This window comes from Melanotaenia boesemani, chromosome 17 (assembly GCF_017639745.1).
Source record: "Melanotaenia boesemani isolate fMelBoe1 chromosome 17, fMelBoe1.pri, whole genome shotgun sequence".
NCBI lineage: Eukaryota > Metazoa > Chordata > Actinopteri > Atheriniformes > Melanotaeniidae > Melanotaenia > Melanotaenia boesemani.
Window position 1 is genome coordinate 26,804,114 of NC_055698.1, and position 144,179 is coordinate 26,948,292.

At 37.4% G+C, this 144,179-nt stretch overlaps 3 long non-coding RNA genes, 1 pseudogene and 24 gene segments (V, D, J or C); 17 read left to right on the top strand and 11 right to left on the bottom strand.

Annotated features, from left to right (window-relative positions):
- The window catches only part of LOC121656379, a 2,490-nt gene extending 1,654 nt beyond the window's left edge, over positions 1-836 (bottom strand). The window contains 1 exon segment of the C gene segment in view: positions 825-836. Coding sequence covers positions 825-836 — 12 coding nt within the window.
- A 6,517-nt stretch (positions 837-7,353) lies between these two features.
- Positions 7,354-7,836, top strand: LOC121656711 (annotated as a pseudogene).
- Positions 7,837-8,808: 972 nt separating this feature from the next.
- On the bottom strand, positions 8,809-10,277 carry LOC121656720. The segment is given in 2 exon segments: positions 8,809-9,410; positions 10,160-10,277. A coding segment is annotated over 1 exon segment (255 nt).
- A 7,277-nt stretch (positions 10,278-17,554) lies between these two features.
- On the bottom strand, positions 17,555-26,189 carry LOC121656380. The segment is given in 4 exon segments: positions 17,555-17,991; positions 18,607-18,641; positions 21,953-22,063; positions 26,170-26,189. Coding segments are annotated over 4 exon segments (513 nt in total).
- An 8,820-nt stretch (positions 26,190-35,009) lies between these two features.
- LOC121656722 lies at positions 35,010-36,684 on the bottom strand (the record flags this gene model as incomplete). The annotated part of the segment is given in 2 exon segments: positions 35,010-35,562; positions 36,555-36,684. Coding segments are annotated over 2 exon segments (456 nt in total), but the record flags the coding sequence as incomplete, so codon positions are not given.
- Positions 36,685-37,454: 770 nt separating this feature from the next.
- LOC121656381 lies at positions 37,455-37,947 on the top strand. The segment is given in 2 exon segments: positions 37,455-37,508; positions 37,616-37,947. Coding segments are annotated over 2 exon segments (384 nt in total).
- Positions 37,948-44,864: 6,917 nt separating this feature from the next.
- On the top strand, positions 44,865-45,361 carry LOC121656382. The segment is given in 2 exon segments: positions 44,865-44,916; positions 45,024-45,361. Coding segments are annotated over 2 exon segments (390 nt in total).
- Positions 45,362-46,414: 1,053 nt separating this feature from the next.
- Positions 46,415-48,913, bottom strand: LOC121656728. The gene is made up of 2 exons (XR_006013448.1): positions 48,063-48,913; positions 46,415-46,938 (listed from the first exon to the last, which is right to left on the bottom strand). It is a non-coding gene; the product is annotated as an uncharacterized LOC121656728 (long non-coding RNA).
- An 82-nt stretch (positions 48,914-48,995) lies between these two features.
- On the top strand, positions 48,996-49,487 carry LOC121656383. The segment is given in 2 exon segments: positions 48,996-49,051; positions 49,159-49,487. Coding segments are annotated over 2 exon segments (381 nt in total).
- A 1,237-nt stretch (positions 49,488-50,724) lies between these two features.
- LOC121656732 lies at positions 50,725-52,306 on the top strand. The gene is made up of 3 exons (XR_006013452.1): positions 50,725-50,783; positions 50,854-50,914; positions 51,310-52,306. It is a non-coding gene; the product is annotated as an uncharacterized LOC121656732 (long non-coding RNA).
- Positions 52,307-52,513: 207 nt separating this feature from the next.
- On the top strand, positions 52,514-53,708 carry LOC121656710. The segment is given in 2 exon segments: positions 52,514-52,565; positions 52,673-53,708. Coding segments are annotated over 2 exon segments (375 nt in total).
- A 414-nt stretch (positions 53,709-54,122) lies between these two features.
- Positions 54,123-55,574, top strand: LOC121656716. The segment is given in 2 exon segments: positions 54,123-54,282; positions 54,398-55,574. Coding segments are annotated over 2 exon segments (363 nt in total).
- A 1,853-nt stretch (positions 55,575-57,427) lies between these two features.
- LOC121656384 lies at positions 57,428-59,333 on the bottom strand. The segment is given in 3 exon segments: positions 57,428-57,873; positions 58,863-58,970; positions 59,327-59,333. Coding segments are annotated over 3 exon segments (441 nt in total).
- A 7,036-nt stretch (positions 59,334-66,369) lies between these two features.
- LOC121656385 lies at positions 66,370-66,887 on the top strand. The segment is given in 2 exon segments: positions 66,370-66,448; positions 66,556-66,887. Coding segments are annotated over 2 exon segments (393 nt in total).
- A 4,729-nt stretch (positions 66,888-71,616) lies between these two features.
- On the bottom strand, positions 71,617-72,775 carry LOC121656386. The segment is given in 2 exon segments: positions 71,617-72,133; positions 72,766-72,775. Coding segments are annotated over 2 exon segments (339 nt in total).
- A 1,061-nt stretch (positions 72,776-73,836) lies between these two features.
- Positions 73,837-74,327, top strand: LOC121656387. The segment is given in 2 exon segments: positions 73,837-73,888; positions 73,996-74,327. Coding segments are annotated over 2 exon segments (384 nt in total).
- Positions 74,328-77,395: 3,068 nt separating this feature from the next.
- On the top strand, positions 77,396-77,888 carry LOC121656389. The segment is given in 2 exon segments: positions 77,396-77,449; positions 77,557-77,888. Coding segments are annotated over 2 exon segments (384 nt in total).
- A 4,162-nt stretch (positions 77,889-82,050) lies between these two features.
- LOC121656390 lies at positions 82,051-83,542 on the bottom strand. The segment is given in 3 exon segments: positions 82,051-82,526; positions 83,151-83,232; positions 83,534-83,542. Coding segments are annotated over 3 exon segments (417 nt in total).
- An 898-nt stretch (positions 83,543-84,440) lies between these two features.
- LOC121656391 lies at positions 84,441-85,639 on the top strand. The segment is given in 4 exon segments: positions 84,441-84,493; positions 84,601-84,922; positions 85,336-85,342; positions 85,445-85,639. Coding segments are annotated over 4 exon segments (576 nt in total).
- A 1,987-nt stretch (positions 85,640-87,626) lies between these two features.
- On the top strand, positions 87,627-88,765 carry LOC121656715. The segment is given in 2 exon segments: positions 87,627-87,726; positions 87,843-88,765. Coding segments are annotated over 2 exon segments (363 nt in total).
- A 2,281-nt stretch (positions 88,766-91,046) lies between these two features.
- Positions 91,047-102,611, bottom strand: LOC121656699. The segment is given in 3 exon segments: positions 91,047-91,412; positions 102,047-102,128; positions 102,412-102,611. Coding segments are annotated over 3 exon segments (465 nt in total).
- Positions 102,612-103,315: 704 nt separating this feature from the next.
- On the top strand, positions 103,316-103,829 carry LOC121656392. The segment is given in 2 exon segments: positions 103,316-103,399; positions 103,507-103,829. Coding segments are annotated over 2 exon segments (384 nt in total).
- A 3,863-nt stretch (positions 103,830-107,692) lies between these two features.
- LOC121656735 lies at positions 107,693-108,585 on the top strand. The gene is made up of 3 exons (XR_006013455.1): positions 107,693-107,774; positions 107,845-107,905; positions 108,296-108,585. It is a non-coding gene; the product is annotated as an uncharacterized LOC121656735 (long non-coding RNA).
- An 870-nt stretch (positions 108,586-109,455) lies between these two features.
- On the top strand, positions 109,456-109,946 carry LOC121656393. The segment is given in 2 exon segments: positions 109,456-109,507; positions 109,615-109,946. Coding segments are annotated over 2 exon segments (384 nt in total).
- A 21,394-nt stretch (positions 109,947-131,340) lies between these two features.
- LOC121656394 lies at positions 131,341-132,864 on the bottom strand. The segment is given in 3 exon segments: positions 131,341-131,828; positions 132,443-132,544; positions 132,846-132,864. Coding segments are annotated over 3 exon segments (447 nt in total).
- Positions 132,865-133,736: 872 nt separating this feature from the next.
- On the top strand, positions 133,737-134,228 carry LOC121656704. The segment is given in 2 exon segments: positions 133,737-133,788; positions 133,896-134,228. Coding segments are annotated over 2 exon segments (384 nt in total).
- A 1,814-nt stretch (positions 134,229-136,042) lies between these two features.
- LOC121656395 lies at positions 136,043-137,368 on the bottom strand. The segment is given in 3 exon segments: positions 136,043-136,424; positions 136,955-137,093; positions 137,339-137,368. Coding segments are annotated over 3 exon segments (495 nt in total).
- Positions 137,369-137,640: 272 nt separating this feature from the next.
- LOC121656397 lies at positions 137,641-138,132 on the top strand. The segment is given in 2 exon segments: positions 137,641-137,693; positions 137,801-138,132. Coding segments are annotated over 2 exon segments (384 nt in total).
- Positions 138,133-144,179: the final 6,047 nt, after the last annotated feature.

The window sequence follows — 144,179 nt, forward strand, 5'->3', positions numbered from 1 at the left end:
GACAATAAAATAAACTATATCTACCAGAATTTATATATCTACATATAAAACAACGTACAACGGTCAAACCTTAAAAATAATCTCAAGTACAAACAACATTGAAATGAAAAGAAACATTCCTGATTAAATTTCTTATAAACTGATTGAACCAATAACAATAATAATAATAATAATAATAATAATAATAATAATAATAATAACAATTATCATCATCAGATTGATCCAAGTCCCTGTTGGAGTGAGTCAGCAGATTTCCATAGAGAGCCACTTTGCATCAGCAGCACCATGCTCCAGTGCTCTGGGAGAGTTTATAGTCCTGAGAGTTGAAGACTGGATGACTGACAGCTGTCCTTCATGACAACAGAAGCCACAGAAATCCTCCTCATGAAAAACATGACTTTGATCTGCGTCCTCATCTGGACTCTCCTCTGCTGCTGCTTCACAGGTAAAGTCCAGAGAATGAAACTCCTCTCCTCTATGAACATCCGTCCCTCTGAAATGAAGCCGACTAAACCATGAAGCTGCTTTATGTTTTTGTCTCTGTATCCTCAGAGTCCAGAGGACAGGTCACAGTGACTCAGCCTGCAGCAGTGACATCTGATCTGGGAGGAACCGTCACCATCACATGTAAAACCAGTCGCAATGTTTATAGTAGCCGTTTATCCTGGTACCAACAGAAAGATGGACAAATTCCTAAATTCCTTATATACGATGTTAGCAGCAGAGCATCAGGGATTCCGGATCGTTTTTCAGGCAGTGGATCAGAGACAGATTTCACTTTCACCATCAGTGGAGTTCAGGCTGAAGATGCTGCAGTTTATTACTGTATGGGGCATTTCTACATTAACAGCCAGGACTCGTTCACACAGTGAAAACCAGTCGTACAAAAACCTCAGACAGTTTGTGGAACAGAAACTGAACGAACTGCTGCAGCTGAGACAGAAATAGCAGAAATGGTTGTGCAAAAATGTTTTTATCATCAGTAATTATGGGTAGTTTATTCAATCATATTATTTAGTTTTATTATATCTTCATTCCTGCATTTAATCAGTTTGTATAAACATAAGAAACATAAGGTATCTGCACCTACACGTTCTACAGGAAAACAGAGACACACCCAGTTACAATAAATGACTTTATTATCATTCAGTAAGATTATTGCTGGCTGGTTAGGTTTGATGAAAGTCAGGATAATGGAAAAAGTTCAGCTTTGACACTAAATGTCAGCAAATACAGTACCAGTCAACACACCCATTACATTTACTGGGTAAATGGGTCCTGTATATTTAAGTCAGTAAACATTATTTTGCAGTTTGATAAAAACTTAAATATTTAAAGGGATCATTTTTATTCTTGTTGTTAAGTAAGATGAAGTTATCAGTGAAGAATGAAACTAAATTACTAAAACATTGGGATGAAAGTTAGTTGCTCATGAAATGCTGTTTCCATAGTATTAAATATTTATTATGAACACATCAGATATTGTTAAAACATTTAATTAGTTAACCACCCTGAAGAAATAATAATAATAATAATAATAATAATAATAATAATAATAATAATAATAATAATAATAATAATAATAGAATAGAATAGAACAGAATAGAATAAAACCAAAGCATAAAGTCCTCTTTTATTTGTTAAAAAGATAAATGAAAGTTGTCTCTGCTCTGGGAGGATCTGTCAGCATCAGATTTTAAACCAGTGAGGATGTTTATGGCTCGAATGTTTTAAGTTGATATCAACAGACATATGAAGAGATTCCTAACGTACTCATCTATGTTGGTAAACAGGAATCAGGGTTTTCAGGCTGTCTTACAGACAGCGGATCAAACTCCAACTTTGACCATCAGTAGAGTTCAGACTTACAGTCTTGATGAAATCAGCAGTCAGTAGTTCTTCACACAGAAAACCTGCAGAACAAAAACTTCCCTCAGTCACACTGAACAGAGTTCATCAGACTCAGTTCAACATGCACCCACAAATAAAGTTTTAAACAAGTGTACTGGTTCATTTCCTTTTTCTACAAACATAAACATATAAAAACATCTTACTTACTATAGAATGATGTTGATAATAATTCTATATGTGAAGAGTCTCTTTATTTATTTACATTCTGTTATGGTCCAAAAAAAACAAAAAAAACAAAACAAAACAAAACAAAACAAAAAAAACTCTAGTTTCCAGCCCGTAATGAACAATGAATGTCTGATCATGACCTTTGACCTCAGCGTTGACTGATTCCTGATTGCATTTTCTCAAACTAAATCATAAAAAAATAAACTTTAGTGACAAACTCAGTGATGCAACATGACTGAAACTAAACATTGATCAGTCAGATGTTAGAAATCAGTTTAATCCAGACTTCTATAAGAAATGTTTCAGCCATATATGAAACAAAATTCCTAAACAATAACAAGAAGTGATGTAACTCATCACATGACTGAAATCGTTTAAAGATACACCAGAAGTCAGATTTGATCCACCTTGAAAACCATCCAAAGAGTCTGTCTAGGGTCCTTCACCAGCAGCTGTGAAGCTTTTAATCATATAATCTGATCTCCTGCAGCAGATGGACGTCCAGTTTCTGCTTTTTATTTTGTCATTTTCTTCTAACTCGGAGCCTTTTCTGTCTTCTTATCCAAGTTTCATTCAAAAATTATTTTAATACAGCAGGAAAAACCAAACGTTTGTTTTAATGAAGACGTCTTTATTGCATTGAAACAACCAGAGCTGCACTGATCAGAAACATCTGATGTGTAACTGAAGAGAAAGAAAAATACTGATGTGTTAACAGATTTTATATATATGTTTAAATCCATCAGTAACTCATTAACTAACACATTGTTACACTTCCTTTTTTCCTTTTATTTTTAGAAAACTGATGCAGATCAGTAAAGAGAGAATCGTTTCACAGTTTGACCCGAAATTTGTAAAACTTGACATCTTGTTTTGTGGTAAAATATAACAAAGCAAGTTAAACAAAAAATAAAGACAACAACTAATCTTTGTCCATATTAAATAAAGTGTAGATGTACAGCAGTGACATCTGATCAGAATGTCCATAGTGGAGACCGTTTAACGTGGTACCCACAGAAAAATGAACAATCTTTTAAGCTGCTTATTTATTATGCTAGCAGCAGAGCGTCAGGGATTCCAGGTCGTTTTACAGGCAGTGGATCAAACTTTGACTTCATTCTGAGCATCAGTGGAGTTCAGGCTGAAGATGCTGCAGTTTATTACTGTAAGAGTCACCACTTCATCAAAGATCAGTGGGTTTTTTCACAGTGAAAAAGCACCATAAAAAAACCTCCCTGCATCATATAAAGAGAAACCCACTAACAGCTCTACATGCATATTAATTCTTTATCTGTACTATGACCACATCAACATCTTAATCATTATTTATGTACATAATATTTGAAAACTTTATTTTTCCTGTTGAAATTCTTGAAATTTTGCATATGCCTGCAAATATTGATCTGCTTATCCATTAATTAGTGATCTGCGATATCACTCATTTTCTTTCTGATCCGATACCACTTAAAATACAAGCCAGTATCAGCTATGCTGAACTGATACCAATACTTTGTAGAGAAACTTAATGTGTTCAGAAAATCTCTTTCAAAGAATACTTTGTGACTCAAAATAAAAATATACAAAAATAAATATAGATAAATGCAACAACAATTGCATGTTTGTCAACACCTACCTTTAAAAATATGTTGTTAATTATCAGTCTAAAAAAATTAACAGGATTATTCTTTTTATCTTTCTATCCTATTAAATATTTTTCATCTGTATTTCTACTTTTAAAAACCCTACAACGGCTCTTTCACTGGATATTTAATGACACCAGCCACTGCAACGTCCTTACCTACTAAATCTAATCCTCTTGAATTAAAATGAGCTGATCTCAGAGACACATAACACTCCAAGTCAAAGTCATACAGATATTTATTACAGCATTTTCTCATGACTTTTACCTCCTATTTCTCCTGAGAACTGTAAATACACAGCTTAATGAAAATTTAATGCAAGTGAAGCTCAAGATGAATTCAGTATTTTCTGGTTTTGACCACAAATTTTTAAGCTGATTAGAGGTAATTTAGCAAATCATTTTTGAACATCATAACCAAAATGTACTTTCAACAAATCTTTGTTTTTAACTCACATTTGACATCTGCTAACATATTCATGTAGCTGCATAACTGTTGTGACATCGGTTAGCCATCAGAGCATCCTTTATTCTATACCCAAACTGTTTTTTAATTAAATTTAAAAATTAGTGACGTTCTCATCAGTGAGGATGAAACATGATGCCATGTAGAGAACAACTGCAGCTGTCTGACTGTGTGTGTTTGCATATGTGTCCTGCCTCTCTGTTCCCAGCTGTTAAGAGGTCAGTGTTGATCAGTGGCTGTTCAGACCTTTCAGAGACACTGAACACACCAGCAGCACAATGATGATGTCACTGACTCTACTGCTGACCACCCTGGGGCTCCTTGTTCAGGGTGAGACTCTCTTGTGGAAACTTTGCTTCAGGATGCAACCAGGTTCACCACAATGATGTTCTGCTGTGATGGAGAAACAAGCAGCTTTCACCTTCTTCCATCTGTTTTCCATCTAAAAGAAATTATTCTCTTCTATTTGGATTTCTATCATTTGTACTGGATTTTTGAATTTCTTTAATAATATTTTTCTTTTTATTCGTGTTTTTCCAGGATCACCAGGTTATGTTACTGTCACTCAGACTCCTGGATCTCACTCTGTTTCTCCAGGACAGACTGTTTCTATCAAATGTAAAGTCAGTCTAAGTACTGGAGGTAACTGCATGAGATGGTACCTTCAGAAACCTGGAGAAGCTCCTAAATTTCTTCTTGAGTGTGATAAAACTTCTGGTCGTCTCCGTACAACAAGCTCTGGGAAAACTGACTTCACTCTGACCATCAGTGGAGTTCAGACTGAAGATGCTGCAGTTTATTACTGTAAGAGTCTTCATAGCATCAACAATCAGTATGTGTTCACACAGTGAAAAACAGTCGTACAAAAACCTCGCTCAATCAGACTGAACAGAAACTGAACTGACTGATACAGTTCACTGAACAGTCACAAACTAATACACAGATGCTTAAATTTATCATGAGCTGTTCCGTATTCAGGACGTTAATAAAGATAAACATGTATCAGGACAGGCCCTGTGATGGACAGACGATGTGTACAGGGTGTTTCCTTCCTCTCGCCTGCTAATAGCAGGATAGGTTCCAGCTTTCCTGTCACTTTGAATTGGAATAAGAGGTAAATAAAATAGATGAATGAATCTATAAAAATAACTTTACTGACTGAAAACTACCTTTGAAACACAATTTATATATTTATGGACCCATATTTTTTTTCTTACTGTTTTCTTTCAATACAATTTGTAGAAAGAATCAAGGAGCAGCACCATATGTGTTCATGACCTTTAACCTCAGTTTCTCTGAAGATTATAACCATCTAAACTGTAGTGGACTTAAAATGTATAAAACAAGAAGAGGAAGACACAGGTCATCATCAGAAAACTTAGAAAGGAAATCCACCAAAGTTTTCACAACAATCTTTAAAACACAAAGATACTAAAACATGTCTCTAAGTTAACTTCAATCAGTAAAAAGCAGAGAATAAAAGCCAGTTAATACTGTGGAACTCAAAGTTTGTCCAGAAGACAAAAGTTGACCAAACAATCTCATCAAGACTCATTTAGTGACTCTAGAGAAGCTTTCAGTCACATCACATGATCATGACCACATGGAAATTTATTTCAATCATCAATATAATGTGTTTTTTCCCTAAAGTTTTACAGTTTCTCTTTATGTATATTTTAAAGTAGTAAAATAAAATTTCTTCTGACATTCATCAGTTTTTTTCTACAGTTCAGAACATTTAAAGAATGAATGTTCAGAGATTTTTTGAAGTTTTAACTTTCAGTCGTAATCTGTAATTGAGATATTCTTAAGATGCTGCATTAAGATTTGAAAAAATCCCACATTATAACTTCACCAAATAAAAATCCTAAAACATCTTAAAATTGTTTACACATAAATGACTCATTATTGGTCATGACACTATTAGAATGACACCATTAGGACAGTCATTAAATCAGATTTCTTAAAAAACAAACATACAAAAAACAAAACAAAACAAAACAAAACAAAAAAAAAACTAGTTGTTTAATGCACATTACTTTTCCATTTTTTACATTTCAGTTAGGTTTTTTTTGAAGACTTTATATACGCATTATATTAGTTTACATCTAGAATCATTCGTGAGTAATAAAAAGAAAATATAAGTAGTATGGGATTTACATTTAAATGTTTTTATTATTATAATAATATTACCAGAGTAAAACCAGTCACATCACTTCCATCATAGAAACATTATTTGTAGAAATTTTTCTTCATTTGAAACATAAACACAATGCACGATGCCATATGACAAAAACTATTAACATGGACATTCATAGAAATGTGGAAGAATTTTAATAAAGCTGATCTCCAATTAGTTTTTATAGAAATATTTCTTCTTAAACAAAAAAATATATTTCTTTCTTTCTGCTTCAGACAAACATTAAAGTAAATAAGAAAAAGCTGATTTAAAACACATGTTAAATAAAATCTAAACTTACTTCCAAGCTCCAGTCTGGTTCCTCCACCAAAAGTCCACCACAGTGAAAAAAAACCTCTGACTGTACAGAGACACGGCTCTCTGACTCTGGAACAAACAATGCAGCATGTTTTTATTTAGACATTTGTTCATTTTCCCCAAAGATATTGATGTCTTTTAAAATATAACCAAATCAATCAGATTTAAACTAATCCTCTAAAAATATTAAGTAAGAAGAAAGTAATCCTCATCATTGGACACTGAACCCCACATCGTCCCCGATCACTGTTTTGTTACTGTAGAGAAAAAATGATGCATTCAGTACAAAGACTATATGATAAGTAGCGCTGGGTGAGCTGGTAGATGAATGAGTAGAAAGTTCAAATCTGTTTTGTAGCATTTAGATAAAGATTAGGAGGCATTATATGGAAACTTTTTCTCTACAACATAAACTCTCAAATGTTAATCTGAATCTAAAATTTATTTAAACAAATATTAATATAAACTAAATTATTCATTGATAATCATCATCAGATTGATCCAAGTCCCTGTTGGAGTGAGTCAGCAGATTTCCATAGAGAGCCACTTTGCATCAGCAGCACCATGCTCCAGTGCTCTGGGAGAGTTTATAGTCCTGAGAGTTGAAGACTGGATGACTGACAGCTGTCCTTCATGACAACAGAAGACACAGAAATCCTCCTCATGAAAAACATGACTTTGATCTGCGTCCTCATCTGGACTCTCCTCTGCTGCTGCTTCACAGGTAAAGTCCAGAGAATGAAACTCCTCTCCTCTATGAACATCCGTCCCTCTGAAATGAAGCCGACTAAACCATGAAGCTGCTTTATGTTTTTGTCTCTGTATCCTCAGAGTCCAGAGGACAGGTCACAGTGACTCAGCCTGCAGCAGTGACATCTGATCTGGGACGAACCGTCACCATCACATGTAGAACCAGTCACAATGTAGATGGAAATGACCTCTCCTGGTACCAACAGAAAGATGGGCAAACTCCCAAACTCCTCATATACTATGCTAGCAGCAGAGCATCAGGGATTCCAGGTCGTTTTTCAGGCAGTGGATCACAGACAGATTTTACTTTCACCATCAGTGAGTTCAGGCTGAAGATGCTGCAGTTTATTACTGTATGGGGGAATTCTACATTAACAGCCAGTACTCGTTCACACAGTGAAAACCAGTCGTACAAAAACCTCAGACAGTTTGTGGAACAGAAACTGAATGAACTGCTGCAGCTAAGACAGAAATAGCAGAAATGGTTATGCAAAAATGTTTTTATCATCAGTAATTATGGGTAGTTTATTCAGTCATATTATTTAGGTTTATTATATCTTCATTCCTGCATTTAGTCAGTTTGTATAAACACAGGAAACATAAGGTATCTGCACCTACACGTTCTACAGGAAAACAGAGACACACCCAGTAATAATAAATCACTGTATTATCATTCAGTAAGATTATTGCTGGCTGGTTAGATTTGATGAAGTCAGGATAATGGAAAAAGTTCAGCTTTGACACTTTAATGTCAGCAAATACAGTACCAGTTAACACACCCATTACATTTAATGGGTAAGTGTGTCCAGAGTTTTGACTGGTCCTGTATACAAACATTATTTTACAGTTTGATAAAAACCTAAATCTTTGAAATGGTATTTTTTAATTTTGATGTTCAAGTAAGATGAAGTTATCAGTAAATAATAATAACTTCATCTTACTATAGTCCAATAGAAAAAATAAAATAAAAAAAGAAATCCAGGTTCCAGCCTATAACAATCTTTCAATGTCTGATTATGATCTTTGACCTCAGCATTGATTGATTCTTGTTTACATTTTCTCAAACGAAATAATAAAAAAATTAACTTTAGTGACAAACTCAGTGATGCAACATGGCTGAAACTAAACATTGATCAGTCAGATGTTAGAAATCAGTTTAATCCAGACTTCTATAAGAAATGTTGCAGCCATATATAAAACAAAATTCTTAAATCATATAATAATCATATAATCTGATTTCCTGCAGCAGATGGACGTCCAGTTTCTCCTTTTTTAATTTGTCATATTCCTCTAAGTCAGAGCCTTTTCTGTCTTCTTATCCAAGTTTCATTCAAAGATTATTTTAAGACAGCAGGAAAAACCAAACGTTTGTTTTATTGAAGACGTCTTTATTGCGTTAAAACAACCAGAGCTGCACTGATCAGAAACATCTGATGTGTAACTGAAGAGAAAGAAAAATACTGATGTGTTAACAGATTTTATATATATGTTTAAATCCATCAGTAAGAGTATAAAAACAGTAAATATCAAAGCAGAGTAAAATCAGTTATAAGGTTTTGATTATTTATGCAGATAACATATGAATTATTATAAAATTAGGAGAAAGCCAAAGAGAAAGTTGATGAATACAGAGTGAAGTCCCAGTGAATCACATCAGTACTGGGAACACTGGTCTCTCCTCAGTATCTCTGAAACTGGAGTCTGGGATTCCCTGGTAGCCTCACAGGTCAGATATCCCACCCTCATCCACTGGTCGGCAGGGACCCTCAGGGTGCTGCTCCAGCTGTAGTGGCCGTCCTTCTGCAGTAGCCTGAGACTCCTGCTCTCCTCATAGCAGTTTTTGCTGCAGCCGTCCACCTTCCAGGACAGACTCCAGTCTGAGGGGAAGCCCTTGTTGGCCAGACACATGAGTGTGACATTACCCGTCTGCAGGTCGTCGCTGGAGGGGAGCAGGACTCTCAGGGTGGGACGAACATCACCTAGGACACATCAGTCGGCTTAAGGAACAAGGGACCACACAGCTTTCAATCTAACATCTGACACCAGAAACCTTGACGATGGTTTTGTGTTCCAACAGTCATTAACTAACACATTGTTTCACTTCCTTTTTTCCTTTTATTTTTAGAAAACTGATGCAGATCAGTAAAGAGAGAATTGTTTCACAGTTTGACCTGAAATTTGTAAAACTTGACATCTTGTTTTGTGGTAAAATATAACAAAGCAAGTTAAACAAAAAAAAAAGACAAAAACTAATCTGGGTCCATATTAAATAAAGTGTAGATGTATAGCTTTAGGAGTAGAAACAAAAGAAAAACTGACATAATGATCATTTATAGCCTGTGGGTTTCAAACATTACTAGGTTTTAAAATTTAACATGCAGAAAAAAAGTATTTGATAAATTTTGTTCAGGTGTAAATGCTCATCTTTTCTTTAATCTGTCCAGTTTAACATTTAAAGAAAATGTGATAAAGAAAATAAATTAAATTAAATTTCTTTTCATGTAAAAGACTTCATCTCCATCATCAAGATCTCTAATTATTACTTGAACAGAATATTTTTAGATACCAGTTTATCAAAACTGATCTGAATTAGCCTCCATGAGGAGAAATAAAAACAGCAGGTCTAAAGTTTTAAAAGTTTAATAAAATATGTTAAAAACCTGTAGATATTAACCACTTCAATAACTACCTTATGACATAAATAGTTTAAATTATAAGAAAAACTTACTTCCAAACTCCAGTCTGGTTCCTCCACCGAACGTGTACCACAGTGATACAAACTCATTGAACCGCCGTACAAAAACCTCTGACTGTACAGAGACACGGCTCTCTGACTCTGGAACAAACAAACTCTACAAACTCATCATTAGACTGTACGGTTTATATAATAAGGATGGAAATGATCAATGAGATAAAAGAAACATGCAACATTTAAAAAATATGATGAATATATGATGAATAAATTAAAGAATTAGGACAATAAAATAAACTATATCTATCAGAATTTATATCTACATATCAAACAATGTACAAAGGTCAAACCTTAAAAATAATCTCAAGTACAAACAACATTGAAATGAAAAGACACATTCCGGATTAAATTTCTTATAAACTCATTGAACCACAATAATAATAATAATAATCATCATCATCATCATCATATTGATCCAAGTCCCTGTTGGAGTGAGTCAGCAGATTTCCATAGAGAGCCACTTTGCATCAGCAGCACCATGCTCCAGTGCTCTGGGAGAGTTTATAGTCCTGAGAGTTGAAGACTGGATGACTGACAGCTGTCCTTCATGACAACAGAAGACACAGAAATCCTCCTCATGAAAAACATGACTTTGATCTGCGTCCTCATCTGGACTCTCCTCTGCTGCTGCTTCACAGGTAAAGTCCAGAGAATGAAACTCCTCTCCTCTATGAACATCCGTCCCTCTGAAATGAAGCCGACTAAACCATGAAGCTGCTTTATGTTTTTGTCTCTGTATCCTCAGAGTCCAGAGGACAGGTCACAGTGACTCAGCCTGCAGCAGTGACATCTGATCTGGGACGAACCGTCACCATCACATGTAAAACCAGTCACAATGTTTATTTATGGAATAGTTACCATCTTTTATCCTGGCACCAACAGAAAGATGGACAATCTCCTAAACTTCTTATATACTATACAAGCAGCAGAGCATCAGGGATTCCAGGTCGTTTTACAGTCAGTGGATCAAACTCTGACTTCACTCTGACCATCAGTGGAGTTCAGGCTGAAGATGCTGCAGTTTATTACTGTCAGAGTCTTCATAGCATCAACAGTCAGTATGTGTTCACACAGTGAAAAACAGTCGTACAAAAACCTCCCTCAGACAGACTGAACAGAAACTGAACTGACTGATTGTCACGAATGGAGGTGGAGGTGAGGACCCAAATGCAGGCAGGAGGCAGAACTGGTGCAGGTAAAAAGGTTTATTACCCAGGAACTCACAACAGGGAACCACAGACGACGGGGATAAACTCCAGAGAACAAAAACCAAACATGACAAAATGAGGATCTGACAAGGAATGACTGAAAACCGGGAGTACTTATACACAGGGGGAGTAACAAGACACAGGTGAAGTGGATGACTAATTAGACCAGATGAACTAACGAGGCAGAAACAGAAAACCACAGGACACAAGGGAAAAAACTAAACATGACCAGAAAACCAAGAACATGAACACAACACACCAACACCCAGAAACCATGACACTGATACAGTTCACTGAACACACACACACACACACACACACACACACACACACACACACACACACACACACAGACACACACAAAAATTCAAGAACCGATAAATCTTCAGAATATTTATTAAAAATATGAATTTTTCTTGACAACTTTATCAACTGAAAACTATCTTGGTGGAAACACACATTGTAAGCAAGGGTGCACATAATATTTCTGGTCTTGTTCTCAGGGGAGAACCTTGTGTTGTTGCTTGGTCCTCACATTTTTAAATACATTTTTTCCCGCGCCCATCTCACAGGTGGAACAAAATAGAAGGAGAATGAGGCTTGGACAGTGTTACATGTACTTTAATTTCAACTGAAAATGAAGAGAAGCAGTGCAACAGAATGTCAGATTTTTAAAGCCTTGGAACTTTCACATTAATATTGGTGTTTCAAGCTCTGATAACTAAAAGTGCTCATATCTGCTTTTTAACACTGAAATCACTGAACACCAAATGAAATGGCAGCTTTTAAGCGCTTACAATGGTTACTTTTTTAAGTATTGTTATCTACAGAATGTCGTCATCCTCATCCTCTGTCTCAGTCTCAGTCTGTGTTTCTTCCTCTATTTCACAAACAGCAAAGAATGTTGATGTGCCAGGCTTATTCTTGTCTCCTTGGTTCAGCCTGCGATTAGCTGTTTGCATCCACAAGTCAACAGCTGGAGTCGGGTCAAAGGTCTCCGTGGTGAACTTGGATAACAGAATGTGCATTAGAGATGAGAGGCGAGAGTCTGATAGGCAAGATCTGTACTTGCTTTTTATGATATTCAAATGTGAAAATCCCCTTTCACATGCAGCACTGCTCAAGGGCAGTGTAAGGGACAAGAAAAGAACCCTCTGAATGTTAGAATAACTGTCAGTATTGCTCGTCTTCACTACATTCACCAGGTTGTGCACAGAGGAGGCTGCCAAACGTTTTCCAGCTTGCTTTAAACGCATCCACTCTCTTAAAGTGGAGTCTTTGTCAACAGACATGTTGGCCTCATATTTCTCAAGGATGTTACTGAGAGTTGTGTTGCCAAAACTGTGCAGATCTTTCATTTCAAGAGGCCAAGTTGTAGGATCAAAAATCAGAAACTGATCACACGATTTTAGGGATTCATATCTGCTTTCAAACTCATGAATCAGAGCTCTCAAAACATTGATCTTGTCCCTGTCAGCATCAGCATGTGATCCAGTCTCTTTCCTGAACTTGCCCTCACTCTCCATCAGAAGAGTCAACTGTCCAACAGCAACCATGAGCTCATCTTTGCATTCACCAATAGTTAGATTCTCTTGCTGAAACTTGAGGGAGGTGAGCTTTAAGACGTTTCCAATATCAAGAATGTTTGCTAGGAAACAATGAAAACGCTCTGTGCAGATCTCTTTCAGGCTCATGTCATCACTTGTTGCCACTTGAATCTGAATGGCAGGTAACATTCTCCATATTTTCAGTAGAGTCTCCTGTCTCCATGCAGACCATCTGATATTGTGAAACTTTCCTAATTTGGCAAAAGCTATGCCTTTCTCTGTGCATATTCTCTTTAGTTGTGCAATTCGTTTTGCACCCCCTTTCTTTAAGTAAAATCTTAGCAACTTGACAGTAGCTTGATTAAATGACTCACAGTATGGGACTGCGCGATCAGCGGACTTGGCGCAGTTCTCTAGGGTGTGGGCGGTGCACAGAATATGCACAAGGGAATCCCCGATGTCCACCATCTGACGTAATTTGGGAATGACGCCGTTGTACATTCCAACGTTGACAGCGGCTCCGTCTGTGCATACCGAGACCAGCTTCGTCTTCCAGTCCGTTAAACGGCAAGCGTGGAACAGTTGCACAAGTCCATCCACTATGTCCTGTGCTGTTCGATTGGCCCCCAGATTAATTAACCCCAGGAAATCTGAGCTGAAATGTCCGTTGCTGGACACAGAAACAATGTACACAATCTCCTGTTCCGTTTTTGTGATATCTTCTGATCCATCAAAGAGCACACCCCAGAATTCAGCTGCTTGCAGCTTTTCTCTCAAATCTGAAGTTATCGTCTGTGCGATGCATTCCATGATGCGGCTTCCCCCTTCTCGAGAATGATACGCGCTCCCGACATTTACTCCAAGCCTCTTCAGAAGAGGAATATCTTCCTCATATGAACGCATAGGACGTCCATGTTTCGCTTTGTGAAAGACTAAAAGAAAAACATTACTCAGTGCTTGATGTTGTTCTTCATTCAGTTTGTCTTTCCATTTGTCGAGTGGACCACTGGGCTTCTGGTCTTGGTTGCGTCTGTTTTCATTATCAATTGCTTGAACAACTTTCTGGTGCTCTCTGCTATTGGTATGCTTATCAAAAGCTGGATGACTGAAGTTTTTAGTGCCTGTAAGGCGCTGTTTTTGTCAGCCAGAATGGGATTTTCACGGCATACTCTGCACCACATCTCTGTGCGTTCATCATTCGCTTGAAGCCAGCTGACCTCCTGCAGCCACTTCTCCGAGAATATGCGCTTCTTTTGCAGTTCAGACTCAGTCTGACGTTTCTTTGGGGATGGAGGAACACCAAAGTAATTGCTTAATTGAGCTTGCTTCTTAGACATTTTGATAACATTCCCAAACAATGGCTCATGGGCCTATCCGACATACAGATTGCGCAGTTGTCTATCCCCAAATCTAGTTCGCAAATGAGCGCTGCAATGTTTCATCTGGCACGCTTTTTTTTTTTTTGGTAGCGCATGCACACCAGCGCACCACTTATGTGCACCCCTGATTATAAGCTTATAGAGTCGTGTTTTATCTATTTCTTCATTAATATGTATAATGATGTGCAGAAAGCATCATGGAGCAGCATCATGTGACAGTTTTAGAAAAAGCTTGTGACCTTGTGCTGGTCACTGTCTTAATCATACTGAACTTAAAAGGTAAAAACGATGAAAACACTGATCATCATCAGAAAACTTACCAAGGAAATAATAATTAAAAGTAGATAAACCATCCCTCAAATTCGAGAATATTACTTTAAACAACAATGATATAAAACTTTCCTCTGAGTCAACTGGAACCATTAAAAAAAAGACATTTTTAACACCTTGCTTGACCAAGCAATAGTCCCATCATGTTTCAAAACTGTTACTATTATCCTAGTGCCTAAAAAAACCTTAAATCTCATCTCTCAACATTTATCAGTCTGTCACACTTACTCTTTTTATAATAAAATGCTTTGAGAGGCTGGTTAAGAAGTACATCGCCCCCAGACTTCCTCCCACGTTCGACCCCTTCCAGTTTGCCTACCGGCCGAGACGCTCCATTGAGGACGCTATCTCCTTTGTTGTTCACCTGAGCCTGAGAATAGGTGGGCTGGTGCAGAGACAACAACCTGATCCTGAATGTGGACAAAACTAACAAGATCATTGTCGACTTCAGGAAAAACCAGCCCAGTCATGCTCCACTCCTCATCAAAAGCAAGGCTGTGGATGTGGTCAGCAGCACAACGTTCCTGGTGGTGCACATCACAGATAATCTCACCTGGTCTGTGAACACCGTGTCATGGGTCAAAAAGGTAAAGCAATGAATGTACTTCCTGTGCGAGATGAGGAGAGCCCTCCTACCCCCGCCTATCCTCATTACATTCTACAGAGGCAGCATAGAGAGCATTGTGACGAGTTGCATCTCTGTGTGGAGTGGAGGCTGCAGAGCTTCTGACTGGAAGAACATGAGGAGAGTGGTGAGGACAACAGTGAGGATTATGGTGACTTCTCGTCCCTCCTCTGAGGACATTGCATAAAAGCGCTGCTTGTGCTGAGCCAGAAACATCACCAGTGATTCCTCACACCCACACCATGGGTTGTTCTCCCCGATGGCCTCTGGAAAAAGGTTACGTAGCATTCGGTGGAGGACCACTAGGTTCTGTAACAGTTTTTTCGCTCAGGCCATCAAACTGTTGAACTCTTAAAAAGGAAGCTGCATTCACTCTTATCTATTTTATTTATTCTTATCTGTTTTTAGCTGTATATAATTCTTTTCAATTTTAAATTATACATGTATATATACATCAGTCAGGACATATGTATATGCACATTTTTTTTATATTCCTTAACTGTATATTTTATTTACTTTTCTTTAATAGCGATGAGCCTATGCAATGAAATTTTGTTCTGTATTCACTTGTTGCTTACTAGAATGAGAAATAAAAGGCTAAAGTCATGAAGACTTGAAGAGTTCTCACATTAAAAAAATCACCAAAAAATAAAATCCAAACATTATAAAGATTTTTACTCACTAATGCCTCCAATTTATGTCAAATATGGTCTTATTACTAAAATATATTAATAAAATAAACCTATTGACAAGCAGTTTTATTAAATTACTCCCCCAAAAAATTTATTTCCAGCAAAAATCGCAAATTTTACATTCACCCTGAACATATTAAACTTAATATTGTATTTATATTCCTGTAAAACAATTACATAGAACTACAGCAGAAAAAGAAATATAGACTGAATAAAGGAGAATCAACTGGAGCATCTGACATAAACTAATAATGTTAATGATGTTCTCATCAGTGAGGATGGAACATGATACCATGTAGAGGACAGCTGCAGCTGACTGACTGTGTGTGTTTGCATATGTGTCCTGCCTCTCTGCTCCCAGCTGTTAAGAGGTCAGTGTTGATCAGTGGCTGTTCAGACCTTTCAGAGACACTGAACACACCAGCAGCACAATGATGATGTCACTGACTCTACTGCTGACCACCCTGGGGCTCCTTGTTCAGGGTGAGACTCTCTTGTGGAAACTTTGCTTCAGGATGCAACCAGGTTCACCACAATGATGTTCTGCTGTGATGGAGAAACACTGAAACAAGCAGCTTTCACCTTCTTCTATCTATTCTCCATCTTAAAGAAATAATCCTCTTCTTTGGATGATGATATATTTTCTTCAAGCTTTATTTGTCTCAATAACTCTTCTTTGTCTTTTCATGTGTTCCAGGTTTATCAGGACAAATCAGTCTGGTTCAGACTCCTGGAGCTCAGTCTGTTACTCCAGGACAGACTGTCTCCATTAAATGTAAAGTTAGTCCAGGTCCAAATTATTGCTTCAACTGGTACCTTCAAAAACCAGGAGAAGACAACTTTTAGGATTAATTAAAAGACAACTTTCTTTTTTATTACCACATGACAGAATCTGTCAAATGCTTCCACTCTAAAAATGTTTGATACACATTACTTTTCCACTTTTACATTTCATAAAGGTTTTTCTTTTCTTTTTTTTAAAGATTTTATGCATTACATCAGTTTACATCTAGCATCAATATTGAGTAATAAAGAGAAAACATAAATGGTATGAGATTTATTTTGAAATGTTTTTATTATTATCAATAATATCACCAGAGTATCCCCAGAGCCATCAGTTTTCCCCAGAGCCATCAGTGCCCTGAACTCCCATGAACAAATCAAACAATAAGGAGAACACACTCAACAATAAGAAGACGAATCATCACACACACATGTGCAGTAGACTGCAACAAGTATTATACCACTGTGAAACTTGAACCTCATTGTGCAATACAATACTTCTAAGTGCAATACATTCAAACTGTAAATATATGTATCTGTTTTTAGTACTTACCATATTTTTATTCTACTTTAAGTATTTTATTTCTATTTATTTCCTCCTTTTGCCCTTATTCTTAATATTTTTGGTATTCTTTTTATTCTGATGCAAACACCATAAGGAGTAGCACCCCCTAATCTCGTTGTATGCTCTGGTTTACAATGACAATAAAGGCTTTCTGATTCTGATTCTGATTCTGAGTAAAATCAGTCATATCCATCTCTGAAACATTATTTTTAGAAATTTTTATTCGTTTGAAATATAAACACAATGCCATAAGAAAGAAAATATGCTAAATTCTATGGTGAAAGAACAAAATAGAGAGAAAGAAAGAAAACAGACTGAGAGATGTAAAGGAATCAGATTCCCAGTGAGTCAGGTCTGTACTGGGAACACTGGTCTCTCCTCAGTGTCTCTGAGAGTGGAGTCTGGGAGCCCTGGGTGGCCTCACAGGTCACAGAGCCCACCTTCCTCCACTGGTCTGCAGGGACCCTCAGGGTGCTGCTCCAGCTGTAGTGGCCGTCCTTCTGCAGCACCCCGGGGCTCCTGCTCTCCTCATAGCTGCTGCTGCTGCTGCCGTCCACCTTCCAGGACAGACTCCAGTCTGAGGGGAAGCCCTTGTTGGCCAGACATGTAAGTGTGGCATGGCCCTTCTTTATCTCCTCACTAGAGGGGGGCAGCACCGTCAGGGTGGGACGGGCATCACCTAGGAGACACCAATCAGATTAGAGGACAGGAACCACACAGCTGTCAATCAAACAGCAGACATCTTTACTGTGAGAAAGTTGATTTTCTCCTTTAAGAAGTTTCTACCAGATGTTTTCCTGCTCCAACAATCACTGACTCACATTGTTTCACTTCCCTTTTAGAAACCTCTCATGCATTTCAGCTCAGAATCAGTTTGAAAAACGTTCAGACTTTTACATGTTTTTACTTTGGTTCCAATTAAAATGAAAATAAATAAATAAAAATAAAAAGCAACTCAGGAAAATCTACAGCTCACAACTTTATAAGAAAACTTCGAAATGAGAATATCATTTCCAGATTTAATTGTTCTGTAGATGTTTAAAATTTTCTTTTTTCTGTTTTAGAAAAAGTTTTAATGTTACAAACAAATGAAGCCAAACAAAAATGATTAACATGGATTTTCATAGAAACGTGGAAGAATTTTAGTAAAGCTGATCTCCAATTCGTTTTTATAGAAATATTTCTTCTTAAACAAAAAAATATATTTCTTTCTTTCTGCTTCAGAGAAACATTAAAGTAAAAAAGAAAAAGCTGATTTAACAATACAGTCATGTTAAATAAAAGCTAAACTTACTTCCAAGCTCCAGTCTGGTTCCTCCACCAAAAGTCCACCACAGTGATACAAACTCATTGAACCGCCGTACAAAAACCTTTGACTAACAAAGACACGGCTCTCTAACTCTGGAACAAACAATGCAGCATGTTTTTATTTAGAAATTTATTTATTTCCCCAAAGACTTTGTTTTCATTGAAAATATAAACAAATAAATCTGATTTAGATAAAATTTAAGATTAAACTAATCAACTAAATGACTCTTTGCAAAAAATATTGTGGGAAGAAAGAAGAAATAATGAATTTAAAAAGTGGGTGAACATGGTTGTGCTGGTGGAGTGGATTTTAATGAACTGCAAGATCAGCAGTTTGATCCCAGGATTTTCCATAATCCTCATCATTGGACACTGAACCCCACATCGTCCCCGATCATATGTAAACTTTTTCTCTACAACATAAACTCTCAAATGTTAATCTGAATCTAAAATTATTACAACATAATATTAATATAAACTAAATGATTCATTGATAAGCATCATCATCATTTTGATCCAAGTCCCTGTTGGAGTGAGTCAGCAGATTTCCATAGAGAGCCACTTTGCATCAGCAGCACCATGCTCCAGTGCTCTGGGAGAGTTTATAGTCCTGAGAGTTGAAGACTGGATGACTGACAGCTGTCCTTCATGACAACAGAAGACACAGAAATCCTCCTCATGAAAAACATGACTTTGATCTGCGTCCTCATCTGGACTCTCCTCTGCTGCTGCTTCACAGGTAAAGTCCAGAGAATCAAACTCCTCTCCTCTATGAACATCCGTCCCTCTGAAATGAAGCCGACTAAACCATGAAGCTGCTTTATGTTTTTGTCTCTGTATCCTCAGAGTCCAGAGGACAGGTCACAGTGACTCAGCCTGCAGCAGTGACATCTGATCTGGGACGAACCGTCACCATCACATGTAAAACCAATCAGAATGTTCATATTTGGCGTGGCAACCATCTTTTAGCCTGGTACCAACAGAAAGATGGACAAACTCCTAAACTCCTCATATACGATGTTAGCAGCAGAGTATCAGGGATTCCAAGTCATTTTACAGGCAGTGGATCAAACTCTGACTTCACTCTGACCATCAGTGGAGTTCAGACTGAAGATGCTGCAGTTTATTACTGTCAGAGTTTTCACTACATCAACAGTCAGCGGGTGTTCACACAGTGAAAAACAGTCGTACAAAAACCTCCTTCAGACTGAATAGAATGTGAACTCTCAGATGTGGAGACTGTTGCAGTTCGCTGCACAAACACACACAGAAACACACACACTCTAACACACACCAATGCTTCAATGACAAGACACACTTCTAAAGAAAATTTTGGATAAAATCTTGATTCAGAATTTTTCTAATCATCATCCACGATTTACTAAAACTTTTAAACAGAATTAATTTTAACAAATTTGTCACAGAGAAAATTCCTTTGACCTCAGCTTCACAGTTAATTTGCACAGTTTTAATGTATGTAAATATATAACCTGGGAAAAAAAGTTATGTATTAAAAATATATTTAAAGATTTATTCCTCAGTCAGACTGAAGTGAAACTCTGTGAGTGGGTTTGTGTCTCCAGAGCTTTAGTGATAAATTAATACTTTGGAGGACTATATGAGATAAAATTGTTTTTATGGAAATATATCTAAGTATAAATCAGATTTAAATCAGATTTTATTTATTGATAATGTTAAATGAATCAATGATAGATAAAATTCCTTATTGTGACTGTTGAACTTGTGTTTACAGTAAAACATAAGAAACCATGAGTTCAAAAAACAGATAAATGAAAAATATTTCATAATAAGAAACCTAATTATCAAATATAAGTAGAAAAAAAAAGAAAGAGGCTGCACGGTGGTGTGGTGGTTAGCACCGCAGCCTCACAGCAAGAAGGTCGCCGGTTCAAATGTTGGCTGGGGGGGGGGGTTCAAACCTTGAGGACGGTGGCCTTTCTGTGTGGAGTTTGCATGTTCTCCCCATGTATGCGTGGGTTCTCTCTGGGTTCTCCGGCTTCCTCCCACCGTCCAAAGACATGCATGATAGATTAATTGGTTACTCTAAATTCTCCCTAGGAGAGAGTGTGTGTGTGAATGGCTGGTTGTCTGTCTGTGTTGGCCCTGCAACAGACTGGTGACCTGTCCAGGGTTTACCCTGCCTCTCGCCTGCTAAAATGCTGGGATAGGCTCCAGCTCACCCGCGACCCATAATGGAATAAGCGGTCAAGATAATGGATGGATGGATGAATAAAAAGAAATAAATAAATGCCTCAAATATAAAACCATTATACTACATATGATTGGAAATTCATCATGACTAATCTGATGTCATCAAGGCTGCAACTAATTTAAAATTTTTAACAATTAACACATAAATTATCGTCGTCATCTTTCAATTTATTCCCCTGTTCACTGAAAAGCTGAACAACTGTAATATATGGAAACATTCATCTGCTGAAGATGTTCATGCAATTTTATAAATGTCCAAATACATTAATGAATGAATCATGAAGACTTGAAGAAAACTCAATTGATTGCTAACAGCTGTTCCTACATGAAGTTGAGACAAATTCATTTAACTGTACCTGAAAGAAAACTTTCATATGTTGTGGTTCTGTTGTGGAAATTTCATATTATTCCCTTTATTATATTGTGTCTACTGATCCCTCTCAGGGTAAACAGGTTGTTTACGTTCTTGGTAATTAAGTTTAATACTGAGTAGCCTGTTGCTATCGTAAATGGATGCATTCTTTAGAACAGTTCGCTCTGACCTGTGTGACTTATCTGATACCAGCCAGGCGCCTCAGGATGACCCAGTCGGGCATCCTGCCTTAATGTCACTGGGGTTGTTTATGTGCTCAATAAACTGAAAAAGCTCATTAGGTTTGCTGAAGTGTCTAATCCTGTGTGAGGAACAGACAATCTCTTTGTTTGTATTTCATGATGTGCTGTGACATGATCATTCTGCTTAAAAGATGCTGCATGTGTGTTTCTTATCAGATTCTTTTCAGATCTTTGTGCTGTCAGACCTCTGAGCAGTCTCTCAGGAATTGCAATTCTATTCTTTCTATTCTTCCTATTCTTTCTATTCTTTGTATTTTAATTCTGTGTTCGAATAAACTTGTAATCATTCTTCACTTCAGAACCAGACTCCTCAATCCTTGACAGAGTAACTTTTTTTGCCTCAACAGTTCTGAACTACAATAAATTCCTAGAATCAGCATCTCTTCACGACACATGACTGATTTACTCGGTGAAATGCAGCAGTCAGTTCAGTTTCTGTTCAGTGTGACTGAGGGAGGTTTTTGTACGACTGTTTTTACAGTGTGAACACATCTTTACTGTTGATGCTATGAAAACTCAGACAGTAACAAACTGCAGCATCTTCAGCCTGAAATCTGCTGATGGTCAGAGTGAAGTCGCTCCCAGAGTTTGTTCCACTAAAAAAAAAATCAGAAAATCCAGACTGACGACTGAAACAAGCAGCTTTCACCTTTTTCCATCTACACCTATCATATAAAAATTATTCTCTTCATTTTAGATATCTATCACTTGTACTGGATTTCTTTTAGATATTTTTCTTTTTATTCATGTTTTTCCAGGATCATCAAGTCAAGTTACTGTCATTTAGATTCCTGGATGAGATGGTACCTTCAGAAAGGTACCTTCTGTAGGAGTAAGTTCAAAAGCAGGCAAGTTCCCACACCATTTTATATTGGTTTTTTTAAATGTTTTTTTTAGGTTGGATTGGGGTTTGTAAAGCTTAATACTTAATATAATCACCCTAACACGCAAATTAGATCAGGAAAACTCGTTTTTTTTAAAAGACAAAGCACTATTAATGGAAATAAAATGATATTTCAGATTGAAATCAGACATGCTGAGTCAGCTTAACATGCAGTGAACTGGCAGCCATTTTATGTTGACATTTACCACTCCATCACAATGAAAATGGTGTATGAAATATATACAAATTTGAAGTTGTTTTAAACTTTAAATTATTAATTTCTAGTAAAGGAGACTTTATTGGTGGGAAAACACAAGATTTTTAGAAATTATTGGTCAAATTGTGTGCATATTGTCTGTGACGGGGTGGTACAATAATGACTCCTGGGTCTGAATAAATATAGGTAATATTAATATTACAGGTAATATTAAGAAGTGTTTTATACCTGAGGTGTAAAATGTGTTCTTTTGGAGTTTAAACCTATCTTTTATATTAAGGATTTCTTAAAATGTTTTTTGTCCTTGATGAAATCTTTTAAAGTACAAAGTGGAAATAGCACCCGTTTCACAGAATGACTCAAAAACAGTCGTACAAAAACTTCCCTCAATCAGACTGAGTAGAAACTGAACTGACTGCTGCAGAGACTGATAACAATTCACCAATAATACACTCCTAAACACACTCACATATTCAGACACATTGTTCCACCAAAATGAATAAAACATTGCAGGTCATTTTATTCTAGTTTAAAGTTTATTTATCTTATATTTCAATATAAACCTAAAAAGATTTTTTCTGTAAATCACATCAGTTCAGTTTTCCAGCTTAGTCACAGAGTTCATCATGAGGTCTCCAAAACCATGACGACAATAATATGACAGAAATATCAAAGTCAGTCTCTGATTTCAATAAAGATTTTACATATTTATGATCACATATCAAACCAACCTGTTCTTCAGTGTATTTAATTAACGTTTTCTCTGCCTCAGTCCATGAATAAGCAGCACATATTAAAAAGTAAACACAGATCAGCTGTCTGCAGCAAGGTTATTATAGTTAACGAAAACTAACGAAAAAACGAAAAATAAAAATAAAAAAAACATTCTAGTTAACTGAAATAAAAATAAAAACGAGAGTTTTTAAAAAAACGAAAACTAACTGAAACTGTATTGTGTGTTTACAAAACGAACTAAAACTAACTAAAATTAAAGCAAAAATGTCCTTCGTTTTCGTTTTTTGTAAATTTATTTCATACATAAGGCTTTGGGGTTGATATGAAATCTATTTACTTCGCTCTGCCGGATTTACGCCAGGTGTCTGCGTCGTACGGCCGTGACGTCACGTGTCAACAGCGTGTCCGCCCGCGCCGGCTAGCGTGATGCTACGGAGAAAGTTAGGAGAAGCGAGGAGAGTCCTATTTGGGATTTCTTTCGTTATGACCATGTCAAAGATGAAGTGTCTTGTTGAAGAAGCAGGTGGTACAATATGTGGAAGGAAAGACCACAAATCTGAAAATCCATTTGAAAAGCTGCACATGAAGGTTAACCAGGAGCACCTGGACCAGGTAGCCTTTCTGCCTCCCTCCACGGATTGATAAGCTTCAGCCAGGCCAAGCAGCATGGGGAGGGAACGTGAGTTACAGACACACTCTCAGTTACACACACACAGAGTCTCGCACATGCACACACATACGCAAACAGACCTACACATACAGTCACACACAAAATCTTGAAAAGCTGAATTTGAGAGGCTTAAATTAGTTTTTGTTTAGTGTTGGACAGCAGGTTATGTATGTTTAGCATAGAAGGAAAGGCAGTTTATTTGTACAGCACATTTCATATACAGGACAATTCAAAGTGCTTTACATAAAACAAAAGCATTAAAGATATTAAGAAATAGTAAAAGGCAGCAGCACATAGCAAGAATCACAATAAAATCATAAATTACATTAAAATGATTAAAAGCAAGATGAGTTAAAAAGCTAACATGCAGATTTCATGCATAGGTGCATGAGAAAAGAAATGTTTTTAACCAGGATTTAAAAATGTCTACATTTGGGGAAAGTTTAATCTCCACTGGCAGTTTGTTCCATTTGTTTGCAGCATAACAGCTAAATGCTGCTTCTCCATGTTTAGTCTGGACTCTGGTCTGGACTAGTTGACCAGAGTCTTTGGATCTAAGAGCTCTGCTAGGTTTATATTCTCTGAGCATATCACAGATGTATTCTGGGCCTAAACCATTCTGGGATTTGTAAACAATCAGAAGGGTTTTAAAATCTATTCTGTGACTGACTGAGAAACCAGTGTAAAGATGTTAAACTGGTGTGATGTGTTCAGATCTCTTAGTTCTGGTTAAAACTCTAGCAGCAGCGTTCTGGATGAGCTGCAGATGTTTAATGCTCTTTTTAGGAAGTCCTGCTAAAAGAACATTACAGTAATCCAGCCTACTGGAGATGGATTCATGGATGATTTTCTCCTGGTCTTTCTGGGAAACTAAACTTTTAATTCTGAAAAAAAAGCACATCAGCATCCAGCTTAGTCTACCTGTAGAAAAATATATGGGTATACAGTTATTACCTTACTTACCCTTTATAGCCTACCTGTGGGGACAAATTGGTATACACATTCCTTACTTATCCTCAAAAGATATATATTTTATGATTCTCAACGTGTGTTAATGTTTTTGGTTATTATTATTATTATTATTATTATTATTATTATTATTATTATTATTATTATTGTTGGAGGCTGGAATAACAATCCCAGTGCAGGGCAATTCCAGGACATTTTTCACTGTCTGATGGTCCATTGTGGTGTCACACCAAGTGGGTTAGGCAACGTGGCAGCGCAAGATGAGACTGTGTCCCGATCAGCTGCGGATGTTCACTGCTGTAATGGCAGAGGAAGAGCTCCAGTCATGTGTGTGACCACAGCACATTGCTGAAACCCAATTTGGAATTGAGAACCAACATTTCATGCTTTTGTTTTTTGGCTCTGTATTTCTCAAACTAAGACTGCACCACATTGCAAAACTACCGTGGAGTTGAGAGCGCCAGCACATGCAAGGTCTTTGTTATGTTTAAGTTAAAGAGCATAATAAAATGATTTCGGCATGAAAGCATGAATTTCCATTGTGTACAAGTGACCTGTATCATAACTGTGTTTCTGCTATTTGTAACAAACCAAACCGTGAGAAAATTGGTTAAAAGCTAGGGGTGGCGTGGCTCAGTACGGTAGAGTGGTCACCTTGTAACCCAAGGGTTGCCGGTTTGGTCCTCGGCCAAGTTCAGTTCATGTCCAGGTGTCCTTGGGCAAGACACCAAACCCCTAATTGCTCCTGATGGGTTGTGGTTGAGTGCCTTGCATGGCAGCTTCCACCATCAGTGCATGAATGTGTGTGTGAATGGGTGAATGTGATGTATAATGTAAAGCGTTAAGGGTATCATTACAGTATAGCGTTATATAAATACGGACCACTTTACCATTCATGGAGTTGCGATGATTGTAGTTGGGCATACACTTTAGAAATGAATGCACTGGAGGAGCATGGGACACCCATCCAAGATGGTGGCCATGTTGATTGTGGGCTCCAATAGTCAGTGTCAGTCTCTGAGGCGTCTATGTATATATATATCTATGTACATGCTCCACTCTGTGCTGTAGTCTATGCATTTGTAATAAAACAGTGCCATTGAAATAGTGAAAGAAAGAAAGAACGAACGAATGAACCTGTGCGTTACAATAAGACAGACTAGTGTCTATATTTATTAATATATAAACTATCTATGAAACTATCAGTGTATATCCATACATATCCCACCTGGTTGTGGTGGTGTCCATGGGGTTAACAATCCAGGACAATACTAGACTAACAAAGAAAATTACTGTTCCTGCCATTCATTACACTTTGACAGATTATGCGAGACAACAGGTCCAGACAGGTCCATGACTACCATGGATTAGAACTGCTGTGTGATCTTTCTTAGTGACTGTGTCATGAAAAGCAGCAATCTTTGTGAAATGTAAATAGTTTATATGTGTTTACACTTCTTTCTCAAAACTATAAATGTTTACAACTGTGTTTATATTGTAAATAGTTTATTAAACTATTTACAATATAACAACCCACTACTACATGCTATAGTAGGTTGTTTTTGGGTTTTTGGGTTTGTGATTGGGTTGTGATTGTGCCACTTTTGTCTTTTAACCTTTTCCATCAAAGAATCCTTTCACACATGATCACACGTAAAAAATGGGGTAATATGGATTTACATGCATGAAGACATGGGAGTTTTGGGGAGAAATCTATGTGTGTAAATCGAATTTCTCATAATCTAAAAATGGAAGTTATCCGATAATGGATATTAGATTTTGCTGTTTACGTGATAACATAAATTATCTAATATAACTCTAGGAATCACGTAATGATCAGATTTTTGGTGTGCATGTAAATGGTTTCAATGACTTCAGTTCTTTATTTTACTTAAAATTTTGGCACATCCAAGTACTGATTTTACTGAGGCCCACATTAAACTTTGCATGGGACCAGAGTCCCTGTGGAGGTAGTAATATAGCTGAGTGTTGTCAGCTATGATATAATATTTGGTTTGTTTCTATGATAAAAGCTAGTGGAAACATACAGATGCTGAACATTTGGAGCCCAAAATGGCACCATAGGGAACTCAACTTGTGGTTACCAATTGACACAAGGATTCAAACCAATTCAAAACTGGATGAGACTCTCAGTATTAGAGGATTGTCAGTTTGGAAAAGTTGGGAGGATGTGTGAGAGGTCACCCATGCAAAACAGGGACAGGAGAAAAGAGAATTTATTAATTGAATCAGCTCCAAGCACACGCTATATTGTTCATTTTAAAATGGTTTAAGCGTGTTGACAAATATTCTTAAATCTGATTGAAAAGCTTCTGATTTGAGATTTAAACAAATTATGAGGCATATGAAACCCCCAAATTAAACAAATTATACAGAAACTATACGGAAAGTACAGAAGTTTGAAAAGATCAGTGTTTTAAAAACAAGCAGTTTAAGTGGTCAGTTCACTGAGACCCCTTATGATTCCCTCACTGAATGTACTGATCAGGAATGCAGCAATGTAAAAATGTTAGAATAAAATCTTCAATAATTCATAACTTTCTAACATCAACAACATAAAATGTCCATCAAACATGTAAAAGTTTACACCACCCCTCTCAGTTTAATCTGATGATGATTCACTGAAGCATTTTAATCTGACTGAAAACTTAATCTGATTAAAAGTGGTTCTTTTTAACACAGGTATTGATGTCTTGACACAAATATAATACAATATGATGTCTAAATTAACTTACATGTGACATCAACTTCACATTCTCTGCTGCAGGTGGACTGACAGCAAATTAAAATGAGTTGGTCCATAAATTCAGTCGACCAGTTAGCATATTACTTGATCATCATTTGTGTTCACCAGTAAAATCTATTCAACTTCTGTTCAACTAAATGGGGAAAGCCATTTACAAATATGTAATTCATACCACAGGAGGGCAGAAAGTTTCTATTTTTACCACGAGTCAAAAGAAAACAGTGCATCTCAAATCAATGGCTGTCTGGAAATTACAGTTTCTTAGACCCTGGTCCTCTGTCACATCTTTTAAGAGACCATGCTGAATCATGTTAAAATATTATGTTTTATTTATTTTAGAAAAAAATCTAATTGCTGTATGTACAACTGTAACTATAGGCAACATGAGACAGCGTTTCAGACCAGAGTCAGTCCAAGTGGTTTTATAAAGAAACTTAACACACACACATAAACATCCACATCCATCCCAGGATGTACAGGTGAAGCTAAATAAAATTAGAACCTCAGGCAAAACCTAATTTGTTTTAGCAATTCAACTTAAAAGGGAAAACTAACATGTTATATAGACCTATTACATGCAAAGTGAGATATTTCAAGCATTTATTCATTAAAATTTTGATGATTATGACTTATGGCTTCATTATGTCCTAATTAAGTAGATAAAATAGATTTGAATTGATCATTTTCAATTCGATGTAGTGTTACATGCATTCAGCAGGGCACTGCAGGGAATTGAACCCCATCTCATTTCTGAGAGTACCATTACCAGTGCCTTTTGCTTTTTTTCTTTTTTCTTTTTTATGGGGGTGGGGGGGTGGGGTCGGGGGGGTTGTTATTTTTGGGGGGTGTTAGTTTTTTTTTTTTTTTTTTTTTTTTTTTTTTTTCTCATTTGTTTGTTTTTGTCTTTTTTGGGCCAAAACACTAGCTTAAATACCCTGTCGCAGGCATGTTAGCATCAGCAATGAAAGGTGCGGTCAGTTCTAGAACACTGACATCAAAGAAAGTTCTAGAATCGTCTTTCATTCTAATTTTTAGACACCTTGTTTTGTGATAGACTTGTATCTTCAAAATGAATTCTGCTATACTTGTAAAATACTGAAAATATTTCAATATTTCATTAGATTTTGCCTCAGTTCTCTTTAGATGACAGGTATAAATAAATGTATTCTCATTTTTTAACTTATTAACCAATTATTATAGAGGTTGTTTTTAGTTAATACTTATTGATTACTCTTTTATCAAAAAGATGCATTACTTAAAATAGTTTTGTGTATTGTTAACAGCTAATGCTTAATAGAAGCTTGATCATAGCATTATAATTTATTTATATTACATTGGTATTTTGCATTGCATTTTTGTTATTGTTATTACCTACTTTTTATTATAGTTTCCTTTTGCATTTTTACTATAACTTGCAGTTATTTTTCAAGATAGCGCAACTCCGAGAAGGAGGAGAGATTCTACCAAGCAACACTCATTTTAGATGTAGCAACCAATCCCTGTATAGCTTAGAGGTGGTTTATAAACTGGGTTCAGGAAGTTAGTGGAGTTCTGATCTGGACGCAGACAGCAGAATTCCTTTCTCTGTAACCAGGGAAAGGGTTTATCTTAGCCTGAAACACAGCTCTGTTCGCCCATTTCCAAGTATATAAATATATAAATATCTCAACTTGAGAGAAGTTGTTTGTCATCCATGGGCCAAATCAACGAGCATTAGAAGAAAACTTTGAAGGATAAAAGAGGTAATTGTGTGTGGGAATAGCACTTGCAACATATTACAAGGCTTTTTCTCCTTCTCCTATTTGATATTAGAACATTCCCGGTCCTGAAGGAACTCAAAAGTTGTCCAGAGTCTATATTCTTTGATAACAATAAACGCCAATTAGAGCCGATGCAGACAGTGCTAACACACATTTTGCACCGGACCACCATCTTGTCTTAGATGTACCATCATCTAAAGGCTTCACGGCATTTCTGCATCAGCAATCTGCAGTTTAGATTTGCAAGTATTTTCCTGCAGAGTCCTGTAGTTTTCTCTTTCACACTGATCCCTGTACAATGCCAGCTCTTCTTCCATTTTTTCAAGTTTAAATCTTTTTTCATCTTGGCCATATCGCAGTTTGCTTTATTAAGCCCAGTAGCAAGCTTCTGTTTTTCCATAAGCATTAACTTGTTATGGGTCTTATGAATTTCAATGTTTTTTTCAAACAAATTCATTTGTTCTACCGTTGCTCTAATCATGCTTGATGTACAAAGGTTCAGTTCTGTCACGATTTTCAGATTTTCTGTTAATTTATTTAATTGTGACAATAGGTCTTTGTTTTGGGAGTTAAGTTCTGCTATCTTTTCTGTTTTCTCTATTTCACACTGTTGTAGCAGATCCATGTCTAATGCAATCTCTTCCTCCCTTTCTTCAAGCTGTTTCTTTAAATCTTTATTTGACTGTTCTAATCTGTCCCTGTCTGATTTCAGGTCATTTATCGTCGTGTTCAAAGAAAGATTTTTCTTTTCTTCTTTTTTAAGCGTTAAAAAACATGAGCCCAGTTCATCTCTGATTTTCCAGTTAGCGTCTTGCATAAGAGACCTACTTTCCGCCAAATCAGTTAGTTGAGACAACAGCTGATTTCTTTCAGACTCTAAGTTTGAAATCTTTTGCTCAAGAAAAGCTATCTTTTCTTTGTCTTCATTCTCTGTTATATCGTGATTCTGAAGATCTTGTAGTTCCATCGGAATTTTAGAAAGACTTGTCCTTAACTTGTAATTTTCTTCTTCTCCTTGATGGTATAATTTTTTAAGCTGAGCTATCTCAGTAGATAACTTTTCCCGTGCCGGTGTTTCCTCATTTTTGTGAAACTTCTGCACTGTTTCTTTAAAATATTCATTTTCGTTTTCCAGGCCCCTTATTGTTAGTACAGGACGAAGATTGCTGTTCTCTGCCATTTCTGCCACTTTTCAGTTTTAACCAAGAAAAGACTTTTTGAAGTTGTATCCTTAAATATGCACAAGTGCAACTGAGACTTTACACTGACAAAATTCTGTTAATATTCTCTGGGTAAACTGCAAAAAACTGTGATGCAAAAATGGGTGTGTCTTGTTTTATTACATCACAAATGGGCGGGGCTTATACTTAAATACTTCAGAATGGGCATGTCATTTTTTTGTTTAATTGTTTAATATTCCCATAAGGGGCGTGGCTTCATCACCCTCTCAGACAGTGCTGCCAACTTGGCGACTTTCTCGCTAAATCTGGCGACTTTCCAAACCCTCTTGGCGACTTTTTTTTGTCAAAAGCGACTAGCGACAAATCTAGCGACTTTTACTGTAGTTATTGGAGACTTTCTGGTGTTTTGGAGACTCTTTGAAAGCACATGTTGTTCTGCAGTTACTGTCGTGAACGAGCAGCGTGTGCTGCAGGAGCCCCTCCCCGTACCAAAACACTCACACAGGCGGTCAGTCTCACAGTCGCTCGGGCAGCGGCTGCAGTCAGAGCAGCAGAGAGGAGACCCACACTACTCGCTTACACACTGAAAATGAATTGTGCACGGGTAAAGGCGCCGCTGATCCCGCCCTGGCTTACAGAGCGGGATGTAAATGTAAATGTTTTTTTCGCTGTCATACTAAAATAAATAATTGCAGTGAATAAGTCCAGTGAACACTGTTACATGGCTGAAGTTTTATACTCCATGTACAGTGATCCTCAAAACATCTTGTATCTGACTTTTTTTAAATCAGTGCTTGGTGAGGTAATGTTGGCCAGCAAGGCTTTTGAGGGGGAGCAGGTAGATCCTCCTAAACTTCTTGACAGCTTGGTTAGCCTGATAAAGTCTGGGAGTAGCAAGGTGCTGAATCCAATGGCAAATATTGATGTGCTCAAAGAGCCAATTGATGGATACATCAGTTGTAGGCTTCTAAGTGCAACATAAGGTTAGAAACTAAACTAAAAGTAAGAAAACTAACGAAAAAAAAAAAAAAAAAAACGAAAACTAACTCTGCCAAAGTGTCTCTTTTGTGTTACTTTACAGGTCCCAAGCCCGGATAAAGGAGGAGGGTTAGACATAGAGCTAGCAATTCCACGGGACTTAACAGTCCTTTGGTTAAATTAGATATTCTAACAGTTAACAATAAAGGACAATGATTTATGTAATGTGGATCTCGACAAAGATTATCAAAGCTTATTTTTAGAAGTGATGGCCAATTTCAATGACAAAAATCCAAAAACAAAAAAACAAACCAAGAATCAACAAAAAAATTTGTAGTTCTAAACATATTTAGGGTGTTTTTGACTATACTTTTGTCTCTCCACAATGTTATTTCTTTTTCCTACAATGGCCATTACATTACATGCAAATGGCCAATTATGCAAATTAGGTGATGACGTCATTTAGCGACTTCTAGCGGCTTTCAGGACAGCCAATAGCTACTTTCCTTACTGAGGAGTTGGCAACAGTACTCTCAGAAACTCTGATACTTGAGCTGATGGGGTGGTTGGGTTCGGTTGTGTTTAAGGTAGCCTCCACAATGGTTTACCTGTTACCATGTGCTTAAATTAACATGAATGACAACACCTCACAATATTACCCGAATATATAATAAGAATGACTCCAGACAACAGTTAATAAAAACACTACAGTTAAATAAACTTAAATGTTCCTTTTTCCAGTAAACAAAAGACAGAATAACGAAACTGATTTAAATAATCAGGAAAAATACTTTAAACAGTGAAGAAACAAAATGGGCGCCAGACAGCTCACTCACTCACAGCCAGTTGCCACGTGGCGGACAACCGTTGCAGGCCTGTGTCGCTTGTACAGTACAGGAAACGTGTCCCTTGAAAGGTTATTATAGTTAACGAAAACTAACGAAAAAACGAAAACTAAAATTAAAAAAACATTCTCGTTAACTGAAATAAAAATAAAAACGAGAGTTTTTAAAAAAACGAAAACTAACTGAAACTGTATTGTGTGTTTACAAAACGTGTATGTATGTATGTTTAGCATAGAAGGAAAGGCAGTTTATTTGTACAGCACATTTCATGTACAGGACTATTCAAAGTGCTTTACATAAAACAAAAGCATTACAGATATTAAGAAATAGTAAAAGGCAGCAGCACATAGCAAGAATCACAATAAAATCTTAAATTACATTAAAATGATTAAAAGCAAGATAAGTTAAAAAGCGAACATGCAGATTTCATGCATAGGTGCATGAGAAAAGAAATGTTTTAACCAGTATTTAAAAATGTCTACATTTGGGGAAAGTTTAATCTCCACTGGCAGTTTGTTCCATTTGTTTGCAGCATAACAGCTAAATGCTGCTTCTCCATGTTTAGTCTGGACTCTGGTCTGAACTAGTTGACCAGAGTCTTTGGATCTAAGAGCTCTGCTAGGTTTATATTCTCTGAACATATGACAGATGTATTCTGGGCCTAAACCATTCTGGGATTTGTAAACAATCAGAAGGGTTTTAAAATCTATTCTGTGACTGACTGGAAGCCAGTGTAAAGATTTCAAAACTGGTGTGATGTGTTCAGATCTCTTAGTTCTGGTTAAAACTCTAGCAGCAGCGTTTTGGATGAGCTGCAGATGTTTAATGCTCTTTTTAGGAAGTCCTGCTAAAAGAACATTACAGTAATCCAGCCTACTGGAGATGGATTCATGGATGATTTTCTCCTGGTCTGTCTGGGAAACTAAACTTTTAATTCTGAAAAGAAAAGAAAAGCACATCAGCATCCAGCTTAGATACATCAGTATCTTAACCAGCTGCTGGCTCTGTGTTCTACCAGACACGTTCACTTTCAGTGTCTAAAATATTCACAGCTTTATCATGTCCAGTATAACATGTGAGGTCCTACTGTTAAACAGAGGCAGTGATTTCTACTAAAGTTGCTGCACCTCTAGTTCAATTCTTTATGTAGTTAATTGTGAATTGTTTCATCTGAATGTATTAAAGCTCTGGTCTAGAGTTTGTTGGGTTTTTCAGGTTGTTCATGATTAGTCAGATTTATCTCCTTTAGACTCCTGGCTGCCAAGGACTGTGAATTGTCTCTTGAATGGATTCATGTTATGTTGATGTGTGTCTTTAGTATGTTGGTTATGTTGATTTTTACCTAGCACACTATCTCAAAAGCAGCATTGCACACATTTTTTTTTTTTTTACTTAAGGCTACTGTCTTATGGGCTGTTGTATTTGATTTGTCGTTGGCTGTTCATGTTTCCTCCTGATACAGTTTTTAAAAAGTGTATCTTAAGTTTTTATTTTACAGTGCTTATTCTGATTATTTTGAATTTTGCACCTGGCGAATACTCTAATTTAGATAAAACAAACAAAAAACTAAAACTAACACTAAAACTAATAAAAACTAAACTAAAATTAAGCATTTTTAAAAAACGAAAACTAATAAAAACTAGAAAATATGTTCTAAAAACTAATTAAAACTAACTGAATTTGAAAAAAAATTCAAAACGAAATAAAAACTAAAACTAATTAAAAATCCAAAACTAATATAACCTTGGTTCAGAGAATATAAATCTAGCAGAGCTCTTAGATCCAAAGACTCTGGTCAACTAGTCCAGACCAGAGTCCAGACTAAACATGGAGAAGCAGCATTTAGCTGTTATGCTGCAAACAAGTGGAACAAACTGCCAGTGGAGATTAAATTTTCACCAAATGTAGACATTTTTAAATCCAGGTTAAAAACATTTCTTTTCTCATGCGCCTATGCATGAAATCTGCACGGTAACTTTTTTTTTAACTTTTCTTGCTTTTAATCATTTTAATGTAATTTATTATTTTAATGTGATTATGTGTTGATGCCTTTTACTATTTTTTAAATATCTATGATGCTTTTGTTTTATGTAAAGCACTTTGAATTGTCCTGTACATGAAATGTGCTATACAAATAAACTGCCTTGCCTTTGTGACCACACACCTCTCGGTTAGCAGCCAAATGGTTTGCATTAAAGTCATTTTTCAGGTTTGAGGTACTTTGATGTTACAATAATTATAAAACATAGTTTATTTTATAGTATGAACCAAATGTAATTTATAAAAATCTCTTTGGATCAAATTTAGGCCCTAATTTATATGAATATGTTTTCTTATATTTCTGAACAGGAGAAAATACATTTACATATTTTTCTTAGGTGTTCTGTAATTGATCAAATTTCAGAGGAAAAAACACATTAATATTTTTTTTCCTTATGATCACTATTTATTTTTTATTTGTTTATTACCCTAAAATACAAAATATCAGTGTTGTGTTGTTACTTTAACATTTAAATAATCTGGTATGTGTTATTAAATGTAATGAATAGAAATTATGTTTATTTCATTCACTGAAAATATTTTTTATGTTTACATTTTAAGAAAACAAAAATGTCTAAATGAACAAGTGAACAACCAAAATTTGAAAACAAACACCTTTATTGTCTGAAAACATGAACTTCTTTATTATGGGAGGAAAAATATGAAAATTAGGAGAAAGACAGAGAAAGCTGAAGACTCCAGAGTGAAGTCCCAGTGAATCAGGTCAGTACTGGGAACACTGGTCTCTCCTCAGTGTCTCTGAGAGTGGAGTCTGGGAGCCCTGGGTGGCCTGACAGGTCACAGAGCCCACCTTCCTCCACTGGTCTGCAGGGACCCTCAGGGTGCTGCTCCAGCTGTAGTGGCCGTCCTTCTGCAGCACCCCGGGGCTCCTGCTCTCCTCATAGCTGCTGCTGCTGCTGCCGTCCACCTTCCAGGACAGACTCCAGTCTGAGGGGAAGCCCTTGTTGGCCAGACATGTAAGTGTGGCATGGCCCTTCTTTATCTCCTCACTAGAGGGGGGCAGCACCGTCAGGGTGGGACGGGCATCACCTAGGAGACACCAATCAGATTAGAGGACAGGAACCACACAGCTGGCAATCAAACAGCAGACATCTTTACTGTGAGAAAGTTGATTTTCTCCTTTAAGAAGTTTATACCAGATGTTTTCCTGCTCCAACAATCACTGACTCACATTGTTTCACTTCCCTTTTAGAAACCTCTCATGCATTTCAGCTCAGAATCAGTTTGAAAAACGTTCAGACATTTACATGTTTTTACTTTGGTTCCAATTAAAATAAATAAAAATTAAATAAAATTAAATTAAATCAAAAAATAACAATGCAACTGAAATCTACAACTCACAACTTTGTCAGAAAAGTGCTAAATAACAAAACCATTTCCAGATTTAATTGTTCTGTAGTTTTTTAAAATGTTTGTTTTCTGCTTTAGAAAAAGTTTTAATGTTACATTCAAATTAAGCCAAACAAAAACTATTAACATGGACTTTCATAAAAATGTGAAAGAATTTTAGTAAAGCTGATCTCTAATTAGGTTTAATAGAAATATTTCTTCTTAAACAAAAGTAAATATATATTTTCTTTCTACTTCAGACAAACATTAAACTAATAAAGAAAAAGCTGATTTAACAACACAGTCATGTGAAATAAAATCTAAACTTACTTCCAAGCTCCAGTCTGGTTCCTCCACTAAAAGTCCACCACAGTGATACAAACTCATTGAACCACCGTACAAAAACCTCTGACTGTACAGAGACACGACCGTCTCATATATTCACACTGAACTAAACCTTTGAGCCACAAGATGAAGTTATTAGAACGTTTTTCTATCACCTCCAATTCCTCATGATACATTATATTGTTTCCTAAAATGTCAATATTCTTTATGAAGTGAACGTTGCATCTCAGTGAGCAAATTGTTCAACATTTATTTAGTAAAAACATTTCTTTGTTATTCTGATCATGAACAGAAAATGTGAAAGATGAGAATTTAACTTAAATGAAGCAGAATGAAGTTTTACTTACTTCCAACATCCAGTCTGGTTCCTCCACCGAACGTGTACCACAGTGATACAAACTCATTGAACCGCCGTACAAAAACCTCTGACTGTACAGCGACACGGCTCTCTGACTCTGGAACAAACAATGCAGCATGTTTTTATTTAGACATTTGTTCATTTTCACCAAAGATTTTGATGTCTTTTAAAATATAACCACAAAGACTTTGTTTTCATAAAAAAAAGAAAAAAAAAAAAGGAACGTGACTTAAGATAAAATTTTATATTAAACTAATCCACTAAACAACTCTCTGAAAAAAAAAACATTGTGAGAAGAAAGTAGAAATAATGAGTTTAAAAAGTCCACTGGGTGAACATGGTTGTGCTGGTGGAGTGGATTTTAATGAACTGCCAGATCAGCAGTTTGATCCCAGGATTTTCCATAATCGTCATCATTGGACACTGAACCCCACATCGTCCCCGATCACTGTTTTGTTACTGTAGAGAAAAAATGATGCATTCAGTACAAAGACTATATGATAAGTAGCGCTGGGTGAGCTGGTAGATGAATGAGTAGAAAGTTCAAATCTGTTTTGTAGCATGTAGATAAAGATTAGGAGGAATTATATGTAAACTTTTTCTCTACAACATAAACTCTCAAATGTTAATCTGGATTATTTTATATTAATATATTAATATTATTACAACATAATATTAATATAAACTAAATTATTCATTGATAATCATCATCAGATTGATCCAAGTCCCTGTTGGAGTGAGTCAGCATATTTCCATAGAGAGCCACTTTGCATCAGCAGCACCATGCTCCAGTGCTCTGGGAGAGTTTATAGTCCTGAGAGTTGAAGACTGGATGACTGACAGCTGTCCTTCATGACAACAGAAGACACAGAAATTCTCCTCATGAAAAACATGACTTTGATCTGCGTCCTCATCTGGACTCTCCTCTGCTGCTGCTTCACAGGTAAAGTCCAGAGAATCAAACTCCTCTCCTCTATGAACATCCGTCCCTCTGAAATGAAGCCGACTAAACCATGAAGCTGCTTTATGTTTTTGTCTCTGTATCCTCAGAGTCCAGAGGACAGGTCACAGTGACTCAGCCTGCAGCAGTGACATCTGATCTGGGACGAACCGTCACCATCACATGTAAAACCAGTCAGAATGTTCATGTTTGGAGTGGTTACCACCTTTTAGCCTGGTACCAACAGAAAGATGGACAAACTCCTAAACTCCTCATATACCGTGCTAGCAGCAGAGAATCAGGGATTCCAGGTCGTTTTACAGGCAGTGGATCAAACTCTGACTTCACTCTGACCATCAGTGGAGTTCAGGCTGAAGATGCTGCAGTTTATTATTGTCAGAGTTTTCACGTCATCAACAGCCAAAATGTGTTCACACAGTGAAAACCAGTCGTACAAAAACCTTCCTCAGTCAGACTGAACAGAAACTGAACTGACTGATACAGTTCACTGAACACACACACACACACACACAAATTCAAGAACCGTTAAATCTTCAGAATATTCATTAAAAATATGAATATTTCATGACTATTTTATCAAGAGAAAACTATTTTGGTGGTAACACACATTACATGATTATAGAGTCATGTTTTATCTTTTCTTCATTAACATCTATAATGTTCTGCAGAAAGCATCATGGAGCAGCATCATGGGACAGTCATAGAAAAAGCTTGTGACTTTGTGCTGGTAACCTAACTATCAAATACAAGTCAAAATAAATAAATAAATCTCTTAAATATAAAGCCATTATAGTGTATATGGCTAATATTAACTAATCTGATGTCTTCAAATGGTAAATTTAACATTTTTAACAATTAACATGTAAATTATTGCCTTTTTCCTTTAATTTTTTCCCCTGTTGAGTGAAAACCTGAACATCTGTAATATATGGAGACATTCACCTGCTTCAAGCAGTTTCATCAACTTCCAGATACATTAATGAATGAATCTGAACCGGATTACAATAAATTCTTAGAATCAGCATCTCTTCACGACACATGACTGATTTACTCTGTAAAAAATTATATTCACCCTGAACATATTAAACTTGCTTTTTTATTTATATTCCAGTAAAACAATAAAGTAAAAAAGATAAATAGACTGAATACAGGAGAATCAACTGGAGCATCTGACATAAACTAATAATGTTAATGATGTTCTCATCAGTGAGGATGAAACATGATACCATGTAGAGGACAGCTGCAGCTGACTGACTGTGTGTGTTTGCATATGTGTCCTGCCTCTCTGCTCCCAGCTGTTAAGAGGTCAGTGTTGATCAGTGGCTGTTCAGACCTTTCAGAGACACTGAACACACCAGCAGCACAATGATGATGTCACTGACTCTACTGCTGACCACCCTGGGGCTCCTTGTTCAGGGTGAGACTCTCTTGTGGAAACTTTGCTTCAGGATGTAACCAGGTTCACCACAATGATGTTCTGCTGTGATGGAGAAACACTGAAACAAGCAGCTTTCACCTTCTTCCATCTATTCTCCATTTTACAGAAATCATATATCTTAAGCTGGATGTTGATCATCTTTCTTCAGTCTGCATTTCTCTCATTTTCTCCTCTCTTTGTTTGTTACTTTTTCCAGGTTCATCTCAGTTTGTTGCTCCAGGACAAACTGTGTCTCTCAGATGTAAAGCCAGTTCAGGTGTTAGCTATCATTTGCAGAGATATCTCCAAAAATCTGGAGAACCTCCTAAGCTCCTCATCTATGATGCTGATTCATGTTTGTCAGGAGTTTCTGACCATTTCAGTTAAAGAGGATCTGGGACTGACTTCTCCATGACCAATTAGTAGAGTTCAGCTTGAAGATGCAGGACTTATTTACTGTCAGCAGGATTACAGCTCGTTCACACACTGATACAACGTCGTACATAAACCTCCTCAGCTGCAGAAGAACTGATCCACAGCTGCACTGAGCTGAAGGGTTCAACTACAGAAAACAGTCTGTTTCTTGAGATTGTGACATGGATGTGAAGCAATAAAGCATCGTGACATATGAACTGGTTTAGCGTGACGCATTTTGGATATAAATCCTAAAGTATTAGCCTGCCGCGGCGTTTGGTTAGATTTGAAGTTGGTGCGCCGCAATAATTGTTAATAGAAATTTATTTGTTAATAGTAACTTATCTGTTAACAGAGATTTTGTTTTGTTGATAGAAGGCATTTTGTTAACAGAAGGTATTACTTGTTGAAAGTGCAGATGTAATCGTATTATCCGTACAACTCTGGATGTTTGAGTTTGTTTTAAGGTTGTAAGCGATAGACATGAACACGCATTTAGTCTCTTAAAGCCCGTTCATTTACAATTTGCTGATACGCTTTTCGTTCGCAGTCGTTTCGATTTTACTTTGTGTATTCTACACAGTGTGTTTGATAAACATTTATGGTTGTTTGTAAATAAGAGTTGATTTTTTTTCCCCTGTTAGGCTGAGCGGTACTTTCACATAAGGTGATTGTACTGTTTGTTTATTTTGGGATTATTTTGTGCGTGTTTTTGTTTGTGTGTCAAGCGGCTGAAGCATCGCTCTTGGGAGTGCTGCCGTAGTTCTGGTTCTAAGACACTCAGTCTGGTTCAAGGCTATCGGTGTTTGGGCACATAAATACCCACCGCTAGTACACACAGAAGACTAGGGCTGAGTTTAGCATAGTCCCAGAGAAGAGGGAGAGGGGAATTAAATTAAAAATAACACACTGTATATGTGGAAACATAAGTTATGAATAAATTAGTGCTGGGCACGTTAACGCGTTAACGCAACGCTTAATTAACGCCGTTAATTTTTTTAATAGCGCGTTAATTTATTTATTTTTTTTTTCTTTGCTGGCCGCTGGCTTTTATGGCAGGCCAGACTTATTTAAAGGTGCGGCCTTTTATTACGGCAAAAAAACATCGTGTTTGCTGACAAAACGGCATTTTTTTCGCCATTCTTTGGGTGAAACGTGACAGATTAGTGGTGTAATTGTGGCAGGTCTGGCCAGCCATATCCCTGCTGCAGCGGTGCATCTGACGTGATCGGGAGAGAGCGGGTTTATTAAAATAAAGAGATGTTTTCTGTCTGGAACAGGAAGAAAAAAAAAAAGAACCGACGTTTCTCTTTGTCAAAATGTATGCAGATGGACAGAACATTGTAATTTTTGGACGGGAAACTTTTTCATTATTTTTTTTAATAAATGCTGTTTTAATTTATGCAAGACAGCAAAGGTAAGACATGTTTTCTGAGTTTTACAAACGTGAAGCATAAATCGGGTCTTCTTCTGCCTCTGGTTCGGTTAAACTTCCAGCTGTGGAATCTGTGAGATGTGAGCTTTCAGTAGAGGAGCCGTTTGTTTGTGTTCATGCCGTGGGGTGGACACGGGGAGACATCATTTGTGTTTACATATTTTCGGACTTTGTGTAGCTGCTCTTTAAATAATTGGTTGTCTTAACTGTGTTTTTTAGTGATAGAAATGGTTTTACTGAGCTGGTAGCTGAGATTCTGGACTTTCTGTGGATACCACACATGTTTATAGTTACATCTACAGACCTGATGATACACCTGGAAACGAGATGTTAACCCCTTAACTCCCGGTGGTAGCGGAGGCTGAAAAGTAAAGTTTAGAGAAATTATAGGCCAGAAATCTGGATAATGAAGCAGTGAAGGTGTATGGATGGAAGTTATTGTGCATATTGTGAGTATTTCTCTCTCCTCACCATCTAGAAGCTGTGAGATTCTAATCCTGCTTTCTGTATGTTCACCTGATGCTGATATTCATCACATATTGTTCCTTCTGTGTTTAGAAGGAAGCAGCTTCACAGCTTTAAATTCATCCTGCTGACATTTTACCTTTTAGTTAGTAAATCCTGAACATTTCATCCTTCTTTCTCATAAATATTTGATTTTATAAATATATATGAAGAAATATTTTATCTGAAAATTGCTGCTAAACCTGTTTATGTGTTTAGTGCAGGGGTCTGCAGCCTTTCCAATCCAAAGAGCCATTTTTCCCTCAGCCAGCTAAATAAAACTACTTTAGAGACGCAAATGTTACGAGACTTTTCAAAAAGGCAAGTTAATATATATTTTTAATGAAGAGCCACCATAGGATGTTTGTTACTTTTGAAGAACCACATTTTTATTTCCATTTTTAAGGTTTTAAAACAAAGAAAAATATAAAACCTTTATAAAAAAGAGGATAGACAGACTTTCTGCTAAGGAATGTAGATATTTGTGGAAAATGATGTAAAAGAAAGGAAAAAAAAAGTCCATGGTTTCCAACCTAATGACAATAAAGATAGATTTGAAAAAAATATTTTAGCCACATATTTAGAGGCATTGTGGAAGGTCCAGAGAGACACTTGCAGCTCCAGAGTTGCAGGTTGGAGACCCCTGATGTTTGTAAACCAAAACTTACTGCATTTTCTTTTTATAGCTGTAGGCCTTTTTTTAAAGGAAAGAGACATTTTGCGTGTAACAATGCGATTAATCGCAGCATGTCATGCGATTAATCGCGATTAAAAATTTTAATCGTTGCCCAGCACTAAAATAAATAAATACATAAAGGCTGTGTATAGTTGAAAATTAGCAAATGTTTTTGTGATTACTGGATATTTTGTGAATGAAAAAGGGAGTTAAATGAAACACTTGGGAAGAGACAAACGAAACTTACAGCTAAAGCTTTTGAAAATAAAATTAAAAGGCTCAAAGGAGAACGTCAAGCAAAGGTAAAAGGGATCAAAGGTGCAATAAGAGAAATTACAGATCTTATTCAAAATGCTGATAATGTTGGGAAAATACAGACATGTCTTGAAAATATATCAAGCCTGTATAATGAGGCAGATCATCTTCATGCTATGGTTATTCATATGCTTCCTCTTGAAGAACAAGAAAAGCAAAATGCATGGTTTAACAGTGTTAAAGAACATAAAATTGCTTTTGTGGCTGAAACAAGAAAATGGTTGTTAGAGGTGACAAAAAAACCTGTTGCATTACAAACAACAGCAGTGGGTCCTGTTGGTCCATCAGGTCACGGATCCAATGTTTCCAATGGTAAAGAGACATGTATGGTGAGGAATATTAAAAATGTTGTAGATGACGTTTGACCAGGATGACAGTGTTTCTAATGTGTCTAGTAGAATAAAAGAGACATAGTACAGTGGTAAGCAAGTCCGCTTCCTCCACAACATCATCAGCTCGATTAAAGGCTGAAGCTGAGACAGCTGCTCTTTTGGCTCGTCAGAGACTGCTGAAAGAAAAGCATGTTTTAGAGGAGCAGCTGAGGAGACAAATGGAAGAGCGGCAGGAGCAGCTGAGGAGGCAAATGGAAGAGCAGCAGGAGCAGCTGAGGAGAAGGAAGGAGGAGCCAGATCTGGACATGGAACTGGCTGCTTCTATGGCTAAAGTGAGTGTGTTAACGGCCTCGGAAGGTTCTTGTGTGCTTCATGTTTCTGCAGATGGGATGAACAGCTATCTGAAAAGAGGAAAGAGAACACAGTTGAATGCTAATGCTGCAGCATTTGTGCCTGAGTTTAACATGGAACCATTGACTGCAGAGGTTGTAGATGATGTCCTTTCTCTCAGTTACGCTGCTGTAAGCTGGAGATAAATAACAACATTGGGCTTCCCGCTGTAGTGACTGGGGCCGGTCTGCCTATAACATCAAATGGTGCTTTACATCAAACAGCTACACATAAAGATAGATCAACGTTTCCTCACAGTTCTGGAAAAGCAGAATGAAATAAGATTGGCTGAACAACAGTCGCTTTTTCTTTTACCTAAACGAGATCCACAGGTTTTTGATGGTGATCCACTGCAGTACCAAACATTCACAAGAGCTTTTGAACATAACATTGAAGGAAGAACTTAAAGCCAGAAGGATTGTTTATATCACCTTGAGCAGTATATGAAAGGTCAACCCAGAGATTTAGTCCAAAGTTGTCAACACTTGCCTCTTTCTCACATATTCAAAGGATATTCAAAGGCAAAGTCACTACTTCAACAACATTTTGGTGATCCATTCAAAATAGCTTCTGCCTACATGGATAAAGTGCTTTCCTGGCCAATGGTTAAGGCAGAAGACATCAAAGCTTTACAAGCCTACAGTTATGTGTTACAGGAGTCGCAATTCCATGGGAAATTCCTTGAGTGACTTGAACGTGCTATCAAATATGCAAACCATTATAAAAAAACTTCCTTATAAGTTGTGGGATCAGTGGAGAAGCACGGTTTGTGATATTCAGGAGAAGTTGTGCCGTAGAGTCACATTTCAGGATATTGTGGAGTTTGTTGAAAGACAAGTTAAGATAGCAAATGACTCTCTTTTTGGAGATATCCAAGATGAAACCTCTATTTATTTGTTTATTTTCATTATTTTTTAAACAGTAACATTTTATAAACATGTTAAAACATCTGGTGAAAAGGGATGAGGTCTGATTTTGGTGTCAAAACATGAAGATTGCTTCTTTTCGTTTCAGGAGTTTTTCTAATGTTTAATTCTCACATTTTCTTTCAAATTATCAAATTAGATTAATTCTGAATAATTTTTGCTGAGTATATCTTGCTTTTAAATTCTGTATCAGAACATTTTTCTATTATTGTCAAATCGACATCATCAAACATTTTTAGATAAATCTTCAAAGTTGAAATAGAGAGAGGAGACACTTAAGAGATGAAAATCCACCTCAGTGTCTAGTTTCCTCTCCATACTTCAGTAACTATAGCAACAGACAGGCATCACTGCTGGACCACAGCAACAGACCGGTTTCACTACTAAAGTTAAAATGTTTCAGACATTTTATTCTTTACTTTCTGTAAATGTTTGGTTCTCTAAGTTTTAGTTAAAAGAAATGTCCAATATAAGTAACAAAAGCTGATGCAAAAAATGCCTCAAAAAGGGAATTAAACATATAAATAACAAAATTTCAGATAAGACAATTTTTTTTATTTTCAATAGGACAGGGATCTGGACTACAGTCAGACCAGTAAAAATACATACTGGTGGAAGTCAGGAAGGATAATGTCTAGTTTGTAAATAATCAAAAATCTAAAATATTTTTTGGGGAGTATACACCATCTTTCTCCAATTTAAAACTTTACTTATAAATAGGAACATGGATCAACTTACAAATATCTTATCAGATTGATCCAAGTCCCTGTTGGAGTGAGTCAGCAGATTTCCATAGAGAGCCACTTTGCATCAGCAGCACCATGCTCCAGTGCTCTGGGAGAGTTTATAGTCCTGAGAGTTGAAGACTGGATGACTGACAGCTGTCCTTCATGACAACAGAAGACACAGAAATCCTCCTCATGAAAAACATGACTTTGATCTGCGTCCTCATCTGGACTCTCCTCTGCTGCTGCTTCACAGGTAAAGTCCAGAGAATCAAACTCCTCTCCTCTATGAACATCCGTCCCTCTGAAATGAAGCCGACTAAACCATGAAGCTGCTTTATGTTTTTGTCTCTGTATCCTCAGAGTCCAGAGGACAGTACACAGTGACTCAGCCTGCAGCAGTGACATCTGATCTGGGACGAACCGTCACCATCAAATGTAAAACCAATCAGAATGTTTTTGTTGGTAGTAGCAGTGGCAACCACTACTTAGCCTGGTACCAACAGAAAGAAGGACAAACTACTAAACTCCTCATATACTATGCTAGCAGCAGAGCATCAGGAATTCCAGGTCGTTTTACAGGCAGTGGATCAAACTCTGACTTCACTCTGACCATCAGTGGAGTTCAGGCTGAAGATGCTGCAGTTTATTACTGTCAGAGTTTTCATTACATCAACAGTCAAGATGTGTTCACACAGTGAAAAACAGTCGTACAAAAACCACCCTCAGTCAGACTGAACAGATACTGAACTGACTGATGCAGAGACTGATACAGTTCACTGAACACACACGCACACACACACACACACTTTAACACACACCATTGCTTCAATAACAAAACACACTACTTAATAAAATTTTGGATAAAATCTTGATTGAGAATTTTTCTAATCATCATCCACGATTTACTAAAATGTTTAAACAGAATTAATTTGAACAAATTTGTCACAGAGAAAATTTCTGTATGTGACCTTTGACCTCAGCTTCACAGTTAATTTGCACAGTTTTAATGTTTTTAAATATATAACCTGGGAAAAAAATTTATATTTTTTTCTCCCATGAATAAACAGCACATATTAAAAGGTAAACACAGGAATAAAAACACAAAACACAACATTAAAACAAATGAAGTTCAGTGTCTGCACAGCTCTCATCAACTGATGTCAGATCAGCTGTCTGCAGTCTTTATTATGATCTTTACAAAGACCTGCTAATGAAGTTTAAACATCTTTCTAACACACAACCAGATTAATTACTGAATGTTTCTTTCTGATGTAATCTCCTGTAACTAAAGCAATTTTATTTTACTTTTAAAGCTAAAACCTGCATCATCACATCTGGGTTCAGCAGAGCAAAAGTTTCTGAAACAAATGTTTAGCATCATGTTCCAGGTCTGTGGAAGAGTTTAGAAGCTCATTAGAAGTTCCTCTAATGTATTGTGGTTTACTCTGAGTTAATGCACCGTGTGGCCTTTTATTAAACCATTTTAAATTAATGTTTATATGATGACACACTTCCTACTAATATTAAACATATTTTAAAATATTTAAATAGATACACAAACTCTGACACTACAGAAAAACTCTTTAATTTTCAGTTTACAAAACCTGAAATTGGATTTATTATTATTTCTAAAAAGTATTAAACACTGCATTATGATTTTTTCTTAATTTTATACAACTGGTGGGATTGTTTTTCAAGATTCTTTTTAAAATTTTATATACAAAAAAAGTAACATTAATGAAACACTTCTCTTCATCAAAAAGGTTTTTATTAAACTTATAAAATCCCAGTTACAAAAAACAAAGAAAAACTTAAGGACATGAACAACAAAAAGATTAAAGTGAAAATAAAGTAAATCAGAACTTAGAAGAAAGGAACAGTGTTTAATACTGAAGAAGAAGAGCTGTAACAAAATAAAACAAGGATCAGATTTCCAGTGAATCAGGTCAGTACTGGGAACACTGGTCTCTCCTCAGTGTCTCTGAGAGTGGAGTCTGGGAGCCCTGGGTGGCCTCACAGGTCACAGAGCCCACGTTCCTCCACTGGTCTGCAGGGACCCTCAGGGTGCTGCTCCAGCTGTAGTGGCCGTCCTTCTGCAGCACCCCGGGGCTCCTGCTCTCCTCATAGCTGCTGCTGCTGCTGCCGTCCACCTTCCAGGACAGACTCCAGTCTGAGGGGAAGCCCTTGTTGGCCAGACATGTAAGTGTGGCATGGCCCTTCTTTATCTCCTCACTAGAGGGGGGCAGCACCGTCACGGTGGGACGGACTTGACCCACTGCAGAAAGAGAAGACACGTTGTTGACATTAGGTGAAACGCCGCCTCAGAGTTTCACTTCTTGCTTTTACCTCAGTAACCATAGTAACGGACAGGCATCACTGCTGAACCACAGCAACAGACAGGTTTCAGTACTAAAGATAAAAATGTTCAAGACATTTTAGATGATTTCAGCTTCTTGTGATTCACTTTGCTTCAAATTAAAATCATAGATTAGAATTTAAACCACATCTTTCACCTTCACACCATCTTGTCTGCATTGTTAAATAAATTCTTCACTGTTTTCACAAATTATTATTTTTATATCATTTAAAGAATGTAAAATCTTTCACATCTTCTCTTTCCTCCTCCCCATAGTAACCACTACAATATAATGACATTAAATTAATCTCCCACATGCAGTGATGTAAGTAAGTAAAGTTTATTTATAAAACACTTTTCACAGATAAAAATCACAAAGTGCTGGACATAAAATAGCTGCATTAAAACAACATAAGTCTCATAAAATAAATAATAAACATCAACAAAAAGCTTTTCTGAATAAAATAGTTTTCAGCTGCTTTTTAAAAGAGTCCATGGAGTGGACCACATGGAGGGACAAATGTGGAACTTTCTACCTGATACGTGACGACATGGGTCAGTATATTTACCACATTTCTGGTTAAAGACACAAAAACTTCTTCTGATGCGTCTGGAATTTTCTTTCACATAGATACTAAGTTTGGACAGAAAAACTAACTAGTTTAAAGAAAAACTTTAACTTGTTAAGTTAACAGATTGAACATGTTAGAAACATTTTGGATCCTCATCAGTTTTCTGAAATCTAATCATTTCCTGACTAAAACAGTAAAGACTCAGATTTTGAGAGTTTAAACTGATCAATTAAATAATGATCTGATTCAGAGACAAAATTTCTCTGCAAACTTACGTTATCAGTGAGACAAAATAACACAGAACAATATTACTGAAGATGGTTTTAGTGTTTCCAAATATAGAATCTCACTTTACCAAATAATTACACCAATCATATAAAACCACATTTATAGATTACCAATTTTCTGGTTAGGACATAAAAAATAAGCAAATGTTTATATTTTGATTGATAAAGAATTAAATGTACTTACAGTTAACATCCAGTCTGCTTCCTCCACCGAACGTGTACCACAGTGATACAAACTCATTGAACCGCCGTACAAAAACCTCTGACTGTACAGAGACACGGCTCTCTGACTCTGGAACAAACAATGCAGCATGTTTTTATTTAGACATTTGTTCATTTTCCCCAAAGACTTTGTTTTCTTTTAAAATATAACCAAATAAATCTGATTTAGATAAAATTAAAGATGAACCTAATCCACTAAATGACTCTGTAACAAATATTCTGAGAAGAAAGTAGAAATAATGCGTTTAAAAAGTCCACTGGGTGAACATGGTTGTGCTGGTGGAGTGGATTTTGATGAACTGCAAGATCAGCAGTTTGATCCCAGAATTTTCCATAATCCTCATCATTGGACACTGAACCCCACATCGTCCCCGATCACTGTTTTGTTACTGTAGAGAAAAAATGATGCATTCAGTACAAAGACTATATGATAAGTAGCGCTGGGTGAGCTGGTAGATGAATGAGTAGAAAGTTCACATCTGTTTTGTAGCATTTAGATAAAGATTAGGAGGCATTATATGTAAACTTTTTCTCTACAACATAAACTTTCCAATATTATTCGGAATCTAAAATTATTACGACATAATATTAATATAAACAAAATGATTCATCGATAAACATTGCTGGTCAGAATTGACCCGAACATGACAGAAGGGCTAATACAAAGCTCCCTTTTTAAACAGCAACATTCATCAACTGATAAACATCATCATCATCATTAGATTGATCCAAGTCCCTGTTGGAGTGAGTCAGCAGATTTCCATAGAGAGCCACTTTGCATCAGCAGCACCATGCTCCAGTGCTCTGGGAGAGTTTATAGTCCTGAGAGTTGAAGACTGGATGACTGACAGCTGTCCTTCATGACAACAGAAGACACAGAAATCCTCCTCATGAAAAACATGACTTTGATCTGCGTCCTCATCTGGACTCTCCTCTGCTGCTGCTTCACAGGTAAAGTCCAGAGAATCAAACTCCTCTCCTCTATGAACATCCGTCCCTCTGAAATGAAGCCGACTAAACCATGAAGCTGCTTTATGTTTTTGTCTCTGTATCCTCAGAGTCCAGAGGACAGGTCACAGTGACTCAGCCTGCAGCAGTGACATCTGATCTGGGACGAACCGTCACCATCACATGTAAAACCAGTCGGAATGTTTACTATGATGGCAACCATCGTTTAGCCTGGTACCAACAGAAAGATGGACAAACTCCTAAACTCCTCATATACTATGCTAGCAGCAGAGAATCAGGAATTCCAGATCGTTTTACAGGCAGTGGATCAAACTCTGACTTCACTCTGACCATCAGTGGAGTTCAGGCTGAAGATGCTGCAGTTTATTACTGTCAGAGTTATCACTACATCAACAGCCAAAATGTGTTCACACAGTGAAAAACAGTCGTACAAAAACCTCCCTCAGTCAGACTGAACAGAAACTGAACTGACTGATGCAGTCCACTGAATACACACACACACACACACACACACACACACACACACACACACACACACACACACACACACACACACACACACTCTAACACACACCATTGCTTCAATAACAAAAAACACTTTTGGATAAAATCTTGATTCAGAATTTTTCTAATCATCATCAACAATTTACCAAAACTTTTCAACAGAAATAATTTGAACAAATTTGTCACAGAGAAAATTCCTGTATGTGACCTTTGACCTCAGCTTCACAGTTAATTTGAACAGTTTTAATGTTTGTAAATATATAACTGGGGAAAACAATTTAAATCTCAAAAACATGAGATAAAATTGTTTTGATGGAAATATATCTAAGTGTAAATCAGATTTAAATCAGATTTTTTTATTGATAATGTTAAATGAATCAATGATAGACAAAATTATTGACAGTGATGTTTGACCTCATATTTACAGTAAAACATAAGAAACCACGAGTTCAGAAAACCGATTAAAGAAAAAAAACATTTCATAACAAGAAACCTAATTATTAAATATAAGTTAAAATAAATAAATAAATGTCTCAAATAGAAAACCATTATACTACATATGATGAAATTCATCATGTCTAATCTGATGTCATCAAAGCTGCAACAGATTTAACATTTTTAACAATTAACACATAAATTATTGTCGTCATCTTTCAATTTATTCCCGTTCACTGAAAAGCTGAACAACTGTAATATATGGAAACATTCATCTGATGAAGATGTTCATGCAATTTTATAAATGTCCAGATACATTAATGAATGAAGCATGAAGACTTGAAGAAAACTCACTTGATTGCTGACAGCTGTTCCTACATGGAGTTGAGACAAATTCATTCAACTGTACCTGAAAGATAAATTTCATATGTTGTGGTTCTGAATTTCAATAAATTCACAGAATCAGCATCTCTTCACGACACATGACTGATTTACTCGGTAAAATGCAGCAGTCAGTTCAGTTTCTGTTCAGTCTGACTGAGGAAGGTTTTTTGTTTTTACAGTGTGAACACATCTTTACTGTTGATGCTATTGTAACCCATATGAAAATTCCTCTTAAAGGTCATGTTAGATATCGCTATTGAGTTTTCCTGGTTTTCCATGAAGGCACCATTTGGTCACTTGACATCTGTTCAGCCAGTCCCACTTCCTGGTAGTCTCCATACAAGCCATCCGACAGATGTGTGGGAGTATGGGAGTGGGAAGGCTTTAACAGGTGAGTCTTGTCCAAATGCTTTCCATTTTGTGTGGTTGATTATTGTTTAAAACTCCGTCGTATGTTGTAGACGCTGCGAACCCACTGCTGACACCAGGGCTCTCGTGTGGGACGATTTTTCAAGAGGATTGGTGAGTCTGTTTGTTTGCTACATGCTGTCAGCATTAGCATGCTTGTGCCTTGTCCACTAGCATAATGCTAATGTAGCATTACACTACATTAGCTTTACGTTGAATAAGTTATGTTCATTGTTAGGCTAGGGGTTTTAAAAAAAAAACTATCTTGGCCTAGCATGTATTTTAAATTTACTTTTGGTTTTAGTAGTGTTTCTGTCAATGCACTTTGATTGCATCATTTGAATTGTATTTGCATTTTTGTATGCACATGGAAATGACTTTAAATGTTTGATGGTCGATGATTTATAATTTAATGATATTTTATTATTTAATGGGTGTACACCAAGACAAACCTAGCTAGTGGGTATGAACTTGAATAACTGAATGTTGGCCTTGTTTTTCTGATGCAGGCCAGGTGTGCCCTGTTGGGTACAGAACCTTCCGGATGGCGAGCTAGATGCAAGAGCCTGAACCCTGTAACACACCCTCTGCAATCTGGTAGGGGGCTGTTTGCAAGCCAGCCCACTCCCATCTTTATTTCTTTTGCCCTGCTCACCGCTCACATCCACACCAGTTGAATAGCGCGTATATGGACATTTATTCAATTTTCATGGACTCGGTTTATTATTGGACAACTCCTACATACTGCATTGTGAAAGGTGAACAGAATGATTGTGACCTAACTTGGTGAAATTGATGGAGCAAAACTCAACTGGGTTGAGTTTGCATACTGGCTCGTTACATGTTGTGAATCATTTGGATGCAATAAGTCAACTCCTGGAATTGAATTTTGTGAACATGTTTTCCCTTAATCCTGCAGATTGTAAATATTGTACATATTGTAATTTGTTCCACGTTATCATGGTATAAATTCACTGAAGGTCAAAATCTTGACCTAATGTAAAAATTTTAGATGATAAAGTGCAATAAATTTCTATAATTTATATTTTTATTCAGACATTTATTCATTTTTTTTCGTTTGAAAAATCAAGATGAAAATAATCCACTAAACGTCTCTACAAAAACAAATGTGAGAAGAAAGAAGAAATAATGAGTTTAAAAAGTCCACTGGGTGAACATGGTTGTGCTGGTGGAGTGGATTTTAATGAACTGCAAGATCAGCAGTTTGATCCCAGGATTTTCCATAATCCTCATCATTGGACACTGAACCCCACATCGTCCCCGATCACTGTTTTGTTACTGTAGAGAAAAAATGAAGCATTCAGTACAAAGACTATATGATAAGTAGCGCTGGGTGAGCTGGTAGATGAATGAGTAGAAAGTTCAAATCTGTTTTGTAGCATTTAGATAAAGATTAGGAGGAATTATATGTAAACTTTTTCTCTACAACATAAACTCTCCAATGTTAATCTGAATCTAAAATGATTACAACAAATATTAATATAAACTAAATGATTCATTGATAATAATCATCAGATTGATCCAAGTCCCTGTTGGAGTGAGTCAGCAGATTTCCATAGAGAGCCACTTTGCATCAGCAGCACCATGCTCCAGTGCTCTGGGAGAGTTTATAGTCCTGAGAGTTGAAGACTGGATGACTGACAGCTGTCCTTCATGACAACAGAAGACACAGAAATCCTCCTCATGAAAAACATGACTTTGATCTGCGTCCTCATCTGGACTCTCCTCTGCTGCTGCTTCACAGGTAAAGTCCAGAGAATCAAACTCCTCTCCTCTATGAACATCCGTCCCTCTGAAATGAAGCCGACTAAACATTGAAGCTGCTTTATGTTTTTGTCTCTGTATCCTCAGAGTCCAGAGGACAGGTCACAGTGACTCAGCCTGCAGCAGTGACATCTGATCTGGGAGGAACCGTCACCATCACATGTAAAACCAGTCAGAATGTTCATGTTTGGAGTGGTTACCATCTGTTAGCCTGGTACCAACAGAAAGATGGACAAACTCCTAAACTCCTCATATACTATGCTAGCAGCAGAGAATCAGGGATTCCAGGTCGTTTTACAGGCAGTGGATCAAACTCTGACTTCACTCTGACCATCAGTGGAGTTCAGGCTGAAGATGCTGCAGTTTATTACTGTCAGAGTTATCATAGCGGCTATGTGTTCACACAGTGAAAAACAGTCGTACAAAAACCTTCCTCAATCAGACAGAACAGAAACTGAACTGACTGATACAGTTCAGTGACCAGACACACACACACACACACACACAAATTCAAGAACCGGTAAATCTTAAGAATATTTGTTAAAAATATGAATATTTCATGACAATTTTATCAACTGAAAACTATCTTGGTGGAAACACACATTATATGATTATAGAGTTGTGTTTTATCTATTTCTTCATTAATATCTATAATGGTGTGCAGAAAGCATCATGGAGCAGCATCATGTGACAGTCATAGAAAAAGCTTGTGACTTTGTGCTAGTAACTGTCTTAATCGTACTGAACTTAAAAGGTAAAAATGATGAAAACACTGATCATCATCAGTAAACTTACCAAGGAAATAATAATTAAAAGTAGATAAAACATCCCCCAAATTTCCAGAATATTACTTTAAACAACAATGATATAAAACTTTCCTCTGAGTCAACTGAAACCATTAAAAAGTAAAGAATAAAAACCCAGTTAATACTGTGGAGCTCAAAGTCTGTCCAGCAGAAAGAAATGGAGCAGTTAAGCTCAGCAAGGTCTATTTAGTGACTACAGAGTAGCTTTCAGTTGTATCACATGACTCTTGATGACATGGAGCTTCATTTTTACCTTTGGGATCAGATTCTCTAAATCTGATGTATTTGTTTACTTATTCTACCATTTTTTTTTTCATGCTGATATAAATGTTGAAACATTTTCCTTTTGACAATTATCATCTGACCCAAAGATTCCAAACAATTAAAGACTAAATATCAAGTCATTTTAACCTCCAGGTTTTAACTTTCAATCATAATTTTTATTGTTGTTTTCATGAGAAGTTCTTAAGATGCTGCATGAAGACTTGAAGAATTTTCACATTACAAAACCACCAAATAATAACATCCAAACATTATAAAGATTTTTACTAACTAATGCCTCCAATTTATGTCAAATAAGGTCTTATTACTAAATTAAGCTGTTTTAAGGAACCTATTGACAAGCAGCTGCATTAAATGATTCCCAGAAAATTTTATTTCCTGTTTCAAAAATCTCACATGTGAGGATGAAACATGATACCATGTAGAGGACAGCTGCAGCTGACTGACTGTGTGTGTTTGCATATGTGTCCTGCCTCTCTGCTCCCAGCTGTTAAGAGGTCAGTGTTGATCAGTGGCTGTTCAGACCTTTCAGAGACACTGAACACACCAGCAGCACAATGATGATGTCACTGACTCTACTGCTGACCACCCTGGGGCTCCTTGTTCAGGGTGAGAAACAAACAGTATTAAGCTCCATGTAAATGTCAGACTTCTTTCTCCTTTTTTAATTGTTAATTTTCTTCCAGTCAGACTTACTGTAACAGCTTCTCTCATCTTCTTTTAGGTTCATCAGGTGAAATCATCCTGACTCAGACTCCTCGATCTCAGTCTGTTGTTCCTGGACAGACTGTTTCCATCAAATGTAAAGCCAGTTCCAACATGGGTGCCTACCTTCACTGGTACCTTCAAAAACCTGGAGAGGTTCCTAAACTCCTCATAAATTATGCTACAACTCGTGTGTCTGGAGTTTCAGATCGTTTCAGTGGAAGTGGATCTGGGACTGATTTCACTTTAACCATCAGTGGAATCCAGACTGAAGATACAGGAGATTATTACTGTCAGCAGGGTGGTTACAGCTGGCCGTTCACACGGTGATACAACATCGTACAAAAACCTCCTTCAGCTGGAGAGGAACTGATCTGAATGAGCTGCTCACTGAAACCACAACACAGCTGAATGTAATGGTACACAACTTTATAATATAAGACCAGACAGGGATCAAAGTTCAGCACTGATCTTTGAAACGTGTTAATGCACCAATTTAAACCAGCAGAAGAAAATATCCTCATCGTGATTGAAATGTCCAGATTTTTCTTTATAAATCATTCATCCAGTTCAGGACTGTGTGAGATAAACAACCATACAAGATCCCACTCCTACCTTATAATCAATTTACATTCATCAAGTAACCTAACAGGCATGTTTTTGTATGATGGGAGGAAGCCACAAACACAGAAGCATCATACAACCTGAAATTTGAGCCAGAAACCTTTTTTGGTTTGAGTCGACAGTGCTGATCACCACATTCAGCTCTGTTATTTATTCAGTTACAGCAAATATTTTCTTTCTTTCATTTTACAGAAAATGTTTGAAGCAGCTAAATTAATGAGGCCAGAATTAAAACATGATATGGACTCATTGACTTGACTGCAAGTAGTCATGTGGCCACTCAAGTCTCTTTATCAGAGGTCAGAGAGGGTTGTATTCATGTTTTACGTATGTGCAGTTTTCCCATCAGATTTTTAAATATGGAAACGATTAAACTCATAAGTTAATTATTGGGTTGATAAAAACAGATGGAGAACGCAAAATATTTATTCTAGATAAAGATTTTTAAATCTTTATCGATAAACATTGATTCTATTACAAACATTCAGTATAAAACTAATCAGTTTTTATCAAAACACAGAAGCACAAAATTCAGCTTTTATGAGGAATCTTGTGCAAGATGTAAAAGTTCAGTGAGGAGGAAGATGATTTTATTCCAGTCACAGCTTACAGACCAGTTTTATTGCTCAGTATGAACCATGGGGACACCTGGTTTATATATATATATATATATATATATATATATATATATATATATATATATATATATATTTATTTAACAAATCTATGTACAGATTCTTATAAAGATTTCTTTTAAATTATTAATGAAGAGCAGAAAATATTATCTACATTTTTCCTATCATTTTAGTCTGTAATTGTTTACATTTCGAGACTTTTTTTTCCATCCATCTTCATCCTGAACCTCCTTCATCCTGTTCAGATGTGGCGCTGGGGGTTAATAAAGATGTTCCAGCAGTGCCAGGAGGAGATGAAGGGAACACTCTGGACAATTCTCCCTCCATCATGGGATTGTTTTTCTTATTTAATGATTTCCTGGAAATAACTTTACTTGGAAAAATTCTGAAATGAAGGCCTGAAAAACATTTTATTAATGCCAAAGATAAAAGTTTTATAATTTTGTGGTGTTATTTTCTTCATGTCCATACATTGGTTCATGTCTGACTAATTGATTGATCCAAAATCATGATCAGGGTGGATGTTATCTCTGTGACATGAAAATATTTTCTTATTTGTAAGTAGTTACAATAATCTGGTTATTTTTTCTTTTATCTTTTTTTATTATCTGTGCAAATAACCTATAAATTAAAAGTAGGAGAAAAGACAAAGAGAAAGATTTAGAATCCAGTGTGATGTTGCATTAAATCAGGTCAGTACTGGGAACACTGGTTTCTCCTCAGTGTCTCTGAGAGTGGAGTCTGTGAGCCCTGGGTGACCTCCTGGAAGTGACCTTTGACCTCAGCTTCACAGTTGTATTGTTTGAAAATATATGTGTTAAAAACAGTTATATCTATCTCTACATTTAAACTCACATATCAAATAAAAAGAAACTACATAAGTAAATAAGACTCAAAGAAAAACATTTATTTGTGGATATGATTTCTAAACAAAGACGTACAAGTTAGGATAACTGATGACTCTTAATTCTCAGTAGGCATGAATGTGAGTGTTTGTCTCTGTGGTGGACGGGTGAACTATCCAGGTGTCCTGTCTCTCACCTGCTAATTGCTGAGATAGGCTCCAGCTTGACTGTGAGCCTGAATTGGACTAAGTTGAATAGAAAATAAGTAAGTGAATAAAAACAATTACTTTTTCAAACAATTTGCTTTCTTATTAGAAAAATAAAGTTTGAGCATTTTTGACAAAATTGTGCTTCTGGACGCAGACTTATAAATTATATCAGAAAATGCTTTAAATCTCAGATTACCCCTGTCCTCTGGTCTGCAGTCCCTTGATGTCCATTTTTTAAGGATGTTTCTTTGACAGTTCCAGGTTGACATAGTTTGGCTGTGAACATCTGGTCTAGTGTAGCGTGACAAGCTTAGCTGTTAACATCAGCTGCTTTGTGACCACACACCTCTGGGTTAGCAGCCAAACGGTTTGAATTAAAGACATTTTTCTTGCCGTATTTATATGAATATATTTTCTCATATTCCTGAGCAGGAGAAAATATTAATATCTACATATTTTTCTTAAATGTTCTATAATTGATCAAATTTCAGAGGAAAAACATTACTAAAATTTTTCATAATAAAATTACTATTTATTTTTCTTTTTTTTTTTCACCCTGAAATACAAACAATTAGTATGTGTCTTTATGTTACTTCAACATTTTAATACTCTGGTATGTGTTATTAAATGTAATGAATAGAAATTTTGTTTATTTCATTCTCTGAATATCTTTTTTTTTTACATTTTAAGAAAACAAAAAATGTCTAAATGAACAAGAAAACAGACAAAATTTGAAAACAAACATCTTTATTATCTGAAAACATGAACGTCTTTATTATAAGAGGAAAAATATGAAAATTAGGAGAAAGACAAAGAGAAAGTTGAAGAATCCAGAGTTAAATCCCAGTGAATCAGGTCAGTACTGGGAACACTGGTCTCTCCTCAGTGTCTCTGAGAGTGGAGTCTGGGAGCCCTGGGTGGCCTCACAGGTCACAGAGCCCACCTTCCTCCACTGGTCTGCAGGGACCCTCAGGGTGCTGCTCCAGCTGTAGTGGCCGTCCTTCTGCAGCACCCCGGGGCTCCTGCTCTCCTCATAGCTGCTGCTGCTGCTGCCGTCCACCTTCCAGGACAGACTCCAGTCTGAGGGGAAGCCCTTGTTGGCCAGACATGTAAGTGTGGCATGGCCCTTCTTCATCTCCTCACTAGAGGGGGGCAGCACCGTCAGGGTGGGACGGACATCACCTAGGAGACACCAATCAGATTAGAGGACAGGAACCACACAGCTGTCAATCAAACAGCAGACATCTTTACTGTGAGAAAGTAGATTTTCTCCTTTAAGAGGTTTCTATCAGATGTTTTCCTGCTCCAACAATCACTGACTCACATTGTTTCACTTCCCTTTTAGAAACCTCTCATGCATTTCAGCTCAGAATCACTTTGAAAAACGTTCAGACATTTGCACGTTTTTACTTTGGTTCCAATAAAAATAAAATAAATAAATGAATAAATAAAAAAATAACAAAGCAACTTACTGAAATCCACAACTCACAACTTCATCAGAAAAGTGCTAAATAACAAAATCATTTCCAGATTTAATTGTTCTGTAGTTTTTTAAAATGTTTGTTTTCTGTTTTAGAAAAAGTTTTAATGTTACAAACAAATGAAGCCAAACAAAAACTATTAACATGGATTTTCATAAAAATGTGAAAGACTTTTAGCAAAGCTGATCTCTAATTAGGTTTAATAGAAATATTTCTCTTTAAACAAAAGTAATTATATTTTTATTTCTACTTCAGACAAACATTAAACTAATAAAGAAAAACTTGATTTAACAACACAGTCATGTTAAATAAAATCTAAACTTACTTCCAAGCTCCAGTCTGGTTCCTCCACCAAAAGTCCACCACAGTGATACAAACTCATTGAACCACCGTACAAAAACCTCTGACTGTACAGAGACACGACCGTCTCATATATTCACACTGAACTAAACCTTTGAGCCACAAGATGAAGTTATTAGAACGTTTTTCTATCACCTCCAATTCCTCATGATACATTATATTGTTTCCTAAAATGTCAATATTCTTTATGAAGTGAACGTTGCATCTCAGTGAACAAATTGTTCAACATTTATTTATTATAAACATTTCTTTGTTATTCTGATCATGAACAGAAAATGTGAAATATGAGAATTTAACTTCTTAAATGAAGCAGAATGAAGTTTTACTTACTTCCAACATCCAGTCTGGTTCCTCCACCGAACGTGTACCACAGTGATACAAACTCATCGAACCGCCGTACAAAAACCTCTGACTGTACAGAGACACGGCTCTCTGACTCTGGAACAAACAAACTACAACATGATTAAATGATGTAGTTTCAGGACATTCAGCTAATGTAAAAACTTTAAATGATAAAGTGCAAAAAATGTCCATCATTTATATTTTTATTCAGACATTTGTTCATTTTCCCAAATACATTTTTCTCATTTAAAAATAATTAAAATCAAATTTAAGATTAAACTAATCCACTAAACGTCTCTCAACAAAAATATTGTGAGAAGTAAGAAGAAATAATGACTTTAAAAAGTCCACTGGGTGAACATGGTTGTGCTGGTGGAGTGGATTTTAATGAACTGCAAGATCAGCAGTTTGATCCCAGGATTTTCCATAATCCTCATCATTGGACACTGAACCCCACATCGTCCCCGATCACTGTTTTGTTACTGTAGAGAAAAAATGATGCATTCAGTACAAAGACTATATGATAAGTAGCGCTGGGTGAGCTGGTAGATGAATGAGTAGAAAGTTCAAATCTGTTTTGTAGCATTTAGATAAAGATTAGGAGGAATTATATGTAAACTTTTTCTCTTCAACATAAACACTCAAATGTTAATCTGAATCTAAAATTATTACGACATAATATTATTATAAACTAAATAATTCATTGATAAACATCATCATATTGATCCAAGTCTCTGTTGGAGTGAGTCAGCAGATTTCCATAGAGAGCCACTTTGCATCAGCAGCACCATGCTCCAGTGCTCTGGGAGAGTTTATAGTCCTGAGAGTTGAAGACTGGATGACTGACAGCTGTCCTTCATGACAACAGAAGACACAGAAATCCTCCTCATGAAAAACATGACTTTGATCTGCGTCCTCATCTGGACTCTCCTCTGCTGCTGCTTCACAGGTAAAGTCCAGAGAATCAAACTCCTCTCCTCTATGAACATCCGTCCCTCTGAAATGAAGCCGACTAAACCATGAAGCTGCTTTATGCTTTTGTCTCTGTATCCTCAGAGTCCAGAGGACAGGTCACAGTGACTCAGCCTGCAGCAGTGACATCTGATCTGGGACGAACCGTCACCATCACATGTAAAACCAGTCAGGATGCTCATTATAATTATCTTTCTTATTATTTATCCTGGTACCAACAGAAAGATGGACAAACTCCTAAACTTTTCATGTACCACACTATCACCAGAGAATCAGGGATTCCAGGTCGTTTTACAGGCAGTGGATCAAACTCTGACTTCACTCTGACCATCAGTGGAGTTCAGGCTGAAGATGCTGCAGTTTATTACTGTAAAGGGGAATTTGATGTAAACAGCTTTGAGCGGTTCACACAGTGAAAAACAGTCGTACAAAAACCTCCTTCAGACTGAACTGAAAGTGAACTCACAGATGTGGAGACTGATGCAGTTTACTGCACAAACACACACACACACACACACAAACAAACAAAAGATTGTCTCTATGAAAGTTACTTAGGTCTTTTCCTCTTGCCAATTTGATACAAAATGCACACCACTGAAAACCTAATCTAATAATATCCCTGCAACAACACCACTTTGCACTTCTTCTTTCTCAAGCTGTTACTCTGCATTTGTAGAGTGTTGAGTTTTGCAACATGGTGTTGCCTCAGCTTTTGAAAACTGGACACATTCAATGAGGCTGAAGTAATGGTTGTCAATGCCATCCTGAGTTTTAACAATATGGTGAAGATCAAAACCTATGTTGACCCTGACAACATGGCTGAACAAAGGAACAGTTTACTGATGTGCTGCAGATGAAATGTTTGTAGAGCAACGGATGCAGCGCTCTGCACCTTGACTGCACCTGTGCTTGGAATCAGCAGGCCTCTGTTGGTTTTTAAGGTCAGTAGGTGGCAGAGGTGTGGACTCGAGTCACATGACTTAGACTCGAGTTAGACTCTAGTCATAAATTTAATGACTTTAGACTCGACTTGACAAATTTATAAGAGACTTGCAACTCGACTTTGACTTTCACTGAATTGACTTTTGACTTTACTTTGACTTTGGCCTCTTAAGAAGCCCTCCACCGCCCCCTTGATTTCCTGAAACAAATGTTTTAATGCTGCTCCATTAGCTGCAGCATCACCACCTTCTCCTAATTACCCACAATACAGAGAATCCTCTTATCCAATCAGGTAGCAGGAGACAGGGTCAATCAAGAAGAAAAAAAGAAAAAAAAGTCATGAAGTAGCAGAGCAGCAGTAGTGACAAAATGGTATCAAAGGTTATTTCGTTCACTTACAGGAATTACGAGGTTGTCAATAAAAAAAGCATTGCAGTATGTAAAACATACGGGCTTAAAATTACAGACAGGGACTCAACAATGTCCAACTTTGTTCGGCATTCGAAGTTGCACAAAGAACGGTAAGTCAGTCATCAAAGTTTGCAAGTTAATGTTAGCTTAACTTTAGCATGGCGTTCACAGCAATCCAATGAGCCCACCACAAAGTAAACGTTGTTTTTTCTCTGTAGCACACACTCTGTTTCAGTCAGTATACAATTATAAGTTTTAGCAGACAAGTTTGCAGTCTGCAAAAGCTACGACAGGGACAACCCATGATAGGACAACCCCCATGTTAATGTCATTTACTGTTCTGAAAGTTTCCCTCCAACTGCTGTTGTTATTTTTTTTATACTGATAAACAGATACAGTTGTCGAATTAAAGATTAATACAGAGCTGGCTTGGCAGTAATAATTTTTTTCTGTAAACCAATCAGAAATATTCAGCTGTTAGCTTGCCATTTTGAATGGTAAACACTTTCACTGCTGACTGATTAAAATTACAAATGCACTGCAGTCCAAAGACATGCGTGTTAGGTTGTGATTTAAATTGCTCCAAGCTGATTGCTAATGATTTGGCTTTGTGTGCATGTCCAAAGTGCAACTCACCTCAAAACCAATGTCAGCAAGGATACTAGTGATCAAGTTCAAAAATTAATCTTGTGACTGCTTATTTGTAAAATTATGAGCTCTTTTCAGAATGATTTGTATATATTGTTGACAAATTAAATTGGCAACAAGACATCAGTTTGTTCAATGTTAATTTGTAAAATGTTATGCTTGTTTAAATGCTCTTAATTAAATTATTAAACATTTTTCTAAGATTCTTCATAATAATACATATTAAACTTACAGTTTTGAGGAATACCAGATGAACAAAAAGATCATAAATGAACCACTACAGCCTTCAATCACCCAATTCATGGACACCCAGGCAGGAAAGTACAGCATGAGTCATCCTCAGCAGAAAGCTATAACCAACGCAGTACCATCTGATTTGATCATTGATTGCAACTTGCCCCTGTCCATCATGGAAAATAAGAGCTTTTGACACTTTCTGACTGTAGTTGACAGTAAGTACAGCCCAGTGTGTCGTAGGACATTAACATCAAAAGTTGAGAACCTTGCTGCTGAGAGGCGTTCAAAATTAAAAACTCAGTTGAACAATACAGACCATGTTTCAGTCACTGTGGACATTTGGTCAGATCGAAAAATGAGGGGATTCCTTGGTGTCACTGTATACTATTTAGAGAAAGATGCGGAGGGGATACAGTGAAAGTCCCATCTCTTGGCTTGTGACTGCTTCAAAGGTTCAAACATAGCTGAAAGAACCTCAGAGCATTTTGAGGCCATATGTGATGAGTACAACATTAAAGATAAATTGGACTATATTATCAGTGTCAATGCCTCCAACATGAACAACAAGTGTTCACTGTGTGCTTTCTCACTGAGCAAAGAGATGAAGTTCTTGATGACCCAGAGCTCTGGCATGACCTAACCCTGGAAGATCAACAAGCTGTAGATGCTGTGATGTAGAGAAAACAACCTTTGCAGTGTTTTGCACACACTCTCCAGCTGGTGGTGGGTGATGGTCTAAAAGAAACAAAAGTTGCATGTCCTTCCCTTTCAAAGTTATCAAAACTCAGCTCACTGCTTCACACAAGTACAACATTTAAAGATGCATTTGATGCTGAATTTGGGGAACAACGTGGCATCCCTGCTGCTGTCAACACAAGGTGGAACTCAATACTAAGACAAGTGAAGCCTATCCTACAATGTGACCATCTAAAGCTCTGTCATGTTCTAGACAAGGCTGACCACAAGGAGTTGTCATTCACGGCACGGGAATGGAATCTGTTAAAAGAGCTGGTGGACATCCTGAAACCTTTTGGAGAGGCAACAGATCTGACACAAGGGGAGAAGATGATCACAATCAGCTCTGTTGTTCCCTCTGTGTTGTCCCTAAATCACCATCTTGAGAGGCTGAAGCCTCAAGTGTGTCTCCTGAACAGCCTGATCAGAAGTCTCCAGGCATCTCTGATCAGAAGATTTCTTGGAATCTTCATCAATGTAAAAATGACCAAAGCACAAGATAGAGTTACTACCCCTTTTCAGATCCAGTCTACATGGAAGCAGCTGCCTTGGATCCAGCTTTTTCCTGAATGTGGGTGGAGCACCATGTTCTGGTCAGTCATGAAGTCAAAGTGGAAGTGGCACAACAAGTGAAAGATAAATCTATAGTTTAATGTAACTTTTATTTCTTGTTCTACCTGTTACACTACCTTGTGACTTTAGCCAACTGCATCACCAATAACTAATGAGCCATTTATTTCTTTATGTTTGTGTCTTTTACAGAACTAAACCTCCGAGATGTTGCAGATTTTGAGCACCCTGCACCCTCAGTTGATGAGAGAGCAAGAAGACCTTAAACAAGAGTACAGGTTGTTTGCTGCATACCATAAGAGGCAGAAGAAGGATGATGCGGCCTCACCAGCTCTCCAGCTAAGTCACTATCTTCCCATATCAGAAGGACAGAATGCCCTCTTGTTTTGGGCAATCAACATGAACACGCTTCCTTCACTTTTCCAAGTGGCCTTCAGGGTCTTAGCAGTGCCTGCCTCCAGTGTTCCAGTGGAGCGAGTTTTCAGCCACGGTGGCATCATACTGCGGCCCATCGTGCACAAATGACTGATCGACTCTTATCTAACTCGGTCTTTTGCAAAAAGACTTTCAAGTAATGTGGAGCTCCTCCAATACCTACCCAAAGACATGATCCCTCTCTAATGATGATTTTTTATACTGGGGAATAACTTTTTGCTTTATTTAGGTTTTAGTGATTGTTGATGACTGCCAAATATTCATACAATCTTTAGGTTTAAGGAGGTTGTCTTGAAAAAATGCCTTTTTTTCTTTTATTTATTGTTTAACAGTTAAGGTTCAATTATTAATAGGTTAAAGGACAGATAAACCAACAGAAGACAAAAAGTTGTATTCACTACGCCAATATGGGATTTGTTAAAACCATAACTGAACAGAAATAGAAATAATGTCATCTGTGTTAATGTTTTACAGGACTGTGTTTAATAAACTCCCTTGAACTTCCAAAGTGTTTAAATAAACAAGCACAAATTTCAGAAATTTTTCTTTTGCTTGTTTGTTTTAATTAAAATTTTCAGTCATTTTTTAAAACAATACATCGCATTTGATGATGTGCTCATGATGTCTTGGCTGTGACTTAATACTCAGTGGTAATGACTTGTACTTGACTTTGGACCTGACTTGTGTTGTGGAATTTTAGTTATCAAAGATCACACACTAAGTGAGAATCAAACAAAGTATTTTATTAAGAGCTGATCAGCAATGAGAATCACACAGTCAAAGGTTTGGCTGCGTGAGTCTGGGGAGGTACATGTGTGCTTGGTTAATATAGAGCCAGAACATGAGTTGATAACATCGAGGTCGAAGGTCATTGTAGTAAATTCTTCTACATAGCTGATAACATTGTAGGGAAATGTAAGGAGTGAAAGGGGGAAGGGGAAGGGAGAAGCTCACTAAATTCTTATCTAATGTTAAGGAGTAAAAGGGGGAAGGGAGAAGCTCACTACATTCTTATCTAAGTACACAGACATACAAAGTTTAGGCTACAAACTATAAGGGTATATGTATAATTTTTCCATTACACTTGGGACTTGACTCCAGACTTGATTAGAGATACTTGAGACTTGTGAGTTGCAAAATATTGACTTGGTACCACCTCTGGTAGGTAGCTATCACAAAATGATGCTGGCACAGCCTCACACACCAAACTGTTTCCACATACATCACATGACAGCTGCCTTATGACAACAAAACCTGCAATGTAATCCAACACATTCTCGGTTAGAGCTAGTTGGCAGGTAGCTGTGGTTCAACACCAAGCTATCGGCACTCTCAAATGGAGAGGATACAATGTCAGAGTCCTCAGCTGGTACCACAGACAACATGTCCACAGCTGACATAGACACAGTGTCATCCTGTGCTCGGGCGTTGCCTGTTGTTCCTGGAGAAATGCCGCAGTGGACCATGAGCCGACGGAAAACACTCCGGAAGTGAACCACAATCAGGTTGTTGTTCCATCCTCCTGAAATAGCTTAGTCACGTACAAAAAAAAAAAAAAAAAACTAACAATATTTCAAGATTAAATAGAAGTAAGAAATTTATTTTCCTGCAAGTGATTTTTTTTTCTTTAACACTGAAAAAATCTATTTAATTTGAACAAATTAACCTTTCAGAACAGAAAAGGAGAGGTGTGATTAATTGATGCAAATATAATCTGGTAAGTAGGCCTATGCATCTTCACTGGTCTCACAATTCGATTCCATGATGCATCATGATGCATCACTGTCTGTTGCTTCCTCAGTTTCCTTTATCACTGAAAATTCCTTTCTTCATCAATGAATACAAGCAGTCAGATAATTATGGACTCCCTGTTTGTAATTTTTCACAAATCAATCTGAATGTCACAATGTTAAAGTCACATCATCAACTATCTTTTAGATAAAATTTCAAACTTGAAATTGAGAGAAAGAAGACACTGAGGAGTTTAGATGAAAATCCACCTCAGTGTCTCTTTTGTTTTTATATGTCAGTAACTATAGCAACAGACAGGCATCACTGCTGGACCACAGCAACAGACGAGTTTCAGTACTAAAGATAATAATGTTCAAAGACATTCTTGACATTCTGTAAATGCTTGGTTCTCTAAGCTTTAGATGAAAGAAATGTCCAAAGAAATTAAAAAAAAGCTGAACAAATAATAAAATGTTTATTTTCAATAGGACAGTGATCTGGACTCCAAGCACACCAGGAAAACACATACTGGTGGAAGTCAGGAAGAATAAGGTTTGGCATTCTAAATAATCACAGACCTAAAATATTATTTGGGAGTATATACCATCTTTCTCCAATTTAAAACTCCATTTATAAATAGGAAGATGGACACATATCTTATCTGAATGATTGAGGGCCCTGTTGGAGTGAGTCAGCAGATTTCCATAGAGAGCCACTTTGCATGAGCAGCACCATGCTCCAGTGCTCTGGGAGAGTTTATAGTCCTGAGAGTTGAAGACTGGATGACTGACAGCTGTCCTTCATGACAACAGAAGCCACAGAAATCCTCCTCATGAAAAACATGACTTTGATCTGCGTCCTCATCTGGACTCTCCTCTGCTGCTGCTTCACAGGTAAAGTCCAGAGAATCAAACTCCTCTCCTCTATGAACATCCGTCCCTCTGAAATGAAGCCGACTAAACCATGAAGCTGCTTTATGTTTTTGTCTCTGTATCCTCAGAGTCCAGAGGACAGGTCACAGTGACTCAGCCTGCAGCAGTGACATCTGATCTGGGACGAACCGTCACCATCACATGTAAAACCAGTCAGAATGTTGATGTTTGGAGTGGCAACCATCGTTTAGCCTGGTACCAACAGAAAGATGGACAAACTCCTAAACTCCTCATATACCATGCTAGCAGCAGAGCATCAGGGATTCCAGGTCGTTTTACAGGCAGTGGATCAAACTCTGACTTCACTCTGACCATCAGTGGAGTTCAGGCTGAAGATGCTGCAGTTTATTACTGTAAGAGTCTTCACAACATCAACAGTCAGTGGGTGTTCACACAGTGAAAAACAGTTGTACAAAAACCTCCCCCAGTCAGACTGAACAGAAACTGAACTGACTGACGCAGTCCACTGAATACACACACACACACACACACACACACACACACACACACACACACACACACACACACACACACACACACACACACACACACACACTCTAACAGACACCATTGCTTCAATAACAAAAAACACTTCTGAAGAAAATTTTGGATAAAATCTTGATTCAGAATTTTTCTAATCATCATCCACAATTTACCAAAACTTTTAAACAGAAATAATTTGAACAAATTTTTCACAGTCACAGAGAAAATTCCTGTATGTGACCTTTGACCTCAGCTTCACAGTTAATTTGAACAGTTTTAATGTTTGTAAATATATAACTGGGGAAAAGAATTTAAATCTCAAAAACATGAGATAAAATTGTTTTATGGAAATATATCTAAGTGTAAATCAGATTTAAATCAGATTTTTTTATTGATAATATTAAATGAATCAATGATAGACAAAATTATTGACAGTGATGTTTGACCTCATATTTACAGTAAAACGTAAGAAACCACGAGTTCAAAAAACAGATTAAAGAAAAAAAACATTTCATAACAAGAAACCTAATTATTAAATATAAGTAAAAATAAATAAATAAATGTCTCAAATACAAAACCATTATACTACATATGATGAAATTCATCATGTCTAATCTGATGTCATCAAGGCTGCAACAAATTTAACATTTTTAACAATTAACACATAAATTATCGTCGTCATCTTTCAATTTATTCCGCTGTTCACTGAAAAGCTGAACAACTGTAATATATGGAAACATTCATCTGATGAAGATGTTCATGCAATTTTATAAACTTCCAGATACATTCATGAATGAAGCATGAAGACTTGAAGAAAACTCACTTGATTGCTGACAGCTGTTCCTACATGGAGTTGAGACAAATTCATTTAACTGTACCTGAAAGATAAATTTCATATGTTGTGGTTCTGAACTACAATAAATTCCTAGAATCAGCATCTCTTCACGACACATGACTGATTTACTCGGTGAAATGCAGCAGTCAGTTCAGTTTCTGTTCAGTGTGACTGAGGGAGGTTTTTGTACGACTGTTTTTACAGTGTGAACACATCTTTACTGTTGATGCTATGAAAACTCAGACAGTAACAAACTGCAGCATCTTCAGCCTAAAATCTGCTGATGGTCAGAGTGAAGTCGCTCCCAGAGTTTGTTCCACTAAAAAAAAATCAGAAAATTCAGACTGACGACTGGAACAAGCAGCTTTCACCTTTTTCCATCTACACCTATCATATAAAAATGATTCTCTTCATTTTAGATGTCTATCATTTGTACTGGATTTCTTTTAAAATATTTTTCTTTTTATTCGTGTTTTTCCAGGATCATCAGGTCAAGTTACTGTCATTTAGATTCCTGGATCTCAGTCTGTTTCTCCAGGACAGACTGTTTCTATCAAATGTAAAGTCAGTCCAAGCACAAGCTACTGCATGAGGTGGTACCTTCAGAAACCTGGAGAAGCTCCTACATTTCTCCTTGCATGTGATAAAACGTCTGGTGGCCTAAGTACAACAAGCTCCGCGAATACTGACTTCACTCTGACCATCAATGGAGTTCAGGCTGAAGACGCTGCAGTTTATTACTGTCAGAGTTATCATAGCCAAGCTGTGTTCACACAGTGGAAAACACTCGTACAAAAACCTCCTTCAGCCAGTCAGACTGAACAGAAACTGAAGTGTAAGAAAAACTGATGTGGTTCATTGAAGCCATACAATAAACCTTATACAGCTTTAAACAGTGTTAATATAAACAGCTCAGTACAGAACACTACAGTACAGTCACATCTGGAGAAAGTAGATGAAGTCAGTGTAAAGAAGAGGCTCTTTATGAATGTAGACATTTTAAAACTGGTGTACATCCTACATACTTTAATACAACTGTACATGTTCAAGCCCAAATCAGACACCGAAAACGAGAGTTAAACACTTGGTAACCTGCAGCAAAGAATGCAGTTGGACGTATCTGTTTGGTAAATACTCTGCTTACCAGCTATAATCCACTATAATGTTCTTTGCTGTCCTTCACTCACCTTATATATAGTAAATGTTATCAGCCAGGTATTGATGTTATTTGCTAACACTTTCATGCATTGTTGCATGACATCGTTAGCTGTATTTCTTGCTATTCTTGCTAAGCTAATGTACATGTTGATTTGTTGACATGACGACACAACGAATGTGTATGCAAGTTTGTTCACGCAGTAATAACATTTTGTAAGTTTCCTGATCTGGATGGGAGCTACATTGGGATCCGCTGGGCCTTGAGTGAAGCGTGACATGTGCTTCACAGCGATCTCTTTCTTTGGTAGCATCTCATACTGAGCACTGAGGTTGTCTGGAACTGGAAGCTTCTTCAGCTCCTCCACAAATGTGGCAGGATCAGTGAAGAGAAACCTCATCAGCTCACTGACATACCCTAAAAAAAGAAAGTTTGTAACATTGACTGCACTTTGTTTACTTAGTTTCTGCACAGCTAACATAATTCATAAAGTAAAATTCAAAAGCTGAGTGACTACATAAAACGGCCTATGGAGGCAAAAGTGGTGGTTTGCATACGGAAACAAAGTCTACAGCACCTGCTGCTCAAGTCTCGGACTGAGAAATATTGATTTATCATATTCGATTTTGGCTCATTTCTGATTTTTTGCCCACATGACTCATACAGATTTTTTCTTGACGGACTGAATGGCGCAAATCTGCATTTTTTAAAATGCGTCCCAAACCTACAATGATGATAAAGTCAGTCTGAGTACCGGAAGCTGCTTCAACTGGTTCCTTCAGAAACCTGGAGAAGCTCCTGAACTTCTAATTTACTCTACAACAAACCGCTAGACTGGAGTATTTAAAGCCTGGTACACACATAACAATTTTTGGGCTGTTTTTGTCCAGATTTTGCCTCTTGGACGGCAAATTCCCGATCATTGTGAGATTTCCCTGTGCAATTATCATTTGGTCTGTGGTGTGTTATGAGCCAATTTGTCCTGATAATCCGCTCCGAAACGGGTCATAGCCGATAGTCGGAAATATTGGGCATGTTTAATATTTCAGAGCCGATTTCTGAGGAACGCTGATGACTTGTGCATTCTGACTGTGCGGATGGTGACGTGAGCCGGAATGTAGCCAATTAGAGAGCTAGCTGGCTGGGGAACAAGGAAGTAAATAACGTCTGTGTTCACACCGTCTCCAGTCTGTTATTTTTTCTTTTCTGTATTTGTCTTTTAACAATAGTTCCAAGACCACCATCATTCCCTCGTCCTATATATCCTCTTCCATGTTGTGTGTTGTGTTTTCCGGTTGTTACTATGTTTCTTCTTCTTCGTTTTTTGCTGGTTGTTGCTATGGTCCTTCTAAGTTTCGAAGTTTGTTTGGCTTGGAGGACTAGATTGTAGATGAGTACTGCTCAGTAGTTCACCTGGTCTGATTTGCTCATTCACCTCACCTGTGTCCAGTTACTCCTTCAGCATATTGAAGTCGTTGGTTTCAGTTCTTCTTTGCTAGTCTGTTGTTTAATGTTAGTTGATGCCATGTTTGCTGTTAGATGTTGTTACTGTTAGGTTTTAGTTTATTCCAAGATTTGTTAATGTTATTAGTTTAGTTCTGTTCCATGTCACGGATTTTGTGTTATGTGAGTTCAGATTTATCTTAATAAAGTTTTTTACCTGCATCATTCAGCCTCCCGCCTTCTTAAGTCTGCACTGGATCTTCATCCCAACCATATCAGAGCAAAAAAAAGTTGTTCAAAAACCTCCCTCAGTCACAAAATGAACTGATTGCTGCAGAGACTGATAACAATTCACCAATAACACACACTTAAACACACCCATAGTCAGACACATTGTCCCACCAAAATTAATATAACATTGCAGTTCATTTTTTTCTAGTTTAAAGTTATTTATCGTGTATTTAAATGTAAAATTATAAAGTTTTTTCTTTTCATCATGAGGTCTCCAAAACCATGACGACAATAATATGACAGAAATATCAAAGTCAGTCTCTGATTTCACTAAAGATTTCACATATTTATGAACACATATCGAAAAAACCTGTTCTTCCGTGTCTTTAATTAGATCTTTCTCGGATCCATGAATAAGCAGCACATATTAAAAGGTAAACACAGATCAGCTGTTTCAAAATCTTTCTAAGACACAACTAGAATAATTACTGAATGTTTCTTACTGATGTAATCTCCTGTAACTAAAGCAGTTTTATTTTACCTTTAAAGCTAAAACCTGCATCATCACATCTGGGTTCAGCAGAGCAAAACTTTCTGAAATGAGTGTTTAGCATCATGTTCCAGGTCTGTGGAAGAATTTAAAGATCATTAGAAGTTCCTCTAACGTATTGTGGTTTTCTCTGAGTTAATGCACCATGTGGCCTTTTATTAAACCATTTTAACATTAATGTTTATATGATGACACACTTCTTTCTAATATTTACCATATTTTAAAATATTTAAATAGATACATGAACTCTGAAAGTACAAAGAAATTCTGTAGTTTTCTTTTTACAAAATCTGAAAACTGGATTAAATTAATTCTCTCATGTCTGGATGTAAGTTATCATTTTAGCCTGTTCTTTTAGAAAAGTGGTAAATACTGCAATACAGTTATTTATTTATTTCACTTTAACGTTAATGAAAACATTTGTCTTCATGAAAAAGTTTTTATTAGACTTAAAAAAATCTTAGTTACAAAAACGAAGAAACAATTTAAGAATCAAAACAACACAAAGATTAAGAGGAAATAAAGTAAATCAGAAATGAGAAGAAAGGAACAGTGTTTAATACTGAAGAAGAAGAGCTGTAACAGAATAAAACCAGGATCAGATTCCCAGTGAACCAGGTCAGTACTGGGAACACTGGTCTCTCCTCAGTGTCTCTGAGAGTGGAGTCTGGGAGCCCTGGGTGGCCTCACAGGTCACAGAGCCCACCTTCCTCCACTGGTCTGCAGGGACCCTCAGGGTGCTGCTCCAGCTGTAGTGGCCGTCCTTCTGCAGCACCCCGGGGCTCCTGCTCTCCTCATAGCTTCTGCTGCTGCTGCCGTCCACCTTCCAGGACAGACTCCAGTCTGAGGGGAAGCCCTTGTTGGCCAGACATGTAAGTGTGGCATGGCCCTGCTCGAGCTCTTTACTGGAGGGGGGCAGCACCGTCAGGGTGGGACGGACTTGACCCACTGCAGAAAGAGAGGACACGTTGTAGACATTAGATGAAACGCCTCCTCAGAGTCTCACTTCTTGCTTTAACTCAGTAACCATAGTAACAGACAGGCATCACTGCTGAACCACAGCAACAGACAGGTTTCAGTACTAAAGATAAAAATGTTCAAGACATTTTTTAGATGTTTTCAGCTTCTTGTGATTCACTTTGCTTCAAACTAAAATCATAGATTAGAATTTAAAACCAGATTTTTCACCTTCACACCATCTTGTCTGGTGTCTGCATTATTACATAAATTCTTCACTGTTTTCACAAATGATTATTTTATATCATTTAAAGAATGTAAAATCTTACAAATCTACTCTTTCCTCCTCCCCATAGTAACCACTACAATATGATGACATTAAATCAATCTCCCACATGCAGTGATGTAAGTAAGTAAAGTTTATTTATAAAACAATTTCCACGGGTAAAAATCACAAAGTGCTGGACATAAAATAGCTGCATTAAAACAACATAAGTTTCATAAAATAAATATTAACCATCAACAAAAAGCTTTCCTGAATAAAATAGTTTTCAGCTGCTTTTTAAAAGAGTCCATGGAGTGGACCACATGGAGGGACAAATGTGAAACTTTCTACCTGATACGTGACGACATGGGTCAGTATATTTACCACATTTCTGGTTAAAGACACAAAAACTTCTTCTGATGCGTCTGGAATTTTCTTTCACATAGATACTAAGTTTGGACAGAAAAACTAACTAGTTTAAAGAAAATCTTTAACTTGTTAAGTTAACAGATTGAACATGTTAGAAACATTTTGGATCCTCATCAGTTTTCTGAAATCTAATCATTTCCTGACTAAAACAGTAAAGACTCAGATTTTGAGAGTTTAAACTGATCAATTAAGTAATGATCTGATTCAGAGACAAAATTTCTCTGCAAACTTACATTATCAGTGAGACAAAATAACACAGAACAATATTACTGAAGATGGTTTTAGTGTTTCCAAATATAGAATCTCACTTTACCAAATAATTACACCACTCATATAAAATTTAAGATAAAACTAATCCACTAAATGACTATCTCCAAAAGTATTGTGAGAAGAAAGTAGAAATAATGAAAGAAGAAAGAAATTAGAAATAATGAATTTAAAAAGTCCACTGGGTGAACTTGGTTGTGCTGGTGGAGTGGATTTTAATGAACTGCAAGATCAGCAGTTTGATCCCAGGATTTTCCATAATCCTCATCATTGGACACTGAACCCCACATCGTCCCCGATCACTGTTTTGTTACTGTAGAGAAAAAATGATGCATTCAGTACAAAGACTATATGATAAGTAGCGCTGGGTGAGCTGGTAGATGAATGAGTAGAAAGTTCAAATCTGTTTTGTAGCATTTAGATAAAGATTAGGAGGCATTATATGTAAACTTTTTCTCTACAACATAAACTTTCAAATGTTAATCTGAATCTAAAATTATTACAACATAATATTAAGATTAATTAAACTAAATTATTCACTGATAATCATCATCAGATTGATCCAAGTCCCTGTTGGAGTGAGTCAGCAGATTTCCATAGAGAGCCACTTTGCATCAGCAGCACCATGCTCCAGTGCTCTGGGAGAGTTTATAGTCCTGAGAGTTGAAGACTGGATGACTGACAGCTGTCCTTCATGACAACAGAAGACACAGAAATCCTCCTCATGAAAAACATGACTTTGATCTGCGTCCTCATCTGGACTCTCCTCTGCTGCTGCTTCACAGGTAAAGTCCAGAGAATCAAACTCCTCTCCTCTATGAACATCCGTCCCTCTGAAATGAAGCCGACTAAACCATGAAGCTGCTTTATGTTTTTGTCTCTGTATCCTCAGAGTCCAGAGGACAGGTCACAGTGACTCAGTCTGCAGCAGTGACATCTGATCTGGGACGAACCGTCACCATCACATGTAAAACCAGTCAGAATGTTGGTGTTTATAACAGCAACCATCTTTTAGCCTGGTACCAACAGAAAGATGGACAAACTCCTAAACTCCTCATATACGATGCTAGCAGCAGAGCATCAGGAATTCCAGGTCGTTTTACAGGCAGTGGATCAAACTCTGACTTCACTCTGACCATCAGTGGAGTTCAGGCTGAAGATGCTGCAGTTTATTACTGTCAGAGTGCTCATTACATCAACAGCCAAGCTGTGTTCACACAGTGAAAAACAGTCGTACAAAAACCTCCCTCAGTCAGACTGAACAGAAACTGAACTGCCTGATATAGTTCACTGAACACACACACACACTCTCTCTCTCTCTAACACACATCATTGTTTTTATTAACAAAGTAAAACTTCTGAAGAAAAGTTTGACTGGATTAAATTTTGATGAAGAATCTTTCTCATCATCATCCACAATTTACTAAAACCTTAAAACAGAATAAGTTTTAACTTATTTCTCATAGAGAAAATTCCTGGAAGTGACCTTTGACCTCAGCTTCACGGTTAATTTGAACAGTTTTAATATTTATAAATATATAACAGGGGGAAAAAGTTACATGTCAAAAGATTTATTCCTCAGTCAGACTGAAGTGAAACTCTGTGAGTGGGTTTGTGTCTCCAGAGCTTTAACGATAAATTAGCATGTTGGAGGACAGCTATATGAGATAAAATTGTTTTTATTGCAATATATATGAGTATAATTTAGAATTAAATGCAATTTTATTTAATGATGTTAAACTAATCAATAGATAAAATTCCTTACAGTGACTGTTGAACTTGTGTTTACAGTAAAACGTTAGAAGCCACGAATTCAAAAAACCGACAAAAGAAAAAACATTTCATAATAAGGACCCTAATTATCAAATATAAGTAAAAAGAAATACATGAACGCCTCAAATATTAAACCATTATACTACATATGATTGGAAATTCATCATGACTAATCTAATGTCATCAGAGTTGCAACAAATTTAACATTTTTAACAATTAACACATAAATTATAGCCGTCATCTTTCAATTTATTCTGCTGTTCACTGATCCTAAAATCAGCATCTCTTCACTACACATGACTGATTTACTTGGTGGAAAATTATATTCACCCTGAACATATTAAACGTGCTATTGCATTTATTTTCCTGTAAAACAATAAACTTACAACTAAAGCAGAAAAAGAGAAATAGACTGAATACAAGAGAATCAACTGAGCATCTGGCGAAAGGCTTCCAGTTCCTGTAAATTATTGGGCTGTCTTGTATGAACTGCACACTTGAGAATCCCCCAGAGTGGCTCAATGATATTGAGGTCAGGAGATGGAGATGGCCACTCCAGCACCTTCACTTTATTCTGCTGTAGCCAATAACAGGTTGATTTAGCTTTGTGCTTTGGATCGTCATCATGTTGGAATATCCTAGTACGTCCCATGCGCAGTTTCCGAGCTGATGAGTTCAAATTTGCCTCTAGTATTTTTTGATAACATGCTGCATTGATCTTGCCATCAATTTTTACCAAGTTCCCGTGCCTTTGTAGCTCACACATCCCCAAAACATCAGTGATCCACCTCCATGTTTCATAGTACGAATGGTGTACCTTTTATCATAGGCCTTGTTGACCCCCCTCTAAATGTAATGTTTATGGTTGCGTCAAAAAAGTAAAATTTTGGTTTCATCCCTCCAAATGATTTTGTTCCAGAAGTTTTGAGGCTGGTCTCTGTGCTGTTTGGCATATTCGAAGTGTGATTTTTTTGTCAGCAGAATCTCTCATTTTCCACTTCTTAATTAGAGTTTAAACACTGCTGATTGGCATTCTCAGTTCCTCGGATATCTTCTTATGTCCCTTTCCTGTTCCATACAGTTCAATTACATTTTCCTGCAGATCTTTTGACAATTCTTTTGCTTTTCCCATGACTCAGAATCCAGAGATATCAGTGCAACATACAGAAGAACATTTGAAGTGTTTGTGAACTAAGCATTTGCTGACAAAATATTTCACAAACATGATATAATTTTTCTTTATTGTACAATGATAAATTTTTTTATTTATTAAAGTATCAAGACACATTTACTTAAAACATGAGCCTAAACATAAACTTAAAGAAGTAACCAGACAGGTAATGCTGCATAAAATCTGTATAAAACAATTTAATAAACTTAATTAACAGATTTGTTGATCAATGAAGGAAAATATTTAAATTATTTTAACACTGATGTTATACAGTTAGTAAGTAAAGTTAATTGAAGGGCTTTTTCACAGAAGGACAGTCTCAAATGCTGTACATAACAAGAGTAAAATACTACTAAAATTAAATACTAAAGTAGCCACTGAAAAGATGGCATAAGACGCCATAAAATAAACAGGTAGTAAAAACTAAAAACCTGTTTAAATAACAAAGTTTTTAGCTGCTTTTTAAAGGACTCCACAGATTTATCTAAATGTAGTTGAAGTAAACTGTTACACAAGCTTGGTACCACAGACTGAAAGCCTCTGTCCCCCCATGTCTTTGGTTGTATATGAGAGACAACAAACATCTTGAGCCAGAGAACAAAGACAATGAGCAGCAGAGGATTTTATAAGAAGCTGACATTTATAATCTGTGGTCTGATCATTTACTGCTCTCTAAGGCAATATAATTTCTCTTTGGGATTAATAAAGTATATAAGATGTTTAAACAAATCGTATAATAAGTGAGATAAAGTAAAGTGTATAAAACTGAAGCGATGTGAGCTTGTTTGCTTGAATGTATGAATAGTCTGGCTGGAGCGTTTTGAATAACCTGGAGGCGTAAAAGAGGTGATGATTTGTGCAAGCTGTTAAATAGGGAATTACAATAATCTAAACATGAGGACACAAATGCATGAAGAATTCTTCCGGTTCAGCTTTGGAGACCATATGTCATAATTTAGAAATGTTCCTTGAGTTACAGAAACAAGGATGAGTCAGATTTTACATGCGAAAAAAGTCTTCATTATTACAATGTTTGATTGTAAATAAAGAGATTAATTTAATTTACTATTTACAAAGTTATCAGTTAAACTCAGACTTGAATTGTATTCAGTTGAATACACAAATTTCTTATCATTATAGTGATAAACTGACTGATTAGCTGATAATCATCAGACTGATCCAAGTCCCTGTTGGAGTGAGTCAGCAGATTTCCATAGAGAGCCACTTTGCATCAGCAGCACCATGCTCCAGTGCTCTGGGAGAGTTTATAGTCCTGAGAGTTGAAGACTGGATGACTGACAGCTGTCCTTCATGACAACAGAAGCCACAGAAATCCTCCTCATGAAAAACATGACTTTGATCTGCGTCCTCATCTGGACTCTCCTCTGCTGCTGCTTCACAGGTAAAGTCCAGAGAATCAAACTCCTCTCCTCTATGAACATCCGTCCCTCTGAAATGAAGCCGACTAAACCATGAAGCTGCTTTATGTTTTTGTCTCTGTATCCTCAGAGTCCAGAGGACAGGTCACAGTGACTCAGCCTGCAGCAGTGACATCTGATCTGGGAGGAACCGTCACCATCACATGTAAAACCAGTCAGGATCTTTCTTGTGATTCTCTTAGTTACTGTTTAAACTGGTACCAACAGAAAGATGGACAACCTCCTAAACTCCTCATATCATTTGCCAGCATCAGAGAATCAGGGATTCCAGATCGTTTTACAGGCAGTGGCTATAACTCTGACTTCACTCTGACCATCAGTGGAGTTCAGGCTGAAGATGCTGCAGTTTATTACTGTCAGAGTCATCATGAAATCAACAGTCAGTATGTGTTCACACAGTGAAAAACAGTTGTACAAAAACCTCCCTCATTCAGACTGAACAGAAACTGAACTGACTGATACAGTTTACTGATCACACAAACACACACACACACACACACACACACACACACACACACACACACACACACACACACACACACACACACACACACACAATGTTCAATCCCACTAAATCTTCAGAACATTTATTAAAAATATTAAATTTTCATAAAAATGTCATCAAAACTATCTTGGTGGAAACACGCATTATATGATTATAGAGTCATGTTTTATCTTTTTCTTCATTAATATCCATAATGATGTACAGGAAGGATCATGGAGCAGCATCATGTGATAGTCATAGAAAAAGCTTGTGACCTTGTGCTGGTGATGTATCTTGATCAGGAGATGTGGAAAAGTTATCTTTGAATAATAAAAAAGAAGTTTATTACAAAAATTTAGTTATCAAAAGAGATTTCTGCAGAACAATCTGGAGGTCCCAAAACCAGAACGAAGACCTAAAACCTGATGTACAGTTCTGTCTTATATAGGGTTTAAACAAAGAAAATTCCTCAGTCCTGTATCCTCCAATCATAGAGTTTACATATAGGATGCTCGTGCGCATAGAAGACATGTTCGTGTGTGAATCCAGTCTTTAGGACAGAGAACCTTATGTGGTAAAACGTGAGTTTGTATCATAAAATGCTATGCTTAGATCCCTCACTGGTAACTGTCTTAATCGTACTAAACTTAAAAGGTAAAAACGATGAAGACACTGATCATCATCAGTAAACTTACAAAGGAAATAATAATTAAAAGTAGACAAAACATCCCCCAAATTTTCAGAATATTACTTTAAACAACAATGATATAAAACTTTCCTCTGAGTCAACAGGAACCATTAAAAAGCAAAGAATAAAAACCCAGTTAATACTGTGGAGCTCAAAGTCTGTCCAGCAGAAAGAAATGGAGCAGTTAAGCTCAGCAAGGTCTATTTAGTGACTACAGAGCAGCTTTCAGTCGTATCACATGACTCTTGATGACTTGGAGCTTCATTTTTACCTTTGGGATCAGATTCTCTAAATCTGATGTATTTGTTTACTTATTCTACCATTTTTTTCATGCTGATAAAAATGTTGAAACATTTTCCTTCTGACAATTATCATCTGACCCAAAGATTCAAAACAGTTAAAGAATGAATATCAAGTCACTTTAACCTCCAGGTTTTAACTTTCAATCTTGATTTTTATTGTTTTCATGGGAAGTTCTTAAGATGATGAATGAAGACTTGAAGAATTCTCACATTACAAAACCACCAAATAATAACATCCAAACATTATAAAGATTTTTATTCACTAATGCCTTCAATTATGTCAAATAAGGTCTTATTGCTAAATTAAACTAATATAAGGAACCTATTTACAAGCAGCTGAAGTAAATAATTCCCCAAAGATTTTATTTCCTGGTGCAAAAATTCTCACGTGTGGATGAAACATGATGACATATAGAGGACAGCTGCAGCTGAGTGACTGTGTGTGTTTGCATATGTGTCCTGCCTCTCTCCTATCAGCTGTTAAGAGGTCAGTGCTGATCAGTGGCCGTTCAGACCATAGATTTATCCATGTAGATGCCTCCTCTTAATGCTGCTGTTCTTTGGAACGATGCATCAAAGCGGCCTCCTTTCATGGTTCCTGGGTTTTGGTGTGTTAAGGTTGTGTTAGAGTTTGCTCGTGGTTTAGGGTTTTGGTTTGTCGTGTTTAGTTCTGTTTTGGTCTTTGTTTCTAGTTTTGGTTTTTATGGTGTTTGGTTTTCTGTTCATTGTTTGTGTCATGTTTTAGATTTTGTCTTGATTTTTTGTTTATAATTCTGGGTTATGTCACGTTAAGTTAAGTATGTTTTCCCTCTTGTGTTCCTGTAGTATCTGTTTCTAGCTCGTTAGTTCACCTGGTCTAATTACTCATGCACTTCACCTGTTCCTTATTATTCCCTTTGGGCATATATACCCCATGGTTTTCAGTTTGTCCTTGTCAGGTCCTTGTATGGTTCATTCCTGTCTAGTGTGGTTCCCTGTTCCGAAAGTAAGGAAATTAACCTTGGTCAACTGCACTGTATGGATGGTGAAACCAAGGCCTCATGAATCATCGAGTCATCTTTGACCCAAATGCTTGAAAATGGCTTAGTGTTCTGAATCATTGGACCAGGTCAAAGAGCTCCATCTACTGGCTGTGGGCGTCTGATGAGTCAGAAAGAAAGCGCTGACATGACTTCCTTACTGCATGTCGGTCATCACTATCTCATCTATTAATGGTTCAATAAAGGATACTTTTTCTACCATTGGTGAATATTTATTTTCTGTTGTTCATATAAATGGTAAAGAGGGGTTATTAGGTAAGATTAGTCAAGGTAACAGAATTGTGATTCATTGTCATTTTAAAGAAATGATCCTCTTCTTGGGATTGTGATTTATTTTCTTCAAGCTTTATTTGTCTCAATAACTCTTCTTTGTCTTTTCATGTGTTCCAGGTTCATCAGGACAAATCAGTCTGGTTCAGACTCCTGAAGCTCAGTCTGTTACTCCAGGACAGACTGTCTCCATTAAATGTAAAGTTAGTCCAGGTCCAAGTTATTGCTTCAACTGGTACCTTCAGAAACCAGGAGAATCTCCCAAACTTCTTATTTCTTGTACTAATAGTTGTGAATCTGGAGTTTCTGATCGTTTCAGTGGAACAAGCTCTGGGAGCGACTTCACTCTGACCATCAGCAGAGTTCAGCCTGAAGATGCTGCAGATTATTACTGTCAGACTGGACACGTTATCAGTAGCCAAGTTGTGTTCACACAGTGGAAAACACTCGTACAAAAACCTCCTTCAGCCAGTCAGACTGAACAGAAACTGAACAGTAAGAAAAACTGATGTGGTTCATTGAAGCCATACAATAAACCTTATACAGCTTGTCATGGTTCTGTGTGTATGTGTGTCTGAGCTTGTAGGTAGGGCTGAACAGGTTGTCATGGGGACTGAGGGCGGAGTCTGGAGCCACAATTGACACCACCTGCAGCTAATCAGCAGGCTCATTATCCGGCTTTACTCCCAGCTATTTAGGGTCAAGCAGGAGCTCCAGTCTTTGCCAGATTGTCATTCTTTGCAGCATGTTAATCAGGTCTCATCCCATGATTTATCTTGTGCCTTGATCTCTGGAATACACATCTTGTCTTCTCTATTCCTCAGCCTAAGGCCTTGATCCCTTGGATAACCACAGCACCCAGGATTAGGACTATTCCTCGTACCAAGCCAACTCCCTGCCTGCTCGCCCTGCCTGCAACCAAGCTCATGTCACCACCACCAGAAACCATCTCATGGCTTACTCCTCCAATGTCGGTCTACCTCTGGAATACAGTAAGCCGCTGCCATAGTAGACATAACCCAGCACCTTCTCAGACCCGCATTAACCCTCTGTCTTCTCATAGGAATAGCTTCCCGGACCTGGACCAAGCCACAAACACTTATTATTAATAAACATTGTTTGCATCTCCCTCCTTGTCTCACTGAGTGTTCTGTATTTGGGTCCGCTTCCTTGTACCGCGGCCTCCGGCCGTGTCACAGCTTTAAACAGTGTTAATATAAACAGCTCAGTACCGAACATTACAGTACAGTCACATCTGAAGAAAGTAGATAAAGTTAGTGTAAAGAAGAGGCTCTTTATGAATGTAGACATATACTCAATTTAATTTTAATTTAAAATTTAGTTCATTAAACTTTATTGGAAAAGTTCTGTTTTGTACTTTTATATAAAACTTCTGATCTGACCTGAGAGGAACTTGTTCAATTTGGATTTAAATGATTTGTTGCCTTCATGTAAATGTGCAACATAAAAGTTCTGTCACGCTGATGATAATGACAAGTCCTTTTAATGAAAATAAAGACAACTTTTGGGATTAATACCAATTTCTTTTTTATTACCACAAAGAATCTGTCAAATGCCTCCAGTCTAAAAATGTTTGATGCACATTACTTTTCCACTGTTTACATTTCAGAAAGGTTTTAAGATTTTATGCATTGTATCAGTTTCCATCTAGCATCAATATTGAGTAATAAAGAGAACATAAGTGGTATGAGATTTTTAAATGTTTTTATTATATCATTACCAGAGTAAAACCAGTCACATCACTTCCATCACTGAAACATTATTTGAAGAAAACTTTATTCATTTGAAACATAAAAATAATACACAATACCATAAGAAATGCTAAATTCTATGGTGAAAGAACAAAATAGAGAGAAAGAAAGAAAACAGACTGAGAGTTGTAAAGCAATCAGATTTCCAGTGAGTCAGGTCAGTACTGGGAACACTGGTCTCTCCTCAGTGTCTCTGAGAGTGGAGTCTGGGAGCCCTGGGTGGCCTCACAGGTCACAGAGCCCACCTTCCTCCACTGGTCTGCAGGGACCCTCAGGGTGCTGCTCCAGCTGTAGTGGCCGTCCTTCTGCAGCACCCCGGGGCTCCTGCTCTCCTCATAGCTGCTGCTGCTGCTGCCGTCCACCTTCCAGGACAGACTCCAGTCTGAGGGGAAGCCCTTGTTGGCCAGACATGTAAGTGTGGCATGGCCCTTCTTTATCTCCTCACTAGAGGGGGGCAGCACCGTCAGGGTGGGACGGGCATCACCTAGGAGACACCAATCAGATTAGAGGACAGGAACCACACAGCTGGCAATCAAACAGCAGACATCTTTACTGTGAGAAAGTTGATTTTCTCCTTTAAGAAGTTTCTACCAGATGTTTTCCTGCTCCAACAATCACTGACTCACATTGTTTCACTTCCCTTTTAGAAACCTCTCATGCATTTCAGCTCAGAATCAGTTTGAAAAACATTCAGACTTTTACATGTTTTTACTTTGGGTCCAATTTAAATAAAAATAAATAAATAAAAATAAAAAGCAATTCAGTAAAATCTACAACTAACAACTTTATAAGAAAAGTGCTAAATAGCGAAATCATTTCCAGATTTAATTTTTCTGTAGTTGTTTAAAATATTTGTTTTCTGTTTTAGAAAAAGTTTTAATGTTACAAACGAATGAAGCCAAACAAAAACTATTAACATGGATTTTCTTAGAAATGTGGAAGAATTTTAGCAAAGCTGATCTTCAATTAGGTTTAATAGAAACATTTCTCTTTAAACAAAAGTAAATATATATTTATAATTTTTATTTCTACTTCAGACAAACATTAAAGTAAAAAAGAAAATATCTGATCTAACAACACAGTCATGTTAAATAAAATCTAAACTTACTTCCAAGCTCCAGTCTGGTTCCTCCACCAAAAGTCCACCACAGTGATACAAACTCATTGAACCACCGAACAAAAACCTCTGACTGTACAGAGACACGACCGTCTCATATATTCACACTGAACTAAACCTTTGAGCTCCATTTATCATGTCAATTGAAAAAGACTTGTTTAATCCTATTTAGCCCATTATAATATTTTAGATTATTTTCCTTATTTATGCAATTTGTTAATTGTTCTTAATAAAGTAACTTTTGGACAAAATAATAGAAAAAATATTTTTCTTTATTTTTTAAGCAAAAACTTTTTTGCCATTCTGATCATATGCAGAAATTACAGAAATGAAAGTATAGCTTTTAAATTAAAGCAGAATTAAGTTTTACTTACTTCCAACATCCAGTCTGGTTCCTCCACCAAAAGTCCACCACAGTGATACAAACTCATTGAGCCGCCGTACAAAAACCTCTGACTGTACAGAGACACGGCTCTCTGACTCTGGAACAAACAAACTACAACATGATTGAATGATGTAGTTTCAGGACATTCAACTATTGTAAAAACTTTAGATGATAAAGTGCAATAAATTTCAATCATTTATGTTTTTATTCAGACATTTATTCATTTTCCCAAATACATTTGTCTCATTAAAAAAATAATTTAATTTAATTAATAATTTAAGATGAAGCTAATCCACTAAACGTCTCTCAACAAAAAATATTGTGATAAGAAAGAAGAAATAATGAGTTTAAAAAGTCCACTGGGTGAACATGGTTGTGCTGGTGGAGTGGATTTTAATAAACTGTTTGATCCCAGGATTTTCCACAATCCTCATCATTGGACACTGAACCCCACATCGTTCCTGATCACTGTTTTGTTACTGTAGAGAAAAAATAATGCATTCAGTACAAAGACTATATGATAAGTAGCGCTGGGTGAGCTGGTAGATGAATGAGTAGAAAGTTCAAATCTGTTTTGTAGCATTTAGATAAAGATTAGGAGGAATTATATGTAAACTTTTTCTCTACAACATAAACTTTCAAATCTTAATCTGATTCTAAAATTATTACAACATAATATTAACATAAACTAAATAATTCATTGATAAGCATCATCATCAGATTGATCCAAGTCCCTGTTGGAGTGAGTCAGCAGATTTCCATAGAGAGCCACTTTGCATCAGCAGCACCATGCTCCAGTGCTCTGGGAGAGTTTATAGTCCTGAGAGTTGAAGACTGGATGACTGACAGCTGTCCTTCATGACAACAGAAGCCACAGAAATCCTCCTCATGAAAAACATGACTTTGATCTGCGTCCTCATCTGGACTCTCCTCTGCTGCTGCTTCACAGGTAAAGTCCAGAGAATCAAACTCCTCTCCTCTATGAACATCCGTCCCTCTGAAATGAAGCCGACTAAACCATGAAGCTGCTTTATGTTTTTGTCTCTGTATCCTCAGAGTCCAGAGGACAGGTCACAGTGACTCAGCCTGCAGCAGTGACATCTGATCTGGGAGGAACCGTCACCATCACATGTAAAACCAGTCAGAATGTTTATGTTTATAACAGCTACTACCACTGTTTAGCCTGGTACCAACAGAAAGATGGACAAACTCCTAAACTCCTCATATACTACGCTAGCAGCAGAGCATCAGGGATTCCAGGTCGTTTTACAGGCAGTGGATCAAACTCTGACTTCACTCTGACCATCAGTGGAGTTCAGGCTGAAGATGCTGCAGTTTATTACTGTCAGAGTTATCATAGCGGTGGTGTGTTCACACAGTGAAAAACAGTCGTACAAAAACCTCCTTCAGACTGAATAGAAAGTGAACTCACAGATGTGGAGACTGATGCAGTTTGCTGCACAAACACACACACACACTCTCTCTGACTCTCTCTCTCTCTCTAACACACACCATTGCTTCAATAACAAAGAAAAACTTCTAAAGAAAATTTTGGATAAAATCTTGATTAAGAATTTTTCTAATCATCATCCACGATTTACTAAAACTTTTAAACAGAATTAATTTGAACAAATTTTTCACAATCACAGATTAAATTCCTGTATGTGACCTTTGTCCTGCCCTTCACAGTTAATTTAAACAGTTTTAATGTTTGTAAATATATAACTGGGGGAAAAAAATTTATATCTCAAAAACATGAGATAAAATTGTTTTTATGGAAATATATCTAAGAGGACAGGTTACATTGAATCAGCCTGCAGCAGTGACATCTGATCTGAGAGGAACTGTCACGTAAAACCAGTCACAGGGTGATGGTGTGGACTTGTCGTGGTACCAACAGAAAGATGGACAAACTCCTAAACTCCTCATATACTTTGCTAGCAGCAGAGCATCAGGGATTCCAGGTCATTTTACAGGCAGTGGATCAAACTCTGACTTCACTCTGACCATCAGTGGAGTTCAGGCTGAAGATGCTGCAGTTTATTACTGTCAGAGTTTTCACTACATCAACAATAAAGATGTGTTCACACAGTGAAAAACCTCCCTCAGTCAGACTGCACAGAAACTGAACTGACTTCTATCAAAACATCTTAAATAACTGAAAACCATCATGTCAGAAATATTCTGATATTGATGAGGAAACATTAAGACACAGATCAACATCAAAGACTTTAGAAAATAAAAAGCTATTTTATTTATGAAGAAAAGAAAAATAAAAGCTAAAACATGTCTGTCACCCGTAGTCACAATAAAAAGAGAAACAACAACCTAGTGAATGCTGTACCACTTAAGTCCAATAAGTCCATATTATCAACTTGTATTTATCACTGTCATACCTCCAACCCATAATCACATCATACAAACTCCACATAGACAGACTGACCTGAGATTTAAAATAAGTTTTTGGTTATAAGACAACAATGTTATCCACAACATAACCATGCAGCCTTGGCATTGTATCAGTTACACCAAATATTTTCCAGGGCAGAAAGATCCGAGGAACATGCTGATGCAACAATCCTTCAAGCTGCACTGACCCATCTGGAGCAGCAGGGAAGCTATGTTTAGCTGCTTTCTCTGGACCACAGCTCTGCGTTTAACACCATCCTTTCCTACAGACTGGTGGACAAACTGGTTGATCTGTTGTCACCCACATGCTACATGCATGTGGATCAGGAGTTTCCTGTCTGGTCTCAGTTCAAGGGTGTGAGTGGGACCACATACATCCACATCCCTCAGCCTTCCTGGGGGTCCACATTGAAGAGGACCTGACCTGGAGCTGGAACAGCCCTAAGCTGTTGAAAAAGGCACAGCAGAGACTGCACTTCCTAAGGGTATTAAGGAAAAACAACATTTCAAAGAGACAGCTGGTTTCCTTCCATCAGTGCACCATTGTGAACATCTTATTGTATTGTGTTGGTGTGTGGTACAGCGGCTGTAAAGTAGCTCTGCAGAGGGTCATCAAAACAACTCAAAAGATCATTGGCAGTAGAAGAACTACACAGTTCTTGTAGCCTTAAAAAGCACAGACAATCATTGAGAACAATTCACACCCTGGACACTTTACAGAACAATGAAAACCAAGAAAAAACTGATTTTATCCAATTGCAGTCACCACACTCGCTACTAAATAACACATATAATGTGCAAAATGTTTTCTAAGGGATGAGTGCAATAACGGAATGTACACCTGTGTATGAGTGATGGTCTCTGCTTGTGCTGCTTTTTTAATGTCGATTTTATTGCTTTTATTTGTACGTTTCATACAAATTTTATATACAAAGTATCTGATTGGATGGGACTTTTAAAGTGGAAGATACAGAGATTCTCTAAAAAAATCTTCTCATTAATTCCTGTTAATGTTTTACTATATTCATGGGTGAAAGAAAATATTAATATAATATCAACCTCTTATTGACATGAGTTACAGATGATAAAATTTCCACAGTTTTTCTTTTTCATCCATCTTTGTTCTAAAACTGCATCCTGTTCAGGAGTAAAGCAATATAGGAGCCGATAAACGTGCAGTTAAACTCAAATCAGTGGGTCATTTACAGGCTTGTGCAGAACCTTTCACTAAAACCTTAATTCTTATGAAAACAATTATGACAACCTAATAAATCTATTAAATACCAACAAACTTGTGATGCAAATGTGTGATGATGAAACATACATGATGCCATGTAGAGGACTAGAATCAGCATCTCTTCAAAAACACATGACTGATTTACTCTGTGAAATATTACATTCACCCTAAAGATATTAAACTTTTGTACTTATAAAACTATTGTATTTATATTCCTATAAAACAATTACATAGAACTACAGCATACAAAGAGAAATAGACTGAATACAGAAGAATCAACTGGAGCATCTGACATAAACTAATAATGTTACTGATGTTCTCATCAGTGAGGATGAAACATGATGCCATGTAGAGAACAGCTGCAGCTGACTGACTGTGTGTGTTTGCATATGTGTCCTGCCTCTCTGCTCCCAGCTGTTTAGAGGTCAGTGTTGATCAGTGGCTGTTCAGACCTTTCAGAGACACTGAACACACCAGCAGCACAATGATGATGTCACTGACTCTACTGCTGACCACCCTGGGGCTCCTTGTTCAGGGTGAGAAACAAACAGTATTGAGCTCCATGTAAATGTCAGACTTCTTTCTCCTTTTTTTAATTGTTAATTTTCTTCCAGTCAGACTTACTGTAACAGCTTCTCTCATCTTCTTTTAGGTTCATCAGGTGAAATCATCCTGACTCAGACTCCTCGATCTCAGTCTGTTGCTCCTGGACAGACTGTTTCCATCAAATGTAAAGCCAGTTCCAACATGGGCGCCTACCTTCACTGGTACCTTCAAAAACCTGGAGAGGTTCCTAAACTCCTCATAAATTATGCTACAACTCGTGTGTCTGGAGTTTCAGATCGTTTCAGTGGAAGTGGATCTGGGACTGATTTCACTTTAACCATCAGTGGAATCCAGAGTGAAGATACAGGAGATTATTACTGTCAGCAGTGTGGTTACAGCTTCCCGTTCACACGGTGATACAACATCGTACAAAAACCTCCTTCAGCTGGAGAGGAACTGATCTGAATGAGCTGCTCACTGAAACCACAACACAGCTGAATGTAATGGTACACAACTTTATAATATAAGACCAGACAGTGATCAAAGTTCAGCACTGATCTTTGAAACGTGTTAATGCACCAATTTAAACCAGCAGAAGAAAATATCCTCATCGTGATCGAAATGTCCAGATTTTTCTTTATAAATCAATCATCCAGTTCAGGACTGTGTGAGATAAACAACCATACAAGATCCCACTCCTACCTTATAATCAATTTACATTCATCAAGTAACCTAACAGGCATGTTTTTGTATGATGGGAGGAAGCCACAAACACAGAGGCATCATACAACCTGAAATTTGAACCAGAAACCTTTTTTGGTTTGAGTCGACAGTGCTGATCACCACATTCAGCTCTGTTATTTATTCAGTTACAGCAAATATTTTCTTTCTTTCATTTTACAGAAAATGTTTGAAGCAGCTAGATTAATGAGGCCAGAATTAAAACATAATATGGACTCATTGACTTGACTGCAAGTAGTCATGTGACCACTCAAGTCTCTTTATCAGAGGTCAGAGAGGGTTATATTCATGTTTTACATATGTGCAGTTTTCCCATCAGATTTTTAAATATGGAAACGATTAAACTCATAAATTAATTATTGGGTTGATAGAAACAGATGGAGAATGTTAAATATTTATTCTGGATAAAAACTCTTTAATATTTATTAATAAACATTGATTCTATTACAAACATTCAATATAAAACTAATCTGTTTTTATCAAAACACAGAAGCACAAAATTCAACTTTTATGAGGAATCTTGTCCAAGATGTAAAAGTTCAGTGAGGAGGAAGATGATTTTATTCAAGTCACAGCTTACATACCAGTTTTATTGCTCAGTATGAACCATGTGGACACCTGGTTTTTATATATATATATATATATATATATATATATATATATATATATATATATATATATATATATATTTCTTTAACAAATCCATGTACAAATTCTTATAAAGATTTCTTTTAAAATATTAATGAAGAGCAGACAATATTATCTACATTTTTCCTATAATTTTAGTCTGTAATTGTTTACATTTCCAGACTTTTTTCCATCCATCTTCATTCTGAACCTCCTTCATCCTGTTCAGATGTGGCGCTGGGGGTTAATAAAGATGTTCCAGCAGTGCCAGGAGGAGATGAAGGGAACACTCTGGACAATTCTCCCTCCATCATGGGATTGTTTTTCTTATTTAATGATTTCCTGGAAATAACTTTACTTGGAAAAATTCTGAAATGAAGGCCTGAAAAACATTTTATTAATGCCAAAGATAAAAGTTTTATAATTTTGTGGTGTTATTTTCTTCATGTCCATACATTGGTTCATGTCTGACTAATTGATTGATCCAAAATCATGATCAGGGTGGACGTTATCTCTGTGACATGAAAATATTTTCTTATTTGTAAGTAGTTACAATAATCTGGTTATTTTTTCTTTTATCTTTTTTATTATATGTCCAAATAACCTATAAATTAAAAGTAGGAGAAAGACAAAGAGAAAGATTTAGAATCCAGTGTGACGTTGCATTAAATCTGGTCAGTACTGGGAACACTGGTTTCTCCTCAGTGTCTCTGAGAGTGGAGTCTGGGAGCCCTGGGCGACCTCCTGGAAGTGACCTTTGACCTCAGATTCACAGTTGTATTGTTTGAAAATATATGTGTTAAAAACAGTTATATCTATCTCTACATTTAAAGTCACATATCAAATAAAAAACAAACTACAGAAGTAAATAAGACTCAAAGAAAAACATTTATTTGTGGATATGATTTCTAAACAAAGACATACAAGTTAGGATAATTGATGACTCTTAATTCTCAGTAGGCATGAATGTGAGTGTTTGTCTCTGTGGTGGACGGGTGAACTATCCAGGTGTCCTGTCTCTCACCTGCTAATTGCTGAGATAGACTCCAGCTTGACCGTGAGCCTGAATTAGACTTAGCTGTTTAGAAAATAATTTAATGAATAAAAACAATCAACAATCTAAATATTTTGCTTTCCCATCAACAAAATAAAGCTGCAGGATTTTAGACAAAATTGTGCTTCTGGACGCAGGCTTATAAATTATATGAGAAAAAGCTGTAAAATCTCAGATTACCCCTGTCCTCTGGTCTGCAGTCCCTTGATGTCCATTTTATAAGGACGTTACTTTGACAGTTCCAGGTTGACATAGTTTGGCTGTGAACATCTGGGCTAGTGTAGCGTGACAAGCTTAGCTGTTAACATCAGCTGCTTTGTGACCACACACCTCTGGGTTAGCAGCCAAATGGTTTGTATTAAAGTCATTTTTCAGGTTTGAGGTACTTTGATGTTACAATAATTATAAAACATGTTTTATTCTTTAGTATGAACCACATGTGGTTTATAAAAACCTCTTGGAACAAATTCAGGCCCGAATTTATATGAATATGTTTTCTTATATTCCTGAGCAGGAGAAAATAATAACATCTACATATTTTTCTTAGGTGTTCTGTAATTGATCAAATTTCAGAGGAAACACACATGACTAAAATTTTTCATAATAATAATTACTATTTATTTTTTATTTTTTTTTATCACCCTAAAATACAAACAATTAGTGTGTGTCTTTATGTTACTTTGACATTTAAATAATCTGGCATGTGTTATTATTTGTAATGAACAGAAATTATGTTTATTTCATTCTCTGAATATCTTTTCCATTTTTACATTTTAAGAAAACAAAAATGTCTAAATGAACAAGAAAACAGACAAAATTTGAAAACAAACATCTTTATTATATGAAAACATGAACTTCTTTCATATGAAAGGACAAATATGAAAATTAGGTGAAAGACAAAGACAAAGTTGAATCCCAGTGAATCAGGTCAGTACTGGGAACACTGGTCTCTCCTCAGTGTCTCTGAGAGTGGAGTCTGGGAGCCCTGGGTGGCCTCACAGGTCACAGAGCCCACCTTCCTCCACTGGTCTGCAGGGACCCTCAGGGTGCTGCTCCAGCTGTAGTGGCCGTCCTTCTGCAGCACCCCGGGGCTCCTGCTCTCCTCATAGCTGCTGCTGCTGCTGCCGTCCACCTTCCAGGACAGACTCCAGTCTGAGGGGAAGCCCTTGTTGGCCAGACATGTAAGTGTGGCATGGCCCTTCTTTATCTCCTCACTAGAGGGGGGCAGCACCGTCAGGGTGGGACGGGCATCACCTAGGAGACACCAATCAGATTAGAGGACAGGAACCACACAGCTGTCAATCAAACAGCAGACATCTTTACTGTGAGAAAGTTGATTTTCTCCTTTAAGAAGTTTCTACCAGATGTTTTCCTGCTCCAACAATCACTGACTCACATTGTTTCACTTCCCTTTTAGAAACCTCTCATGCATTTCAGCTCAGAATCAGTTTGAAAAACGTTCAGACATTTACATGTTTTTACTTTGGTTCCACTTAAAATAAAAAAATAAATAAAAATAAAAAGCAACCAAGTAAAATCTACAACTAAGAGCTATATAAGAAAAGTGTTAAATAACAAAATCATTTCCAGATTTAATTTTTCTGTAGTTTTTTTAAAATTCAGTTTTCATGTTTTAGAAAAAGTTTTAATATTACAAACGAATGACGCCAAACAAAAACTATTAACATGGATTTTCACAGAAATGTGGAAGAATTTTAGTAAAGTTGATCACCAATTAGGTTTAATAGAAAAATTTCTCTTTAAACAAAAGTATATATTTTTTCTTTCTACTTCAGACAAACATTAAAGAAGAAGAAGAAGATAAAGCTGATTTAGCAATACAGCCATGTTAAATAAAATCTAAACTTACTTCCAAGCTCCAGTCTGGTTCCTCCACCAAAAGTCCACCACAGTGATACAAACTCATTGAACCACCGTACAAAAACCTCTGACTGTACAGAGACACGACCGTCTCATATATTCACACTGAACTAAACCTTGGAGCCACAAGATGAAGTTATTAGAACGTTTTTCTATCACCTCCAATTCCTCATGATACATTATATTGTTTCCTAAAATGTCAATATTCTTTATGAAGTGAACGTTGCATCTCAGTGAGCAAATTGTTCAACATTTATTTAGTAAAAACATTTCTTTGTTATTCTGATCATGAACAGAAAATGTGAAAGATGAGAATTTATCTTCTAAAATGAAGAAGAACGAAGTTTTACTTACTTCCAACATCCAGTCTGGTTCCTCCACCGAACGTGTACCACAGTGATACAAACTCATCGAACCGCCGTACAAAAACCTCTGACTGTACAGAGACACGGCTCTCTGACTCTGGAACAAACAATGCAGCACGTTTTTATTTAGACATTTGTTCATTTTCCCCAAAGACTTTGTTTTTATTTAAAATATGACCAAATAAATCTGATTTAATATAAAATCTAAGATGAAACTAATCCACTAAATGACTCTATAAAAAATATTGTGGGAAGGAAGTAGAAATAATAAATTTAAAAAGTCCACTGGGTGAACATGGTTGTGCTGGTGGAGTGGATTTTAATGAACTGCAAGATCAACAGTTTGATCCCAGGATTTTCCATAATCCTCATCATTGGACACTGAACCCCACATCGTCCCCGATCACTGTTTTGTTACAGTAGAGAAAAAATGATGCATTCAGTACAAAGACTATATGATAAGTAGCGCTGGGTGAGCTGGTAGATGAATGAGTAGAAAGTTCAAATCTGTTTTGTAGCATTTAGATAAAGATTAGGAGGCATTATATGTAAACTTTTTCTCTACAACATAAACTCTCAAATGTTAATCTGAATCTAAAATTCTTACAACAAATATTAATATAAACTAAATGATTCATTGATAAGCATCTTCTTCATCATCATCAGATTGATCCAAGTACCTGTTGGAGTGAATCAGCAGATTTCCATAGAGAGCCACTTTGCATCAGCAGCACCATGCTCCAGTGCTCTGGGAGAGTTTATAGTCCTGAGAGTTGAAGACTGGATGACTGACAGCTGTCCTTCATGACAACAGAAGACACAGAAATCCTCCTCATGAAAAACATGACTTTGATCTGCGTCCTCATCTGGACTCTCCTCTGCTGCTGCTTCACAGGTAAAGTCCAGAGAATCAAACTCCTCTCCTCTATGAACATCTGTCCCTCTGAAATGAAGCCGACTAAACCATGAAGCTGCTTTAAGTTTTTGTCTCTGTATCCTCAGAGTCCAGAGGACAGGTCACAGTGACTCAGCCTGCAGCAGTGACATCTGATCTGGGACGAACCGTCACCATCACATGTAAAACCAGTCACAATGTTTATGTTTGGAGTGGTAACCACTATTTAGCCTGGTACCAACAGAAAGATGAACAAATACCTAAACTCCTCATATTTGATGCTAGCAGCAGAGAATCAGGGATTCCAGGTCGTTTTACAGGCAGTGGATCAAACTCTGACTTCACTCTGACCATCAGTGGAGTTCAGGCTGAAGATGCTGCAGTTTATTACTGTGAGAGTTATCATAGCAGTGGTGTGTTAACACAGTGAAAAACAGTCGTACAAAAACCTCCCTCAATCAGACTGAACAGAAACTGAATTGCCCGATGTAGTTCACTGAACACACACACACACACTCTCTCTCTCTCTCTCTCTTCCTCTCTCTCTGTCTCTCTCTCTCTCTCTCTCTTTCTCTCTCTCTCTAACACACACCATTGCTTTAATAACAGAGTAACATTTGCAAAGGAAAGTTTGACTGGATTAAATTTTGATGAAGAATCTTTCTCATCATCATCCACAATTTACTAAAACTTTAAAACAGAATAAGTTTTAACTCATTTGTCATAGAGAAAATTCATGGAAGTGACCTTTGACCTCAGCTTTGCGGTTAATTTGAACAGCTTTAATATTTATAAATATATAACAGGTGGAAAAAGTTACATGTGAAAAGATTTATCCCTCAGTCAGACTGAAGTGAAACTCTGTGAGTGGGTTTGTGTCTCCAGAGCTTTAACGATAAATTATCATGTTGGAGGACAGCTATATGAGATAAAATAATTTTTATGGCGATATATATGAGTATAATTTAGAATTAAATGCAATTTTGTTTAATGATAATGTTAAATGAATCAAAAGATAACATTCGTTTGCAGTGACTGTTGACCTTGTGTTTACAGTAAAACATCAGAAACCACAAGTTAAAAAAACAGATAAAAGAAAAAAAAAACATTTCATAATAAGAAACCTAATTATCAAATATAAGTAAAAAGAAATACATAAATGCCTCAAATGTTAAACCATTATACTACATATGATTGGAAATTCATCATGACTAATCTGATGTCATCAAGGCTGCAACAAATTTAGCATTTTTAACAATTAACACATAAATTATCGCCGTCATCTTTCAATTTATTCCCCTGTTCACTAAAAAGCTGAACAGCTGTAATATATGTGTCAGGGACCAAGCAGTAAGGCGGCAGGACACAAGACGTTTTTGTTCGAAAACCTGGGTCTTTTTTTTTACCTCAAAAATCCAAGTTTTACAAAATCCAAAAATTCAACTAAACAAATTGATAAAAGAGGCCAAATAAATATAACTAGACTCAAAATCAGAACGAAGTAGAACTTAAGCAAGCAAACAACTGAATGAACACAGCAAACAAACTGACCGCCTGAACAATCAAACAGGTGAACTTAAATACAAGCTGAGCTAAATCAAGAGTACAACACAAAAAGGGGAAATACAATGGCTACTAAAAATTGCACAAAAACCTCAAAGTAGATTCCCAAACACCCCTATGACACGGCAGCATGTGGTCAAGTCCAATGGAGCTGGCAGCAGCCTATCAGAATCCTCAGCCCTTGGCCACACCTTTGCTGCAGCATGAAGGAGAGGTTGAACTCCAGGTAACTCAAAAAAAGAAATAAATATTAATACAAAACATAATTTAATCTTACAGTGCCTAGATGTGCTTAACATTGTCAGGTATGAAAAACTGTCACACTGTCCTGCCACTTCTCCGTCATCATTCCCCTGATCCTCCACACCTGTCCCTGAACCCAGGTCTCCAATCAACCCAACCTGTCACACCTGTCCCCATTGACTCACCAGTCCTTATATACACCAGCACCACAGTCATTCCTGTCGGACCTTAAACCTGAATACTTCATGGACTCACCCCTTCTCCGTTCCTGGTTCCTGTCCCTCCAACCGTCTCCTCCGGTTCGAGTAAGACCTCTCCCTTGTGTTCTGTCTTTATGATAAAGTATAGTTAACCTGCCCTTGTCTCCGTGGAGTCCATACGTAACAGTAGATATCTTGAAAGGGATTTTACTTGGAGATATCTCACATTGCAGATATCTTTAATCCTCAATCTGCCTAGTCAGAATGTATTTGCAGATATCTTGTATTGGAATTTTGACAAGGCAAAATGACGTTACAGATATCTGTAAAGGTGAGTGGGAGTGGCGAGAGCGGCCATGTTGGTTGCATCCTCATAAACAACTGTCTTTGCCTGTGTTATAATCTTTGATAAAATGGGAGTCTCGTGTTGTGTGAAAGACTGCCATACTAAGTCACATGACTTTTATGGTAGAAAAGTAGGCCACAACATTAGTTTTCCGGTTTCCTACTTGGAAAATAGGCTATGGACAGCAGGTTAATGAAGGAACAAAGAGCCATCGGATGACCTCGGTCGCAGCGGTGAGACGAATCACTTTCAACACCATCTCTCTTCATGTGTGTTTGCTCTCGGCATTTTCATAAATGCAAGTAGGAGTGTTTTGTTGCTGTTTTTGATTAAGTAAGTAATGTTAATGAACAAGTGTTTTTTTTTTTTTTTTTTTTTTTTTTTTTTTTTTTTTTTTTTTTTTGCTTTGTAAAGTCGTTATATTCACATTTAGCTAACTTCACTTGTAAACTACAGGCATAAGGAGGGAAATAGAAATAGCTTAATATGTTTATGTTTGATTAGTGTTTTATTTAATCATCTTATATCAAATGTCACAGAGTGAATGATTTTAAAGATACAGGTAAATACCAAAAGTGCTCTGTGAGATCTGATGGGATGGTTAACTGGTTAGATTAAGTGGTTAAGATTGTGAAATATAATGTAAGCGTTCAATGTTTACTAGTTTTTCAATAACACCAAACATGCAATTGCAGGTCAACCAGCTTATGAGATGATGGAGGCTGGCCCCGATTGTGCACCATCTCTGCTTCTAGGACACACATCAGTTACACCCACAAACGCTGCACGCTCTGCAAGACGAAGAAGACGGATCAGCTGAGGAAAGAGACACTGCAAGCAGCAGAGATGGAGTCCACCAGGATGCAGACACTGGTGATTAGCTGATCACAGAGGATAAGACACACGGTGAAGATGATGGCGATGATGTATCTGTACAGTTAGACAGAAGTTTTTTGTTTTTTCTTTTCATAATATTTGTGCAAGCAAAAATGTGCAAGCTTTTTTGTTTTAGTATGTGGCTTAAAAATGAATTATAAAGTGTGTCAATGGCATTTTTTAAGTCTTTTTAAATCGCCGTTGCCTCTTAAGCACATAAATAATTAGTGGAAGTTTTAACAATGAAAATTACATAAAATTTTAATTACATTTAAAAATCTTGTGGAGATAAACACTGAATAGAAAACATGATTGTTAACCGGTTGAGAAGCTAGACTGTTTTATTTAGTTATTTTTTTTATTAAGTTTTTATTGAAATTCTGAGTCAGAATAAACAGTAGCAACACAACGGTAAACAGACACAATTTCAATAAAAGAAAAACCAGAATATGTACATGCCACATGATATAATAAAAACATTGAAGTTGTGGCATAATATCTTCAAGTAATGTAGTGAGATAATTTCATATCTTTGTATGGCAATTTCAACACTGTGTCAGGGTTTGGTGTGCGGATCCAAGGAGACTGAAGCGCAGGGAAAAACAAAGAACACTTTATTGTTAGGGATGATTCGATGAGTTCGCTTTGAGGACGGGATGGAGCGGGCAGACAGGATTCTGGAAAACCGGCAGGGTTCAGGTCGGGTGCTTAAAGGAGAAAGGAGACACAATGGTCAGCAATAACTTTGAGTACAAACAATAATACTGCGAGCTCGACTGGTTACCACAGTGAGTAGTATAATCCAGTAATGACTGGATGTCAGTCTGGAGCTTATATGCGGGAGGTGTGATGAGGCTGATGTGTTCCAGCTGCGCCGTCCTAACAGCTGCTGGTGATGGTGTTCCAAATAAGGTCATGCGGAAGTCGGAGATGTGAAGAAGCGTGAGACAATATAATGTGGAATTTTGCTAAAACCTGCAAACTATGTGCAAATTAGGAACAATGAGAGCAGATCTAAAAGTCTTCTTTAGCTGCTGCATGCTGTAGACATCAATGACCCAGGGCTTCAGTGGAGAGTCAGTCAGGTGCTGGGAGTACAAGACCTGTAGACACACACTGGCAGACAGACAACAATTTACAACAGTTTTTAAGTGTTTGCTATATTTTGCTTAATTTATAATGATGTCAGTATTATTAGTTTCTGGTTTACTGGCTGATGCCAGACTGACATATTAGCTTGAGTAATTATGTTGTATGAAAATGTGGTAGGATTATTAGATCATTTAAAACTTTTTCTGAGTTATGTAATATAAATATGAAGTTGTTTGTTTTTGCAACATTGTAATGCATATTAATAATTTATGCTCAGAGTTTAAATAAGTAAAGAAAACTAGACAAAACAAGTAAAGTAACCCTAACCACCAGTCATAACTTCACTAACAGCAGGTTAGCTTACCTTTGCAGTGACAGCTGTGTTGTGCAGTCCTGCGGCGGAAACGTGAACAGGTCCTGCATCCAGCCATTCCTGAAATGTTCGTGAGCTTCCAGAGATTTGTAGTTTCTAAACTATTCATACGTGTAAACACTGATACCATAAACGTGGTAGCTTGTTATGTCGTAGCATCGGAGCTCCATTCCTTAGCTGCTAGCTAGCTAGGATCTATGTTATTGATTGTTGATCAAACCCATTCCAACCACTGACCAGATTCTTTAACCGAGCTATGGCCATTTCGTCTGCCTTTTCTTCTTCACATGCACTTAACTCACTGTTCAAATGTTTTGTTCAATAAGCCAATATCAGACTGAAAGCTTACCATAGTAATGAGCAACAAAGGAGATGCCTCACATGAGCAACGTCTTGCACAACAAGACAATTCTGACTAGTCATAATTACATTTGAGATATCTTTAATTTTCATTCTGCCTAGTTAAAAATTAATTACAGATATCTGTAATTGTCATTTAGGATGTGTGACGAGTCGTGTGTCAGTTAAAGTGACGTCATTCCTGATATCTGCAATTCTTTTGCGACTAGTCAAAAATTAATTAGATTTGTCGAATTGTATTTTTGACTAGTCAAAATGAAATTGTAGATATCTTTAATTAAAATTCTTACTAGATATAATTACAACTAGTCAAAATGAAATTATTGATATGTATAATGTTAATTCCGGATAGTCAAGTTTTGCTATTAAATGTTAACGGTTTGCCACAGAGAGTCGTGCAGCAGGTGCAGAGCGATTGGAGCAACGTTTGAGCAAAAGTTTAGAAAAGAAAAAAGTGTCAACAAGCTTGAAGTGATCCCAGACAGCTGACCTGGGACGCTTTCTGCTTCCTTCCATTTCCAGACAATTCAAACTCTCAAAAACGCTCGGTACAATACACACAGATAAATGAGGCAAGCCTTTGCAAATAAACAGCCGTTAGTAGAGCATCTGCCAATCCAACAAAAGCACGAACAATAATTATTAATAAATTAGAGAAGTTTTACTTTGTGGAAATGTAGTAAACATTTTTCATTGTTCCATTTTGAGCACAAGACAAAAAGATCATTTCACATTTAGTTAAACTGAGTTTTAAGTCTAGAGCAGGTAAAACAACCGTGAAGTTTCAGACCGATTGGTGATGTAATAGAACGCGATATGGAAGAGTCATGTGACATCCGTGTCTTGATTCAGATCATGGAACATTATTTCGCAGCAAACATTCCACATACGTTTCAGTACGGACTGGAACATGGTTTCGATCTTGTCATCACTAGTTTGAGTTCTTCCTTGCCCATCTATTGTTTAATGTTAGGTGATGTGGTTCATGTCATGTTTGCTGTTAGATGTTGTTAGTGTTACTGTTAGATTTCAGTTCATGACAAGGTTTGTTAATGTTATTAGCTTTGTCCCGTTCCATGTCAAGGTTGTTGCGTTAAGTGAGTTAAGTTTTACCTTATTAAAACCTTTTACCTGCACTGGTCTGCCTCCCGCCTCCTTAAGCCTGCACTGGATTCTCATCCCCACCGTATCATGACACACACAGTGAAACAGGGTCGTACAAAATCCTCCGTCAGTCAAACTGAACAGAAACTGAACTCACAGCTGTAGAGACTGATACAGTTCACTGATAATTTATTCATTAACAATCTCACATACATTGTCCCACCAAAATGAATAAAACATTGCAGTTCATTTTATTCCAATTTACCGTTAATTTATTTTGTATTTACGTTCAGTTTTCCATCTTAGTCACAGAGATAATCATGACGTCTCCAAAACCATGACAGCAGTAATATGACAGAAATATCAAAGTTAGTCTCTGATTTCACTAAAGATTTCACACATTTATGATCACATATCAAACCAACCTGTTCTTCAGTGTTTTTAATTAGCTTTTTTTCTCCCATGAATAAACAACACATATTAAAAGGTAAACACAGGAATAAAAACACAAAACACAACATTAAAACAAGTGAAGTTCAGTGTCTGCACAGCTCTCATCAACTGATGTCAGATCAGCTGTCTGCAGTCTTTATTATGATCTTTACAAAGACCTGCTAATGAAGTTTAAACATCTTTCTAACACACAACCAGATTAATTACTGAATGTTTCTTTCTGATGTAATCTCCTGTAACTAAAGCAGTTTTATTTTACCTTTAAAGCTAAAACCTGCATCATCACATCTGGGTTCAGCAGAGCAAAACTTTCTGAAATGAGCGTTTAGCATCATGTTCCAGGTCTGCAGAAGAGTTTAAAAGCTCATTAGAAGTTCCTCTAACACAGGGGTGCCCAGATGTTTTCCCTCCAAGGGCCAAAGTGAAAATGTACCAGTGTCGACCAAACACAACGATTTTAAAAGATGTAACACAAAAATCATAGTTCATTTACTTATTGTTCATGCAAGCAATTGCATTATTTTTCATCAGTGTAAATGACACGCTACAAACATTAATATGGGAAAATAACTATAAACACATAGTTAAAAGTAGAACAAACAACAATTGCAGGTTTTAAATTGTAACCAAATATAATGCAAAATGTCATCAACACTGAACAGTGTATGTTCAATAAAGCTACATGCTAACACTACAGGGAAACATGAAGTGAACGGTAAACATTACTAGCCTGATAATGTTTGGTTAAATCAACTGACAAGATGAGTGTGTCACTGAGGTGTCACTGAAACTACAGAGAAATTCTGTAGTTTTTTTTGTAAAAAATCTGAAAACTAGATTAATTTAATTCTATCAGGTCTGAATGTAAATTATCATTTTAGCCTGTTCTTTTAAAAATGATTGAACACTGCATTTAAATTTTTCATAATTTCATGCAACTGGTGGGACAACATGTCATTTTATTCTTTCTTTTCTGTTGTTAATAAACATTAACAAAACATGTTCTTTTCATGAAAGAGATTTTATTAAACTTAGAAAATCTCAGTTACAAAAAACAAAGAACATTTCATAATCAAAACATCACAAAGATTAAGAGAAAAAATGGTAAATCAGAAATGAGAAGAAAGGAACAGTGTTTGATACTGAAGAAGAAGAGCTACAGAATAAAACCAGGATCAGATTCCCAGTGAATCAGGTCAGTACTGGGAGCACTGGTCTCTCCTCAGTGTCTCTGAGAGTGGAGTCTGGGAGCCCTGGGTGGCCTCACAGGTCACAGAGCCCACCTTCCTCCACTGGTCTGCAGGGACCCTCAGGGTGCTGCTCCAGCTGTAGTGGCCGTCCTTCTGCAGCACCCCGGGGCTCCTGCTCTCCTCATAGCTGCTGCTGCTGCTGCCGTCCACCTTCCAGGACAGACTCCAGTCTGAGGGGAAGCCCTTGTTGGCCAGACATGTAAGTGTGGCATGGCCCTTCTTTATCTCCTCACTAGAGGGGGGCAGCACCGTCAGGGTGGGGCGGACATCACCTAGGAGACACCAATCAGATTAGAGGACAGGAACCACACAGCTGTCAATCAAACAGCAGACATCTTTACTGTGAGAAAGTTGATTTTCTTCTTTAAGAAGTTTCTACCAGATGTTTTCCTGCTCCAACAATCACTGACTCACATTGTTTCACTTCCCTTTTAGAAACCTCTCATGCATTTCAGCTCAGAATCAGTTTGAAAAACGTTCAGACATTTACATGTTTTTACTTTCGTTCCAATTAAAATGAAAATACATAAACAAAAATTAAAAGCAACTCACTGAAATCCACGAATCACAACTAAACCAGAAAAGCCCTGAATAACAATATAATTTCCAGATTTAATTATTCTGTAGTTGTTTAAAATTTTCTTTTTTCTGTTTTAGAAAAAGTTTTAATGTCACGAACGAATGAAGCCAAACAAAAACTATTAACACGGATTTTCACAGAAATGTGGAAGAATTTTAGTAAAGCTGATCTCCAATTAAGTTTAATAGAAATATTTCTCTTTAAACAAAAGTATATATATTTTTATTTCTACTTCAGACAAACATTAAACTAATAAAGAAAAACTTGATTGAACAACACAGTCATGTTAAATAAAATCTAAACTTACTTCCAAGCTCCAGTCTGGTTCCTCCACCAAAAGTCCACCACAATGATACAAACTCATTGAACCACCGTACAAAAACCTCTGACTGTACAGAGACACGACCGTCTCATATATTCACACTGAACTAAACCTTTGAGCCACAAGATAAAGTTATTAGAACGTTTTTCTATCACCTCCAATTCCTCATGATACATTATATTGTTTCCTAAAATGTCAATATTCTTTATGAAGTGAACGTTGCATCTCAGTGAACAAATTGTTCAACATTTATTTAGTAAAAACATTTCTTTGTTATTCTGATCATGAACAGAAAATGTGAAAGATGAGAATTTATCTTCTAAAATGAAGCAGAATGAAGTTTTACTTACTTCCAACATCCAGTCTGGTTCCTCCACCGAACGTGTACCACAGTGATACAAACTCATTGAACCGCCGTACAAAAACCTCTGACTGTACAGAGACACGGCTCTCTGACTCTGGAACAAACAAACTACAACATGATTGAATGATGTAGTTTCAGGACATTCAGCTAATGTAAAAACTTTAGATGATAAAGTGCAAAAAATGTCCATCATTTATATTTTTATTCAGACATTTGTTCATTTTCCCAAAGACATTTTTCTCATTTAAAAAATAATTAAAATCAAATTTAAGATGAAACTAATCCACTAAACGTCTCTCAACAAAAAATATTGTGAGAAGAAAGTATAAATAATGAATTTAAAAAGTCCACTGGGTGAACATGGTTGTGCTGGTGGAGTGGATTTTAATGAACTGCAAGATCAGCAGTTTGATCCCAGGATTTTCCATAATCCTCATCATTGGACACTGAACCCCACATCGTCCCCGATCACTGTTTTGTTACTGTAGAGAAAAAATGATGCATTCAGTACAAAGACTATATGATAAGTAGCGCTGGGTGAGCTGGTAGATGAATGAGTAGAAAGTTCAAATCTGTTTTGTAGCATTTAGATAAAGATTAGGAGGCATTATATGTAAACTTTTTCTCTACAACATAAACACTCAAATACTAATCTGAATCTAAAATGACTACAACATAATTTTAATATAAACTAATTGATTCATTGATACATGTCATCATCATCATCGTCATCAAATGTTTTCGGATTGATCCAAGTCCCTGTTGGAGTGAGTCAGCAGATTTCCATAGAGAGCCACTTTGCATCAGCAGCACCATGCTCCAGTGCTCTGGGAGAGTTTATAGTCCTGAGAGTTGAAGACTGGATGACTGACAGCTGTCCTTCATGACAACAGAAGACACAGAAATCCTCCTCATGAAAAACATGACTTTGATCTGCGTCCTCATCTGGACTCTCCTCTACTGCTGCTTCACAGGTAAAGTCCAGAGAATCAAACTCCTCTCCTCTATGAACATCCGTCCTTCTGAAATGAAGCCGACTAAACCATGAAGCTGCTTTATGTTTTTGTCTCTGTATCCTCAGAGTCCAGAGGACAGGTCACAGTGACTCAGCCTGCAGCAGTGACATCTGATCTGGGACGAACCGTCACCATCACATGTAAAACCAGTCGGAATGTTTATTATAATGGCTTTTACTATTTTTTAGCCTGGTACCAACAGAAAGATGGACAAACTCCTAAACTCCTCATATACCTCGCTAGCAGCAGAGCATCAGAGATTCCAGGTCGTTTTACAGGCAGTGGATCAAACTCTGACTTCACTCTGACCATCAGTGGAGTTCAGGCTGAAGATGCTGCAGTTTATTACTGTCAGAGTTATCATAGCGGCTATGTGTTCACACAGTGAAAAACAGTCATACAAAAACCTCCCTCAGTCAGACTGAATAGAAACTGAACTGACTGATACAGTTCACTGAGCACACACACACACACACACACACACACACACACACACACACACACACACACACACACACACACACACATTCTAACACACACCATTGCTTTAATAACAAAGTAACATTTCTGAAGAAAAGTTTGACTGAATTAAATCTTGATGTAAAATTTTTCTAATCATAACCTTTTACCTGAGATTCACAGTTAATTTGAACAGTTTTAGTGCTTGTAAATATATAAATGGGAAAATGGGAAAAAGAAGTTATACCTTAAAATGATATATATCTAAAGATTTATCCCTCAGTCAGACTGAAGTGAAACTCTGTGAGTGAGTTTGTGTCTCCAGAGCTTTAATGATAAATTAATACTTTGGAGGACAACTATATGAGATAAAATTGTTTTATATCTAAGTATAAATCAGATCAAAATTTGATTTTATTTAATGATAATTGCAAATTAATCAGTGAAAGAGGAAAAAATTGTGACGGGGACCTTTGACCTCGTAATTACAGTAAAATATAAGAAACCACATGAATTAAAAAAACAGACAAAAGAAAAACAATAAATCATCAAAAACCTAACTATCAAATACAAGTCAAAACCATTATAATACATATGATCATTCATCAATTCAGTTCATCATGACTAATCTAATGTCATCAAGGCTGCAACAAATTTAACATTTTTAACAATTAACACATAAATTATCGTCGTCATCTTTCAATTTATTCCCCTGTTCACTGAAAAGCTGAACAACTGTAATATATGGAAACATTCATCTGATGAAGATGTTCATGCAGTTTCATAAACGTCCATATAAATTAATGAATGAATCTAAACTGTACCGTATTAATTATTATTTTGTTTGAACTTTAAACCTAATACTAAAGTCCACAGAGCCATGTGTAAAATTCAGCATGAAGACTTGAAGAAAACTCACTTGATTGCTGACAGCTGTTCCTACATGGAGTTGAGACAAATTCATTTAACTGTACCTGAAAGATAAATTTCATATGTTGTGGTTCTGAACTACAATAAATTCCTAGAATCAGCATCTCTTCACGACACATGACTGATTTACTCGGTGAAATTTTACATTCACCCTGAACATATTAAAATTAATATTGTATTTATATTCCTGTAAAACAATAAGATGCAACTAAAGCAGAAAAAGAGAAATAGACTGAATACAGGAGAATCAACTGGAGCATCTGACATAAACTAATAATGTTAATGATGTTCTCATCAGTGAGGATGAAACATGATACCATGTAGAGGACAGCTGCAGCTGACTGACTGTGTGTGTTTGCATATGTGTCCTGCCTCTCTGCTCCCAGCTGTTAAGAGGTCAGTGTTGATCAGTGGCTGTACAGAGACACGGCTCTCTGACTCTGGAACAAACAATGCAGCATGTTTTTATTTAGACATTTGTTCATTTTCCCCAAAGACTTTGTTTTCATTTAAAATATGACCAAATAAATCAAATTTTCAACGTTTAAACAGAATTAATTTGAATAAATTTGTCACAGAGAAAATTCCTGTATGTGACCTTTGACCTCAGCTTCACAGTTAATTTGAGTTTTTAATGTTTGTAAATATATAACTGTGGAAAAGAATTATATCTCAAAAACATGAGATAAAATAGATGTTATGGAAATATATCTAAGTATAAATCAGATTTAAATCAGATTTTTTTATTGATAATGTGAAATGAATCAATGAAAGACAAAATTTTTAACAGCGACCTTTGACCTCATATTTACAGAGAAACGTGAGAAACCACAAGTTCAAAAGAACAGATAAATGAAAAACATTTCATAATAAGAAACTTAATTATTAAATACAAGTAAAAACAAATAAATAAATGCCTCAAATATAAAACCATTATACTACATATTATTGGAAATTCAAGGCTGCAACAAATTTTACATTTTTAACAATTAACACATAAATTATCGTCGTCATCTTTCAATTTATTCCCCTGTTCACTGAAAAGCTGAACAACTGTAATATATGGAAACATTCATCTGATGAAGATGTTCATGAAATTTTCTAAACTTCCAGATACATTAATGAATGAAGCATGAAGACTTGAAGAAAACTCACTTGATTGCTGACAGCTGTTCCTACATGGAGTTGAGACAAATTCATTCAACTGTACCTGAAAGATAAATTTCATATGTTGTGGTTCTGAACTACAGTAAATTCCTAGAATCAGCATCTCTTCACGACACATGACTGATTTACTTGGTGAAATGCAGCAGTCAGTTCAGTTTCTGTTCAGTCTGACTGAGGGAGGTTTTTGTTTTTACAGTGTGAACACATCTTTACTGTTGATGCTATTGTAACCCATATGAAAATTCCTTTTAACCCTTTAAGCCAGAGGGTTTTTGGAGGTGTGGTTTGCCTGAACAGACCTACCCAAATAAATCAACAATAACTCTGTAATTTTTAGGTCAATATACATAAGCTTAGTTTCAATGGATAGGTAAGACCCTATGGAATATGAATCCAGTGTCAGAAACATTGTGAATGTTAATATGCCTGTGCAAATTGTCATAAACCATAGGTAAAAAAAATATCCTCTGCAAATTTTTTTTTTACATGACAGAAATCATTCTGTGCATAAAGATACCACTGCATGGATTCAACAACTCCTTGACTACAACTGTACAAAGTTTCATGAGAATAGAACAAAGCTCATAGCTTTTATGTAGGTTTTAGTGTGGATAGTACCAGGCGGACTTTCCATTTGGCCACTTGGATACGCAAACTGTGCCAAATTGTGCTGTGTCTGTATTTCCTCCAGAAACTTCCAAAACGGTGTATTTGGTTCTTTGTAATTTCTTGGACATGTTCATGGCTTTTATCCTTCGTTCTAAATGGATAAAAAGTTATAATGAAGCAAAGAAATGAACGCTGTTCGATATTCGCGCTTTCCGGTGCGCCCACGTGTGTAACTGCAGCAAAATGGCAACGATGCTCCTTTGCAAGTATTTATACCTGACAGATAAAGTGTTGTTCAAGTGTAAGATATCGTCGGAAAGCTTGTAAGATGTAGAATTCGACCAAACTTTATTTACACTGCCAAGACCCACAACATGACAACAAAATGGCTGTGAATGGGAGCATATGACATGTTAGCACATGACGCAGTTTCACCATTATGGATTACTACGCTGTGAGTTTTGGTCAAAGAACAATGTGGATAGACTGAAACTGACCACAAAAAGGTAAGGAAATAAAATGTGTGGCTGTTTGTGAGAATAGATTTGGGAATTGGTGCTGTATTTGGTGATAAACATGCTATCTGATAAGGCTGCTGTGACATGCGACGGTTAGCTTTGTTTGTTTTGAGAATGACGTGAGGTGCTTGGCGAATATCTTTTTATGCTTGGTATCATATGAAAGTGCAGCTTTTCTAGTTTCGTTGATACCCAATATGTTTGGGTGGAGTGAACGGATCACGCGTTGTGTTGCATTTTGTTTCGGGTGTTACTGGTTATGGTGGCGCTGTTGTTTGTGGCATACGTATTTTAAAGTTGTTATTAAACAAATTCTTTGTTGACCAAATGCACTTGAAGAGTTGATTTAGTGGCATTAGGTATTCTTCTTTAAGACACATTATAAATAAAATATCCTTACATCACTAAAGTAACTTACACACATGAACTTGTGTTTACACCTGTTGGACCCACCGGTGGGTCCGTCGGGCTTAACAGGTTAAAGGTCATGTTAGATATCGCTATTGAGTTTTCCTGGTTGTCCGTGAAGGCACCATCTGGTCACATGACATCTGTTCAGCCAGTCCACTTCCTGGTAGTCTCCATACAAGCCATCTGTGTTACTCCACCAACAGATGTGTGGGAGTATGGGAATGGGAAGGTTTTAACAGGTGAGTCTTGTCCAAATGCTTTCCATTTTGTGTGGTTGATTATTGTTTAAAACTCCGTCGTACGTTGTAGACGCTGCGAACCCACTGCTGACACCAGGGCTCTCGTGTGGGACGAATTTTTAAGAGGATTGGTGAGTCTGTTTGCTACATGCTGTCAGCATTAGCATGCTTGTGCCTTGTCCAATAGCATAATGCTAATGTAGCATTACACTACATTAGCTTTACGTTGAATAAGTTATGTTCATTGTTAGGCTAGGGGTTTTAAAAAAAAACTATCTTGGCCTAGCATGTATTTTAAATTTACTTTTGGTTTTAGTAGTGTTTCTGTCAATGCACTTTGATTGCATCATTTGAATTGTATTTGCATTTTTGCATGCATATGGAAATGACTTTAAATGTTTGATGGTCGATGATTTATAATTTAATGATATTTAATTATTTAATGGGTGTACACCAAGACAAACCTAGCTAGTGGGTATGAACTTGAATAACTGAATGTTGGCCTTGTTTATCTGATGCAGGCCAGGTGTGCCCTGTTGGGTACAGAACCTTCCGGATGGCGAGCTAGATGCAAGAGCCTGAACCCTGTAACACACCCTCTGCAATCTGGTAGGGGGCCGTTTGCAAGCCAGCCCACTCCCATCTTTATTTCTTTTGCCCTGCTCACCGCTCACATCCACACCAGTTGAATAGCGCGTATATGGACATTTATTCAATTTTCATGGACTCGGTTTATTATTGGACAACTCCTACATACTGCATTGTGAAAGGTGAACAGAATGATTGTGACCTAACTTGGTGAAATTGATGGAGCAAAACTCAACTGTGTTGAGTTTACATACTGGCTCGTTACATGTTGTGAATCATTTGGATGCAATCAGTCAACTCTTGGAATTGAGTTTTGTGAACATGTTTTCCCTTTATCCTGCAGATTGTAAATATTGTACATATTATTTTTTGTTCCACATTATCATGGCATAAATTCACTGAAGGTCAAAATCTTAACCTAATGTAAAAATTTTAGATGATAAAGTGCAATAAATTTCTATACTTTATATTTTTATTCAGACATTTATTCATTTTTTTTTCATTTAAAAAATCAAGATGAAAATAATCCACTAAACGTCTCTACAAAAACAAATGTGAGAAGAAAGAAGAAATCATAACTTTAAAAAATCGACTGGGTGAACATGGTTGTGTTGGTGGAGTGGATTTAAATGAACTGCAGGATCAGCAGTTTGATCCCAGGATTTTCCATAATCCTCATCATTGGACACTGAACCCCACATCGTCCCCGATCACTGTTTTGTTACTGTAGAGAAAAAATGATGCATTCAGTACAAAGACTATATGATAAGTAGCGCTGGGTGAGCTGGTAGATGAATGATTAGAAAGTTCACATCTGTTTTGTAACATTTAGATAAAGATTAGGAGGCATTATATGTAAACTTTTTCTTTACAAAATAAACTCTCAAATGTTAATCTGAATCTAAAATTATTACGACATAATCCAAGTCCCTGTTGGAGTGAGTCAGCAGATTTCCATAGAGAGCCACTTTGCATCAGCAGCACCATGCTCCAGTGCTCTGGGAGAGTTTATAGTCCTGCGAGTTGAAGACTGGATGACTGACAGCTGTCCTTCATGACAACAGAAGACACAGAAATCCTCCTCATGAAAAACATGACTTTGATCTGCGTCCTCATCTGGACTCTCCTCTGCTGCTGCTTCACAGGTAAAGTCCAGAGAATCAAACTCCTCTCCTCTATGAACATCCGTCCCTCTGAAATGAAGCCGACTAAACCATGAAGCTGCTTTATGTTTTTGTCTCTGTATCCTCAGAGTCCAGAGGACAGGTCACAGTGACTCAGTCTGCAGCAGTGACATCTGATCTGGGACGAACCGTCACCATCACATGTAAAACCAGTCAGAATGTTTATTATAATGGCAACTACTATTTTTTAGCCTGGTACCAACAGAAAGATGGACAAACTCCTAAACGTCTCATTTACCTTGCTAGCAGCAGAGAATCAGGGATTCCAGGTCGTTTTACAGGCAGTGGATCAAACTCTGACTTCACTCTGACCATCAGTGGAGTTCAGGCTGAAGATGCTGCAGTTTATTACTGTCAGAGTTATCATAGCATCAACAGCCAAGCTGTGTTCACACAGTGAAAAACAGTCGTACAAAAACCTCCCTCAGACAGACTGAAGTGAAACTTTGTGAGTGGGTTTGTGTCTCTAGAGCTTTAATGATAAATTAGCATGTTGGAGGACAGCTTAAATACAGAATATTCTCTTTATGGAAATATAATTGATTTTAATATGATAATAAATATATAATTATTATATATAATATGATCGTTCAGAGTTAATTTAGATTTTATTTAATCATAATAGGAAATGATATTGTGCTGTCCTCGCTATATGTGCTGAATACAACTTGACAGTCTGCTAAACTCCTTCTTAACACCAAGACTCTGAAGACAGTTGTCCCGTTGTCCACAGGTTTATTGATGTAGTAAGAAAAGGTGAAACTGTAACATACAAAAGACATAATCACTTCCATGTCTGCTTTTAACATGTATAAATACAATACAGTGTATACATATGTCTACCAAGTCTCCACATGAAGTGACCAAATTATAATAACATGTCACAGGTTTTAGCTATGTAATATATTTTAACATGAATTAAATTGTATTTTTAAATATTTATAACTGCTTTCACATAAACTTAAATGCCCCAGAAAGGTGTACTTGTCAGCAATCGCAGTACCATAACACTGAAATATAGTGTAGTTTTTTATTTAAGTCCACAAATCAACAATTTTCTTAAAATAATCATGTGCAAATGAAGATAACCAAAGTAACAATTTATACATAGCCACGGTGCTACCAAAGGCATAAGATGTATGCAGATGTCGCTTGATTAACTCGGGTGATAAACAACAGCTTTCAGAGACATGCTTCCTTATACTTCCTGATTCTTAGTCACATAACCTACTGACACTTACGTTCACAATCCTTAAAGGGCCACAACACAATATGCATGAACAGAGAACTCATGTGAGAAACAGCGCCCCTGACACAGATATTAACAAAACAGAACACTCCCCGCCTGGCGTGATTAAATGCCACTAAACAAATCTACTACACTTCATCTACTGAAGCATTCGGGGGTAGAAGAATAATTATCTCTGCAATAGGTCTACGGAAAAGTGCAGTCCCACCTGGTTTAGCAACCTTAACCTCAACCTGGCGTACTTTCCCATCTTGACTGAAGAAGGATTGTGTCACGAGTCCAAGAGGCCATTCATTCCTTTGTACTTGACTATTCCTCAGGAGAACCACCGATCCGGGCTTGATGTTTGGATGAGTGGATTGCCACTTTTTGCGTGTTTGAAGTGTTGGAAGAAACTGCTTTCGCCATCTGTCCCAAAATGTGTTTGACAAGTGCTGGACTTGTCGCCACTGGTGTTTGTACAAGTCTGTAGCTCCAAACTCACCAGAAGGAGCAGGCAGAATGTTCACCTTTTGTGTGAGAAGAGCAGCTGGCATGAGTATGAACAAATCATCAGGATCAGTTGTCACAGGAATCAGGGGCCTGGCATTAATTATGGCTGCTACCTCTGCCATAAAGGTTGTCAGTACTTCATGGGTAAGCTTGTCTTTCAGTTGAAGGAACATAGAGTCCAGAATTCTTCTTGCAAGGCCAATCATGCGTTCCCGTGTTCCTCCAAAATGGGAAGCGTGTGGAGAATTAAAGGTCCAACTGCATCCTTGGTCTGACATGTACTTTTTCACCGTTGTTTCGTCAATGTTAGAGGGTATCTTTAACTCCTTACATGCACCAACAAAGTTGGTGCCACGATCTGAGCGGATGTGCTTGACAGGGTCACGGACAGCCATGAAACGCCTTAGTGCGTTGATAAAGGACGACGTGTCTAGGGACTCTATGACTTCGATATGAACAGCTCTCATGCTCATACATGTAAAGATTACGGCCCACCTTTTACTGTGTGAAAGGCCTCCTCTGGTCCGACGTGAGGACACATCCCAAGGGCCGAACACATCCAGGCCAACATTTGTAAAGGGAGGGTCTGTAGAAAGACGATCTGCTGGAAGGCTGGCCATTTTTTGAATGCTGGCTGGGGCTCTGAGCCGTCTGCAAGTTGTGCATTGGTGAATTATGTTGCTCACTTTCTTTTTTCCACCAATTATCCAAAAACCAGCTGAACGTATAGCCCCTTCCGTAAAGAGACGGCCTTGATGGTGGACTTGTTCATGGTACTCTCTGATGAGTAAAACTGCAACGTGATGTTTGCCAGGGAGAATTGGTGGATTCTTTTCACTTTGATTGAGGCTTGAATGATGGAGACGGCCTCCAACTCTTAGTAGGCCATGAGTGTCAATGAAGGGATCCAAACGTTTCAGAGGACTGTTTTCTGGAACCCTCTTGTTATTTTGGATACATTTGATCTCTTGAACGTAGACTTCCTCTTGCACTGCTCGGATGATGATGGCTGAAGCTTGGTCTTTTTCCTCAACAGTGGTCCCTGTTTCACAGTAATGCCAGCCCTTACAAAGGCTGTTTCTTGGTAGGGCTGTATTGAAACGACGACAAATGTGTGTGAGGCGAGTGAGTGCTTGAGTTAAAGACTTCCAAGATGAAAACTTGGCGAATCTTTGGGAGCCAAACTGTTTGGTTGATGCTGTAGTGCTTAAAGTGGACACTAGAGGTCTGATGTCTGGATCTGAGTTAGGTTCGACAAGATTGTAGGTGTCTTTAGAGACTCCTGGTTCTGATCTCAGCAAAAACTTGGGTCCAGTCAGCCAGTTGGTATGCATCAGGTGTCCTGCAGCAACAGATCGAGTTGCATGATCTGCGGGGTTTTGGTCTGTTGGTACATAAAACCACTGACTTGGATGGGAAGATTTTCGAATACATAGTACTCGGTTGCTGACATAGACATAAAAGCGTCTGATTTCATTACAAATGTAGCCCAGGACCACTTTGCTGTCTGTGTAAAATGTTACGGCATCAAGTTGGAGGTCCAGTTCAGCTGAAACTAGGTCTGCTAACTCAACAGCCAGAACTGCTGCACAGAGTTCCAACCTTGGTACAGTATGTTCAGAACGAGGGGCTAACTTGGCTTTTCCCATTACAAACCCCACGTGATTGTGTCCAGCAGAACCTGTGACTTTCAGGTATGAGACAGCAGCGATGGCTTTCGTTGATGCGTCAGAGAAGACGCACAGCTCTTTTCTGACTGCTGCTGTTGGTGACGTTTCCATGTAAGGTCTAGGGATGGACAGACTGGACAACTCAGCTAATGAAGCTCTCCAGGATGACCAGGCTTCTTCCATCTCCTTAGGCAGTGGAGCGTCCCAGTCACTGCGCTCAACAGTTAGTTCCCTCAATATAGCCTTGCCTTGAATGGTGACTGGGGCCACAAACCCCAGAGGGTCATAAAGGCTGTTGATAGTAGATAACACGCCTCGTCGAGTGTAGGGTTTCACTTCTCCTGAGACAGCGAAGAGGAAAGAGTCTGATTGGAGGTTCCAATTAAGTCCAAGACTACGCTGCATCGGTACCATGTCAGCATCTAGGTCCAGATCTTTGGAGATCTTTTGAACAGAACAGATATGATAGAGATAAAATTCTTGACAATGACCTTTGACCTTCTGTACATATTAGGGAACCACATGAGTTTGTAGAAATAGACAAAAAATAAAATAATTCATCACTAAAAAACCTACATATCAAATACAAGTAAAAATAAATAAATGACTTAAATATAAAGCCATTATAGTGTATATGGCTAATATTAACTAATCTGATGTCATCAAGGCTGCAACAAATTTAACATTTTAACAGTTAACATGTAAATTTTTGCCTTCTTCCTTTAATTTATTCCCCTGTTGAGTGAAAAGCTGAACAGCTGTAATATATGGAGACATTCATCTGCTTCAAGCAGTTTCATGAACTTCTAGATACATTAATTAATTAATCTAAACTGTATCGTATTAATTATTATTTTGTTTGAACTTTGAACCTAACACTAAAGTGAACAGAGACATCTGTTAAATTCAGCATGAAGACTTGAAGAAAACTCACTTGATTGCTGACAGCTGTTCCTACATGGAGTTGAGACAAATTCATTTAACTGTACCTGAAAGAAAACTTTCATATGTTGTGGTTCTGAACTACAATAAATTCCTAGAATCAGCATCTCTTCACGACACATGACTGATTTATTTGGTGAAATTTTACATTCAGCCTGAACATATTAAACTTGCTTTTGTATTTATATTCCTGTAAAACAATAAGATGCAACGGAAGCAGAAAAAGAGAAATAGACTGAATACAGGAGAATCAACTGGAGCATCTGACACAAACTAATAATGTTAATGATGTTCTCATCAGTGAGGATGAAACATGATGCCATGTAGAGGACAGCTGCAGCTGACTGACTGTGTGTGTTTGCATACGTGTCCTGCCTCTCTGCTCCCAGCTGTTAAGAGGTCAGTGTTGATCAGTGGCTGTTCAGACCTTTCAGAGACACTGAACACACCAGCAGCACAATGATGATGTCACTGACTCTACTGCTGACCACCCTGGGGCTCCTTGTTCAGGGTGAGACTCTCTTGTGGAAACTTTGCTTCAGGATGCAACCAGGTTCACCACAATGATGTTCTGCTGTGATGGAGAAACACTGAAACAAGCAGCTTTCACCTTCTTCCATCTATTCTCCATCTTAAAGAAATTATTCTCTTCTGTTTGGATTTCTATCATTTGTACTGGATTTCTGAATTTCTTTAATACTTGTTTTTCTTTTTATTTGTGTTTTTCCAGGATCATCAGGCCAAGTTACTGTTACTCAGACTCCTGGATCTCAGTCTGTTTCTCCAGGACAGACTGTTTCCATCAAATGTAAAGTCAGTCCAAGTACTGGTAACTGCATGAGGTGGTACCTTCAGAAACCTGGAGAAGCTCCTAAATTTCTCCTTGCATGTGATAAAACGTCTGGTCGCCTAAGTACAACAAGCTCCGGGAATACTGACTTCACTCTGACCATCAGTGGAGTTCAGGCTGAAGATGCAGCAGTTTATTACTGTAAGATTATTCATAGCATCAACAGTCAGTATGTGTTCACACAGTGAAAAACAGTCGTACAAAAACCTCCCTCAGTCAGACTGAACAGAAACTGAACTGACTGATACAGTTGACTGAACGGTTACAAACACTAAAGCACACACACACTCAAATATTCAATAAACCAAACATTTTATCTTCAGGGCTGAAACTAAAATAAACATGTACCAGGACAACAGTATGGTCTGACTACTATCTTGGTGGAAACACAATTTATATAATTATAGACATGTTTTATAATATTTTAATCAGATTTGTAGAAAACATCATTTGACCATCATAAATCATAAATAAATAAGAAATAATACAGTTGAGTAAAATTAACGTGAAATAAAATTATGTAAAATAAATTAAGATCAAATAAAATTTAGTTAAAAGCTAAGCTAAAAAAGCCTCTTAAAAACAACAATGGTCTCTGCAGCCCTGAGGCCCTCTGGCAGGCTGTTCCACAGACGAGGGCCGTAACAATGGAAAGAAGCCTCTTGGTCCTCACCCTTGGAACAGCTAAAAGGCCAGTACCAGAGGACCTCAGGGTCCGCAAGGTACCACATGAAGGTGTGATAAATTAGAGGGCCCAAGACCATTAAGACATTTATACACTACTTAAAGAACCTTGAAATCAGTCCTGAAATGCACGGGGAGCCAATGCAGCTATTTTAAAACTGGTGTACATCCTACATACTTTCATACAGCCGTACGCGTTCAAGCCCAAATCAGACCCTGAAATCAGACCCTGCAATGAATGCAGCAGGACGTATCTGTTTGGTAAATACTCTGCTTACCAGCTATAGTCCACTATAATGTTGTTTGCTGTCCTTTACTCACCTTATATATAGCAAATATTACCAAGCAGGTAATGATGCTATTTGCTAACACTTTCATGCATTGTTGCATGACATCGTTAGCTGTATTTCTTGCTATTCTTGCTAAGCTAATGTACATGTTGATTTGTTGACATGATGACACAACTAATGTGTATGCAGTTTTGTTCACACAGTCATAATATTTAGATATATTGTAGAAAGTAAAAATGAACTGAGACAATTAGCTCGCAGTAAATATTCCGTGGTTTACTCAATTTATTATTTACAGGTATTGTCTTATGTATTTATTTTTTCACCTTTGGCAAATATTTTATAGAATTTTCACAATGTAACAGTATAACAATATAAAAGAAAATTTCCTGTGCAAATAAACAAAATCAACTATAAAAATAAAAGATTATTTACAATGTGCACCACTGTCCAGGATAGCTTCCTAAAATCTGTTATAACATTCCACAATGTGTTGTGTTTTCCGGTTGTTACTATGTTTCCTCTTCTTCGTTTTTTGCTGGTTGTTGTTATGGTCCTTCTTCTACGTTTCGTAGTTTGTTCGGCTTGGAGGACTAGATTGTAGATGAGTTGCGGGACAGCATTGTTGTGTGTGTTGTTCTGTGATTACATTATTGGAGCACACCGCACACAGTACGGTCAAAACAGATTCTTTTTATCTTCACATGTGAGGTCTCGACCAGATAAAAAAATCTCATAAGATTAAAAATACCGTTATGTCTGTACCAGGCTTAATCGTTTTAGTGCAAAAAGCTCCTGTAAATACGGACTTCCCTCTGACCATCAGTGGAGTTCAGGCTGAAGATGCTGCAGATTATTACTGTCAAAGTTTTCACTACATCAACAGTAAAAATGTTTTCACACTGTCATGATCACGATTTATGTTCTTGGTTTTTGGTATTTAGGTCCATGTTTAGTTCTGTGTTGTTTTTGTGTTTCTGCTTAGTAGTTCACCTGGTCAGATTTGCTCATTCACCTCACCTGTGTCCAGTTGCTCCTTCAGCATATTTAAGCCGTTGGTTTCAGTTCTTCTTTGCTAGTCTGTTGTGTAATGTTAGTTGATGTAGTTTATGCCATGTTTGCTGTTAGATGTTGTTAGTGTTACTCAGGGCTTAAAGTATTCCGGCACCGTGCCGGATCTCCGGCTTTTCACTATGATTCAGGAATAAAATAAATAAATAAAAAAACTGTTAACTATGGGTATAGTTGTTGAGACTCTGAATTGACTCTGAATTGTAGAAAATGAATTGAACAATGAACAATGTTAAAGTTGGAAATTGCACGTATTCATCTTCGAAAATAAGCAGAACTGTTCAGCAAATAGTGACAATATACCACACTTCATTTTCTCCGCTGAGTTAACCTGTAGCGTGAACGTTATCTCAGAGTGGTCTTGAACACAGCATCCAAGCACCAAAATGAGATTTAAAAAAAAATGGAGAGTAAATTCATGAAGCCAGGGAAAGACGTCCCAATTGACAACGGCCTTAGAACCAAATGGCGCTGGATAGAAGAAGGGGTGGAGATGGCAAGCTTTTTGGGAGCTGGTGCCAGAAACTAAGAGAGTCAGGTAGGCCTACTTGTTTCTGTGTTGTGCTCGAAGAAGCTGGTGTATGCAACTAGTGGGAAAAAGTTCTATGACGCCACGAAGGAGACCCCTGCAGCAGTTTGCGCTCTCCAACATACAAGTCGTTTGCCAGGTGTTGTGCCCTAAAGTGAATGTCTGCCAAAATTTGATTAAATGGCCGCGGGAGCACGCGCTGCCTGTTAGAGTCATTTCGCTCAGCTTCTCTCTTTTGTCTGCGGCTCTTCCTCTTGGTGTAAAACCGACATAGTACACGAATGCAAGTGACAATGTGTCTAAATTAACAAAGAAAGTATGATTTTGCGAGTGCTTTAACAGATTTATTAACACTGCAGATGAAGACGTGCTGTAATCAGAAACCATATCCAGGCATGTTGCTGCTTCACTGTTTAGGTTTCATGCGTTTGTCTCATGCTTGTTTATTGAAAGTATGCAAAGTACAGTAAGTACATGATTTGTGTGTTGATTTACAAAGTTTAATTTCCACTGATGTTCATGACTTATTTTATTTATTAGAGTACATTTCTTGTTAATAAAATGCAGAATCTACATTAAAGTGGTCTGATATCAATCAAGAGTTATACTGTGCACATTACTGGCCAAGTAGTACCTTACACCCACCTCTTATTCTTTTAAAGTGGAATTTGGTCTCAGAATAATCGTTTTAACATATCAATAGCTGATCATGGGCCCTGTAATTGTTAAATAAAACAAAAAATGTTAATTGAAATGGCTCCAGTTTGTTCAGGTGAGACATATTTTACAGATGAATGGCCATCTACTTCCTTGCATCCACTTCAAAACCCCATTAAGGTGGAATTAGGCTTCAGAATAGTGTTTGTTTTTTTATGTTTGATTTCAGGTTTTATTCTTTATTTATGCTCACCTCAATAAAAAGTGCTGTGTTTTACTTTTACACCTGTCCACGACGTACCTTTGTGTTGTGCCCACTCATACCCCTGAAATGGGACGTAACATCATGTACTTACTGGACTTTGCATACTTTCAATAAACAAGCATGACACAAACGCATGAAACCTAAACAGTGAAGCAGCAACATTCCTGGATATTGTTTCTGATTACAGCACGTCTACATCTGCAGTGTTAATAAATCCGTTAAAGCACTTGCAAAATCATACTTTCTTTGATAATTTAGACATATTGTCACTTGACTTGTAGTTTAGTGTATTAAATTGTATTTGTTTTGTATTTTCTATAACCTAATTTGATATTGTTTTGAACAAAAACAATGGAAATGTTGCAATTTAAAATTAAAATGTTACCTAAAGTTCACTGTTGCTCTGTAACAGTTTTTTTGTTTATATTGCCCTTTACTAAATTAAATGATTGCTTAATGAATAATTTAAATTAAATAGCCTGACTGAGTTTCACATGTCCTTTTAACATTATTACCTTTACTTTCTAAAATTCACATTTGTAAGATGTAGGTCATCTTATGCCAAGCACAATGGCAAAAAGTTGTTTGCCTATAGTGTGTATGCATCAGATCCACTGCACCTCCGCTCCCCTAAAAAAAGCTCAGACTCAGGATTTTTTTTAAACTTTAAGCCCTGTAGTGTTACTGTTTTTTGAGTTCATGCCACGGTTTGTTAATGTTATTAGTTTAGTCCTGTTCCATTTCATTTCGTTTTTGCTTTATGTGATTTAAGGTTTACCTTATTAAAGCCTTTTACCTGCACCGGTCTGCCTCCTTAAGCCTGCACTGGATCTTCACCCTCACCGTATCGTGGCACACACAGTTGTACAAAACCCTCCCTCAGTCAGAAAATGAACTGACTGCTGCAGAGACTGATACAATTCACCAATAATACACTCCTGAACACATTCACATGGTCAGACACATTGTCCCACCAAATTTAAACATTGCAGATCACTTTTTTAGTTTAAAGTTAAGTAATCTTGTATTTCAATGTAAACTTATAAATGTTTTTCTATAAATCACATCAGCTCAGTTTTCCATCTTAGTCACAGACATCATCATGAGGTCTCCAAAACCATGACGACAATAATATAACAGAAATATCAAAGTCAGTTTCTGATTTCACTAAAGATTTCACATATTTATGATCACATATCAAACCAACCTGTTCTTCAGTGTCTTCAATTATCCATCCTGGGGCCTCTTTGGTTTAACATCTACATGCTCCCACTGGCACAGGTCACGAGGAAAAACAAAATTAGTTAGCATAGTGAAGTTTTAAAATATTCTTTGTTGGCTTTAAAAGATTTGTTCACCACCTGTAAATCAGAAGGAAGAGTGTTCAAAAATCCACATTTTTAAAAGAAGGCAAAAATACCAGAGTTTGAGTAGAATTGACAATTCTTTGTTAAGCCAGTAATAAGAAAACAATACATATCTTCTTGAGAAGGAGGCCTGTTAGCTTAGCTTCTGATCACTAATACACAAAGTGTCGGGACCCTTCGGTTCAGCCAAAAGACCCGCCTAACTAAATTATCCTCCTCATTTATAGTGATACAAAGCATTGTGGCTATGTGCGTGCATGTGGTGAGCATTCATGTGAATGTGTATTTTGCAAGGTGGTCCATCCTTCTTCCGGGAATTTGATTCCTCCAGGTCCTTCGTCTGAGGTGCGTCAGAGCTGAAAGGAAAAAGATACTATGCTCTGCTTCACTATCTTTTTCTGCCTTTCTACTGACTCCCTTGTACTTTTTCTCACAATATTCACACAAAGGCTATTCTTTTAATGATTTCTGAGTTACTGGGAAATTCCGTTCTGCTAGGAGTGAATAGATAAGCAAAGAGATACAAAAATATTTACGATTCACTCCCTAGTGGCCATCTAGAACATTGTCAAGGCCGCTAATGGTCAGCTGTTTTCTCAGTATTGAACTCAGTAACCTTATATGAGTTTATGTGAATACACTATCTGTAACCTGCAAAGCAATGATGACAATTAAGCTGTAGTTCTATTAAAAGCAAAGCCTAATGCACGTTACTAAAATCTAAGGATAAAATGTAAATGAATAAATGAATAAGAATGCTTAAATGAGTAAATGAATAATAAATGAGTAAATGAATCAAAATGCTTATAAAATATTTGCAACAACTCCCCCTGTTGGACTGAAGGTACCCTTCAGTCCACTAAACCATCCTCCTGTGTGGTTAACCCTTAAATAGCAACTGTACGAGAGATCCGTTGTCTCCCGGAGCTTCAAACCCTCATCAACCAACACAGTACTGTTTGTACCTTTAAGTAGGAAGTCAGCTGCAGAAAACATGGTTAAGGGGTCTCAAACCTCTGTGTCCTCCCCTGACACTTCTCCATCCAGGGGGTCATCAGAGTCCAGCAGGGACTGGACCTCCAGAAGGGGAAACTGAGCTGAATAAGGCGGTGGAGGAGAATACTTTTTGTCAATCGCTGCCTGAATAGAACGCTCACAGAGAGAATAGATTAGTGTAATACAACAACAGCCAAAGGTCAATTTCATCTTAAAAATCAGCTTATGAAAAAGGAAAAGAAAAAAAACAAACATGGTTCAGTTCCAAATTTTGTCTTAAAATAAAACGTATGTCTGATATGATTTTAAAATCTGCTTAATTGTTTTCAGTGAGAATATGACTTCTCATCTGTTCAGAGTGTTAAATTAATGCCTTTGCTGTAAATACAACAGTGTCCAGGTTCATTATCTGTCATTTAAGGAATGTATGGAAATAAGACCTGTCCTCTTAGCTAATAAGACCTGTCATTTATAGCTTTGTGTGGTTCAGCGAACCATCTCGGAAAGGGGGGTACTTTATAATTATTTATTTATTTATTTTTCTAAAGATAACTAAAATGAATAAAAAAAATAAAAAAAAACTTGCCCTATAAGCTTAAACAGTGCTGCTTTATAATAAAAATACAATATAATTTTAGAATATAAAAAATATTAAATTTCATTAGCTCCCAAAAAGGTCTAAGAAAGGAAAAAATTTAAATATCAAATGAATAGTAAACAGTAGTTTTTATAATCTCTGGTAATGCTCTCAATTCCTGTGTTTCTATTTCCTTCAGTCCCTCCTGGTCTGAGAGTATCTGAAATAGCTGTGGTCGATAGCCAGTGACGTTTTTTGCTGCTTTATCTGCCGCTGCGTTACCTCTGGCTTGCCTGTCCTGGCTTTTTGTGTGCGCTCTGACTTTAACAACTGCTACTTCTGTGGGTTCTAAGAGAGCCTGTGCCAAGTCCTTCATGAGTTTGGCATGTTTAATTGGTTTGTGAGTGGATGTCAGATATCCACCTTTTTCCCACTGTGGAAGTTCCATATGTACAGCATTTACAATGTAAGCAGAATCTGAAAAAATATTCACTCTTCTATGTTTTGCATATTTTAAGGCTGCAATGATAGCTTTTAGTTAAGCTTGTTGTGCTGACTTGTGTTCATCTGTAATGATTTCAGCTAGGACAGTTTCAAACTGTCCTTCTTTTCCCTGTGTATTTACATCTTGGACCACTGCAAATCCGGCCCTTAACTCCCCCTGTGCGCCCCTGAAACAACAACCATCTGTAAAGAGTGAGAGATCAGGATCAGAAAGAGGTGTGGCATACAGGCCAGGGCGAAAAGATGAAAGAGAGATAACTCTGGGCACACAGTCATGTGGTTCTCCATCAGGGAAGGCCTCAGCAGCATTAGCACGGGTGCACTCAAAGGTGATATGGGGCTGACACACAATGCGGGAAATTTTTGTGTGTCTGAGAGGAGAGAGAGTGAAAGCAGAAGAGTCCAACAAAGCTCTAACTCCATGAGGAGTGTGTACAGTGAGAGGATGACACTGAACCACAGGAGCAGACTTCACCAGTAGAGCAGCGACAGCTGCAGTCGCGGTGACACAAGTTGGCTGTCGGACCTCCATGGGGTCAAGTGTGACACTGTCATAACGAAGAATATTGCGTGATCCCTCCTTAAGTTGATATAAGACAGAATGAGCATGTTTTCCTGACAATGAGGTGTCCAAGTGAAAAGGTAAGGAGTAGTCAGGTCTGGCCAATGCAGCCGCAGAGGCCAGATCCTGTTTAAGGGAAAGAAGGCTTCCTCAGCTGTAGTAGTCCATGAGAGTGTGGCTTTAAGATTACGGTGACCAGCCTCTGTGACCATGTCTCTGAGAGGACTGGTGCGCTCCGTGTATGAGGGGATATGATTTTTGCTATATCCCACTAAGCCAAGAAAAGAAAGCATGTCCTGAACAGTAAGAGGTTTGTTAGCATGAAGAATGGCATTTTTGTGATCAGGAGAGACAGTCAGATTCTGGCCAGAAATAAGACGTCCTAAAAACAGAACTTCAGGTCTGCAAAACTGCATTTTATCTTTTGAAACTTTGAAGCCACCATCTGCCAGTTTCTGTAGCAGGGACATGGTGAGGTTAAGACAGCTTGTCATATCCGTTCCAGCCACTAGGAGGTCATCTACGTACTGTAAAAGAGTGGTACCTGGAGGAATATCCAAGTCCTCTAGAAAAGTTCTGAGACATTGGTTAAAGATCCCAGGGCTCAGAACCCAGCCCTGAGGAAGAACACGATAAGTGTATTGCTGTCCTTCGAAGGTGAAAGCAAAGAGAGGTTGAACTGATGGGTGGAGAGGAATGTGAAAGAAAGCATTCTTCAGATCAATGACAGAGAAAAACTGGAATTGGCAGGTGATGGAGTTCAGGCAGGTATAAGGATTAGGGACTGCAGGTGGTTTGGTTTTGGTTATCTGATTAATGAGTCTGAGGTCATGTGCCATTCTGAAAATGTCAGTTCCTGGTTTGGGGACAGGAAGAATAGGAGTGTTCCAGGGAGAAGAGGTAGGATAAATAACCTGTTTAGCTTTGAGATCAGCAATGACAGGTCTCAATCCAGCCATAGCTTTTTCAGAAATGGGATATTGAGCTCGAAAGACAGGTTTGGGGGACTCATAGTTGAAGGTGACAGGAGACACTTTCATAGGGGTCCCCACATCACCAGGCCCCTCAGCCCACAGGGAAGAGGGCAGAGTGGAGCAAAGAAAATCTTTATGTGGATGGTCAGTTTTTTCACGGCCATGCTGTCTGTCCAAAAGAAGAGTTTCAGGTGTGGCTTTGTCCTGAGTGAGGGAACAGATTTTGTACAGTGAAGTTGAAGGAGAAAACAAAACCTGGGGCAGCTGAGTGTTTACCCAGTCAGAAGCATCTGAGGCCTGCTTACACATAGGGCCTAAATCTTTAGCAGAATGAGCAGGACTGACTGCCAGAGTGACATGAGGTGCTGCAGAAGGAGACATTTCATAAAAGGATAACTGTTCAGGGGTTAAATCAATTAAAGCAGCCACACCTTGGGGGCCCAAAACAATGCCAGAGCCAGACAGGTCCCAGGTCCCCACAGCCTCATCTGTCCATCTGTGATAATAATCAGTGCTGGTGTCCCAGCGATCATATAACATAGTACAGTGAGGAGGGTCAGGAGGGGGGCCGTAGGGAGCATGGTGATGGATCCAGGGGGACCATTGAGCATACAGGGTGAGCAGTGACTGTGGTGAAGGTGTGAGGTCATCCAAAAGAAGCCAGAATATACGTGCATGTTCAGTTTGCATGCTGGGTGCAGAAGCAGGAGGGGTGGAAAGAAGCCATTGTCCATGTGAGGCAGAATGAATGAGACCAGAGTTGCAGTCCACTATATTTCCATTAGGGAATCTGACAGTCACTCCATCTGGAGAACAAAGAATTTCTGCTCTCAGCTTAGTGAGGATGTCTCTGCCCATCAGTGGGACTGGGCAGTGTGGAGAGGAAACATAGCGATGTTCAAAATGATATCCAGCTGCCTCAGTGGGTAGAGGAGCAGTGAGTGGCAGATATTGAAGAGTCCCAGAGAAGCCAGTGAGTGCCAAAGTATCAGTGGATAAAAGTTCAGGTGAAACAGAGGTTAACGTGGACCATTTTGCCCCTGAATCTACCAAGCAAGTCACAAACTTTCCACCCACTCTGACGGTCATCATGGGCTCTGCCTCCTCCCCCATGACTGGATAGGCTCCTCCTGGGCATCCCTATTGCTGAGGTATCCACCCTCCAGTTCCAGGAGGAGGTGGTGGGGGGGGCGGAGCTGCAGAGGCATAGGGTGCCTGCTGTGGGAATGGCTGAGAGAAGGGACACTCCTTATGCCAGTGGTCGAACTGTCCACAGTTGAAACACCCCTGCTGTCCTGGCCCACCCCTTCCTCGTCCACCACGCCTAGGGCCACCCCTACCACCGCGTCCCCTGAAATTTCCCCGCCCCCTAGGAGGGCCAGAGTATGGAGGATAATAGGACTGCTGCATAGCTGGGGGAGGGGCCTGTGGAGCTACAGTCACCGGGGCCTGAAGTGGAGGAGCAGGGGGCGTGGCTACCATCTGTTGCTTGCCTTTTTTTCTCTCTGTTTACATCATCTCTGAGTTTTGCTAACTGAAGCTTCAACACTGAGACCTCCATCTCCTCTTTGTGATTCTGCTGTTCCTTCTGCTTTTTGTCATACTGATTAAGATGATGCTTAGCAAACATGCAATAACGCTCAAAAGCTTCTGAAGGGAAAAGGTCAGGCTGGTCCCCTAATTTGTCCTTAACCTCAATAGGGAGGCCAGACTCAAACGCTTGCTTAAACAATGAACAGTGGACCTCACTACGGCTGGGGTGATGCCCCACCCTGTCAGTGTATGTAGTAATGCATCTCAGTACATAGTCCTCTGGTGTCTCTTTGTCATCTCTCTGGAAAGTCATTTTAGCTACATCACCCACAGGAGGGGGAAATGTGCTGTCAAGTGCAGCTGACCATGCAGTAGCATAAGGTCCTAAAGGGGTGTCATTAGGATGAGTAAAAGTTCCTGCCAAGTAATCAAGTTCTCTGAGAGTCAGAGTGGATGTACAAGAGGCAACCATCCCTCGCACATCTCCCAGAGCCAATTGAGTCCCTGCAGTAAGAGAAATCATTTTGTTCCACCACATCAGTCCCCCAGAAGTGAGAGCAGGTAACTTAGAAGTAAGAGAATGCATATCTGTCAAAGAATAAGGCTTGTAAACTGAGCCTCCAGCTTGGTGTTGCATCAGAGGAAAATTTCCTCCAAGTCGCTGTGGCATGTTCTGAAAGTATGGTGGGCCCAATTGTGGCTCGGTGAGAGAGCTCTGCGGTTCCACTGAAGAAATGTTTTCTGTGCTTTTAAAAGTAATCAAGTCAGAAGTGGCCATGCTGGCAGAGGGAATGGGGTCCCGAGAAGGATGCCACAAAGAAGTGGAGTCATGAGTGACCTGTTGATGGTTCTGTCTAGAAATGTCCTCCATCTGCTGCAGAAAGGGGTTCGTGCTGGCTTTTACTGGAGTGGCACTCAAAACTCCTGCCACTGTCATAGAAAATGTTCCGTCTGAACCAGAAAGAGGTTCAGTTTGGGAGCAAGATGTGTTCTCAGTCTCCTGAGGGTGGTCTATAAGCTGACTAGTAACATTTCTTCTGCTAGAACTGTCCCTCTTATCCTGCTCCATTGATGTAGAATGGAGAAGTCCTGCAGGACTCAGTGATGGATACAAGGTAGTATGAGAAGTCAAAGAGTCTGCCCGAGCCTCCTCACAATCCAAAAATCCTCCTTTTACATTAAGGATTGGCGCCTGAAGAGCAGGGCTTGGAGAGGTCTGATAAGGAGGTGGACCAGGATGGGAGGGAGAAAAGCTCGACTCCCCGTGTCTGCTACGCTGGTGTCGCTGAAGTGCATACAATGCTGTTGCAGTAATATAGATATGATGAATAAAAGCTCTCCAATTCTCTGCTTCTTCAAATTTTTTCTTCTTCTTACCCTTATTAATCCTACTCGCATTTTCCATGTCTTTCTTAACAACCTCCTTAGCTCCTTCTGCCTCAGATCCTGCACATTTTAACCATATCAAAACTTTCCGAGGGTCAGGGTTTTTCACATTCACCTGGCTTATCTGCATTCTAGTCACACAATCTGACCAAAAAGAATCAAACTCTTTTTCTTTGCCTATAATGCTTGACTGGGCTTGATTTTTTACACGAGTTAAAAAGTTGTCTTTCTTGCCCTCCGCAGGAGGGACTTGCTCTGCAGAAATAGACATGTTATAAAATATGGACTCTGATGTATGTGAATGGATCGTGTCCCCGAGTTTGCTACCTTCACACCACCTGCGAGATCACAGATCAACCTACTTCACCAGACCACTGGCTTATGTTAACACCGCTAGGTTTCCACCAGTGCGATGCTTCAGTCAAAATGTTCACTCAGCGTCCGGTGTGATATTCGCAAAACCCGGTTTTAATTCTCCACACAACAGAAGTCAACAATCAATACAGTTTTTCCCCACAGAGCAGAAAAATTTATCCAGTAAAAGTTCTGCTGTCTCAATCCTCTACTGTCCGGAATTAAATGAAGACAGCGGAGAGGTTTTTTTTTTTTTTTTTTTTTTTCAAAACACTTAAAGCTCTGTGTTTAAAAGCCTCCCCACAATATAATTCTCCCACAATGCAGAAATATCACAATGACACATGCAAAATTACCATAGCAAAATCACTAAAGCTTTGAATACACTCACAATGAAAAAATGCCACAACGCTGCAGGCAAAAATCACCACAGAAAAATCTCTAAAGCTCTAATAACACTCACAATGCAAAGATGTCACAATACAGTATGCAAAATACCATAGGAAAATAACTGAAGCTCTGATTTACACTCACAATGCAGAAATATCACAATGCTCTAAGCAAAATCACCACAGCTTCTCAAAACACTTCTGAAAACACTCACAATGCAAAACTATCACAATGCTTTAAGCAAAATCACCACAGCTTCTCAAAACACTTCTGAAAACACTCACAATGCAGAAATATCACAATGCTTTAAGCAAAATCACCACAGCTTCTGAGCTGCTGCTGTCCGGTTCTAGAATAGGACAGTGCAATCCCACACTTTTAGGTTATTATCTTCAGTTGCTCTATGTTCTGTGTATCAAAGCCACCACAGTTTGCTCTACACACAATTTATTTATATATATATATATTTTCTTCCCCACTATTATTGTTGTAATGATATATTTATATTTATATTAATATTTATATTTATATTTATAAATTATTATTCATAAGACATTAGACAAACATAAAACATACAACGGGGTACCCCAAAACTAGAAAGGGACTGGAACCCTTTTTACTCACAGGAGGACTGAAACCTCCTGCAGTGAGGACTGGCACCTCACTTTTACAGGGACTGAAACCCTGTTTACTTGTAGGGGACTGGCACCCCTATCCTTAAAGGGACTGAAATACCCTTTTTTCTCACAGGAGGACTGAAACCTCCTGCGGTGAGGACTGGCACCTCACTTTTACAGGGACTGAAACCCTGTTTACTTGTAGGGGACTGGCACCCCTATCCTTAAAGGGACTGAAATACCCTTTTTTCTCACAGGAGGACTGAAACCTCCTGCGGTGAGGACTGGCACCTCACTTTTACAGGGACTGAAACCCTGTTTACTTGTAGGGGACTGGCACCCCTATCCTTAAAGGGACTGAAATACCCTTTTTTCTCACAGGAGGACTGAAACCTCCTGCGGTGAGGACTGGCACCTCACTTTTACAGGGACTGAAACCCTGTTTACTTGTAGGGGACTGGCACCCCTATCCTTAAAGGGACTGAAATACCCTTTAACTTTTTACCATATAATGAATTGCTTTCCTACAGACTGGCTTTTTACTCACCAGAGTGAGGGTTCAGGATGTCTGGTAAATTTGGTTAAAATCAATCTGCAGTATTCAGTACATATAAGTACAATAGGTTACTGCTTACCTTTGTTGTGGTGGGCCCAGACTCAGACAACCCGAATCCTGCTCTGGATACTCTCCGTTGCCGTTCTTAGTGGATCACGTCGTGGGTCACCAATTGAAGTTTTAAAATATTCTTTGTTGGCTTTAAAAGATTTGTTCACCACCTGTAAATCAGAAGGAAGAGTGTTCAAAAATCCACATTTTTAAAAGAAGGCAAAAATACCAGAGTTTGAGTAGAATTGACAATTCTTTGTTAAGCCAGTAATAAGAAAACAATACATATCTTCTTGAGAAGGAGGCCTGTTAGCTTAGCTTCTGATCACTAATACACAAAGTGTCGGGACCCTTCGGTTCAGCCAAAAGACCCGCCTAACTAAATTATCCTCCTCATTTATAGTGATACAAAGCATTGTGGCTATGTGCGTGCATGTGGTGAGCATTCATGTGAATGTGTATTTTGCAAGGTGGTCCATCCTTCTTCCGGGAATTTGATTCCTCCAGGTCCTTCGTCTGAGGTGCGTCAGAGCTGAAAGGAAAAAGATACTATGCTCTGCTTCACTATCTTTTTCTGCCTTTCTACTGACTCCCTTGTACTTTTTCTCACAATATTCACACAAAGGCTATTCTTTTAATGATTTCTGAGTTACTGGGAAATTCTGTTCTGCTAGGAGTGAATAGATAAGCAAAGAGATACAAAAATATTTACGATTCACTCCCTAGTGGCCATCTAGAACATTGTCAAGGCCGCTAATGGTCAGCTGTTTTCTCAGTATTGAACTCAGTAACCTTATATGAGTTTATGTGAATACACTATCTGTAACCTGCAAAGCAATGATGACAATTAAGCTGTAGTTCTATTAAAAGCAAAGCCTAATGCACGTTACTAAAATCTAAGGATAAAATGTAAATGAATAAATGAATAAGAATGCTTAAATGAGTAAATGAATAATAAATGAGTAAATGAATCAAAATGCTTATAAAATATTTGCAACAATAGCTACTCAGATGACACACAGATATATATTACAATGTCACCAGGAGACCGAGGACCCGTACAGGCTCTTGGTAAATGCATTGAGGAGATTAATGACTGGATATGTCTGAGTTTTCTTCAGTTAAACAAAAAACAAAACTGAGGTTATTGTTTTTGGAGCAAAAGAGAAACGATTAAAGGTCACCACAGAGCTTCAGTCTATACAACTAAAAACCACCAACCAGGCCAGAAATCTGGGTGTATTGAGGGACTCAGACCTTAACTTTGAAAAACACATTAAGGGAATTACAAAATCAGCCTACTATCACCTTAAGAATATATCAAGGATGAAAGATCTGATGTCTCAGGACTTGGAAAAACTAGTCCATGCTTTCATCTTTAGTCGGGTCGATTATTGTAACAGTATTTTTACAGGTTTACCTAAAAAATCAATTAGACACCTGCAGCTGATTCAGAACTCTGCTGCTCGAGTCCTCACTAAGACCAAGAGAGTGGACCACATCAGTCTAGCTCTGAGGTCTTTGCACTGGCTGCCTGTTCGTCAGAGAATAGATTTTAAAGTTCTGCTGCTGGTCTATAAAGCTCTGAATTGTTTAGGACCAAAATACATCAGTGACCTCTTGACCCAGTATGAACCTACCAGAACCCTCAGGTCATCTGGTTCCAGTTTCTTATCAGTTCCCAGAACAGAACCAGACATGGAGAAGCTGCATTCAGCTTCTGTGCTCCACATGTCTGGAACAAACTCCCAGAAAGCCTCAGATAAGTTGAAACACTCAGTTTAATTAAATCCAGGTTAAAGACCCACCTGTTCTCTGCTGCATGGAACTAGTTTTTATATAGAAGTCAAAATCTACATCTGGTTCTTTTAAGCTGGAATCATGTTTTAATATTGTCTTTAACTTTATTTCTTGCATTTTATCTCTTTAGCATCTTCCTTCTGCTTTTATTTCATTAATTGCATTTCTTTTAATATTTTTATGAACTTGTATTGCTTTCTGCACCCTGCTGTAATGTTTTATGTAAAGCACTTTGAATTGTCCTGTACATACAATGTGCTATACAAATAAATTTGCCTTGCCTTATCTAATTTCTCTGGCTCAGGATCCATGAACAACCAGCCCATATTGGAAAATAAACACAGATCAGCTGTCTGCAGTCTTTATTATGATCTTTACAAAGACCTGCTAATGAAGTTTAAACACCTTTCTAAGACACAACCAGATTAATTACTGAATGTTTCTTTCTGATGTAATCTCCTGTAACTAAAGCAGTTTTATTTTACCTTTAAAGCTAAAACCTGCATCATCACATCTGGGTTCAGCAGAGCAAAACTTTCTGAAATGAGTGTTTAGCATCATGTTCCAGGTCTATGGAAGAATTTAAAAGCTCATTAGAAGTTCCTCTAACACAGGGGTGCCCAGATGTTTTGCCTCCAAGGATCAAAGTGAAAATGTACCAGTGAGTCGTGGGCCAAAAACAGTGATTTTAAGGGTGAAAAACCAATAAATTACACATTACACGCTACAAACATCAATATGGGAAAATAACTAAAAAGGCATGGTTAAAATTATAACAACAATCTAAATTCTAACCAAATATAACGCAAAATGTCATCAACAACAAACAGTTCATTAAGGCCACATGTTAACACTACAGGGAAACATGAAGTGGACTTTGGACATTACTAGCCTGTCAATGTTTGGTTAAATCAACAGACAAGGTGAGTATGCCGTTGAGGTGTGAGTCCATCTTTCATGTGTGGCATACTTAAAATAATTTTGATATGTTATAGGTGCGCCAGATGTAACAGGCTGGCGGGCCAAATTTGGTCCTTAGGCCGTACTTTGGGCACCCCTGCTCTAACGAATTGTAGTTTACTCTGAGTTAATGCACCATGAGGCCTTTCACTGAACCATTTTAACATGAATATTTATATGATGACAGACTTAAAACATTTTCATAGATGCAAAAACCCTGAAACTACATGGATATTCTGTAACTTTTTTGAGAAAATTTAAAAGCTGGATTAAAATAATTCTCCCATATCTGAATGTTAGTTATCATTTTAGCTCCTTTTAAAAAGTTTTAAACACTTCCTTTTTCTTTTTTTTCCATTTTATGCAACTGGTGGGACAATTTTTTCCTCATCTTTATTGTGTTATTTTACAAAAATTTAATGAAACATTTTCTTTTCATGAAAAAGGTTTTTTATTAAACTTAGAAAAACTCAGTTACAAAATCCAAAGAAAACCTAAGAATCAAAACATCACAAAGATTAAGAGAAAAAATGGTAAATCGGAAATCGGAGTATAAAGGAACAGTGTTTGACACTGAAGAAGAAAAGCTGTGGCAGAATAAAACCAGGATCAGATTCCCAGTGAATCAGGTCAGTACTGGGAACACTGGTCTCTCCTCAGTGTCTCTGAGAGTGGAGTCTGGGAGCCCTGGGTGGCCTCACAGGTCACAGAGCCCACCTTCCTCCACTGGTCTGCAGGGACCCTCAGGGTGCTGCTCCAGCTGTAGTGGCCGTCCTTCTGCAGCACCCCGGGGCTCCTGCTCTCCTCATAGCTGCTGCTGCTGCTGCCGTCCACCTTCCAGGACAGACTCCAGTCTGAGGGGAAGCCCTTGTTGGCCAGACATGTAAGTGTGGCATGGCCCTTCTTTATCTCCTCACTAGAGGGGGGCAGCACCGTCAGGGTGGGACGGGCATCACCTAGGAGACACCAATCAGATTAGAGGACAGGAACCACACAGCTGTCAATCAAACAGCAGACATCTTTACTGTGAGAAAGTTGATTTTCTCCTTTAAGAAGTTTCTACCAGATGTTTTCCTGCTCCAACAATCACTGACTCACATTGTTTCACTTCCCTTTTAGAAACCTCTCATGCATTTCAGTTCAGAATCAGTTTGAAAAACGTTCAGACATTTACATGTTTTTACTTTGGTTCCAATTAAAGTCAAAATACATGAATAAAAATTAAAAGCAACTCACTGAAATCCACGAATCACAACTAAACCAGAAAGCGCTGAATAACAATATAATTTCCAGATTTAATTGTTCTGTAGTTGTTTAAAATTTTCTTTTTTCTGTTTTAGAAAAAGTTTTAATGTTACAAACGAATGAAGTCAAACAAAAATTATTAACATGGATTTTCAAAGAAATGTGGAAGAATTTTAGTAAAGCTGATCTCCAATTAGGTTTAATAGAAATATTTCTCATTAAACAAAAGTAAATATATTTTTCTTTCTACTTCAGGCAAACATTAAACTAATAAAGAAAAACTTGATTTAATAATACAGTCATGTGAAATAAAATCTAAACTTACTTCCAAGCTCCAGTCTGGTTCCTCCACCAAAAGTCCACCACAGTGATACAAACTCATTGAACCACCGTACAAAAACCTCTGACTGTACAGAGACACGACCGTCTCATATATTCACACTGAACTAAACCTTTGAGCCACAAGATGAAGTTATTAGAACGTTTTTCTATCACCTCCAATTCCTCATGATACGTTATTTTGTTTCCTAAAATGTCAATATTCTTTATGAAGTGAACGTTGCATCTCAGTGAACAAATTGTTCAACATTTATTTAGTAAAAACATTTCTTTGTTATTCTGATCATGAACAGAAAATGTGAAAGATGAGAATTTAGCTTCTAAAATGAAACAGAATGAAGTTTTACTTACTTCCAACATCCAGTCTGGTTCCTCCACCGAACGTGTACCACAGTGATACAAACTCATTGAACCGCCGTACAAAAACCTCTGACTGTACAGAGACACGGCTCTCTGACTCTGGAACAAACAAACTACAACATGATTGAATGATGTAGTTTCAGGACATTCAGCTAATGTAAAAAGTTTAGATGATAAAGTGCAATAAATTTACGCCATTTATATTTTTATTCAGACATTTGTTCATTTTACCAAATACATTTTTTTATTTAAAAATAACGAAAAGTTATAAATCTGATTTAAAATCAAATTTAAGATGAAACTAATCCACTTTATGTCTCTCTACAAAAAATATTGTGAGAAGAAAGAAGAAATAATGAATTTAAAAAGTCCACTGGGTGAACATGGTTGTGCTGGTGGAGTGGATTTTAATGAACTGCAAGATCAGCAGTTTGATCCCAGGATTTTCCATAATCCTCATCATTGGACACTGAACCCCACATCGTCCCCGATCACTGTTTTGTTACTGTAGAGAAAAAATGATGCATTCAGTACAAAGACTATATGATAAGTAGCGCTGGGTGAGCTGGTAGATGAATGAGTAGAAAGTTCAAATCTGTTTTGTAGCATTTAGATAAAGATTAGGAGGCATTATATGTAAACTTTTTCTCTACAACATAAACTCTCAAATGTTAATCTGAATCGAATATCATTACGACATAATATTAATATAAACTAAATGATTTATTGATAATCATCATCATATTGACCCAAGTCCCTGTTGGAGTGAGTCAGCAGATTTCCATAAAGAGCCACTTTGCATCAGCAGCACCATGCTCCAGTGCTCTGGGAGAGTTTATAGTCCTGAGAGTTGAAGACTGGATGACTGACAGCTGTCCTTCATGACAACAGAAGACACAGAAATCCTCCTCATGAAAAACATGACTTTGATCTGCGTTCTCATCTGGACTCTCCTCTGCTGCTGCTTCACAGGTAAAGTCCAGAGAATGAAACTCCTCTCCTCTATGAACATCCGTCCCTCTGAAATGAAGCTGACTAAACCATGAAGCTGCTTTATGTTTTTGTCTCTGTATCCTCAGAGTCCAGAGGACAGGTCACAGTGACTCAGCCTGCAGCAGTGACATCTGATCTGGGACGAACCGTCACCATCACATGTAAAACAAGTCAGAATGTTCATATTTGGCGTGGCAACCATCTTTTAGCCTGGTACCAACAGAAAGATGGACAATCTCCTAAACTTCTTATATACTATACAAGCAGCAGAGCATCAGGGATTCCAGGTCGTTTTACAGGCAGTGGATCAAACTCTGACTTCACTCTGACCATCAGTGGAGTTCAGGCTGAAGATGCTGCAGTTTTTTACTGTCAGAGTTTTCACTACATCAACAGTCAGCGGGTGTTAACACAGTGAAAAACAGTCGTACAAAAACCTCCCTCAGTCAGACTGAACAGAAACTGAAATGACGGAAACAGTTCACTGAACACACACACACACACACACACACACACACACACACACACACACACACTTTTATTTATAAAGTGCACATCTGATGAAAAGTTTGACTGGATAAAATCTTGGTGGAAATTTTTTTTATATATCATCCACGATTTTGTAAGACTTCAAAACAGAGTTAATTTTGTCACAGCCATAGAAAATGTTCCTGGAAGTGACCTTTGACCTCAGCTTCGCAGTTAAATTGTTTGAAAATATATGTGTAAACAACAAAATATATCTATCTCTACATTTAAGTCACATATCAAATTCAGAAACCTTCATAAGTAAATCTGACTCAAAGGAAACAGTTTATCTGTGGATATGACTCTTTAAGAAACTAAAGCAACTTTGACATATGTGCTGAAACAATTATTTATTCATTTTCTGTACTGCTTACTCCAATTCATGGTTATAATAAAGCTGAAGCCAATCTCAACTATTCTCAGGTGAGAGGCAGAGTTCATCCTAAACATGTCCTCAGTCTATCGTACAAATATAAAATGAGAATATTATAGGAAATCAATGAATTAATTTAAAGACGATCAAAAGCCAGCAGGCTGCATAACAAGAATGTCGGTGGTTCGAGCCTCGGCTGAGGAGGAGTTCAAACAGGAACCTTTCTGTGTGGAGTTCACATGTTCTTCCTGTATATACATGGGTTTTCTCTGGGTACACTGGCTTCCTCCCTCCATCCAAAGACATGCAAGTTAAGTTATTTGGTGGCTCTTAATTCTCAGGAGGAGTGAATGTGAGTGTTTGTCTCTGTGATGGACGGGTGAACCATCCAGGTGTCCTGTCTCTCACCTGCTAATAGCTGGTAAAGGCTCCAGCTTCCCCGTGACCCTGAATTGGACTTAGCTGTTTAGAAAATAATTTAATGAATAAAAACAATCAACAATCTAAATATTTTGCTTTCCCATCAACAAAATAAAGCTGCAGGATTGTAGAAAAAATTGTGCTTCTGGACGCAGGCTTATAAATTATATGAGAAAATGCTGTAAAATCTCAGATTACCCCTGTCCTCTGGTCTGCAGTCCCTTGATGTCCATTTTATAAGGACGTTACTTTGACAGTTCCAGGTTAACATAGTTTGGCTGTGAACATCTGGGCTAGTGTAGCGTGACAAGCTTAGCTGTTAACATCAGCTGCTTTGTGACCACACACCTCTGGGTTAGCAGACAAATGGTTTGTATTAAAGTCATTTTTCAGGTTTGTGGTACTTTGATGTTACAATAATTATAAAACATGTTTTATTCTTTAGCATGAACCACATGTGTTTTATAAAAATCTCTTGGAACAAATTCAGGCCCGAATTTATATGAATATGTTTTCTTATATTCCTGAGCAGGAGAACATATTAATATCTACATATTTTTCTTAAATGTTCTATAATTGATCAAATTTCAGAGGATAAAACATATTAATAATTTTTTTCATAATAATAATAATAATAATTACTATTTATTTTTCATTTTTTTATCAACCTAAAATACAAACAATTAGTATGTGTCTTTATGTTACTTCAACATTTTAATAGTCTGGTATGTGTTATTAAATGTAATGAATAGAAATTATGTTTATTTCATTCTCCGAATATCTTTTTTATTTTTACATTTTGAGAAAACAAAAATGTCTAAATGAAAAAGAAAACAGACAAAATTTGAAAACAAACATCTTTATTATATGAAAACATGAACTTCTTTATTTTGAGAGGAAAATATGAAAATTAGGAGAAAGACCAGGAGAAAGTTGATGAATCCAGAGTGAAGTCCCAGTGAATCAGGTCAGTACTGGGAACACTGGTCTCTCCTCAGTATCTCTGAAACTGGAGTCTGGGATTCCCTGGTAGCCTCACAGGTCAGATATCCCACCTTCATCCACTGGTCTGCAGGGACCCTCAGGGTGCTGCTCCAGCTGTAGTGGCCGTCCTTCTGCAGCAGTCCGAGGCTCCTGCTCTCCTCATAGCAGTTTTTACTGCAGCCGTCCACCTTCCAGGACAGACTCCAGTCTGAGGGGAAGCCCTTGTTGGCCAGACACATGAGTGTGACATTACCCGTCTGCAGGTCGTCGCTGGAGGGGAGCAGGACTGTCAGGGTGGGACGAACATCACCTAGGACACATCAGTCGGCTTAAGGAACAAGGGACCACACAGCTTTCAATCAAACATCTGACACCAGAAACGTTGACGATGGTTTTGTGTTCCAACAGTCATTAACTAACACATTGTTTCACTTCGTTTTTTCCTTTTAGTTTTAGAAAACTGATGCAGATCAGTAAACAGACAATCGTTTCACAGTTTATTATTTAAAAAAAAATTGATCAGGTCTAGACGCTCAGCTTTATCTTTGGTCTGTCCAGCTTCACATTTTAAGGAAATGTGATAAAGAAAAAAAAAATTAAATTCCTTTTCATTTAAAAACACTTGATCTCCATCATCAAGATCTCTAATTATTACTTGAACAGAATATTTTTAGATACCAGTTTATCAAAGCTGATCTGAATTAGGCTCCATGAGGAGGAATAAAAACAGCAGGTCCAAAATGTTAAAAGTTTATTAAAATATGTTAAACTCCTGTAGATATTAACCACTTTAATAACTACCTTATGACATAAATAGTTTAAGTTATAAGAAAAACTTACTTCCAAACTCCAGTCTGGTTCCTCCACCGAACGTGTACCACAGTGATACAAACTCATTGAACCGCCGTACAAAAACCTCTGACTGTACAGAGACACGGCTCTCTGACTCTGGAACAAACTCTACAAACTCATCATTAGACTGTACGGTTTATGTAATAGAATAGAAATGATCTATGAGATAAGAGAAACATGCAACATTTTAAAAATATGATCCATTTTCTAGTGTTTTTATTCTCATGTCTTTTTATGTACTGTGTATTTATCATGAACTCTGATGAGCAGAACATTAACATGATGAATCAATTTGAGAATTAGGACAATAAAATAAACTATTTCTACCAGAATTTATATATCTACATATCAAACAATGTACAAAGGTCAAACCTTCAAAATAATCTCAAGTACAAACAACATTGAAATGAAAAGATACAATCCTGATTAAATTTCTTATAAACTGATTGAACCAACAACAACAATAATAATAATAATAATCATCATCATCATCATCAGATTGATCCAAGTCCCTGTTGGAGTGAGTCAGCAGATTTCCATAGAGAGCCACTTTGCATCAGCAGCACCATGCTCCAGTGCTCTGGGAGAGTTTATAGTCCTGAGAGTTGAAGACTGGATGACTGACAGCTGTCCTTCATGACAACAGAAGCCACAGAAATCCTCCTCATGAAAAACATGACTTTGATCTGCGTCCTCATCTGGACTCTCCTCTGCTGCTGCTTCACAGGTAAAGTCCAGAGAATGAAACTCCTCTCCTCTATGAACATCCGTCCCTCTGAAATGAAGCCGACTAAACCATGAAGCTGCTTTATGTTTTTGTCTCTGTATCCTCAGAGTCCAGAGGACAGGTCACAGTGACTCAGCCTGCAGCAGTGACATCTGATCTGGGAGGAACCGTCACCATCACATGTAAAACCAGTCGGAATGTTGAAGTTTGGAGTGGTTACCATCTTTTAGCCTGGTACCAACAGAAAGATGGACAAATTCCTAAACTCCTCATATACTTTGCTAGCAGCAGAGCATCAGGGATTCCAGGTCGTTTTACAGGCAGTGGATCAAACTCTGACTTTACTCTGACCATCAGTGGAGTTCAGGCTGAAGATGCTGCAGTTTATTACTGTCAGAGTCGTCACTACATCAACAGTCTGTATTTGTTCACACAGTGAAAAACAGTCGTACAAAAACCTCCCTCAATCATATTGAACAGAAACTGAACTGACAGATACAGTTCACTGACCACACACACACATACAAACACACACACACGCACACACGCACACACGCACACACAAAAATTCAAGAACCGATAAATCTTCTGAATATTCATTAACAATATGAATTTTTCTTGACAACTTTATCAGCTGAAAACTATCTTGGTGGAAACACACATTATATGATTATAGAGTCGTGTTTTATCTTTTTCTTCATTAATATCTATAATGTTGTGCAGAAAGCATCATGTGACAGTCACAGAAAAAGCTTGTGACCTTGTGCTGGTAACTGTCTTAATCGTACTGAACTTAAAAGGTAAAAACAATGAAGACACTGATCATCATCAGAAAACTTACCAAGGAAATAATAATTAAAAGTAGATAAAACATCCCCCAAATTTCCAGAATATTACTTTAAACAACAATGATATAAAACTTTCCTCTGAGTCAACTGGAACCATTAAAAACAAAGAATAAAAACCCAGTTAATACTGTGGAGCTCAAAGTCTGTCCAGCAGAAAGAAATGGAGCAGTTAAGCTCAGCAAGGTCTATTTATTGACTACAGAGCAGCTTTCAGTTGTATCACATGACTCATGATGACTTGAAGCTTCATTTTTACCTTTGGGATCAGATTCTCTAAATCTGATGTATTTGTTTACTTATTCTACCATTTTTTTTCATGCTGATATAAATGTTGAAACATTTTCCTTCTGACAATTATCATCTGACCTAAAAATTCAAAACAGTCAAAGACTGAATATCAAGTCATTTTAACCTCCAGGTTTTAACTTTAAGTCTTGATTTTTATTGTTGTTTTCATGAGAAGTTCTTAAGATGCTGAATGAAGATTGAATAATTCTCACATTACAAAACCAGCAAATAATAACATCCAAAAATTATAAAGATTTTTACAAGCAGCTGAATTAAAAATAATTCCCCCAAAATTATATCTCCTGATGCAAAAATCTCACATTCAAAGATGAAACATGATACCATGTAGAGGACAGCTGCAGCTGACTGACTGTGTGTGTTTGCATATGTGTCCTGCCTCTCTGCTCCCAGCTGTTAAGAGGTCAGTGTTGATCAGTGGCTGTTCAGACCTTTCAGAGACACTGAACACAGGCTGAAGATGTTGCAGTTTATTACTGTAAGAGTTTTTATAGCATCAACAGTCAGTATGTGTTCACACAGTGAAAAACAGTCGTACAAAAACCTCCTTCAGACTGAATAGAATGTGAACTCTCAGATGTGGAGACTGTTGCAGTTCGCTGCACAAACACACACACACACACACAGAAACACACACACTCTAACACACACCAATGCTTCAATGACAAGACACACTTCTAAAGAAAATTTTGGATAAAATCTTGATTCAGAATTTTTCTAATCATCATCCACGATTTACTAAAACTTTTAAACAGAATTAATTTTAACAAATTTGTCACAGAGAAAATTCCTTTGACCTCAGCTTCACAGTTAATTTGCACAGTTTTAATGTTTGTAAATATATAACCTGGGAAAAAAAGTTATGTATTAAAAATATATTTAAAGATTTATTCCTCAGTCAGACTAAAGTGAAACTCTGTGAGTGGGTTTGTGTCTCCAGAGCTTTAGTGATAAATTAATACTTTGGAGGACTATATGAGATAAAATTGTTTTTATGGAAATATATCTAAGTATAAATCAGATTTAAATCAGATTTTATTTATTGATAATGTTAAATGAATCAATGATAGATAAAATTCCTTATTGTGACTGTTGAACTTGTGTTTACAGTAAAACATAAGAAACCATGAGTTCAAAAAACAGATAAATGAAAAATATTTCATAATAAGAAACCTAATTATCAAATATAAGTAGAAAAAAAAAGAAAGAGGCTGCACGGTGGTGTGGTGGTTAGCACCGCAGCCTCACAGCAAGAAGGTCGCCGGTTCAAATGTTGGCTGGGGGGGGGGGTTCAAACCTTGAGGACGGTGGCCTTTCTGTGTGGAGTTTGCATGTTCTCCCCATGTATGCGTGGGTTCTCTCTGGGTTCTCCGGCTTCCTCCCACCGTCCAAAGACATGCATGATAGATTAATTGGTTACTCTAAATTCTCCCTAGGAGAGAGTGTGTGTGTGAATGGCTGGTTGTCTGTCTGTGTTGGCCCTGCAACAGACTGGTGACCTGTCCAGGGTTTACCCTGCCTCTCGCCTGCTAAAATGCTGGGATAGGCTCCAGCTCACCCGCGACCCATAATGGAATAAGCGGTCAAGATAATGGATGGATGGATGAATAAAAAGAAATAAATAAATGCCTCAAATATAAAACCATTATACTACATATGATTGGAAATTCATCATGACTAATCTGATGTCATCAAGGCTGCAACTAATTTAAAATTTTTAACAATTAACACATAAATTATCGTCGTCATCTTTCAATTTATTCCCCTGTTCACTGAAAAGCTGAACAACTGTAATATATGGAAACATTCATCTGCTGAAGATGTTCATGCAATTTTATAAATGTCCAAATACATTAATGAATGAATCATGAAGACTTGAAGAAAACTCAATTGATTGCTAACAGCTGTTCCTACATGAAGTTGAGACAAATTCATTTAACTGTACCTGAAAGAAAACTTTCATATGTTGTGGTTCTGTTGTGGAAATTTCATATTATTCCCTTTATTATATTGTGTCTACTGATCCCTCTCAGGGTAAACAGGTTGTTTACGTTCTTGGTAATTAAGTTTAATACTGAGTAGCCTGTTGCTATCGTAAATGGATGCATTCTTTAGAACAGTTCGCTCTGACCTGTGTGACTTATCTGATACCAGCCAGGCGCCTCAGGATGACCCAGTCGGGCATCCTGCCTTAATGTCACTGGGGTTGTTTATGTGCTCAATAAACTGAAAAAGCTCATTAGGTTTGCTGAAGTGTCTAATCCTGTGTGAGGAACAGACAATCTCTTTGTTTGTATTTCATGATGTGCTGTGACATGATCATTCTGCTTAAAAGATGCTGCATGTGTGTTTCTTATCAGATTCTTTTCAGATCTTTGTGCTGTCAGACCTCTGAGCAGTCTCTCAGGAATTGCAATTCTATTCTTTCTATTCTTCCTATTCTTTCTATTCTTTGTATTTTAATTCTGTGTTCGAATAAACTTGTAATCATTCTTCACTTCAGAACCAGACTCCTCAATCCTTGACAGAGTAACTTTTTTTGCCTCAACAGTTCTGAACTACAATAAATTCCTAGAATCAGCATCTCTTCATGACACATGACTGATTTACTCGGTGAAATGCAGCAGTCAGTTCAGTTTCTGTTCAGTGTGACTGAGGGAGGTTTTTGTACGACTGTTTTTACAGTGTGAACACATCTTTACTGTTGATGCTATGAAAACTCAGACAGTAACAAACTGCAGCATCTTCAGCCTGAAATCTGCTGATGGTCAGAGTGAAGTCGCTCCCAGAGTTTGTTCCACTAAAAAAAAATCAGAAAATCCAGACTGACGACTGAAACAAGCAGCTTTCACCTTTTTCCATCTACACCTATCATATAAAAATTATTCTCTTCATTTTAGATATCTATCACTTGTACTGGATTTCTTTTAGATATTTTTCTTTTTATTCATGTTTTTCCAGGATCATCAAGTCAAGTTACTGTCATTTAGATTCCTGGATGAGATGGTACCTTCAGAAAGGTACCTTCTGTAGGAGTAAGTTCAAAAGCAGGCAAGTTCCCACACCATTTTATATTGGTTTTTTTAAATGTTTTTTTTAGGTTGGATTGGGGTTTGTAAAGCTTAATACTTAATATAATCACCCTAACACGCAAATTAGATCAGGAAAACTCGTTTTTTTTAAAAGACAAAGCACTATTAATGGAAATAAAATGATATTTCAGATTGAAATCAGACATGCTGAGTCAGCTTAACATGCAGTGAACTGGCAGCCATTTTATGTTGACATTTACCACTCCGTCACAATGAAAATGGTGTATGAAATATATACAAATTTGAAGTTGTTTTAAACTTTAAATTATTAATTTCTAGTAAAGGAGACTTTATTGGTGGGAAAACACAAGATTTTTAGAAATTATTGGTCAAATTGTGTGCATATTGTCTGTGACGGGGTGGTACAAGAATGACTCCTGGGTCTGAATAAATATAGGTAATATTAATATTACAGGTAATATTAAGAAGTGTTTTATACCTGAGGTGTAAAATGTGTTCTTTTGGAGTTTAAACCTATCTTTTATATTAAGGATTTCTTAAAATGTTTTTTGTCCTTGATGAAATCTTTTAAAGTACAAAGTGGAAATAGCACCCGTTTCACAGAATGACTCAAAAACAGTCGTACAAAAACTTCCCTCAATCAGACTGAGTAGAAACTGAACTGACTGCTGCAGAGACTGATAACAATTCACCAATAATACACTCCTAAACACACTCACATATTCAGACACATTGTTCCACCAAAATGAATAAAACATTGCAGGTCATTTTATTCTAGTTTAAAGTTTATTTATCTTATATTTCAATATAAACCTAAAAAGATTTTTTCTGTAAATCACATCAGTTCAGTTTTCCAGCTTAGTCACAGAGTTCATCATGAGGTCTCCAAAACCATGACGACAATAATATGACAGAAATATCAAAGTCAGTCTCTGATTTCAATAAAGATTTTACATATTTATGATCACATATCAAACCAACCTGTTCTTCAGTGTATTTAATTAACGTTTTCTCTGCCTCAGTCCATGAATAAGCAGCACATATTAAAAAGTAAACACAGATCAGCTGTCTGCAGCAAGGTTATTATAGTTAACGAAAACTAACGAAAAAACGAAAAATAAAAATAAAAAAAACATTCTAGTTAACTGAAATAAAAATAAAAACGAGAGTTTTTAAAAAAACGAAAACTAACTGAAACTGTATTGTGTGTTTACAAAACGAACTAAAACTAACTAAAATTAAAGCAAAAATGTCCTTCGTTTTCGTTTTTTGTAAATTTATTTCATACATAAGGCTTTGGGGTTGATATGAAATCTATTTACTTCGCTCTGCCGGATTTACGCCACGTGTCTGCGTCGTACGGCCGTGACGTCACGTGTCAACAGCGTGTCCGCCCGCGCCGGCTAGCGTGATGCTACGGAGAAAGTTAGGAGAAGCGAGGAGAGTCCTATTTGGGATTTCTTTCGTTATGACCATGTCAAAGATGAAGTGTCTTGTTGAAGAAGCAGGTGGTACAATATGTGGAAGGAAAGACCACAAATCTGAAAATCCATTTGAAAAGCTGCACATGAAGGTTAACCAGGAGCACCTGGACCAGGTAGCCTTTCTGCCTCCCTCCACGGATTGATAAGCTTCAGCCAGGCCAAGCAGCATGGGGAGGGAACGTGAGTTACAGACACACTCTCAGTTACACACACACAGAGTCTCGCACATGCACACACATACGCAAACAGACCTACACATACAGTCACACACAAAATCTTGAAAAGCTGAATTTGAGAGGCTTAAATTAGTTTTTGTTTAGTGTTGGACAGCAGGTTATGTATGTTTAGCATAGAAGGAAAGGCAGTTTATTTGTACAGCACATTTCATATACAGGACAATTCAAAGTGCTTTACATAAAACAAAAGCATTAAAGATATTAAGAAATAGTAAAAGGCAGCAGCACATAGCAAGAATCACAATAAAATCATAAATTACATTAAAATGATTAAAAGCAAGATGAGTTAAAAAGCTAACATGCAGATTTCATGCATAGGTGCATGAGAAAAGAAATGTTTTTAACCAGGATTTAAAAATGTCTACATTTGGGGAAAGTTTAATCTCCACTGGCAGTTTGTTCCATTTGTTTGCAGCATAACAGCTAAATGCTGCTTCTCCATGTTTAGTCTGGACTCTGGTCTGGACTAGTTGACCAGAGTCTTTGGATCTAAGAGCTCTGCTAGGTTTATTCTCTGAGCATATCACAGATGTATTCTGGGCCTAAACCATTCTGGGAT